The sequence below is a fragment of the Colletes latitarsis genome, chromosome 12 (genome assembly GCF_051014445.1).
Source record: "Colletes latitarsis isolate SP2378_abdomen chromosome 12, iyColLati1, whole genome shotgun sequence".
Taxonomy (NCBI): domain Eukaryota; kingdom Metazoa; phylum Arthropoda; class Insecta; order Hymenoptera; family Colletidae; genus Colletes; species Colletes latitarsis.
The window spans coordinates 16,635,010-16,779,188 of record NC_135145.1 but is presented as its reverse complement, the minus strand read 5'-3'; positions in this window follow the sequence as shown (position 1 = coordinate 16,779,188).

Genomic DNA, 144,179 nt, shown 5'->3' with positions numbered 1-144,179 from the left:
AGTGTAATATCAAACCAAAGAAATATATGGTGAGTTGTAATCATTTATCGATAACCAAGTAGGAGTAGGAGTATTTAGTTAGATTTACAAAGACTGTTCTGCATTCACGGTTTGTTATTAATAAAGTTGGAAGTAGACGATCAAAGAAGATTTGCACTTAACCAGTTCCCCGAATTCCAGGATACTAAAATTTGGTGACGAGGATGGGATGCTTGTCGAAAATTTTGGCGTAAAATTATACATCGAGAAAGTGGCACGTGAGGACCGTACATAACCTAAATCAAGCACGTGTTCTACTTCATCGGGCATGAGCGTAAGACGATTTATACAGTCGATATCGCCGGTTTTTACAAAAGGTAAGTCTCAATATTTAAGTAAACATTTTGTTTAAAAATTTTCTATAAAGGCCTTTGTAAGTTTTATCTCTCATACTTGAAAAGCCTTTATACAGTTTTATCACTTATGCATGCATGCAACTTAATTTAATTGGTTGTTTCATAAAACAAATTTATAAAGAAATGAAAAACGTTTTTGACAAGTCCATTAAAATAATTCAGTTTATTCGTAATTCATCAGCAAAAGAATCTAAATCTATATTATCCAATACACAAGATATAAAGACTGACATATATAAAGATAAGAAGAATATTTTTACCAGTGTCTTCATATTCTTGAATATATCAATATTCTTCCCATTTGGCCTACTTACTTTAATAAATCTGAGTAAATCGTCAATATTACGTCTGTATTTATTAACAAATGTCTTAACATAGAACTTAACATTATTAGTCGGACTACTCGTAAATTGAATCTCTGATTCCGTAACTAAAGGTATAGTTGCAGCTATAACATTCAGATTACTGAAATTATTTTTATCACTCATAAAATATTTTATAAAGTTGTATGCTAATTTAGGCTCTTTAAAATATTTATGGTCTGCTGGGACTTTATTAACTTTACGTCTTAGTAAATTAATAGTCAAAGTGTCTATATTAATATTATAATTAAGTAAGAGTGTCGCAATAGTAACAATATTATCTTTTGTTAATACTGTGTATCTCTAATGTTTAAATTTTATTAAATATTGAAAATCTGTTATCATTTTGTTATAAATATCTAAATTATTTTTAAAACTGTGATTTGGAAAAATGAAAAGAGCTTGAATTTAAGGGGAGACACCATAGCGACAGATTGAAGAAATTGAAACTTTTGTTTTAATTCTTTTCAATGCTTGGGATTTTAAGAATGATCCCCTAAAATATTAAAGTATAATTTGCAAAAATGATAACATTACAGAACATTTAGTCGATGTATAAATTGTAATACCCATAATGCTTGAAACTAACTGCTCTTTACTTTAGAACATTGAAACTCTTTTATTATTTCTGCTGTGGTAAAGGTTTTATATGAATTGGAAGTATTTTGATCGAGATAATTGTGTGAATGAAGAGTATTTAGAATGTACAGATACACAACTAAAGTGATTCAACTGGCAACTTTTTTAGCCATAATTCAACTTAACAATGGTTATTCAGGATTCAAATCTATAATAAAGGTCCACGATATTAGAATTAGATCACAGGTTACGCATATTGACACAAACAGAACATGCTTTGTCTTTCCACTGTTGAGTGGAACGAAGATATAAATGAAGGTGATGAGGATAATCTTTCTACAGAAGATACGTTTTTGGGTACTGAAGTAGATCCCCTGTAGAAGGTTTAAAAACTCCAATATTATTTCTTAGATAATTTGGTGCAAAATTTTTTGATTACGTTTTTCTCAAAACCACATTTTTCAAACTGCGTGTCTGAATAACACAGTCAATTTCCATCCAATTTACTTCAACTTTTGTATGGTGGTTCCTAATAGTATTTTCTTCAGTTGCACGTACGGAATTTTCGATGGAATAATTAGTTTCGACGTGGTGTTAAAAGAAATGTTGATTTGGGAACAGTTTTTTGAAAATATTTCCTTCAAAGTTCCATCATTTTATAATAAATAATTATTTTTAAAATCTGTACGTGCAACTGAGGCTACTGTCTTACAATTTAAGAAAATTGCATGATTTCTTGTTTCATAACTTGCAATGAAAAAGTACACGTCCGGCCGTTTCTAATAAATTTGTGGAAGCCTCTCACGCTGGTTCCTATTATGGTTATAATAATTAATATTTTTATACGAAATTTTTACAAGAAGTAGTTCAAGAAATATTATTAGTTCTTTCGAAGACAGTAAACATTTATCAGAAAAAATTTCATAGTTATGCCCAAGAAATTGTTGAAAATTGCCTTTATTTTCAGTTGTCACAGTGATTTCACCCCTTCATGCCATCTTTTATCTTAAGATCACATTTCAATAGAAATCGTAAGTAGAGTTCTATGTAAGACAATTTAATTTATTTTGTATAATAAGAGTCCTCTTCGTGCCTTTATATTCTCATTTTGCATGACCAAAAATTCGAAATATGGTTCATTTTTACAGAAAAGGGGTTCAACATCCCAAACATTAAATGTCATTGGTCCATTACTTGGATAATTATCTAATGCATCAGGTAATGTAGTGATATAACATAATAGCATGTCAATTGTCCTAAATATCGTGTTATTAATTAAACTACTTTTTCGACTATGTTAAATGTGCTTTCTTGTTCTTTATCTCTGAATTTTGTGATTACAGAGGTTAAAAAAATTTGTAAATGGATTCGTCATCCCCTTCTTCATTTGCCTTATCTTCATTTTCTTTGTCTCTTTCTTTATTTGAAATTTCAAAAATTCTACCCTTTTTCTGTTAACTTAACCCAAACACTAAATCTCAATTCATTTTTCATATATTTCATATTACTTTTCAGTTTTTTATTTATTGATAGATTTCTGTAATAAAAAGTTAGCACAAAATTCCCATGAATCTTTTTCTTCATTACATATTTGAGTACAGTGTTTCTTTTTACGTATGCATTTCTTATATACATGTGATGGGTATTCAACATTCTTATTACAGCTTGGCATATTTCTACTAATTGTAAGAATAAGGTTATTTAAGTAGTTTATGAAGATAAGGGTATAGCTGAATAAGGGGGTCAAATGTGCTCTTGAACCAAATTTGACATACGATGTCCATCAATAGAGCATCAGAAAAAACATTCTGTGCCAAATTTCAACCCTCTATCTTGTTCGAAAAGGTAGTTGTAGGGGAAATTCGGATTAGCGAATTTGTGCCTATTTCCCTTATTTAATCGAGTACGAAAATTATGAAAAAAATCCGGTGCATTGTGGTTATCGAGATACGTGTTTGAGAATTTTTTCCGATTTTTCAATTTGAAATTTTAGATGTGAAAAATTAAAAACGCAAAAGAACGCAGAAAAATACCGAATAGAAACTGCTCCATAATTGTTTTTGTGTATATTTTAAGTGAAAATATTTTTGAAATATTTTAAATAGATTTTCATTGTTATATAGTTGAAAATTGAAAAAATATATAATGTAAGGGAGGGTTACGTTTCCTGGAGGGGACGGCGAGGAAAACGTGAACGGATTGGGAGAGGATGGTGGTAAGGGGCAGATGGGGAAGGTGTGGGTGCTTAGAGAGACACTGGCAGCTTTGGTGGATGCAGGAGTCAGCCCAGAGGTGGACTCGTGTTTATTTAGCTTCTTGTACAAAGGTCCGACGTCGGAGATTGCTAGACTTTGGCTCAGTGCGCGGGGCATTGAGTAGTCCTTCCGGAACGGTGGTGGGGCGCTCTCCTGTAGTTTGGCACAACCGTGTAGGAGCCGGCACTGAGGAGCTTTCCCGAGCGAGTATACCCGACGGTTAGCCGATAGGTTTTCCAGCAGTTTGGCACGTCCGCGTAGGAGTCGGCACTGTGGAGCTTCTCTGACTTAGTCGGATAGAGACTGTCGAACATGGGCCTGAGGGCCCGTATTTATACTCGGGGTAGCGCGCTAGCGCTGACCTGGGCCGCCGCTGATTGGTCGCGACCCTTTCTATTTTTAACGTTACCTGAGTATTTTGGTGAGAGCTACGTCGGTGTTTTATCCTAGTTAAAACTAAGGGCGCGGGGTATTGGCGAAAGTCGCGTCGTCGTTCTTATATCTATTATGTCGCGTTACAATAACTAATAAAATAAAAAAAAGATATGGTTTAAACAGGCCACGAACTAGCGTCAAAAAGTTTGCAGCGTATCCACAGTCAAGCATTTTCTTGATCACTACACCATCGCATCTCTTGGCAATACTGCTGATATTTCTGAATATAACGCGCATAGCACCTTTAATTTGGTGATTTATTTTTGTTTTTCTATTCTATACATCGTTCTATTCAACATAGAATTGTTTAAAATCATAGAATATAGTTATCCATTGAAGGGAATACAAAAATTCAAAGTATAAGTTGCTTTTTCACGCGAAAAACGCCGAAAAAATCAGTTTTTGATTTTTGCTACTACGGCGCACCCTGCCAAAAAATCTGAAAAAATTCAGGGACATAACCAATGACAATATGCATGTACAGTAATTATATAAATCTAGTGTCTCGAAAGCTTCCATACGAAATCGGTATTTTTCTGCGTTTTTTTGCGTTTGTAATTCTTCATGTCTAGGATTTCGAATCGAAAAATCGGAAAATATTCTCAAACACGTATCTCAATAACCACAATGCACAAGATTTTTTTCATAATTTTCGTACTCGATTAAATAGGGGAAATAGGCACAAATTCGTTAATTCGAATTTCCCCTACAGCTACCCTTCTGAACAAGATAGAGGGTTGAAATTTGGCACAGAATGTTTTTTCTGAAGCTCTATTGATGGATCCATCGTATGTTAAATTCGGTTCAAGGGCACATTTGACCTCCTTATTCGGCTATACCCTTTCAGGGTAGCATTTCTGGCCTCACATTAGATTTTCAGTAAAGAATTTTTTTCTTGAAAGTGCGTAGGATTTCGGGGTATGTCTATTCACGAAAAATGCTTGTAATTGACCCCTGTAACTACATATAATTTTTTTATTATGATTTGAAATTTTTTAATTTCATCTAAAAATTTAAGTACCTACTCGAATTTTTTTCTCGAAAGTAGGTAGAATGTCAGAGGTATGTGTATCCACCAAAAATACTTGTAATTGTGCCGCGCAAACAAAAATAATTTTTTCAGAATGATTTGAAATTTTTTAATTTAATTTTGTTATACTTTTTAACGAAGCCTCCAACAACAAATTAGTATTGTTGATTTCTGTCTTATTTTGGCCTTTAGAATCTCTCATTAAAATTTTTCTCAGGGGTGGCCGAATACCCTGTATAGATGAACAACGAAATGCATTCCAGAATCCTGTTGAGTACTGCTATTCTGTTGAAAATGAACCAAGATGCCATATTTGTGGTAACGTGGCAATAATTAAATGCGCATGGTGTAAGAAATCTTTATGTTTCAAACATATTTTCGACGAGTACCACTAATATCGAAACTACACAGAGTAATTGCTATACACACTGTATGTATTTATAATTTATAAATCGCTCCACCTTTGCGACGATGTCATAGGTGGGTAATAAAGACAATTAATCTTTTCATTGCTGTTAAGAAACTTTTTACTGTTATTGTTACTTATTACTTGTTACTGTATAATTCAGTGTAAAGTTAGAAAAAAGTCAAAGTTAGAACGGCTACTACCATAGTGGATGTACGCGCAAGATGTAAATCATCAAAATCTGCAGAACTGTAGGAGGCAATTTTAAAATATTGCATACCAGAATAATATTAGAATCTAAGGGTTCTAACCGGGGTCCGGACGAGGGAAATAGCAGGGAAAGTTCATTGACAAGTTTTATTATTTATTTTTTCGCTTGTCGCTACGCGACAAGCCGTTTATTTAACACAAAAATAGAAAAGTTTGAAAAATATATAAAAAAAATATATAAAAATATAAAAAAATATAAATATATTTTCCTATGGCCGGGTCGGGGGGGGGGAGGGGGGGAGGGGAAGTTTCCCCGGATTTTCTGGACCTTGGTTTCTGTAACAAAGGTTCGATCAAATTAAATACGTGCGTACACGTATCGTAAACACACGCTCGTCAGCTGATCGCCTCGCTCTCCTAACGACTATCGGTGCGCTTGGAGGGGGAGATCAGTTGTCGTTTAGCGTTGATCAGTGGACTGTAATTTTTAATTGCTCGCTGATAGTTATTTATTGAAACTATCAGCAAGACTTTTACCCTGAACAGAAGAGAATGCACTCGTATCTGTCGCGGGCGGTTTAGCCACGGACGGGTCACCAAATGGAGGTCGTAAAGCTCCAAGTGGGTGGATCCCGTGAGCACGCTCTCCGTGCGTGTTGACGTAGGAACGTCGTGCCAGGAGATTTCCTGCGACACTGTAGAATTACTGCACGGCGACCGTTTCTTCCGGGGACCGTGACAGTAAGTGTCCTTTGCAAGAAATCCCTAGCGGGTCCAACCGCACTCTAAAGCCTACCCGGTGACCGTGTTGCACGGGGACCGTATATGGTAGGCGGTGTGACGGAAGGGAGGCGCTCTGAACCCGAACTCCTCCGTAGGGTGTACGGTCGACTCGTACACCGATGAGTTTCTGGAGAGGGTTCGCAGTGACCTTTGCACGAAGAGCACTCCACGAGACGGTACCGATTCAACGGTATGACCTTTGGGAGGCTCCAAAGCCGTATAGCTTTAAAGGGATTCGCGGTCGCGGCAACGACTGTAACGTACAATCCTTCCTAACGAAGGCGGTCGTGCCACGCGCAGCGTGTATTACGACCTCCCTTTTGTCGCAGGTAGATTGTTATGGGAAAACTCTAACCGCAGCAACGGTAAAAATTCTTTAAAAAACAAGTCCAATCGTATGTGCGAGTCCGTACTTGAGGAGGAGATCTTCAGGGATCCGCTTCCGTTCGCAGTCGACTCGTGAATAATTGCGAATATCGTCGCGGATCGACAGACGAAGACTCGGTTGCGCCTTGTTGTCGCGACGCGGCGCTGCCGTATTCAGCTGTCGATCTCTTTTCAATATATCATACGGTTCTCTCTCTCGACGCTGACGTCACGATACCGTTTAAACCAGTACGAAGCGAATCTTCGCGTGAGGTCTGCGTACAAAAACACGTAAACGGCCGCGGTTTTAAATCGTCCGAACGTTCAACGAACCTGACGAACGCTTAACCTTCCGCAGTGTCATGTACACAAACGGATACGGGAATCGCAGCCGAGAATTTAATATTTCAGACGAACGCGATTTTAAATAGTTTTTTAACATATTTAAACACCATGTTTCGGCGAATTTTCCTACCCAGATTAGAAATTGATCGAAGATAGTCGAAGGCTTCTTCAATTCAATGTTTTAATTGGTCAATTAATCTGAACTGTTGACCTGAGTGATAAACAATATTTTTCATTGTACGCTAAAGGAAGAAATCCAGTGGTTTTAAGTCCAGAGAACTTGGAGGCCATATATATAGTGCAGATCATATGTGCTCAGTTCTTTTTTATTAATAGTTTTCTGTACTAAAAAGGCAGCCCAAAATACAGTGTTCCTTTTTATATATAGATTTCTTATGTACATGCGATGGATATTCAACACTTACTACAGCTTTGCATATTTTTACTAATTGTAAGAGTAACGTTATTTTAGTAGTTTATAAAGGAAATTTAGCGTGAAATTTATTTTCTTAACAGCGATGCCACATGACAAAGCGACAATATTTTCGAAGGGAATTTCTCTTTCGCTCATGGCAATCTCAAATGTTTTAAATAAATTATCAGCGCCACAATTTGTGGCATTAAGATTTGATAATTCTACCAATTCCATTCGAACATCCAAAGTCTCGAGTACAGCATAACGAACAAGAAACGTCATCCATTTTTCGTTGGTTGAGTCTGAAGTTTCGTCAAGATAAATAACAAATTTAGTGTTTTGTAAAACACTAGAAATACATTTTGTTTCATAAGGATACAAAACGTTTCATATAATATTTGAACACTTTGTTCGACTGAACGACATATGTTGCAAGACATCAGGATCTTACCCAATGTCTTTGAAAACTTCAAGAATCGTCCCTGCGATTCGATACGGAATATTTTTCTCGGCTATTAACTTGTGTTAGAAATAGGGAGGGTTCAAATATTTTATTTGAATGCCTCGTTTAACGGAGGTCCGGATCACGAGGGAAAGGACAATGGAAAAGTAATAATTGCACGTTTAATTGAATTATCGACGAAGCCATATATTTTATTTTATTCAGCGTAACCGAACGTTGACTCTTAATTCTAGTTATTTTTCTTTTTTGCCGCAACGTCTAGCCGGCGTCTGGCTAGAAAAAACCCTGCTGATGGGCCGTCGACGGTTGGTCAGAGATGCCAGAAAAGCACCGAAGGTGCTCTCTCACACTATGTCAGATCACGCGTACGTGAGCTCGTGGAGTTTCGGAAAGTCGACAAAGGCAAAATGACGCATGCCCTCTTTCTCGATTCTCCGAAGTTGCCCGAAGTAATTTCGGACCGCCTCGTGAGAGTCTAGAGAGGAAGGCTCACATTTGCCTTCTCGCTCTTAACAACTGAAATCCGACCTCCCGTCTACGGCATACGATTTGGAATCTCGAGTCGAGATTCTCGACTGCCCAGGCATTTTTACTTTCCGACCTATGGAGGCGCACATAAGCAAAGTACTCATAATGGAAAAAAAATTTTGTAAAATTTATTTTACGAAAATACACGTTTTAAGACGCCCTGGTCATATTTTAATTATTGAAAAAAAAGAAATTTGTTTTTATTATTCCTATGTATGAGCGTACATATGTATATTATTAATGCGATTGAGTATAAATGGCTGAATGAATTTAGATGGAACTTTACATTTAAGTTTTATGTTCTCATTTCAAAGTCCGATTAGTCTTTGACTATAATCAGCCCATGGATAATAATGATTATATCTCTTGTTTCATAGTTGTTCCGATACATAGGCGTAATTTATAAAAGATCTTTTAAATGTTTCATATAAATCTTGGGAAGAATTCAATTTTATGTAAAAAGAAATTAAATAAACTTCTTCTTTATCTTCTCTAGGAAAGAAAAACTTAAATGAAATCTTATACATTACATGCTTACTTAAATCGCATTGGAAACGAATACCACAAATGTTTTAGAATAATGTGCAAAATGGTTTTACTCGCAAAGGATTAATTGAGAAATAAATGCTTGGTAATTAAAAACAGCAGTAAGCAGCTTAACCGGCTGGGATTTTCGCTAAAACAAATTGAAAACTTGGTTCTAGCAAGGGAAAGTTGGAATGGTACCCGGTTTTGGGTTAAGTTTTACTGCAAAATATTATTAAAGTTATTACAGCTACTTATCCTCAAAAATAAAACCAAATTCACGAACAACCAGCGTGGCGTGAATGATGAGGTGTTTGGGTGCAAATTCGAGGTTCTTTTGTTCTGTAGGTTCGGACCCCGCTAAAAGAAATCTTTCTTTTTTAATTATATTTTAATCGTACACTAAATGTGACATTATATTTTTGTCTGATCTTCAAATATTTTTTTTTAAAGTTGAATTTACCAATTACATTTAACATGTGTTATTTTCTATATATGTAGTACATGAATCTGGATGATATTTTTCGTAAAAACAGTCAAAACATAAAAATTTTAAACACCACGTACATCTAATGAAAATTCTGTTTTCACAGAAATTACAAAATTTTGTATTTAACTCTTATGGAAAGGCCGCTTCATTTACATGGATATAATGTGAATGATTTTCGGATTTCGATTTACTTGTACCTCGTACTTTTTACCTTATACTTCAGGTAAAAAGGGATATAACTGGCTAAAACAGTTTTATGATAGTACCTGCTGACTCATGTTACTGTTCTAAAATGAAACGCTATGTTTTGTACCTTTAAAAATATTCGAATATGTCCTTTTAAAATTTTAAATCCAATCCATACTTTGTATCACACTGGCAAACGGGATCACTATTCCTTTGTTTTTAAACGGTTTGATGGTGGGGATCTTGTGACTCCTAGCAAAAGAGTTCAGTTGTCGATTGCCAACAGGCAAATAAAGTTATTCTTTTAAATTCAATTTAATCGAGCCAGTGTATGTGCAGAGTGTAAATATTTCTTGTCGTTGGGTAAGTTTTTAATAGTTGATTTTTAATTAGTGCAAATAAATTCTAGAATAAAAATGGCAACATTTGAAGGAGCCAACAAAAAGTTAAATTATAAATTTCAATCTGTTTGGATGAACGATCCAAATTTGAAATTATGGCTCCGCGAAGTTTCAGGGGACAATAGTGTTTTTTATTGTTCCGTTTGCAAAAGAACTTTTAAGTATCGATCCTCAAATGTTAAGAGGCATTTAGAATCTGCGAGGCATAAATTTGTATTAAGTAAATTAAATCTTGATACAACGGAACGTCCGACGGAGACTGTCACGTCTCAGTGTTTTAACATTGAAAAATTTAAACCATGGTTACGTGAAGTCGACGGCGTTCCGTCTTCTTGTTATTGCTCAATTTGTGAGATAAGATTAAAGCCGCGTTTATATATTTTAAATTACCATGCAGATTCTAAATGCCATCTTGAGAACTGCGCAAAAAATGGAATAGACGTGATTAGATGGAATGATTTTAATATGCAATCCGAAGGATCGGCTCTGTCGTTCGAGGAACAGCGGCATAGCGCGGAGATTCAGTATGCAGCTTTAACAGCTATATTGAATCTCCCGTTTAAAGTCGCGAGCCGGATCCTTGAGTACTTTCAAACTGTGTCAAAACCGATTTTGGACAGTATGAAAATAAGTCGAACAAAGTGTACCAATATTATAACAAAGGTTCTCTATCCCTACGAAACAGATCGTCTTTCTAGTGTTCTACGGAGCAATAAATTTTCAATTTTTATTGACGAGACATCGGACTCGACGAATGAAAAATGGATGACGCTTCTAGTTCGTTACGTCGATCCCACGACTTTGGATGTACAATCGGAATTATTAAAATTAATTAATCTCGACCCGAAAGAATGTAGTTCCGAAAAGATATTTGAAGCATTTAAACATGAAATGTGGAAAAAAGAAATTCCGATTAAAAACATCCTTGCCTTGTCATGCGACAACGCGTCTGGCATGGTAGGGCAATATTGTTCGTTCAAGACTGCTCTTGCAAAAATTCTCGGCGATAACTTTTTAACTTTGAGATGTCCTTGCCATTCCTCTGCATTGGTAGTGCGCGCAGCGTGCAGTACCCTTTCAGACAAATGTGAGGAAGTTTTACATCTGGCAGTAGGTTTTGTATATTCCAGCCCGAAACGGACTGCAATATTTCACAAGTTTCAAGAATATTACCAAATTAAAAGCCGAAAGATTTCAAAATTATGCACTACACGCTGGCTTCCCCACCACGCGGCTGCAACTTCATTATTAGATAATTGGGATTGTATTATATCATATCTTCAAGAATTTGTCTTGAGCGAAAAAACATAGTCTGGGGAACATCTAATCTTGTTACAAAATCCAGAAATAAAAGCATATATCTATTTTTTGAATGCTCTTGGCTTTTTCGTTCAATTTAATATATTTTTTCAAAGCCAAGAAACCAGGATCCATTTGCTTCAACAATCTGCAATATCTCTGTTGCAATGCATGCTGCGAAACTTTTTGAAGCCAGAGTTGTTGAAGCAAGTAGATACAATAATTAATGTAGATTTTTCGAGTCACGGGAATCAAATCAAGCTTGATGTGGTATGCGTTGATTCGGAATGTGGTAGCTTCCTCGATGATTTGATTGAGGAAGGCAAACCCGATATTGCTAAAACTGTTCGAAAACATTGTTTGGATTTTTATATTACAGCTGCAAATGAAATTCGTCATTGATTACCAATCAATGACAAATTTCTCAGCAGTCTACGTATTTTCAGCCATCAATGGGCTTTAATTAATAATAAAAATAGAAACAGAAACAATTCCTTCAGAGTTGTTCTCTATATTGCAAACAAATTCGATGGTTTCGATATAAAGGGTTTGCGAAAAGAATGGTTTGGTCTACATCTGGATTTTGATACTAAAGAAAAGGAGATGCTTTCTAGTAAGAAATTTGATGGTGTATGGAAAATGATCTTGTCAACGCGAGATGAAAATAATGCATTTAAATATCCAAATTTGGATAAATTAATCAACCCTATCAGATGCCCACCAAATTCGAATGCCGAAGCCGAAAGAATATTTTCCATATTACCAGACGTGAAAACTAGAAAGCGTAATAGACTTTGTTCAACTTCCACGAGTGCTGTTTGTGTGTTGAAATCGTCGTTAAGGACATCAGAGGGAAAATACCGAACCATAGAGGTAGATAAAAAACATCTATCTCTAATGAGTTCCAAAAACTTATATTCAACAACTGCTAAGAGGCAGAAATGTCAATTACATATTCATGCCGTAGATGATGACGGTACCGCGAATATTCCCTCTACGTCATACAAGGACGATGATCTTTCTATGTCATATGACGTGGACGGAACATCCAAGAGGAACGTCAAAGAAGATCCCCCTACGTCATATAACGTAGATGTTCAAGATTCATCTACGTCACATGACGCGGGCTAGACTGCAGTTACAAAGCACATGTTTCCCACGATATCGCGGTATTTCCCTGTTTTGTTACTTCTATGAACCGCGACATAGGCGCAACAAGACGTAATATCGGATAAAAACACTTGCATTGTAACCGCAGTCCCATTGGTAATGTCCAAAATATAGTTTTTTGGATATTGCCAACTGACTGTTCGATCTGTCTCGCGCTATTCGTTTTTTAACTTGCTTGCTAGTAGTATTGTAGTTTTTGCTTGCTAGTAGTATTGTTGTTTTTGCTTGCTGTATATATGCGCGAAGACAGTTCGCGCGGAAATGCTTGCCCGCAGGTAATTGTAGAATAATCCGCTCCTACGCACCCTTTCCTTTGGAAATGTAAACAGTTGTATAATACTTTTGTTCCTATAGCTCGTATGTACATTAATCAAAAATTAATGTATCTACGAGCTCTTTTTTCATTACATTAGTTTAAACATTTCAATATTGCACATTGCATAATTAAATGACAGTTTTTTACATTTCCCTCCTGATGGAAGAGACCACCACCTTCCCGTGGTTCCCATTGAGCGGTATCGTGCACGTTATTAATTTTTATGGATCGATACAATCATTTTTTTGTGCAAAATTAAGCCAAATCAAACATATAATATTTAGTTCGTTATAACAAATTAATACGGTTAACTCAAAATATATCGAGGAAAATCATTATTAATTAATTTCCGCAACTATTAATTCTACTTTTTTGTTTATGTCATAAAAATAAGAACTCTTCTTATTGAAAAATGCCACAGCGTGCACAATACTGGCAAAGAGTGGACTCTCATTTTAATTTATTAATTTTCAATCTTAAAGAATTTTGATTTTGAAAAATCGTATTATTAATATACATATGTACGCTCATACATGGGAATAATAACAAAAATTTCTTCTTTTTCAATAATTAAAATATGATCAGGGGATCTTAAAACATGTATTTCCGTAAAATAAATTTTACAAAATTTTTTTTCCATTATGAGTACTTTGCTTATGTGCGCCTACATAGGTCGGAAAGTAAAAATGCCTGGGCAGTCAAGAATCTCGACTCGAGATTCCAAATCGTATGCCGTTGACGGGAGGTCAGATTTCAGTTGTTAAGAGCGAGAAGGCAAATGAGAGCCTTTCTCTCTCGACTTCCACGAGGGAGTCCGAAATTACTTCGGGCGGCTTCGGAGAATCGAGAAAGAGGGCATGCGTCACTTTGGCTTTGTCGACTTTCCGAATCTGTATGAGCTCACGTGTGCGTGATCTGGCATAGTGTGCATGGAACGTATCCATGCGAGCGCGGGTAAACCTGCCGTAAGACTGCGCGCGCAATGCACCACCGCGGGATTGCGTCCTTCCGCTTCCTTCCTGACATTTCTCGAGGTAAGACACGTGTGAAAAACCAAGTTAATGAGAAACCAAAGACTAACACGCATTGCGTCGTTGAAATATATATATCGTTGTTTTTTATGTTAATCGTGAATTGTCATTATCAGTCGACAACCCTTTCGATAACGAAGTAGGAGTGGGCCTACTAATACGGATTCCAACTCGTGGCAGGACTTGACGATATGATTCTTCATACAACGAAAGTCCACAGGTATTTATTGAATTTCATTTAATAATTGATCCGTGGGGAATTTCATTATGTGAACATGTATAGTGTTGGTGGGTGAAGTAAACGATTCGAATATTTGGTTAGCAAATGATAAGTGCGTAACGATAATGTTCAGTTATTCATATTCTTTATTTCTACTGGTTTTATGGCTAGTGCTGTATCGAAGGTTCGTACAGTCAATCTTAAAAATAACAAACACTTAAAAAAACGAATATTCTCTCCTATTGATCATTTTCTTAAAAAGAGGTTAGTTTGGAATATTTTATTATGTAATTCTGTCTTCCAAGGAATGAACATTGAATTTCTTGGAATCTGAATATTGGGGATTCTTGCTTTTAGATGTATGAAAAATGACATGCATATATATATATATATATATATATATATATAATACAATATATAACAAAGAAAACAACTTATGGGACACTTTTCCGTTCCTTCACGCACGTTGGGTGAGCACGTTCTGCAAACCGGTTCATTCTCACACATCCATTCGCACCTAAACTGACCCAACGCGACACGCAATTTCCGGAACCTCGCCAATCAAGACAATTTCCAACACTGAACATGAATTTTTAAAAGAAAAGTATTGTTTATCCCTTGTTTGAGAAACCATGAAACAAAAAGAAGAAAAGATGTATGGTGTTTTACACTTATCATCAAAAATTTATTATTTATTAGTCTTTTTATTAACTGTAACTAATGTCAAATATTATAATCTAAGTTAATTGCAATTGAGGTTAAATGACATTTCTCTCTGAAACTGTTTAAGAAAATATTAGAGATAGAGTAGATAGGAATAAGAGTAAATTTTTATTGAAAGTACTATTATAGCTACCCATTCTAAGAATGGGATATGATGGATTTGTAGTTTCAACTCTTTCACATTTGGTATAATTACTGTAAGCTTACAGCACATTACGTTGTACCTATTTTTTACACTACTCTTTTTTTTTAAATTATTTTGATGCTTTGGTTCATTAGCGATCCCTTTCCAATTATTACACCACTTACTTGAAGGTAGTTCTTGTTAAACAATATTCTAGGATTAGCTGGCTTTCTGATTTTTAAAAGAGCCAATGTTATCAAATGAATGCTCTTGTGATTTGTGTATTATGATGGCATATGAAACAATCACTGGAAATTACCAATGTTTTAATAAGAAAAGCAGTAACGTATCGCTCAGTATCATATCTATGCAGAGTATTATTGCTATATATTTCTTCCTTTTTCCTGAAATTATTTTTGCTACAATGTAATTACTGGTCAGTGTCAATATCTAAAGCCTCATTTCATTTAATAAACCTTTCTTTGCATTGAAATTTCTCAACAACATAATTAGACCTCCAACCTTCAAGTTTAATTTATGTGGTGATGAATTTGACGTCTGTTCGTTACAGTAGAATTTCATTTATCTGAACCGAAAGGAAAACAAAAGTGTTTGGATAATAAGAGCTCACGGATTATCTTTTCCTCTACAGTTTATTGGTTTGCATAATAGGATCTAATATTCGCATAACTTGATTTCTAGTCTTACTTATTTAATTCAAATTTTTCAGAATGGTAGATTTTGCTTCCCTGTTGTTGAAAGTATATAATTATATGGGCCACCACTTAATAATTTTTTAGATATTTGCAATTGAAGATTATTTAACCCTTAAGTGGACTCTCAATCTTAGTTTAGTTGTTGGGCCAGTAGGGCTGTTGCGGCCTTGTAGGTGAATTCGCAAAGTGATCTTCCTCTTCCACTTACCATGTAACAGATTCTTAAACTACTTTTATAGTGTAATAAGTTTAGAAATACATGAAGATATTAAAAATTTGAGATTTGAAGTAGGTGAGATTACTTTACGACTAATGTCAAACACAGAGTATATAATGCTTCTTTATTTTAAACAGTCACTATAAATTATTTTTCAATATTTTTTGCATATATTTTTATTACACTTTTGGCAAATTTTACCAAACAGGTGTCTTTATTAAACACAAACGACATCTTGAACGTTTTATCTGCTTTTCTTGTAGTTTTGTTGATGGACCTTCCTTCAACAGCGCTTATAGTACGCTTTAATGTTTTACTACGTATATTCTCACATATTTGAGACTGATGGATAAGATTGATAGATAAAATTACTAAATAAATTTTTTATAACTAATCATTCTTTTGGTCAACCTGTTGAAAGACCGCTCCCTCATGAATTTTGGTGAGCCTGAAATATGTGGTAAAGATATTTTGGACAACATTTTCCTATACGTACAGTAGGTGATTGAATTTAGTGTAATGATACCGAAAGTTTTTTGAAAATATCTTGGAAACTAAAGCCATTCATTTATTATATGTATAGGAAAAAGTTGTACTAAATATTGTCCTTTGCAACATATTTGAAGCTCGTCAAACTTCATGAATAACATTCTTTCGTTACATGTATAAAACTTCTCTGAGAATGATTTCAATACCACAAAATATAACTTTTTCAGGAAAACACAGTTAAAATACCTTACAAGTTCATAGCACAAGATCTGATGCTCGACTGTCTTTTCTGGTATGACGTTATGTTTATGTTTATATTATCTCAGTTCAGATCTGCTTACATTGGAATTTCGTGACGAAAAACAGACCTTGTTACTAAGAATCAAACAACCGCGACTAGCCGTTCAGTAAGCGAAATGTATCGGGGCCGCCGGGGCCTCGAAAGTCCAATTGAATTATTTTATTTATTGTTGATTTCTACCTAATTGGTAAATGGAGATCAACTTTTCTTTAAAGTGTTTAAAAAATAATGAACTAATGGTGGATTACATAAATTTAGCATATAGCATCCTTTAATAGTTGCTTTCCATTAAATTTTTTATTAAACTCACAATTACTCATACTGGAAATATTAACTAATTGTAAAGTTGAAGGTTGTGAATCCATTCTAACTTTGCTATAATTGCAATAAATATTTATATAAATGATCGTTCCTGTAGCTTTTTAACTTTAACCATAATTTATTTTTTTTATGTTTTTTTATGACAAGTGAAATTTTTACAAGTTTTTAGCAAGTAAAGACATTTAATTTCTAATTTATTTAAATTCCATTATGTATTTTTATATGTAAAACATTGATACAAAATAAAAATGAATTAAAAACAAAGCGTAAACATTATTCTCATTGTTTGCGGAGTTGAACTCGGATCCTCGGGCGTATGAACACTAATCCGTTGTCACTACACTAAATTATTACATAGTAATAATCCTGAATAGAATTGAATTTAAGGAATGGCAAATAATATATATTTTCTTTTCTTTTTAAGCATAATGTATATTTTCAGCAGCAGGGGAGCAAAATCTATCATTCTGCAAAATTTAAACTAAATTGGTGACCCTAAAGCCCTGCACTCTCCTTGTTGGTTACTATTTCTTACAAGATGCAGCTGTAGCGGCTATTGTATAGCCACTATGCCCTTGCCAGAGTATGAATGGGAATGGAATGAAAGGTTAGTTTTAAGCTTTCTATTTTTCCATTTTCCCAGGGTCTCGTGCGAGCCTGGTCGTCCTGTTAAACACTTGGCGACCAGAGCCGTACGAGGCGCCTGTTTTCCTTCAGGGTTTCGCCTGGGACTCGGACTACCCCGATCCGGGCCGGGCGAGCCTCTTGACTTTTATGACTCTCGTTCACTCTACCTAAACTTTTCCGACGCTAAATATTTTCCAGTTTCGTTTTTCCGTCTTTCTGTCCTATCGCTTTTTCTCTCCCTTTGTCTATTAGGGTAAGGAATGTATATAGGGAGTAGATTCTAAGAAAGAAAGACAGTCCGTTAGAGACGTCGTCAATGGCAGTCCGGTAGAGACGTTGTCGATACCCAGTCCGTTGAGGACGTCGTAATATAACAGTCTGGTAAAGACGTTGTCGCGATTCATATTCAAAGTCGCAATTTAGCTTGACCTACGTGTGGCTGCGTGCGCCCCACACCACCATCACTCGCGTGTTTGTAATAAATGTTAATAATTGTGGGGTAGCCTGGTTGAGTGGTTATTTCACCCCCTAGCCCCTTCACAGCAATAACTTTGTACATTTGAAGTGTATCCGCAATCTTTAAAGTTATGAAATAATTTCCTACTTAAGAGTTCTGTCTTTCTAAATAACATATTATATGTGCCCATAATTATGAAAGTGGTCCAGTTGTAAGTCATATATTTCTTGTTTTGAGATATTTAATGAATTGCATTTGAATAAATTAAAAAATATTTTTATATTATGCAACATTTTTATTTAGAATTTTATTAGTCTTGATTAATGGAAACTTATTATGAATATGAAATTTTGTGTGAATTTCATACGAAAATGTTGTTTTAAAATTTGAATTGACTTAGATCATTTTCAAAATTAACTGAATGTTCTATAAATGACTTAAAGGAATAAAAAACTATGAGTTTTATTAGAAACGATAATTTTAACCCTTCGTGCTCCGCGCGTTTCTCGAGTACTATCTACCAGCAAATCCGGCACATTTTTGAAGCAAAGCGCCTGAGATAAAGGAAGTCTTATTTTGAGCGGAAAAGATTACATTAGATTACCTTGTGAAAGCATTTGATTTTATTTATTTTATAAATATGCATTTTCCAATTGTAAATATAAGATAAATTTTTAATTTTGTAGTTCACCACGGTGTGATATCTATGAAAACAATCTCCCATGTGCATTCTTGGTTTACTTGGGCAAGTATCACAGCAATTACCTCTTTGACGTCTGCTATGCATTTTATTCCTCTTAGAACACACAACGCAGTCCCTCTTTGCAGCTTTTCTCATTACGTGAAGTTTTCCATTTAATCTGATTTCAGAAATTGATGTAGAAACTCTTCTTCTATCGTGACGAAAATCTCCTACGAGTTAATCGACTAAAATTTTTCTCTAGTGTAAATGCGTCAATGCTTTCTCTTTTTTATTGTACTGTACAGTTTTATAGAAAATGTATGAATTAATTATTGATATCTCCATTCCCCAGAAAAACAGTTTCCGCCACCACTTAAGTGATTTCCTCAAAAAGCAATAACTAGCAGTATAGTGATTAGCCCGATCAACTCCACCCATCGACTTTGTGTACCCGACAACTATACTTGGCTTTTGAATTACTTCATTTGTACCACCTCGTATAAATCTTCTAGTAGTTATCATTTCAGCATTATGCCAGTTGCTTAACAACGATACTATCCTCTTATTCCTCCAAGCTAAGAGCATTGTATTTCCTTGTTTGTATGCGACAGTCCTTTTTTCATATAATTTTGGTTTTTTCAGAATTGTTGGAACACCTTTTCTGTTTGTTTGTATGGCACCGGTTAAGTGGCACTTCATTTTTCTTAATTCTTCAGTTAAGAATATGCCAGTGTAATATACCTGTCGGTATGAATGTGATATCTTTTTGCGGTAGATACCCGATCCAATAATTATTGGTACAGATCCAGGGTAATTCTGGTGCTGACCATTAAATCTGGTCTTGGCAGATTTTCGGAAGTGATACGTCCATAATATGGAAGGATGCTATACACATATCCTGTTTCTGAATCTGCTAAAACGTATATTCGAATGCCCCACTTGGTAGGTTTATTGGGATTATATGTAATAAAACTTATTTTTCCTTTAAATTTTACTACGGATTCGTCAACGCATATATTTTTTCCAGGTATAGAATAGTCTGAAAATCTGGAATTTATATATTCTAAAAAATTACTTGCTCGTTGAATACGCGTTCTAATATAATTTTGCGTAGGATCAGGTGTTTTCAAATGGGTTATTTCATGCGAAGTCGGACACCTTTTGGAGTACCATGTCGGATTTTGTTCTGATTTGAATATGTTGTAGTCTTTAGTGATATATACATGTATCTCGAAAGATTTTTAAAAATTTTAAAAATTGTTGGTTTTACATTTGTTTGAAATATAGAGCTCACTTTTTTTAATAAATAATAGCTGCTAAAGTAAGAAAGTTATAAAAATGAGACTTTAGGTACTTGTAGTAGATCCATGGGAGTACCGAATAAAAATTATTTCAATTAAAAAAAAATTTGTTTGACTATTTATTTCGCAATTGTTTACAACAAATGTCATTTTTTTATAGCGGGGAAATATTTAAAAATCTGAAAGAAATGTGCATATAGTCCTGTTTGTCCCTTTACGGCCCAAGTTTTAAAAGTACGGACATTAAATTTGGCCTGATAAAAATTAATTGAATGGAACGCGGCGTCGCGTCGTGGCAAGCTGGCTCAACCGGCCAAGTCGCGCGGTGCCTGCAACAGCCAAGCGGCTATACCTGCTATTGTTATACATACATAGGATGTTGGACTGCTGGAAGATGTAACAGTTATTGGGCACTCACTCTTTATCAATGACACTTAGCATTATACACATGTTGTCAATGTTTAATGGAAACCACGAGAAGGTGGTGAGTATTCTTCCATAGGGAGGCGGAGTAGGATATGATGGGATGTAATGGGATTTGGTTCTGGTTAAGGAATAATAGTTGGATTCTACAAATGATCGTCTATCGGATTAAATTGTTTGTTATAAAATTACTTACCTCATAACAGCTACAACTGTTGATTTTTCACTGTCTGAATACATTCGGGCATTTAAATGCGTTACTTCTTTGGCTGGAGTAAATGAGTGAAAATTACGTGTTCCACAGATTGTTGTAGCCAGTCCACGCCTTCCCAGCAAAAATTCCGAATGTTTCTTATTGTTAGGAGGAGGAGGTTTGGAAATGCCTCGCCTAACGGTGGTCCGGATCTCGAGGGAAGGAACAGACGGAAAATAAGCAGTACAATTATAATTTTATTTTCGCTTATCCGAATGCACGGATAAGCCTTTTATTTCTGTCTTTGGTTTTTCTTTTCTTATAGTTTTTTTTTTACAGGCTCCAGGTAATAGCCGGCCGACGTCTGCTTCTGACAGACGATGTTATTGTGCGGCCCGCGTTGCTACCCTGAAACAGAAAGAGACGCGACTAGGCGTTAAATACCTATCGACGTGAGTCACGTCGCTTGTCTTTCTCTTTTCCGTACGCTCCTGGTCTGTGCTTGTCGCACCTAGGAGCGGGAATCTCTGCCACCGCGATACGCAGCTAAGCTAGCGGACTGTATGTGTGTGTGAGCGTTCCCTTTAAACCGGGAATCGCTCGCTTTCTTCCAATTATGGAAATTCGTCTCGGTTTTTTCTGTTATACTGCAACACTTGATTGTCGCAGGAGAGGGTGCCTAGAGGGAGGTTGTAAGGCTCCAACCGTCACCCGGTCCTCGGCCCCTTACCGTCTTCGTATGCGTGTCTACGGAACACGATGCGGTGCAGTCTTTCAATGGCGTATAGGACGTCTTACTATTGAGACTGGCACCACGACGCCTTGGGAGTCGCGTTCTACGCGCAGTGACCGTACAAGACTGGCGATCAGAGAACAACGCTCTGGCATTCGCCGGAAGCTGGGCTTAGAGTAACCCGTCCCACGCTCCGTCTAGAAGGCGGCAAGTCCACCCAGGGTATTTGTGCCAATAAGGCCCCTTTAGGTGGTTGTAAGGCCGTTCGATTGAATCAAGGGAGGATCGAGTCTTAATCTCGATACCTCTCGCACGACCGCTGTTTGCAGCGATACGCGGAAAATTCGGGAACTCGATGATACCAAAGAGTTTCCCGCAGTCCTTTAACCGGGTCGTACTCACGACCGAATCGATTTACTGGTTTGATTCGACAACCGGAATTACACGCAGTTTACTGGGGGCAGTTTGCTTACGCAAGCTAATCCCGTAAAGCTGCGGCTATACGTCGGTTGCCCGCTTTGTGAAAGTTCGAATAACTCAAACTTTCAACGTTGCGTGGGAATCAACCGCTAGAACCCGAGAATTTTCTTTATGCTTTTTTTCTTAATTTTTTCGAATGCTCGAATAACTCGAAGCAATTCGAATATTGCGAGGGCCTTTTCAATCTCAACGAATGCTCGAATAACTCGAAGCAATTCGGAATATTTTAAATTAGGTAAAGCGTGATCGGTTATCGATCCGCGCTTGGCAGGCTCTCCTTTGCAAGTGACGGACGAGCACGAGCTCCCGAAAAGTACGCGTGAGAGTACGTGAGAGGGCGGGATCGATTATCGATGTGCTGACGGCAGGATCGCAATTGCGAGTGACGGACGAGCTCGGGCTGCCAAAATGTACGCGTGAGAGGGGGTACCTCCAACATTCGGCGCTGTCACCGTGTCTCTCGTCCGTCTCTCTCTAACGTATAATTGTCATACCTTCTCTATGCTCGAGCGTTTAAACTGCTTGTTCGAAATTGAACGTTACTGTATCGTTTGCGTGAATTGCAGAAAACCCCGAGACGCGTGGTTTTTTCTGCTGTCTGATGTTTCGAATCGCGGACGCGTCGACCTAGAATATTCCGGTCGGTCGCGTTTACCGAAAACAAAACGATTAACAAATTATTTCAGGTTTAAATAAAAATCGAATTAACTCGATATTTAAACACTTATATTCTCCTATTGAGCTAAATTCAAAATGTATATTTTTGTGGTGTCGTTATCTGGTCTTCCAACGGCCTTTGTAAACTAGCTCGAGCAGCAAGGCGTTTTAAAGAACCACCAATACCATCGTATACATGCGATGTTGCAGAGTAATGCCACTCGGCGTTGATTCCAAAGTTGTTTAAATATGTTAAAAAACTATTTAAAATCGCGTTAGTCTGAAACATTAAATTCTCGGCTGCGATTCCCGTATCCGTTTGTGTACGTGACACTGCGGAAGGTTAAGCGTTCGTCAGGTTCGTTGAACGTTCGGACGATTTAAAACCGCGGCCGTTTACGTGTTTTTGTACGCCGACCTCACGCGAAGATTCGCTTCGCACCGGTTTAAACGGTATCGTGACGTCAGTGTCGAGAGAGAGAACCGTATGATATATTGAAAAGAGATCGACAGCTGAATTCGGCAGCGCCGCGTCGCGACGATAAGGCGCGACCGAGTCTTCGTCTGTCGATCCGTGACGATATTCGTAATTATTCACGAGCCGACTGCGAACAGGAGCGGATCCCTGAAGATCTCGTTCCTCAAGTACGGACTCGCACAATTACTGTTTGCACTTGTTTTTAAAGGATTCTCACCGTTGCTGCGGTTAGAGTTTTCCCATAACAATCTACCTGCGACAAAAGGGAGGTCGTAATACACGCTGCGCGTGACGCGACCGCCTTCGCTAGGAAGGATTGTACGTTGCAGTCGTCGCCGCGACCGCAACGTAAGGGACTCAGGGTTCACCCACCCAGAATCCCTTTAAAGCTATACGGCTTTGGAACCCCCCAAAGGTCATACCGTTGAATCGGTACCGCCTCGTGGAGTGCTCTTCGTGCAAAGGTCGCTGAAAAACCCTCTCCAGAAACCCGTCGGTGTACGAGTCGACCGTACACCCTACGGAGGAGTTCGGGTTCAAGGTCGCCTCACCTTCCGTCACGCCGCCTACCAAATACGGTCCCCGTGCAACACGGACGCCGGGTAGGCTTTATAGTGCGGTTGGACCCGCGAGGAATTTTTTGCAAAGGACACTTTACTGTCACGGTCCCCGGTAGAAACGGTCGCCGTGCAGTAATTTTACAGTGTCGCAGGAAATCACCTCGCACGACGTTCCTACGTCACCCGCACGGAGAGCGTGCTCGCGGGATCCACCCATTTGGAGCTTTACGACCTCCATTTGGTGACCCGTCCGTGGCTATTCTCTTCTGTTCAGGGTAAAAGTCTCGCTGATAATTTCAATAAATAATTATCAGCGAACAAGTACAAATTTACAGTCCACTGATTCACGTTAAACGACAGCTGATTCCCCCCTCCCAGCGCACCGCTAGTCGCTAGGAGAGCGAGGCGAACAGCTGACGAGCGTGTGTTTACGATACGTGTACGCACGTATTTAATCTGAACGAACCTTTGTTACAGCAACCAAGGTCCATCCCAACCGGGGCCACGCCGGTGAAGCAACCCCCGGCCGGAGTATAAAAAAAAAAACTAATTCTTTTTGTAATTTTTTATTTTTTATTTTTATTTTTTTCATTTTTGTTAACTTTAAAATAAAAGGCTTGTCGCTTCGCGACAAGCGAAAATTACAAATAAAAACTTATCAATCACTTTCCCTAGTATTTCCCTCGTCCGGACCCCGGTTAGAACCCTTAGTTTCTAACAAAAGTCTTTAAAATGGAATTTGAGATTTAATAAATTATATTTATTTTTGTACTGTGATGATGCTCCGTCAGAAAAATATTTGATTTTCTTGATAATTGTGTGATGTGTTTCCTTCAAAAATTCCACTAATTTCTTCTGGTATATGTAAATGAACTGTGGTGCTGTCATGTTCGAGACAATCCGAAATAATTACAAAGTTTTCATGGTTCAATGAATGTGTGTATTGTCGCCTGTTTGTTGGACTAATGATAATTTTGGATTTCGTCTTGGATAACGAAGGAATAATTTTCCGCAAAATCGTCGACGATAACAAATTCATCAGGTCCTATATATTCTTTAGAATATTTAAAAAAACTGCTTTGACTTCTTGCAATAAAATGGTGAATTTGCAACTTTGATAATCGGATTTCTAATCCATCTACAAACTGTCGCTGTGTATTCAACATTTCTAAATTGGACCTGTCAGTATTTGTTCACTGACAGCACGAAATGGATATAACACAATGATGCTCGAATATTTTTTGCAGTTTTTTACGGATAGGGCCAAATCCTGGACAATTTTTGCACTTATTTAGGTTGCAAGACTCACTGGACACTTCGCAGCACATACTTAATAACATTTCCTTGTTTATTATTGGGAAGTCAGAAGGTACGGGAAGTAATTTTTGCAGTCTGGCACCAGCGAGCAGTAATTTCACATCTTGATGGAGTACACATACACATATAGAATGTGATCCACTGGTTTCTGCTACACACACTCTTCAGGTCGGAGATAAGAAAATTTACTGAATCCAATTTTCATTGTTGGATTCCGATCTTTAAAAAATGAATATAGTTCTTTTAAATTATTAAGGAGCAAACGTTTTTGGACCTGCATTTTAAAACCGTCTCTTTTGACAGAGACGAAGTCTTTTTCCCCGGGCATTATTCAGCTTACTTCGTCATTGCAATAGAATTATTGCACCGCTGATTTTGTATGCTCTGGTAATGGCGCTCCTTTCTTTTTATCAGGATAGGACAAGATACCCTTTTCTTCAGGTAACTGTTTTGCGATAGTTGCCATATGTTTTGAATATCCTATTGCCTGTGTCATTTGTATAATTTTCTAAGATTTGGGAAGAATAGTAAGTAGATGTAACTGTTCATTATAATTGGTTAACGGACTATATTTTTCTCTCAATTCGGATAGCACTTAATTAATTTTCGTTTCACCGTTGTTTGTATCGAATGTAATTTTTGTTTTGTAAAAATACGCGACGACAAATGAATGAAATTGATTGGCGACTGATTTAAAATTTAAGGTTTCATTCTGTTTAAATAGGTGCGAGTTGTGCAAAGGTTTATACAAAAACCTTGTTTCGCAACCTTCAACGCAGTAGTCCGGGTCACGAGGGATTGGAAATATCTGGAGAAAGTAAATGGTACAGTCCACTGGACTAAGCCATTTATTTAAAATTAAATCAACATGAAAATAAAAATTAAATAAACAAATGAAAAAAAAATTTAATAATAATGAAAATCTAGCCAGGAAAAACCGAGCCTGTGCTGGGCTCGTAAAAAACCTGGCTGCGGCCTGCCTCGCCGCTATGGCTCTCGCATCGGTTTTCTGTAATAAAAGGATCGAAATCTGGCTGTGAATATGTGATAACGCTCGTCGCTTTGTCAGACTTGCTTCTATCCACACGCTCCTTGCTCCGTTAATTGCAAACAGGAGCGGGAATTTCTACCCCAGCGATACGTAGCCGGGTCCGTGGACAGTAAATCTTCGTTTCTTATTTCTGGAAACATTTGATTGCAGATAGAGAAGACCAGATTTTAATCTTGATTTTCCCACTGTTGCAGGCTTGGTTGTTACAAGAGAGGACAACAGGTGGAGGTCGTAAGGCTCCAAAGATTGTCTACTCCGCAGTTTCTCGCCGTTTCCTGGTCCGTACGGGGCCGGTGTAATGTAGTCCCTTAACTGCACAGAAGCGACTGACTATTAAGGTGCTTACGCCACGGTGCCCTTTGAGCGTCGTTCTATGCCGAGTGTCCGTACATACTGGCGATCCGGAAACCACGCTCGAGCAGGTCGAAAACAGCTGGGAGTTCATCCAGGAAATATGTCAATAAGGTCACCTGAAGGGCGGGCCGGCGGGTAGTGCCAGACTCTTACCGGCTAAAACCCCACGGTGACTATCCTCAGACGCCTGGCGAGGGACCGGGAACTCTAATGAGACATCACAGAGTCCCCCGCCGCGTCGTGCCTCTTCAGACCCCTTCCGGTGGGTGGCACTCCTCTCACCGCATTCCCACTCAACCGCAGGCGCCTGGCCACCAGCGCTCGCGGCCCCGTGACATAGGACTAAGCCGCTGCCGGGTGGCCACGTTGGCCGCAGGACTCATCCGTAGCCAATTGGCCAACCTGTAGCCTTAGGTAAAACCCGCGGCAAATATCCCATGCTCCGGGCCACTCACACACACATTCACCCACGCAAAGCATTCATACCGGTGTTTGATCCGCGGTTACTTTCGCTCCGACCTCCGGGATGCCATGCAAGGATGCAGTCACCAGCCTCCTCAGGTTGGTGACCCCATCCCCGCATCCCATCCCAGCGGCCACCCCTATCCGCCACGTAGGGGTTCACCTCCCCTGCTGCCTGGACAACCAAACGGGTGCGTGGGGGTCAATAAGGCCCCTATGGGGGTGTTATCCCAGGCTCAGATTCGACCCTGGAAAACGGCGATCCCACCCAGGTAATTTACCACAAAGGCGCCCTATAGGTTGTTTTTTAGAACCGTGCAACAGCCAAAGAGAATCGAGAAATTCTCCCGGTTCTTCGTACACGACCGCTGATTCCAACAGTACGTGCTTTCTATACAACGGTGGCGGTAATAGAACACTATTCGAGTGTGAATTTGATTATATTCAGCCACCGAATGCTGTTTGGAAAATTACTTAAATTTTGAGAAATTTTCTGTTTCCAGAATGGTTCGTTCACCGCAGAGATCGAACTATACACACTAAACCGTATGGTACGAAATTCGTTATATTTCTTATTCATATTGTTGCGTTAGCACGTGATTCTAATAAGCTTCAGATTTCAGTGCTATCTTTTATTAAAAATAAGTAATACTTTATCAATTGAATAAAGGTAATTGACAAAAAATAAATAATTTTAAACAATATTCTTCTAATTCGACCACTTTTACTTCTTATATTTTTACACAGTTCCTCTACTGTTTCGCCATACATACACACACACAGACATCGCTCCTTGTTGCCAATTTATAGGAAGATTATTCCCTAACACATATATCATATATATTATTAAGTATTATAGCTCGTTCTTTGTAAATTTTTTTGCAAATACCAAATTCCGATAATTCTTTTATAAATATAAATATCGCATTTTGTGATTCTTTAATATACGTATTATATGAGCACCAATCTCGGTATGCTATTAACAGGGTTTGAACAAAGGAATCAAATGCATATGTATTTTTCACTAATACATGCTTGCCAGTGATTAATTGCGGTTCTAATAAAATACCATTTTCTAACATAGGCAAATTTTTATTTAATTTCGGTTTTTTATGTATGTCTGTAATATCCGAACAAATATTTAAATATTTTCCTTGCTTTTTGATCGGTGCATTTACTTTTCCTCCACAGTTTTCAGTTTCGTTTAAAATTTTGCTTTCTTTCGGGGACTCGAAAATATTATCATAATTAGTAAAATTTATATTTTCCTTATTATCATCACTGTCTACAGTGTTATTTCGATTAAGTTATCTTTGTCTTGAAGTTAGTTTGTCTACTGTTGTTTTTTTATTTAAATTAGAATTATCCACAGGTACCATAATATCTATCGAACTATTATCTATTCGTTGAGAACTGGGAGAAGGTAATAAACTATCTTTATCAATCAAATGAATTGTATCGTTTGTTTTGGTTTCTATTTTTGGACTACTAGTGGATAGAATTTTACGTTGTTTACGTTTTGATTCCTTTGACTGATTAGCATTCAAAATTTTGATATGGCCCGCTAATGACTTAATGTGTTGCAATATAAATTTGTCCAAACGAATATTTTTTGCGTGCTTTAAAGTTAATTCTTTCAATTCTCTGAAATATTCCTCTACATACGCCGACGTTGGGACATCATTTGGATCAGATACCAAGGAAAGTCCAAAGCGGAAAATGTTTACATATTTGCCGAAAGTTTGAGAGGACATTGAGATACCAATACGGATTTAGTCTATCAGAGATAGAAATGTTAAGATCTAAGAATTCATCTTCCACTTCGAGGAATCTTAAAAAGTTATTTAAAGTATTACTATCATTCGTATTAAAATCTGATGTTCCATTAAAATCACTATTATCATTATCGTCCGTATTGTCGTACTTGACGTCTGTTTTATTTGTTCTTATAAAATGAATTGTTCTTTGTTGCGAAATAATACACATTTCGTGTTCTGTTTGGAACATAGATACTGTAACTACATCTCGGGATATAGTTCGAAACAAATTTATATCGTCACATGTAGGTAATAAGGCAATGCAACGTACATAAAAATCCTTTACCCGTTTCGGTTTATGCTTGAAACAATTCCATCTACATATAATTTTAATAAAATGAGCAATATCTATTTTAATGATACTTTTTGGTTTGAATGAGGTATTATTAGTTTCTAAATATTGTATACAATTATCAACGTATCTTGATACGTCCACATTATTAAAAGCCAATACTACGGCATTGAGTAAAGCAGAAGAATAATCTATTATGATGTGAGAAGGAACTTGAACTAAACTTGATCGAAGCCATTCTCTTAAGAAAAATGTAATCATATTTGTATCATGCCTTTCGGAAATCATTTGAAATACTGGAAAAACTTGAATTTCGAAAGGGACAACTGCTTAGTATAACAATATTGTTTTACTAGAACCATCTGATTTTCTTATTTTTTTAACAATTGACCGTGTAGCATCGATACACAATTGCCTACATTTATATGACTTCTTTTTCATAATTTGTTTATATAGGTACACCTGCTCCGGGCTCCAATACATTATAAATATATCGTTTACTTCAATTTGTCACACTGCTCCCATAATTTCTAAATTTTCTTCTTTCATTTTTAATAAATTATATAACGGATCAGAGAGTCTATCGGCTCCTAATGCTTTATCTCCTTCTAAATGTTTCGCCTTTCACAAAACTTCTGGTTTATAAATGTGCGCAGGTACTTGGTCGCCGAATTCCATTTCTTCGTTAGCTTGTTCCCTAACCCAGGCATACGCACGTTTTCATTGAAGATCTTTTACTACATTTCGACGTGTAGCACCGCGTAATTGTCTTTTTTTACTATGACTAATATCTTTCGTATCGCATGTGGAAATGTGTAATAGCAATTCATTATTAATTGGACCGTTTATATTATACCCGTTTAAATTATTGCTACATTCAGTGCGTTTAGCAATTAATTTAAAAAATAATTCATTATTATTTAAATTGCATTTAGCTGATTTAAATGCAAAACAGCATGGAAGCTTTAAAGTTTTCCATATTTCCCGATTTATTACGTCGGCCCAACCGTCTTTTAACACAAAATATCCACGGTTTTTATGCAAAACACTTTCAGGTACGATTTTTGTCCATTCATCCTTCGTGATCGTTACCGTGGTACGTAGCGGAGGCACGCCATTATCCAAATCGCCGGTAGACCAATTGGACTTATTTATAACTATACTGTCACTAAAACTATCACTTTCATCAACAGTGTTCACACTCCACAAAACTTTTAAAGAATCTAAAATACCGGATCTCTTTTGTGATATATATAAATAGATGTGTTCTTTGATAGCACATCATTTAAGCGGGCACATACAACATTCCAAACATCGTTAGATAAAGAATGTTATTTATATTCTTCATTAAAAAAGTTCAAATCTTTCACCACCTCTAAAATTTCGTCGCAACTTAATTTTGCTTTGCGCGGCATGGTGAATCATTTGCACGCACTAAAAACATTACGTACAGAATATACGTTTACGAGGCGCAAATATGCTATGAAAGCCTCTGTTCGATCCGTGGTCGAGTGTTGCTTGTTCGGCTGTAAAACTTCGGCTCGTTCGGTTTGGTAGTCAAAAACCAAGTGTTCTATGTCTAGAGACGAAGTCTTGGGCGTTCCGCCGTTTTCCTAAAGCGCTAACTTTTTGCACCCCCTTCCACCAAGAGTTTCCGTAGCGGTGACATAACAATGCCAACGTAGCTTGGCGTCCAAGATGGAGGATGCTACGTTTGGCAACTCTGGGGATTTTCCACCGCGCGCATCGGTCCCTGGGCCCGCGTGCAAAACTAACTACGGGAACAAGGAAGGCCCACGTATGCGAAGCCGAGCACGTGTGGACCGTCCGACAGTCCGCTGAGGTTGCAACCACTTGAGACTGCCTTCGCCGACCAAATTTGTGACACTTTGTTCTATTAACGAAACTCTAACTTTTGCCCATGTTAGTCTTGACTAAAATGCGGTCTGTGTAATAAGCCTGGTCGACTCACCGAAACCCAAACGTGATCTATTTGTTAAAACTGGCCGTTTACTTGAAGCTGCGATTCGTACGAAATACGTTCTTACGTACGACTCGGTTGCCGACACGGAAAAGAATGATTCTTTTTTCTTTCCTATAGCAATTTGGTTACTCTGTGAGACCACGGGTGACGCGCGTAAGCATTCGCGGAATCGCGACGGCGCATAGTGGTCCCAAATCCCAAAATCGTGGCCAAAACCCCAAAAAATTATTTTTCGCTACGGAGGTTTGGCCTGTTGGAATTGTTAGTTCAATGATGTCTCTTTAGGGTAGAAAAAATGAAATGAGTCATATTTTTATACTTGGATGGCAATTGCGATCCAAACTTCGGCTTTTTTAGTCAGTCGTTTGGCGAGAGCGTAAGCGTCAATACATACCGTAAAGTGAAAAATGTATAAGTTTTTTTATAAGTCATCAATTTCAATTCTGCAAAATGGATGCTGTTCTTGGAAGTAAGTACAACATTTCTGAGTAGTGATATATTGAAAATTGTTATCCAATAAGTTTGTAAACTGGTACATTTATTACTGAAAATAGAACGTAAAATTTCATGCATACATCGCAAACAAGTAAGCAAAAAGTTGCATATTCCACAATATCACGGTACAATTCCTCTTCAGGCTTGTATTTGATACTTTGATCTTATAGAATTTGCAAAAATTAGCTGCCCGTTTTTGCCCGTCTGATCGTACAACCCTATTTTATAGTGCAGGGTGGCCGCGTTACTAAATCATGCGAGTTTCTCTTGGAAACTGTGGCAGATACAACAAATTTTTTAAAATAAATAATGTATAATTTTGGGAGGACTTATTATTAAATTTAATAAATCTTGAAACTAATGCATAAATAATTTTTTATTATTAAAAATTCTATATTTTTTAATGAACCAGTTGATCTAGTTCATTATTGACTATAAATCTGCATTAAACTAATTAGATGAAACATTATTTATTTCGAAAACAATTAATAAAATTTGAGAATTCCTAACTAAAGCATTTTTTTGCACTTGTCATGTAAAAACACTAAGAATCAAAAAATATGAAGGCTCTACTGCAAGCTGTAAATTGTGCCTTATACCTGCCTTACTTTATGACAGACATGAAACATCTGTGCGGTATTACCTTTCGTTTTCTCTTTCTTTTGTTTTCATTTAGATTTTTTACGTATACAAGGTGATCGGCCACCCCTGGGAAAAATTTGAATGGGAGATTCTAGAAGCCAAAATAAGACGAAAATCAAGAGTATCAATTTCTTGATTGAGGCTTCATTAAAAAGTTATTAAAAAATTAAATTAAAAAATTTCAAATCATTCTGAAAAATTATTTTTGGTTGCGGGGCTCAATTACAATTATTTTTCGTGAATACACATACCCCTGAAATTCTACCCACTTTCTAGAAAAAAATTCAGTACGGACGGTACTTTAAACGTTAATAACTTTTTAACGAAGCCTCCATAAACAAATTGGTATTCTTGATTTTCGTTTTATTTTGGTCTCTAGAATCTCGCATTCAAATTTTTCCCAGGGGTGGCCGAACACACTGTATATAGATATCTTACTTACATGGGATGTGTGTTCAACATTCTTATTGCCGCTTGGCATATTTTTACTAATTGTAAGGATAGCGTTATTTAAGTACTATTGACCGATGAGTAGATAACGAGGCTAAGGTATGCAGGTATGATTGGTCGCTGTCGATAAGACACACCTCATGCACACGTATTCTAGATCGTCGCGCGCTGTGAGCTGATCTGGTCACACATACTAATCGCGACGCCTGACAAAGCCGCTTCCAGCCAATGTAAGATGAGACGACGTTTGCGTTGCGGTGGATTTTAAACCAAGGGCGTAGGTTCGGATTATAGAATTTCATCTACAGGCAATTTCATCTTTTTTTTTTTTTTTTGTACGTGGAGAAATCCTCATGGACACCCGCGGGCCCACCCAAAGGGCGGGCCGGCGGGTAGTGTCGGACTCTTACCGACTAAAACCCCACGGTGACCATCCTCCGACGCCTGGCGAGGGGCCGGGAACTCTAGTGAGACATCACAGAGTCCCCCGCCGCGTCGTGCCTTTTCAGGCCCCTCCCGGTGGGAGGCACTCCTCCCACCGCATTCCCACTCAACCGCAGGCGCCTGGACACCAGCGCCCACGGCCCCGTGACATAGGACTAAGCCGCTGACTGGGTGGCCACGTTGGCCGCTGGACTCATCCGCAGCCAACGGGCCAACCTGCAGCCTTAGGTAACACCCGCGGCAAATATCCCATGCCCCGGGCCCCCACGCACACACACATTCACCCACACAAAGCATTCATACCGGTGTTTGGTCCGCGGGAGCTTTCGCTCCAACCTCCGGGATCACATGCGAGGATGTGGTCACCAGCCACCACAGGTTGGTGACCCCATCCCCGCACCCCATCCCAGCGGCTACCCCTATCCGCCACCTGGGGACGCGCCACGTAGGGGTTCACCTCCCCTGCCGCCTGGACAACCAAACGGGTGCGTGGACAGGCAATTTCATCTGCGGCAATCTTAACATTGTGTGCCCGTCTGCTTTAAAAATTTCATCGATTTTATGAGTTTTTTCTTTAGTTTTCTTTTTCTCGATTAGTTCGTATAATTCATGTCGCAGCATGCTTTCAGCAAAAGGAATATTGATTTTTCGTGAGCCATTGAATCATTTTTGGCTTTGTAGCATATTTGAAAGGAGGCTTATTTATTTGTACCGAATGATAAGGTGCATAATCCAGTATAATAATTGTATCTTCGGGAATGTTTGGTAACAAATTTTCTGGGATCCATCTGTTAACAATTTTTGTATTAGGAACAACTGTGAAACGTGAGTAGGATAAATTATCAAATATCTAATTCGCTAAGAAATAGAAGTTACCTTTGAAAATTTCCCTCATTCATTTGTCCGTGATAATCTCCAGTTTCAGAGCGGGCTTTAAACATTAATTTGGCACCATTAACAAATCCTGCCTTCCCTCCAGCATGTACAATTATGAATCGATGAGATTCACTGGTGTTTTCCACAATGCCAATCATGTGCTCACTTTGCCAACACTTTCCAAAAGATAGGGTATTGTTCACCAAAGTTTTATCGCTTTAAATTATATTTTTGTTCTGGGCACGATAATATTGAAGTGCTTTTAAATATTTGCCTCTCCAAGCAACAATTTGACCGTTCCATTAAGAATTTTCTAATATTGCTGCTTTTTTCCATTTATAGACCATACTTTTTAATAATTTACGAAGTGTATCGAGTTTCCAAGGGAACTCAATTTTTTCTCTTATTGCGGCTAATAATTTTGGGCCACTGGGCACAATTCTCTTTTTGGTATAAAAATCGTAAATTATATTTCGTATCACAGTCCTATCTTCTTCCGAACAATGGAACTTCTTTTCAATACTTCTCGGACGTTTTTTTCCAAGAGATGAAAGAAGCTCATCTTCCGTGGATTCCGAATCTTTCTTCCGGATCCTCGTCACCGTTGATACGGAAACACCGGTATAGTCCGCAATACGCGCATTAGATTGCTTCGCGGCACGCAGATATTGGCCTTTGCTTGCTTCTTCGTCACACTTTCTGATTACACGCCGAATAATGTTTCGCGCCTCACTATGGACGGTTTGGCCCCTCTTTCGAGATTCCATTTCGTTTGTTAAATATTTAATTTAATAAAAAGTAAAACTACTAAGCTAATATTGAATAAATAAAAATGTAAAAAATGCAAAAAGTAGAAAGGATAAATAAGTATAAATGTAAAAAACGAAATATAAAAAAAATTAACTAAAACTAAAAACAAGATAATAAACTAAACTAAACTGTAAAAAAACACTATACTACTATAATAGAAAAAAAGAATTTAAATTAAATAATTAAAAAATTGTTTGGTTACACTCGATACACACTGGCAGACTACTCTGGAGAAACTGTTGGTCGTTGGAAAAAGCGTTGGAAAAGCAACGTTTTTCCCACTTTTTACTCGAATCCAGTGTAGAGAAATTATTGCCATGTGGTAAAATGAGAAATGCAGAATAATTAACCTGCTCACAGGGTTATTTGGGGGGTATAAGCAGGCAAAACTTTTGCCGCTTACAGCACTTTCCAACATTAGAAAACTTCCTGTGCCTTTAAGGGTTCCTTGTCACCATAAACTTTCCAAGCCTACGGTCACTTTTTCGAAATTCAATAAAGACGTGACCTTTAAGACTTAAGCACTCCTTGTCGCCAATCATCCTCTCAAGACAGCCCACATGTTTTTGCTTCAAGACTCTCTTCCCTTTTAAAATTTTAAATTCTATATCTTTGCAATACATTGGAAACCAATTTGCGGATAATTCGAAATCGTTGTAGCAAGACTCTAAGTTTGGTCTATTAAGAACATTTAATTTCGTTATATACAGGGTGTTCGGCCACCCTTGGGAAAAATTTTAATGGGGAATTCTAGAGGCCAAAATAAGACGAAAATCAAACATACCAATTTGTTGATGGTGGCTTTGTTTAAATGTTATTAACAATTAAATTCAAAAATTTCAAATCATTCTGGAAAAATTATTTTCGGTTGTGGGGGTCAATTACAATCATTTTTGGTGAATAGATATACTCCGGAAATCTTGCGCATTTTCGAGAAAAAAATTCAGTACGAGCGGAATTTTAAACGTTAATAACTTTTTAACGAAGCCTCCATCAACAAATTGGTATTCTTGATTTTCGTTTTATTTTGGCCTCTAGAATCCCGCATTAAAATTTTTCCTAGAAGTAGCCGAACATTCCGTATATGTGAAGAAAAATAATTGAATTCTATTAACAATACAGCACAGTTTCCGTATTTACGTTTTCATTCATGAAATGTTATGCACGAACAATAGTACTATTTTCCTCGAAAATACGGAACTGCTACGCCTATGTAAGAGTGTGCCGCTAAAGTCGAATGATTGTGGACTACGCGAGGATCAGACGTGGGGATAAGGCGGAGTGTGCGAAGTGCTCCCTTTGCCCCTGTGCCGTCCTGCTCGTCTTTTTATCATCGGTCCACGGTAGTTCATGAAGGAAAGGGTATAGCCGAATAAGGTGGTCAAATGTGCCCCCAAACCGAATTGAACGAACGATGGGTCATTCGATAGATTATCAAAAAAACCCTGTGTGCATATTTTTAACTTGAAATCACGATCGTGGGGGTAGTAATGGGGTGAAAACGAAAATCATGTTTTTGTACAATTTCTCTTGGCTTATTCAATAAAAAAATATAAAAAAATTCAGAGACATTTCGGGTACCGGGGTACATATTTTGGGACATTTATAGATTTTTGATTGAAGAACCAGGTAGGAGAAAATATGAAACCGCAAAAAATGCCAATTACGTATTGAAGGAGGTCCGGAACTACTTTTACACTTTTACAGTAAACAGGTATTGCTATTGCTATTATTTTCAATTTTTTTCAGATTTTTCATTTTGGTGCGCTGGAGTGAAAAAGAAATAATAACCGATTTTTTCCTCATTTTCTGCGTATTAGAGTAACTTACACGTTGAATTTTTATGCATTCTTCAATATATGAGTTTTTGTATACTATTTAATATTTCTACACTAAGCAGAATTACATAACAATTGAAACAAATAAAATAAAGCCAACCGTTGAGCGTAATATATCCTAAAAAATCAACGATGTTTTCAACAGCGTCGGTGACGTAACGTTAGTGTCCGACTGCGGAACCGCTGGAAGTTTTTTTACCGTAGGTGCGAGTCCCTTTTCTGGACTTAGTATTTTTTTTTCTTCAAATTCTAACTATACAATAATGCTTTATATTTATTTATAAATGTTCTAAAAGCATTTTACAAATATTTTAACCTGAAGTATGTATAAATATAATTTTGGAGCGTGTTTTGCGTCTTAATTTTTTTTGTCAACCACGATTGTTGTTTAACATCTCTTACACTGAAATTAATGTGAAATGTTAGCTTTCAAATCTCTTACCTTTGACTATTGTGAATGGATCGCAGATCTTTCCTTCCTTTTCTCCTTCTTTCATAAATATAAATGTTTGCTACGGCTTCAGTATCTAACGTAGACATGTAAGGGTCATTCCACGCCAAATCTATTAATCCACTCTCTGCCAATGATACTTTTTTCTAATAAACGCATTTTTACGAACCAGTTTGATTGTTTCATGCTTATTTCTGAATGAAGTTTCATTGTTCAATGGAAACCACGGGAAGGTCGAGAGCTTCTTCCATCAGGAGAGGCGAAGGATAGGTTAGAAGTGATTACATGGATCGGATGAGAGTAAATGGTGGATATAAGTGTTGGAAACAAGAAAAAGTATGACTCAATCTTCGTCGCTGGCGACGCTAATTACGGGATTTACCTGTTCGATATTAAATAACTTACTCAGAATTTCTGCAGGACGTACAAATCGTGAAAGGTACTGAGCATGTGATAAATAATAAATTATTGCTGCAACGTGTGAACAGCAACCGACAGTACGGTTACCATTCGCACATTCGCAACAATAGCGTTTAATCCCGGAGTAACCGATTGAATTTGCTACGTAGTTAATGTAACATCTATATGTTTTGCTATTGATGTGACGCGATTTCACTTCACATTTAATAATATTTTTTGTCTGCTTAAGGCAAGGAACAGTTATATTATTATCTTCGTCCATAACTTCTGCTAAGTAAGACATGGCTTGTGATAATTGATATGTTCCCGTAAATAGAATTTTTAAGTTTTGTTCTGTTAATTCCGGAAAATCAAGAATCTTGTGCCGGGAATGAGAGCCGTGACGCTCGCTGGGTCTGCCCTGGCGTGGACATACGGGAAGTCTTGCGGGAAAAAGTACATTTCTCTGATGTTTAAACGAAATTTCTTTAATTATACACATTAAACACCGAAATGAACAATAACCACAAAGAACAAACACAACTGGTACAATTTCACGTAACAGTATCGGACACGATATGCGTGTTAAAGCGCGATAATCGCGCTTGTTGTATATAAACTCGCGGACACATGTCGCGGTGCCGGTTGATACAGAAGAAGTGATCGTGCGATCGATCGCACTCGATAGCCGACCGCGTGCGGCGCGAGAATCGTTGTCTTCAGACGTTTGGGTCTGCGATTTTGAATTCTTAACACACCGCCCGCCTCGGATGTACGCATCTGACGCTGTTATAAAATAACAATAGAGATGGGGTGGCACGGTAACATCATTTTTGTTCGCCACCGCCCGCCGTGGCCGAACGATTCGATAGCTGGGTATCGCTAGAACTCCCGATATCGTGGATCTCGTTTTCGTTTATGTCTACTGGAAGGAAACATAACTTGACAATTGGACGTTTATAGGTCGAGGTTGCCGTTTTAACAGTGACAACACGCGTTACATTATCCGCTCCTGGATGACATTGAATTATTCGAGCAAGTTCCCACTTGCACGGAGGAACAAGGGGGTTTCGCAGAAGGACGATTCGACCGACTTTCGCGAAATTGTTAACGGTGCGCCATTTTGTACGTTGCTGTAGCGTGTGAATATAATCGTTCGACCACATCTTCCATATATTTTCGTATAATTTCTTTAGTAATTGTCAACGAGTTAGGCGTGTGTCGTGCACATCAAGAAGACTTACCGACGGAACCGTCGTAATCGCTGTGCCTATAAGAAAATGACCTGGCGTCAACGCAGTATAATTGTCCGGATTATCCGAGGACGGAGCTATTGGACGCGAGTTCATACACGCTTCGATCTGACACAAAAGAGTGGCTAGCTCCTCAAAAGTGAGGGTGTGAAAACCAACCATACGTTTTAAATGTTGCTTCATACTTCGAATCCCGGCCTCCCATAGGCCACCGAAATGCGGAGCTGAAGGAGGGATAAATTTCCATGCTACACGATCACCCGCGAGTTTGTTAAGAAAATTTGGATCGCCAGTTGCCAATCTGAACGCTGCAGTCATTTCTTTATCGGCACCTTGGAACGTAGTTCCATTATCCCTGTACATAGCAACGGGCAAACCGCGACGAGACACAAACCGATCATAGCACGCGAGAAACGCATTGGCTGTGTATGACCCTACTAGTTCGATATGCACCGCCCGAGTTGCCATACATATGAACAATGCAATATAAGCCTTGGTCGATTTATATCCGCGGCCAGGAGTAAGATTGGGCCCGCATAGTCCACGCCGCAATGTATAAAAGCTCTCTCTGCGCGAGTCACGCGCACCGAGGAAAGATTTCCCATTAATTCAGACGGAATTATCGCGTGCTGTCTCACGCATATTATGCATTTGTGTAGGATTTGGCGAACAATAGGACGTGCTCGTATAAGCCAAAATTCTTGCCTTAACTTCGCCAGGGTTAGCTGAGGGCCTGCGTGTAACAATCTCCTATGTAGATGGTCGATGAAAAGAGAAACCAAAGGATGTGATGCGAGGATAATTGGATGTTTGGTCTCTTCCGTTATCGCGGCGTGACGAAGCCGCCCGCCAACGCGAATCAAACCCTCCAAATCGAGATACGGGTTTAATGAGATTAGTGGGCTCTTTCGCGAAAGAGGAACTTTATTTTGCAAACGTTGCAATTCAACCGGATGCACCATTCGCTGGATATATTTTAACCAAAATGTTCGCGATGTTTGAATTTCGGTGGGAAGTAATGCGCTGGGACTGAGGTGAGTCTCCAGTATGCCTCTCGTCGTAGAAGAGAGCGACTTCTGAAACTGTCGGCGCGCCTCAAGTTTCGCAGTAAAACGCAACATGTATGCTGTTAGGGGCAGGAGGTTTGAAAATGCCTCGCCTAACGGGGGTCCGAATCTCGAGGGAAGGAACAGACGGAAAATAAGCGGTACAATAAAGTATGCTTTTCGCTTAGCCGAATGAACGGATAAGCCTTTTATTTCAGTCTTCTTCTTTTTTTATAGAGTTATAAGGTTCGTATAATTGCAGGCCGACGTCTGCTTCTGCCAGACTGTGTTGTTATCCTGCCTGCGTTGATATCCTGAAACAGAAAGAGACACTACTAGGCGTTAAATACCTATCGACGTGAGTCACGTCGTTTGTCTTTCTCTTTTCCGTACGCTCCTGGTTTGTGCTTGTCGCACCTAGGAGCGGGAATCTCTGCCGCCGCGATACGCAGCTAAGCTAGCAGACTGTATGTGTATGAGCGTTCCCTTTAAACCGGGAATCGCTCTCTTTATTCCAATTATGGAATTTCGTCTCGGTTTTTTCTGTTCGACTGCAACACTTGATTGTCGCAAGAGAGGGTGCCTAGAGGGAGGTTGTAAGGCTCCAACCGTCACCCAGTCCTCGGCCCCTTACCGTCTTCGTATGCGTGTGTACGAAACACGATGTGGTGCAGTCTTTCAATGGCGTATAGGACGTCTTACTATTGAGACTGACACCACGACGCCTTGTGAGTCGCGTTCTACGTGCAGTGAGCGTACAAGACTGGCGATCAGAGAACAACGCTCTGGCATTCGCCGGAAGCTGGGCTTAGAGTAACTCGTCCCACGCTCCGACTAGAAGGCGGCAAGTTCACCCATGGTATACGTGCCAATAAGGCCCCTTTAGGTGGGTGTAAGGCCGTTCGATTAAATCAAGGGAAGATCGAGTCTTAACCTCGATACCTCTCGCACGACCGCTGTTTGCAGCAATACGCGGAAAATTCGGGAACTCGATGATACCAAAGAGTTTCCCGCAGTCTTTAACCGGGTCGTACTCACGACCGAATCGATTAACTGGTTTGATTCGACAACCGGAATTACACGCAGTTTACTGGGGGCAGTTTGCTTACCAAAGCTAATCCCGTAAAGCTGCGGCTATACGTCGGTTGCCCGCGTTGTGAAAGTTCGAATAACTCGAACTTTCAACGTTGCGTGGGAATCAACCGCTAGAACCTGAGAATTTTCTTTATACTTTTCCCAATTTTTTCGAATGCTCGAATAACTGGAAGCAATTCGAATATTGCGAGGGCCTTTTGAATCTCAACGAATGCTCGAATAACTCGAAGCAATTCGGAATATTTTAAATTAGGTAAAGCGTGATCGGTTATCGATCCGCGCTTGGCAGGCTCTCGTTTGCAAGTGACGGACGAGCACGAGCTCCCGAAAAGTACGCGTGAGAGAGGGGGAATCCTCCGACGCGCGGCGCTGTCGCCGTGGTTCTCGTCCGTCTTTATCTAATATGTAATTGTCGCACCTTCTCTATGGTCGAGCGTTTAACCGAAAAGTTCGAAATCGAACATTACGCCTCGTTTGGTGCCGCCTGTGCCGGCTGCGTCCTCGGGGTGGTGGTAGCGGGTCGGAACACCAGCTCGATCAGCCGTCCACCCCTTGCCCACTTTAATTTGAAGTGGCCGCCTGGGGCCTTGCATCGCAGCCTGCGAGTCGTCCATGGCACGTGAGCAGAGATTTGGAGTATATCCTGCCCCAGATTGAGTACAAAGGCCGGCGGCTGGGTGACTGCCGGCCCAGGCAGGACCTCGGTGACCGCGGGGGTGGGTGTTTCGTTCGTCCCTTGTTCTCCCTCTGCAGCCCTGGAGGTGCCCAGCTGCGGCTGCTCGACTAGTTGTAACAACCGGTCAAATTGCCGGTTGATATCTTGGGTCCGAGTGGACCCCACTACCGTCACTAGGCTCTCTTGGCTTCCGCTTGAAGACATATTTATTGTTCTTACTCGTATCACGAGAACTGGGCGAGTTTGTCCGCGGGTCCCGCTTTTACGCGTGGACCCTCGCGGATCGCTCCCTTCCAGGAAATTAGTCGGATAGTAGGGTATCACTTCCCCTCTCATCCTTCTGTTTCCAACGACGTAGGATATGTGGGAATCAACACCGTTTTGATTTCAAATGGCTGTATTCCCTGTCCTTTTCTCTGTACAACGGAATTCGGGACTTTGTTTATCCTATGCTGCTCCTTCGTCGGCCGTTGTCGAAGTTGACTCATCGACGGGCAGTCTACACAGTCGCGTAATTGGACGCGTGTATGTAGATGTGGCTGTGCGTACTTTTACCACACGCACACGTCTGTCTCGACCTGGTAATACTTCCTCAATTCGTCCCATTTCCCACTGATTTGGGGGGAGAAGAGGGTTTTGTACTAGAACCAAATCGTTTGGTTTTAACTGCACTTGGGTAGTGCGCCACTTATAGCGGTTCTGGAGGTGCGTGAGGTAATCTCGCGTCCAATGTTTCCAGAGCTGCTCATGGAATTTTTGAACGGCCCTCCATCGCGTAAGCCGCGAGAGGGTTTCCGTTTCCACGGACTCGACCGGGAGTGCATTCATCGGTCCTCCAATCAGAAAGTGGCCCGATGTAAGAGGTGCACAATCCTCGGGACAGTCGCTTAAAGCGGCGATCGGTCGCGAATTCAAGCTCGCCTCGATCTTACAGAGTAATGTCTGCATTTCTTCGTTTGTGGGCATAAATTCTCCGAGGATGCGTTTCAGGTGATGCTTCATCGATTTCACACCGGCTTCTTGCATACCACCAAAGTGGGGTGCACTGGGTGGATTAAACTTCCACATAATGCCCTTTTGACCGCACTTCGTTCGCATTTCTGGTGTATGATACACCGCATTGAAGTGTTCCTTCAATTCGCGATCCGCTCCTACCAAGTTTGTTCCGTTGTCACTGAACATACAGGACGGAACTCCTCGGCGAGCGATGAATCTATCGAAGGCGGCCAGGAACGCACTCGTCGTATAATCGTAGACGAGTTCGATGTGCACGGCTCTTGTGGCGAAGCAGACGAACACTGCTATATACGCTTTATGAGCCGTTTTCCCACGTCCGGCGGAGTCGCGGACCGGAAACAGTCGAGCGTAGTCGACTCCGCAGTTTGAGAAAGGTCGTGCCGCGCGGCTGCGCTCCGGTATTAAATCCTGCATGATTTGCATGGATGTATTCGCTTGCCATCTCACGCATCGTATGCATTGGTGGATAACCGTGCGCGCTGCGTTTCGGCATCCGATGATCCAGAATTTCTGTCTCACCGTGTACATGGTCAATTGCAAACCCCCGTGCAACGTGTCCACGTGGCATTGCCGAATTATCATGTTAGAAACATGATGTTTCGGCAGTATTATCGGGTGTTTTGTTTCCCATGCCAGCGTCGCGTTCTCCAACCTCCCACCCACTCTCAAGACATGCTTGTCATCGAGGAAAGGGTTTAGGCTTTTTAAGGGAGACGTTGCAGGAATTCCCTTGTGATTTTCTAAACACCGGTACTCTTCCGCAAAATGCGTACGCTGCAAGTAGCGTGCAATTCTTTCCGTTGCACGCTGCATTTCCAATGCTTCGACAACTTTTGCATCAAATGACCTCTGTTCTCCAGCCAGCGGCCTCCGGAGCCGGAGGGAGTAGGCGGTGACTCGTAACAGCTTACTCCATTTGGAAAATCGGAATACAAAATCCCATTCCTTTTGTGGAGTTGCCACGAGGGTATGCGATGCGCGTTTACCCTCCTCGGTCTCGAGAGAGGCCGGTGCTTTCGGCCAATTTTCTTCTGCTTGTCGAAGCCATTTCGGTCCAGAGATCCACAACTCCGACTGAATGAGTTCCGCAGCTTCTACATCTCGCGAATTTAAATCTGCGGGGTTGAAGCGTGTGGGAACGTGTCGCCATTCAGCTTTCGGGAGCGAGGTCTGGATTTTTGACACGCGGTTGGCTATCACAACCTTCCATGTCGAAGCATGCTTTCTCAGCCAGGCGAGTGCAATCGTTGAATCTGACCAGCAGATTATACGGTCCATCTCTATGGGGAGGGACCGTTTTACGTGCACGACGAGCTCGGAGAGAAGCACAGCCCCGTTCAATTCTAGAACGGGGATGGATTGTGTTTTTATCGGAGCCACTCGTGTCTTTGCCATTATTAACGTTGTAAACACTTCATTGGTGTTCGTCGTCACTCGTAAATACGTGACGGCCGAGAAGGCAGCGAGCGACGCGTCGCAGAATCCGTGTAATTCCACAGAGACTGCGTCTGCTCCGTATCGGATCAATCTGGGGAATTTTAACTCCTTGAGACTGCTCCAATCCACGCAGAACGTGTTCCACGTTTTTTGCGTATTCGCGGAAAGGGTATAGCCGAATAAGGGGGTCAAATGTGCCCCCAAACCGAATTGAACGAACGATGGGTCATTCGATAGCTTATCCAAAAAAAACATGTGTGCAAATCTGATATCTCCACATCATTTAAAAATAACTTCAAAAACTTAAGGATACATATTGTTAAATTATTGCAATATTTAATATACTGTTAAAATCCAAAGTGATTTGAGTATTCGGTTTATGACACAGTTTTCTGGTACATTGTAGTTATTAGGAATCGTGTTTTTCGTAAGACTATTTTTTTAATAATTTGTAGTTGGTAAGAAATTGAAATTCTGAAATCTAATACAGGATATTTAAATCCTTCACTTCTGTTCTACATTTGTGCTTCAATATCCTCAATAGTGATTGTCCTATCATAAACATACGAATATCGAATCTGTACTAATAAATATACTCCCGTTAAGTCCACAGTGAACCTCAGGCTTGCACAAGGAATAGTCATAATAGGAAACAAAGAATAAAGTTATGGATTCAACGTTACGCACCACGCGACTATACAATGTCGATGTGACATTCTAGGAATATTAGGACGAGATATTGTCATGGAGCCTTATCATAATTCATTAGTCACTCTTTAGCAAGTTACTCTGTAGCAAACATTCATATTTATCAAAGAAAGAGAAAAAAAAGGAAAGATCTGCTTGATCGAAGGGGGAGAAGAAGTAATAGTAGGCCAATATACAATCTTTTGCTCTGATCCACTCACAACAGTCAAAGGTAAGAGATTTGAAAACTAACATTTCACATTAATTTCAGTTTAAGAGATGTTAAACAATAATCGTGGTTGACAACAAAAATAAGGACGCAAAGACGCTCCAAAATTATATTTATACATATTTCAGGTTAAAATATTTGTAAAATGCCTTTAGAATATTTATAAATAAATATAAACCATTGTTATATAGTTAGAAATTGAAAAAAAAAATAACGAATAAGAAAAATTCTAAGTCCCAAAGAGAGACTCGAACCTACGGTAAAAAACTTCCAGCGCTTCCACAGTCGGACACTCTAACGCTGCGCCAACAACCCTGTTGAAAACATCGTTGATTTTTTAGGATATGTTGCGCTCAACGGTTGGTATATTTTATTTCTTTTAATTGTTATGTAATTCTGCTTAGTGTAGAAACATTAAACAGTGTACAAAACACTCGTATATTGAAGAATGCATAAAAATTCAACGTGTAAGTTACTCTAATACGCAAAAAATGAAGAAAAAATCGTTTTTTATTTTTTTTCACTGCGGCACACCAAAATGAAAAATCTGAAAAAAATTGAGAATAATAGTAATAGCAATACGTGTTTTCTGTAAAAGTATGAAAGTAGTTCCGGGCCTCCTTCAATACATAATTGGCATTTTTCGGCATTTTTTGCGGTTTTTTATTTTTTACTACCTGGTTCTTCAATCAAAAAATTTGAAAATCTCCCAAAATATGTATCCCAGTACCCGAAGTGTCTCTGAATTTTTTTACATTTTTTTACTCAATAGGTTAAGAGAAATTGTTCAAAAACATGATTTTCGTTTTCACCCCATTACTACCCCCACGGTCGAGATTTCAAGTTAAAAATTTGCACACATGGTTTTTTTGGATAAGCTATCGAATGACCCATCGTTCGTTCAATTCGGTTTGGGGGCACATTTGACCCCCTTATTCGGCTATACCCTTTGATCGTCTCACTGGAGTTTCTCCAGCCATTGGGACTGCATCAAAATTTTTGCGCGAATTACGACTGGTGATAACCAGCCGAGCGGATCGAAAAGCTTTGCAATTTCCGAAAACAAATTTCTTTTTGTCAGCGGTAACGCAGACGATTGAAATCGTTGCAGATTGAAATAGAAATAGTCTCCGGAAGGAATTCAACGTAAACCAAGCACTTTTAGTTCGGAATCATCGAACACAGTAAGGTCTACGGCGTGGGACTGAGCGCTTTGTGGAATATTCTGCAATAATTGCGCCGAATTTCCAGCCCACTTTCTCAATTTGAACCCACCTCCCTGCAGGAGTTCGCAGACTTGCTTGCGAATTTTCTCGAGCAGGGATTTGTCAGGCGCTCCCATAAATACATCGTCGACGTATATATCCTTCTCGAGAATCGGAGCTGCGAGAGGATATCTCTCTCCATCTTGCTCCTTTAATTCGAGAAGGGTACGCATCGATAAATATGGGGCGCACGCCGTACCGTATGTTACGCTATTTAATTCGAACGCTTTAAGCGGTTCGTTTGTTGACGTGCGCCAGACGATGCAGTGAAAACGACGGTCCTGTGGGGCGACGAGAATTTGTCGAAACATTTTCTCGATGTCAGCCACCAACACGTACTCATACAGGCGCCATCTCGTTAAAACCGAGGTGATGTCGTTCTGTAATTTTTGTCCTACGTGTAGGACGTCGTTAAGGGATCGCCCTCCGATCGTTCTGCTGGTTGCATTAAACACAACCCGCAGTTTGGTCGTTGCACTTTCCGTGCGTATGACCGCTCGATGCGGAATGTACAATCGTCCTTATGTTAAAAAGCTGATGCTTTTAACTACCAAGTCCGGATAGAGGGATCGGATCTTTATTGTGGGAAGTGATTGAGAATGTGTAAGATTTTCTTTTTCAAAAACTGTTTATTATAAAAATAAAAATAAAATAAACGATAAGAAACTAAGAGAATTCTTATTTAACTATGCAAATAATATCGTTGCCAATCCTACGTCGGAACCGAGACGTTGAGGTAGGCTAAGGTTCTGTGAACAGAAAAACACGGCAATGTGTTAGACATGTAAACACGTTACACGTATATTCGCCGCGTGTGTCCTCACGCTCCTGGCTTCGATATTTGAATGTATAGGAGCGGAGAATTTCGCTCACTCGTAATCTACGAGCTCACAAGTGGACTGTAATTAATTTTTAGCGTGAAAAGAATTAAATTTCCTTTTGACGTCGAACTGAGTCGATTGTCTAGTGGACGGGGATGCAAGTGGAGGTTGTAAGGCTCCAAATGCACTGATCCCGTGAGTATGCCCACGAAGTCTGTGCGTCGAGTCGCACTGCAGTGCAACGGCACGACCGTCGATCTGCGGCTTCTCTTTAACGTTCCAACAGATGACTTGTTGGTCGAGAGTTGCACTGCGAAGCCCGACAGCACGTTGTTCACTGCACGAATGCACCACTCGATGTGATTCGTGACAGTATTTGAACTACGTGGGAGCCTGACCCGCAACTCCTTAACCTCTCCGCACAGGTGCTCCTCTAAGCGTTACACCGGCGGGGTCTATAGAGGGAAGGAATCGAAGACCGAATGTCAAGCGTCCGACGTGGACGCTGACCTGACTCCAGTGAGCCCACCTGGAGGTTCATCACGTAGGTGCCTCCCTTCGGTGTCTCCTAAGCCGAACGACAATCACAGAGAAGTTTGAACAGTATCCGCCCAATTCTCTGTGTTTCAAACGTGAGGGGGGGGCGAGCACCTTATTGGTGTATTCTCGAACCCTCTAAACTAGACAGCAAATGGAAATGGAGCTCGTGTGGGACTTTCCCGAACGAAACTCCTGAATGGTTTTATTCGAATCGAAAGTCGATTCGTTTGATAAGCAAAGTCTAAAATTAATGAATGCTAATTTGAGTTTTAATGAATTCTCAGCTGTGCGAGGTCAATCAGAGGACCCGCACCAGACTGAACATCGACTCGTTGCACCCTTTATTCAATAATCGTCTGCTAGCTTTATCTCAAGAATTTCACTCTCAAGATTCGCTCGAAATCTGTTCGGACACGATCGGGAGCCGATGTGTCTTCTTCAGAAGTCGTTGTGAGACTGTGCGGATTGACAGCCGAAGACGTCACCGTGGTACTCTAATTAATCGTTCCGCAGCGCTGTCTAAATTTCGGCAGACTATCTTTGTCTAATTATTTGCGCGCTACTCTCTCACGATACTGACGTCATCAACACCGTTGGCACACTCGAATCAAAGGTAATGAGCCGTTACCGATGCCAGAAAAACTAGTAATACACGCGTTTTTCTATCACTGCTTCCTGTACAAATCCTATTAGAGATAATCTCCTTCGAATTGTACGTTAACAGGATTAACGGTAATTGCGGCCGAGAATAATCGCTCGGCATTATGCAATCTTTAAACAATAATTATATCTCTTGTTTCATAGTTGTTCCGATACATAGGCGTAATTTATAAAAGATCTCTTAAATGTTTCATATAAATCTTGGGAAGAATTCAATTTTATGTAAAAAAAATTAAATAAACTTTTTCTTTATCTTCTCTAGAAAAGAAAAACTTAAATGAAATCTTATACATTAGATGCTTACTTAAATCGCATTGAAAAAGAATACCACAAACGTTTTAGAATAATGTGCAAAATGGTTTTACTCGCAAAGGGTTAATTGAGAAATAAATGCTTGATAATTAAAAACAGCAGTAAGCAGCTTAACCGGCTGAGATTTTCGCTAAAACAAATTGAAAACTCGGTTCTAACAAGGGAAAGTTGGAATGGTACCCGGTTTTGGGTTAAGTTTTACTGCAAGATATTATTAAAGTTATTACAGCTACTTATCTTCAGTAATAGAACCAAATTCATCAGCAACCAGCGTGGCGTGAATGATGAGGTGTTTGGCTGCATGTTCGAGGTTCTTTTGCTCTGCAGATTCGAACCCTGCTAAAAGAAATCTTTTTTTTTTTAATTATATTTTAATCGTACACTAAATGTGACATTATATTTTTGTCTGATCTTCGAATATTTTTTTTTAAAGTTGAATTTACCAATTACATTTAACATGTGTTATTTTCAATATATGAAGTACATGAATCTGGATGGTATTTTTCGTAAAAACAGTCAAAACATAAAAATTTTGAACACCACGTTCATCTAATGAAAATTCTGTTTTCACAGAAATTACAAAATTTTGTATTTAATTCTGATAGAAAGGCTGCTTCATTTACATTGATATAATGTGAATGATTTTCGGATTTCGATTTACTTGTACCTCGTACTTTTTACCTTATACTTCAGGTAAAAAGGAATATAACTGGCTAAAACAGTTTTATGATAGTACCTGCTAACTCATGTTACTGTTCTAAAATGAAACGCTATGTTTTGTACCTTTAAAAATGTTCGACTATGTCCTTTTAAAATTTTAAATCAACTCATACTTTGTATCACCCTGGCAAACGGGATCACTATTCCTTTGTTTTTAAACGGTTTGATGGTGGGGATCTCGTGACTATAGCTCGTATGTACATTAATTAAAAATTAATGTATCTACGAGCTCTTTTTTTATTACATTAGTTTAAACATTTCAATATTACACATTGCATAATTAAGTAACAGTTTTTTACATTTCCCTCCTGATGGAAGAGACCCCCACCTTTCCGTGGTTTCCATTGAGCGGTATCGTGCACATTATTAATTTTTATGGATCGATACAATCATCTTTTATGCAAAATTAAGCCAAATCAAACATATAATATTTAGTTCGTCATATCAAATTGATACGGTTAACTCCAAATATATCGAGGAAAATCATTATTAATTAATTTCCGCAACTATTAATTCTACTTTTTTGTTTGTTATAAAAATAAGAACTCTTCTTATTGAAAAATGCCACAGCGTGCACGATACTGGCAAAGAGTGGACTCTCATTTTAATTTATTAATTTTCAATCTTAAAGAATTTTGATTTTTAAAAATCGTATTATTAATATACATATGTACGTTCATACATGGGAATAATAAAAAAAATTTCTTTTTTTTCAATATTTAAAATATGATCAGGGGGTCTTAAAACGTGTATTTCCGTAAAATAAATTTTACAAAATTTTTTTCCGTTATGGGTACTTTGCTTATGTGCGCCTGCACAGGTCGGAAAGTAAAAATGCCTGGGCAGTCGAGAATCACGGCTTGGGATTCCAAATCGTATGCCGTAGACGGGAGGTCGGATTTCAGTTGTTAAGAGCGAGAAGGCAAATGTGAGCCTTTCTCTCTCGACTCCCACGAGGCGGACCGAAATTACTTCGGGCAGCTTCGGAATAATCGAGAAAGAGGGCATGTGTCAGTTTGCTTTTGTCGACTTTCCGAAACTCCACGAGTTCCCGTACGCGTGATCTGCCATATGTGAGTGTCGCACCGGGTGCTGAATCTGGCATCTATGATCGAGACTTGAGGTCGGGCTCGCACAATAGGTCGCATAAAGCGTACTCATGTGTACTCGTGTAAATCAGCCTTAAGGATGCGCGCGCAGGGCAGTACGGCGGGACCGTGTTCTTCCGCTTTCTTCGCGATGAAAGAATCTTCGGGGAATTTCGACAGTTTCTCGGTTAGACTCATCGGATTTATACGCGTGTGAAAACGAAGTGTATTATCAAACCAAAGAATTATATGGTGAGTTGTAATAATTTATCGACAACCAAAGGAATGGGAGCATATAGTTAGAAATACAAAGACTGTCGTGCATTCACTGTTTGTTATTAATTAAGTTGGAGGTAGACGATCAATGAAGATTTGAACCTATCCAGTTTTGCGAATTTCAGGATACTACAGTTTGGCGACAAGGATGGGATGCTTGTCGCAAATTTTGGTGTAAAAGTATACATCGGGAAAGTGGTACGTAAGGAACATACATAACCTAAATCGAGCACGTGTTCTACATCATCGGGCGCGAACATAAGACGATTTACACAGTCGATATGTCCGGTTTTTACAAAAGGTAAGTCTTAACATTTAAGTAAACATTTTGTTTAAAAATTTTCTATGAAGGCCTTCGTAAGTTTTGTCTCACATGCTTCAAAAGTCTTCATACAATTTTATCACTTATGCATGCATGCAACTTAATTTAATTGGTTGTTTCATAAAACAAATTTATAAAAAAATGAAATACGTTTTTGACAAGCCCTATAAAATAATTCAGTTTATTCGTAATTTATCAGAAAAAGAATCTAAATGTATATTATCCAATAGACAAGATATAAAGACACACATTTATAAAGATAAAAAGAATATTTTTATCAGTATCTTCATATTCTTAAATATATCAGTATTCTTCTCACTTGGCCTACTTACTTTATTAAGCCCGATTAAATCATCAACACTATGTCTATATTTATTAACAAATGTCTTCGCATAAAACTTAATATTATTAGTCGGAGTACTCGTAAATTGAATCCCTGATTGCTTAACTAAAGATATAGTTGCAGCTATAACATTCAGATTATTCAAAATACTTTTATCACTCATAAAATATTTTATGAAGTTGTATGCTAATTGAGGCTCGTTAATGTATTTATGATCTGCTGGGACTTTATTAACTTTATGTCTTAATAAATTAATAGTCAATGTGTCTATATTAATATTATAATTAAGTAAAAATGTCACAATAATATTAATAATATTGTTTATTTTTACTGTGTATCTCTAATGTTTAAATTTGATTAAATATTTTAAAACTGTTATCATTTTTTTGTAAATATCAAAATTATTTTTAAATCTGTAATTTGGAAAAATGAAAAGGACTTGAATTTAAGGGGAGAAACCACTGCGACAGATTGAAAAAATTTGAAATTTTTGTTTTATCTCTTTTCAATGCTTGGAGTATTAAGAATGATCCCTTAAAATATTAAAGTAAAATTCGCAAAAATGACAACATTACAGAAAATTTAGTAGATGTCGAAAATGTAATACACATAATGTTTGAAACTAACTGCTCTTTACTTTCGGATATTCTGTTGAAACTTTTTTATTATTTCTGCTTTGGTAAGGTTTTATATGAATAGGAATTATTTCGATCGAGACAATTGTGTGAATGAAGAGTATTTAGAATGTATTGATACACGACGAAAGTGGTCCAACTGGCAACTTATTTAGTCGTAATCCAATTTAACAATAGCTATCTATGATTATTACAAATTATGAAGGTCCTATCGACACAAACAGAACATGCTTTGTCTTTTCGCTGCTGAGTGAAAACACAAAACGACGACACATGACATTCGATTGAAGAAAAAAAGGAGATATAAATGAAGGAGATGAGGATGATCTTTCTACAGAAGATACGTGTTTGTGTCCTGAAGTAGATGGCCCTTTAGAAAGTTTAAATACTCCAATGTTATTTCTTAAATTATTTGGTGCAAAACTTTTTACACACGTTTTTCTCAAAACTACATTTTTCAAACTGCGTATCTCATTAATGCAGTCAATTTTCATCCGATTTACTTAAAATTTCGTATGGTGATTCCTAATACTATTTTCTTCAGTTGCACTGTCTAAATTTTCAATGGAATAATTTGTTTCGACGTGGTGTTAAAAGAAATATTGATTTGGTTACAATTTCTTGAAAATATTCCCTTCAAAGTTCCATCATTTTATAATATATAATCATTTTTAAAAATCTGTACGTGAAACTGAAGCTACTGTCTTACAGTTTAAGAAAATTGCATGATTTCTGGTTTCACAACTTGCAATGAAAAATTACGCGTCCGGCCGTTTCTAATAAATTTTTGGAAGCCTCTCACGCTAGTTCCTATCATGGTTATAACAATTAATATTTTTATACGAAATTTTTACAAGAAGTAGTTCAAGAAATGTGCTTTCGAAGACATTAAACATTTATCAGAAAAAGTTTCACAGTTATGCCTAAAAAATTGTTGAAAGTTGCCTTCATTTTCAACTGTCACAGTGATTTCACCCCTTCATGTCATCTTTTTTCTTAAGATCACATTTCAGTAGAAATCGTAAGTAGAGTTCTATGTAAGACAATTTAATTTATTTTGTATAATAAGAGTCCTCTTCGTGCCTTTACATTCTCATTTTGTATGACCAAAAATTCAAAGTACAGTTCACTTTTACTGAAGAAAGGTTCGACATCCCAAACATTAAGTGTTATTGATTCATTACTTGGATATTTATCTAATGCATTAGATAATGTAGTGTTATATAATAATAGCATGTCAGTTATCTTAAATATCGTGTTATTAATTAAACTACTTTTCTTAATATGTTCAATATTCTTTCTTATTCTTTATCTCTGAAATTTGAGATTATATAATCTAAAAAGATTTGTGTCTTCCTATTATTTTATCTATTTTTTCACAGGGTAAATAGATTCGTCATCCCCTTCTTCATTTGCCTTATCTTCATTTTCTTTGTCTCTTTCTCTTTTTGAAATTTGAAAATTCTACCCTTTTTCTGCTAACTTAAGCCAAACACTAAATCTCAATTCGTCTTTCATATATTTCATATTACTTCTCAGTTATTTTTTATGGATGGATTTCTGAATCAAGAAGGTAGTCCAAAACTCCCATGAATCCTTTCTTTCATATTACATATTTGGGTACAGTGTTTCGTTTTATATGTAGATTTTTTACATAAATGTAATGGGTATTCAACATTCTTATTGCCGCTTGGCATATTTTTACTAATTGTAAGGATAGCGTTATTTATGTATGATAGACCGATGAGTAGATAACGAGGCTAAGGTATGCGAGTACGATTGGTCGCCGTCGATAAGACACACCTCATGCACACGCATTCTAGATCGTCGCGCGCTGTGAGCCGATCCGGTCACACATACTAATCGCGTTGCCTGCCAAAGACGCTTCCAGCCAAAGTAAGATGAGACGACGTTTGCGTTGCGGTGGATTTTAAACCAAGGGCGTAGGTTCGGATTATAGAGTTTCATCTACAAACCAAATAAAAATGTCATTATGTTTTTTAATACACTTATTTACAATTACTTATACATAAATATCAGGCTGTTACTTACTTATTTCATATCTTCTGAAAGACTGCTTCCACTTGAGCTTTCAGTTTTAGAATTGCTGTCTTCAATTCTCAATTCTGCCATCATAGCATCTAATAAATTATCTTTCTCCCAATACTGCTTTTCCAGCTTGTCAACGTGCTTACAGCTTTTTTCCAATCTTCAGGTGTTATAGAATTTACAGCATCATCTGTTAATTTGTATAATTCGGCACTGGTCAAAGTGGAGGGATTATTTTCCTTTTTCTTTTCGTTTCACTTGTGTCCAAATTAATTCTATTGGATTCAGTTCGCACATATAGGGTGGCAATCTTAACATTGTGTGCCCGTCTGCTTTAAAAATTTCATCGATTTTATGAGTTTTTTCTTTAGTTTTATTTTTCTCGATTAGTTCGTATAATTCATATGGCAGCATGCTTTCAGCAAAAGGAATATTGTTTTTTGTGAGCCATTCAATCATTTTTGGCTTTGTAGCATATTTGGAAGGAGGCTTATTTATTTGTACCGAATGATAAGGTGCATTATGCAGTATAATAATTGTATGTTCGGGAATGTTTGGTAACAATTTTTCTGGGATCCATCTGTTAACAATTTTTGTATTAGGAACAACTGTGAAACGTGAGTAGGATAACTTATCAAATATTTAATTCATTAAGAAATAGAAGTTAATTAAAGACACATGTAATTTAATTTCATGTTAATGTATACATACCTTTGAAAATTTTCCCCATTCATTTGTCCGTGATAATCTCCAGTTTCAGAGCGGGCTTTAAACGTTAATTTGGCACCATTAACAAATCCTGCCTTCCCTCCAGCGTGTACAATTATAAATCGATGAGATGCACTGGTGTTTTCCACAATGCCAATCATGTGCTCACTTTGCCAACACTTTCCAAAAGATAGGGTATTGTTCACCCAAATTTCATCGATGTAAATTATATTTTTGTTCTGAGCATGATAATACTGAAGTGCTTTTAAATATTTGCCTCTCCAAGCAACAATTTGTGGCCGTTCTATTAAGAATTTTCTAATATTGCTGCTTTTTTCCATTTATAGCCCACACTTTTTAATAATTTACGAAGTGTATCGAGTTTCCAAGGGAACTCAATTTTTTCTCTTATTGCGGCTAATAATTTTGGTCCACTGCACAGTGGCCCCAATTGCCGAAAAGATGGCCAAAATATGAAGGAGTTCCTCGATTTAGCTAAAAATTTGTAGATAGCTGTTATCGAGGTCGCTGATTAAGAATTAAAAGTCATAATTAGAAAATCAAAATGGCGTCTCCAATAGAGCTCACGCATATGCGAAGGAAATGTAGGAATTACGTGAAATTTGATACATAGGTGTTATCGAGGTCGCTGATTACGAATCAAAAGTCATAATTGGAAAAAACAAAATGGCGTCTCCAATAGACCTCACGGATATGCGAAGGAAATGTAGGAATCACGTGAAATTTGATACATAGGTGTTATCGAGGTCGCTGATTACGAATCAAAAGTCATAATTAAAAAAAACAAAATGGCGTCTCCAATAGACCCCACGCGTATGCGAAGGAAATGTAGAAATCACGTAAAAATTACAATATATAATTATACATAAGTTATAATATATTTAAAACACACTGTTCAAGAATTGATGCAAAGGGCTTAAGATTATTGATTGTACGCTATTTTTTGCTCGCTCTCTATTGGTTTGCTATACAGGGTGTTCGGCCACCTCTGGGAAAAATCATAATGGGAGATTTCAGAGACCAAAATAAAACGAAAATCAAGCATACAAATTTGTTGATGGAGACTTCGTTAAAAAGTTATTAGCGTTTGAAGTACCGCCCGTACTGAATTTTTTTCTAGAATATCGGTAGGATTTCAAGGGTATGTGTATTGACCAAAAATTATTGTAATTGACGCCCGCAACCAAAAATAATTTTTTCAGAATGATTTGAAATTTTTTAAATTAATTTTTTAATAACTTTTTAATGAAGCCTCAGTTAAGAAATTGATACTCTTGATTTTCGTCTTATTTTGGCCTCTAGAATCTCCCATTCAAATTTTTTCCAGGGGTGGCCGATCACCTTGTATACGTAAAAAATCTAAATGAAAACAAAAGAAAGAGAAAACGAAGTTAATACCGCACAGATGTTTCATGTCTATCATAAAGTAAGGCAGGTATAAGTAGAGCCTTCATATTTTTTGATTCTTAGTGTTTTTACATGACAAGTGCAAAAAAATGCTTTAGTTAGGAATTCTCAAATTTTATTAATTGTTTTCGAAATAATTAATGTTTCATCTAATTAGTTTAATGCAGATTTATAGTCAATAATGAACTAGATCAACTGGTTCATTAAAAAATATAGAATTTTTAATAATAAAAAATTATTTATGCATTAGTTTCAAGATTTATTAAATTTAATAATAAGTCCTCCCAAAATTATACATTATTTATTTTAAAAAATTTGTTGTATCTGCCACAGTTTCCAAGAGAAACTCGCATGATTTAGTAACGCGGCCACCCTGCACTATAAAATAGGGTTGTACGATCAGACGGGCAAAAACGGGCAGCTAATTTTTGCAAATTCTATAAGATCAAAGTATCAAATACAAGTCTGAAGAGGAATTGTACCGTGATATTGTGGGATATGCAACTTTTTGCTTACATGTTTGCGATGCATGCATGAAATTTCACGTTCTATTTTCAGTAATAAATATACCGGTTTACAAACTTACTGGATAACAATTTTCAATATATCACTACTCAGAAATGTTGTACGTACTTCCAGGAACAGCATCCATTTTGCAGAATTGATATTGATGTCTTCTAAAAAAACTTATTCACTTTTCACTTGGTCGCACGTATTCACGCTTACGCTCTCGCCAAACGACTGACTAAAGAAGCCGAAGTTTGGATCGCAATTGCCATCCAGCTATAAAAATATGACACATTTCATTTTCCCTACCCTAAGGGGACATCATTAAACTAACGATTCCGACAGGTCAAACCTCCGTAGCGAAAAATTATTTTTTGGGGTTTTGGCCACGATTTCACGATTTGGGACCACTGTGCACTGGGCACAATTTTCTTATTGGTGTAAAAATCATAAATTATATTTCGGATCACAGTCCTATCTTCTTCCGAACAATAGAACTTTTTTTCAATTCTTCTTGGACGTTTTTTTCCAGGAGATGAAAGAAGCTCATCTTCCGTGGACTCCGAATCTTCCTTCCGGATTCTCGTCACCGTTGATACGGAAACACCGGTATAGTCTGCAATACGCGCATTAGATTGTTTCGCGGCATGCAGATATTGCCCTTTGTTTGCTTCTTCATCACACTTTTTAATTACACGCCGAATAATGTTTCGGGCCTCACTATGGACGGTTTGGCCCCTTTTTCGAGATTCTGTCTCGTTTGTTAAATATTTAATTTAATAAACAGTAAAACTACTAAGCTAATATTGAATAAATAAAAATGTAAAAAATGCAAAAGGTAAAAAAGGATAAATATATATAAATGCAAAAAGTTGAAAGGATAAATATGTATAAATGTAAAAAACGAAATATAAAAAAAATTAACTAAAACTAAAAACAAGATAATAAACTAAACAAAACTGCAAATAACACTACACTACTATAATAGTAAAAAAGAATTTAAATTAAATAATTAAAAAACTGTTTGGTTACACTCGATACACATTGGCAGACTACTCTGGAGAAACTGTTGGTCGTTGGAAAAAGCGTTGGAAAAGCAACGTTTTTCCCACTTTTTACTCGAATCCAGTGTAGAGAAATTATTGCCATGTGGTAAAATGAGAAATGCAGAATTATTGACCTGCTCACAGGGTTATTTGGGCAGTATAAGCAGGCAAAACTTCTGCCGCTTACAGCACTTTCCAACATTAGAAAACTTCCTGTGCCTTCGAGGGTTCCTTGTCACCATAAACTTTCCAAGCCTACGGTCACTTTTTCGAAATTCAATAAAGACGTGACATTTAAGACTTACGCACTCCTTGTCGCCAATCATTCTCTCAAGACAGCCCACATGTTTTTGCTACAAGACTCTTCCCTTTTAAAATTTTAAATTCTATATGTTTGCAATATATTGGAAACCAATTTTCGGATAATTTGATATCGTTGTGGCAAGATTCTAAGTTTAGTCTATTAAGAATATTTAATTTCGTTATATACAGGGTGTTCGGCCACCCTTGGGAAAAATTTTAATGGGAGATTCTAGAGGCTAAAATAAAACGAAAATCAAGAATATCAATTTCTTAACTGAGGCTTCATTAAAAAGTTATTAACAATTAAATTCAAAAATTTCAAATCATTCTGGAAAAATTATTTTCGGTTGTGGGGGTTAATTACAATCATTTTTGGTGAATAGATATACTCCGGAAATCTTGCGCATTTTCGAGAAAAAAATTCAGTACGAGTGGAATTTTAAACGATAATAACTTTTTAACGAATCCTCCACCAACAAATTGGTATTCTTGATTTTCGTTTTATTTTGGCCTCTAGAATCCCGCATTAAAATTTTTCCCAGGAGTAGCCGAACACCCCGTATATGTAAGGAACAAATAATTGAATTCTATTAACAATACAGCACAGTTTCCGTATTTACGTTTTCATTCATCAAATGTTATGCACGAACAATAGTACTATTTACCTCGAAAATACGGAACTGCTACGCCTATGTAAAAGTGTGTCGCTAAAGTTGAATGATTGTGGACTACGCGAGGATCAAACGTGGGGATAAGGCGGAGTGTGCGAAGTGCTCCCTTTGCCTTTTTGCCGTCCCACTTGTCATTTTCTCATCGGTGTACAGTAGTTCATGAAGGAAAGGGTACAGCCGAATAAGGTGGTCAAATGTGCCGCCAAACCGAATTGAACGAACGCCATTCAATAGTTTATCAAAAAAAAAACCTTGTGTGCAAATTTTTAACTTGAAATCTTGACCGTGGGGGTAGTAATGGGTTGAAAACGAAAATCATGTTTTTGTACAATTTCTCTTGACTTATTGAATAAAAAAATGTAAAAAAATTCAGAGACATTTTGTGTATCAGAGCACATATTTTGGGAGATTTATAGATTTTTTGATTGAAGAACCAAGTAGGAAAAAATAAGAAACCGCAAAAAATGCCGAGAACGTATTGAAGGAGGTCCGGAACTACTTTTATACTTTTACAGTAAACAGGCGTTGCTATTGCTATTGGTCTCATCTTTTTTTAAATTTTTCATTTTGGTGCGCTGTAATGAAAAAAAATAATAACCGATTTTTTCCTCATTTTCTGCGTATTAGAGTAACTTACACGTTGAATTTTTATGCATTCTTCAATATATGAGTTTTTGTGTACTATTTAATATTTCTACACTAAGCAGAATTACATAACAATTGAAACAAATAAAATAAAGCCAACGTAACGTTAGTGTCCGACTGCGGAACCGCTGGAAGTTTTTTTACCGTAGGTGCGAGTCTCTTTTCTGGACTTAGTATTTTTTTTCTTCAAATTCTAACTACATAATAATGCTTTATATTTATTTATAAATGTTCTAAAAGCATTTTACAAATATTTTAACCTAAAATATGTATAATTATAATTTTGGAGCGTGTTTTGCGTCTTTGTTTTTGTTGTCAACCACGATTGTTGTTTAACATCTCTTACATTGAAATTAATGTGAAATGTTAGCTTTCAAATCTCTTACCTTTGACTATTGTGAATGGGTCGCAGATCTTTCCTTCCTTTTCTCCTTCTTTCATAAATATAAATGTTTGCTACGTCTTCAGTATCTAACGTGGACATGTAAGGGTCATTCCACGCCAAATCTGTTAACCCACTCTCTGCCAATGATACTTTTTTCTAATAAACGCATTTTTAAGTACCAGTTTGATTGTTTCATGCTTATTTTTGAATGAATTTTCATTGCTCGATGGAAACCACGGGAAGGTCGAGGGCTTCTTCCATCAGGAGAGGCGAAGGATAGGTTAGAAGTGATTACATGGATCGGATGAGAGTAAATGGTGGATATAAGTGTTGGAAACAAGAAAAAGTATGGCTCAATCTTCGTCGCTGGCGACGCTAATTACGGGATTTACCTGTTCGATATTAAATAAGTTACTCAGAATTTCTGCAGGACGTACAATTCGTGAAAGGTACCGAGCATGTGATAAATAATAAATTATTGCTGCGACGTGTGAACAGCAACCGACAGTACGGTTACCATTCGCACATTCGCAACAATAGCGTTTAATCCCGGAGTAACCGATTGAATTTGCTACGTAATTAATGTAGCATCTATATGTTTTACTATTGATGTGACGCGATTTCACTTCACATTTAATAATATTTTTTGTCTACTTAAGGCAACGATCAGTTATATTATTATCTTCATTCATAACTTCTGCTAAGTAAGATATGGCTTGTGATAATTGGTATGTTCCCGTAAATAGAATTTTGAAGTTTTATTCTGTTAATTCCAGAAAATCAAGAATCTCGAAAGTTGAAAGTAGTTCGAAATGAGATTTTCGCCTATTCCAATGATTATTCTCTACTTGCACTGTTAACGTATTTGCGATACTATCTTCTGATATTATTTTCGCTGCTATTTCATCAGAAAGCCCTACATCTGAATTCAAACGTTTTCCAAACGTATTGCGGAGATAACCTGCTATTTTGTAAAATATACCGACTTTGGGGAGTAACTTATTGTTTAATTGGTGATGTAACAATTTATATTTTTGTCCTAGAATCGCTTCGACTACCCAGCGAACTTTTGTAACACGTCGCGCTTAATTTAATTCTGTGTAGTGAGCTGGTTACGCTTTCCCTTCAAAGCCGGCATCAAAACTGTATAACCGCATTTTTCTAAATCTAATTTTATATCACGAAAACCTCTAATCAACAATACAAATATCCCCTGATCTTAAAAGACTTGATAAACCAGTTGGATTCTTCAAAGCAATGTTTAGAATCTCCGCGTCATTTTGGTTAGCGTAAAAGGGACCAAGTATATCGACTATATAACCATTTGTTGTGCAAATTGTAAAAGGTTTGCACAATGGTACCTTTTTTTGACCGGAATATGATTTTCCCTGTTACTCATTATTCGAACTTTTTTCATGTCGAATATATGTTCCGTCAAAAATCAGTGCCAATTGGTCTGTTAAATTATATAATTGTTTAGCAATGAATGATGTTTCATTTTGAATCAAATTATTTCGAGAAATGGCCGCGAATCCGAAATGAAATGGTAGTGTATCTTTTTCGAATGAATTTAAAACAGATGTACAAAATTTCGATATTTATTGTTCGTCTTCCATTCCAAGAATTGCAGCTATCATTTTATTTGAATTCCCGGTACGTAATTTCAGTAAAAAACAACGATGGCTTGTGTAATAGTTTGCTGCTCAGAATTTCTTAAGGAAGTCAGCATTTCGCGAAGTTGCAATAGATTTTCTCACGTTAAACCCGTAAATACTTCTAATTGTTCTTCGGAGAGCGTAAAATCATCTACTTTATCTTTAATATGTGAAGTGTTGTTGACTAAAAGATATTCAAAATAAATACGTGATTCTTTGGTATCGATTATGTTAGTCTTAGAATGTACTTTTAAATTAGAAATATCTTGACATTAATCTTCCTAGTTTCGGCTGGTACATTAATGATACGTTTTGGTGCTAGAGGAAGAAGGTACTTCTGAAGAAATAGTTTCAGTGGAAGAAAATGTTCCACTTGCTTGAAACTACAGAATAATGAGATTCAAATGAAGAAAACGATTGGAGTACGGAAGGGGGTCTGACCGAAGAAAAAGTTTCGATTGCAGAAGAAACTTCTGTTGAAGTTTCTCCAAGCTGAAGAAATTCTTGAGAATTACTGAAATTCGTAGTTTTTACTATTTTATACGTATAAACGCGACACTTATTACACAATACATCACCTATATTCACTGCTCTTTTAACCCTTTGCACTCGAAGTTTTTTTTCATTCATATTACCAGCAACTCGAAGCGATTTTAGTGAAAAGATCATATTCACATGTAAGTTAATGATATTCGCATTAAAAGAAAAGTCATCGTTGTATGTTATTATTTTTTTAATTGTTTATGAATACAAATGTTATGATATATAAAAAAACAAAAAATTATAAAATTATTACATTTTGTAATCGTCCAAAGTGTGATACCTCTCGAAGCAATTGCCAATATGTAATCTTGGCTTTTCTAGACAGGTATCACAAAAATAATGGGTCTGCCGTCTTTCACCCGGAATTTTTCTATTGGAACACACTACACAATCTTTCTTGGTTCCAGAACGTATAATGTGTAGGTGGTTGTTGAGCCTGCCCTCCGTATTTGGCGTGTAAGTGTATTTTCGAGATGTGCTGTTTTGTCGAAAATTCCCAATCAATTGGTCCACCAACAATTTTACAAACTTCAAATGTGACATTGGTTTTTCATTATTTATTTTTTTAACAGAAGTGTACAATATGTATGAATTTACTGTACACATTTCCATCCCCCAGAAGAATAATTTCCTCCACCATTTCAGGGATTTTCTCAAAAAACAATATGTTGCAGCATATTGGTCGGCCCGATCTACTCCGCGCATATTTTTTGTGTAATCAATAACAATTTTAGGTTTTTGTATTCTGACTAATTCACCAGCACGTACTCTTCTATCAACCGATATCAAACCCGCTTCATTACGAGTACTTAACAAAGTTACAATCCTTTTGTCCTTCCATGCGAGAACTAGGGTTTTGCCTTTTCTGTAAGCCACTGTTTTTCTGTCTCTTACAAATTGCGGTTTTTTATTACCATTAGTAAATATTTCCTATTTGTTTTTATTGTGCCGGTGAGGAAACAATTCATTTTTAGCAGTTCTTCAGCAAGGGGTATGCTTGTATAATACCTGTCGGTATACATGTGATAACCTTTAGCATTAGGAACATTGTCCAATAGTTTTCTATACAGGTCTAAGGGAATTCTGGAACTGACAGACAGATGAGGTCTTATGAGATTTTCAGAAGTAATACTGCCGTAATAAGGCAAAACCGAATAAACATAACCGGTATTTGAGTCGGCCAGAACGTAAATTCTAATTCCCCATTTAGTGGGTTTAGCTGGATTATATGTCATAAAACATATTTTCCTCTTAAATTTTATAATGGATTCATCAACGCAAATCGACTGATAAGGTACAAAATGTTCGGAAAATTTTGAGTTGATGTATTGTAAAAAGTTATTAGCCTTTTGAATGCGGGTCCTTAAGCATGTATTTCTGCCTACTGGTGCATTTTTGTGTAAATGAAGCATCCAAAATATTTGTTGGAATCTATCTCGGGTAAATACGTCTGAAAAGAATGGAATTTTACTGGTGAATTTGGTACACCAATATTCCTGGAGATTTGCAACCGGCATGGTTCCCATATTCAAGATCACTCCAATGAAGGCCAGAAATTCTTTCCGATTAACATCACTCCATGTATTCCATATTGATCTCTTTGACAATTGCTTTCCTCGCAGTTTTGAATTTGCGTAATCATTTGTCTCTTTTATTATGGAATCAATCAATGTATCCGTAAAGTATAATCGAAAAAAATCTAATGGTTCTTTTATATCGTTGGAAATTTGTGGTCCGGCAATTCGAGGTGAAATATCGAAATCCGTAGGAGATGGAATATTATCCACTTCCGAAACATCTATCCATTCGTCATTTCCAGTTGAATCTGCTGTGTCTTCTACATTTTCTTCGGTATCACTTTCAGATCCCTCAATATCACTTTCAATTCTCGGTATGTATCGTCGTACAACAGGAAATATATCACTATCATTAGAATCGGATTCATGGTTTAGTTCAATATTGTCTGCGTTATCATGGGTAAGAGCGTCTATATTTGTTTAAAGACCTTAACCGCCCTAAGGGGGGTTATTTTAGTCTGACGTGGTCCGGATTACGAGGGAAAGGACACTGGGAAAAATTATTGAAATAAATTGATGCACCTGAATTCGCGAGCTGCGACCGTCATTTGTCACCAACAGCGAAACATCCTACAACTAGTTTTTACGATTTGTTTTTGTTCTTATGTTAAAAACTGAAAATTATTTGCATTGTCTCCGTAGCGGAGCCCTCGAGTTTGAAGACAAATTTTAAATGGCTCCGCTCCGGAGCCCTCGAGTGCAAAGAGTTAATAAAGCATTGTAGGCTTGCACTAAATTATACAGTATCAAGTAACAAGTAACAATAACAGTAAGAAGTCTCTTAACAGCAATGAAAAGATTAATTGTTTCTATTACCCACCAATGGCATCGTGCAAAGGTGGAGCGATTTATAAATTATAAATACATACAGTGTGTGTAGCAATTACTCTATGTAGTTTCGATAATAGTGGTACTCGTCGAAAAAATGTTTGAAACATAAAGATTTCTTACATCATGCGCATTTAATTATTACCATGTCACCACAAATATGGCATCTTGGTTCATTTTCAACAGAATAGCAGTACTCAACAGGATTCTGAAATGCATTTGGTTTTAGATCTATACAGGGTATTCGGCCATTCCTGGGAAAAATTGTAATGGGAGATTCTAGAGGCCAAAATAAGACGGAAATCAAGAATACTAATTTGTTGATGGAGGCTTCGTTAAAACGTTAACAAAACTAAATTAAAAAATTTCAAATCATTCTGAAAAAATGTCGCTAAAGATTTTCCTAAGCAAGCTTTATATAGTATTCTGCGCGGAGGAGTCGAATTTATTTGGGTCTATTAGGATACTGAAGGTATCGGAACGCAAAGAGTTTAGCAGGTTTTTAAGGGATTTCAGGAAGTTTTGGATGTGATCAAAATTAAATTCGTCTTGGGGATCGGTTTTGAAAAACAAAAAGAATACCGGGTATTTGTCCTGAGGGAATGCCGTAGCATTCCCAACATTTAGTTTGTATTGTCGTACCTGTTCTATTGATAGACCTATTCGGTTTAACAGTCCCTCGGTGGTGTGGGAAGTATCGGTGCCGTTGATAGGGACGAAGTGAACGAGGTTATTTCGTCGTGTAAAAAGGTGGTCCTTCAAATAGAATACAGTAGGAACGATAGGGGAGGATTTTTTTTTTTTTTTTTTTTTTTTTTTGTCGTGGGGAAAATCTTCGAAAGACTCCCTCCCACCTCCTTGGGGAGAGGTGGGAGGGGTGTGTGGGATTCCCCGCGCCCGTACAACGACAGGCGCGGGACCTACCCACTAAAAACCCCACGGTGACCCTTCGGCACGCTTTGGGAGGATACCGGGAATCGCTCGAAGCATTCTTCCGGTATCCTCCCCGTGCCCGCGCTTTCGCGCCCATCCCCCGGGGGGACAATCGGTCCCCCCAGTAGACACACTACCTCATAGCGGCGGGACGGGGCCACTCCATCCCGCCGCTATCCGTCCCGGGGCCGCGTTTAGTGGCGGCTGCGAGCCCCAACTCGCAACCGCCCGCGACCCCGCTTCCACCCCTCGGCGGCAGGGCGTTCATGGCCGCACCAGACCGCCGAGGGTGCCTCCCCTTGCGTCGGACCGGTAGGGGGAGACACTCCTACCCCCAACCGGTCCGACCCGGCGCCGCCTGGCGGGAGGAGGGTCCCCTCAGGACCCCCCTCCCAGCCTAGGTCATCCGCCACGCCGAGGCGGCCGCCCGCGACGCCTCGCGACCGGGCGACGACCTCGGGCCACCGCACGAGCGCGAGCTTCAGCGCGCCGCTGAAGCTCGCGTTCCCTCCCCGCGGCCTCCTTCTGCAACATTACGTTCTCGCAGAAGGAGGCCACGGCCCTCCACTTCTCCTCGCTGCCGAGCATGGCGCGCACCACGCCCGGCAGCGAGACATCCCGCCCGACGACGCCGACCAGGACACGGCGCTCCCCCTCCCACGCGGGGCATACCTCCAGGGTATGATCCGCCGTGTCCTGCTCAGCGTCGCAGTGGCAGCAACGCGCCGTCGGCTCCTTCCCTATCCGGCACAGGTATCTTCCGAAGCTGCCATGCCCGGAAAATACCTGTGCCATCCGGTAGGTGAGGCTGCCATGGCCTCTGTCCAGCCACTCCTTCAGGAGTGGCCGAACCGCCCCGACAGTCCGGTGCCCCGCGGTTGGCAGAGCCAGCCGCTCCTGCCACGCGAGCAACACGGACTGCCGGGCCTGGCGCTTCAAATCGCCCCAAGCAGGTTCCTGCCCGCCCGGGACCGCCCCCACCCCCGCGCGACGGTCGACGCGGTGCCGGTACATCACCGCGTGCGACCGCGCGAGCAGGTCCATGGGCGGCATCCCCGCTAGAACCGTCGCCGCCTCATGTGACATGGTCCGATACCCGCGGACGACCCTGAGCGCCATGCGCCTCTGCACCCGACGCAGCATGGTCATGCTGCGCCGGGAGGCAGCCAGGTCGTCCGCCCAGACGGGGGCCCCGTATAGGGCCACCGACTGGACCATTGCCACATAGAGGCGACGAACTCGGCCCGCCGGGCCCCCCAGGTTGGGCAGGATCCGGCCCAGAGCCGCAACCATCCTTTCCAACCGGGGGACCAGGCAGCGGAAATGCCCCTCGAAACGCCAGTGGCTATCGAGGATCAGCCCTAGATACCTGATCTGGGGCTTCACCTCGATGTCAGCCCCACCCACCCGGATCAGAGGGGGTGGCGGATCCTGCCGAGGTGAATGAAACGCAATCACCTCGGTCTTATGGACCGCCACCGTCATCCCCATCCCCCTGATCCGGTCGACGACGCGTTGCGACCCCTCCCCCGCGCGACGCATGGCCCTCCCCCAGTGCGCCCCGACGGCCAGCACCAGTGTGTCATCCGCATAACACACCGTGCTGACGCCGTCGGGGAGGCCGGCCCGCAACACCGAGTCGTACGCGATGTTCCACAGGAGTGGCCCGAGGACCGACCCCTGCGGAACACCGCAGTACACCTCCCTCCGCATATCACCATCCCGGCCCGGATACTCGATCCACCTGCCGCGGAGATAATCCCCGACGACCGCCCTGAGACAAGGGGGGACTCGATGATATTCGAGTCCCCTCCTTATCTCTTCCCAGGGGAGGGTGTTAAAGGCATTGGCAATATCCAAGGATATTGCCAATGCCACCCCTCCCCGGGAGACGGCCGCCTCCGAGAGGGCCCTCACACGACCTATCGCGTCGATAGTCGATCGGCCCCCCCGGAAACCGAACTGGCAGTCGGCCAGACCGGGATCACCCCGCGACAGGTGCTCGACGAGGCGGGCAGCAATCACACGCTCGAAGAGCTTGCCCACCTCGTCGAGGAGACAAATGGGCCGGTATGCGGAGGGAGACTCCGCGGGCCGACCCTCCTTCCGGAGGAGGACCATCCTCGCCACCTTCCAACTGGGGGGGAATCGCCCGTCCCTCAGGCAGCGGTCGAACAACCGCCTGAGGTCGGCCCCAAGGACGCCCTGGGTCAAGACCCAAACCCGGCCGGGCACACCATCCGGACCCGGGGCCGTGTTACGAACCCCGAGCCGTCTGATGGCCGCTGCCAGCTCCTCCTGCGTGACCTCCAGCTCGGCCGTCCACTCCACTGGGACAGCCGCCGCCGCCGGAGGACGCGGTCCCCTCTCCCCAATTGGGAAGAGTGTATTGACCACGTCCTCCAGCAGCCGGGGGTCAAGACCCTCGGTGACGGGGGGCGCCCACGGGCGGAGCTTATTCAGCACCACCTTATATGGGCGCCCCCATGGATCGTCATCAAGGGTCTGGAGGAGCTCCTTCCATGCCTGGGTCTTGGCCCGTTTGATGGCGACCTGCAGAGCAACCCGCGCCACGCGGTATGCTCCATACAGGTCATCAGCTGCCCTCGCTCGCGCCACTCCGTCGCCTGTACGTTGACGACGGCGCGCGCGGGTATGCTGGCGTCGGGCGCGGACAGCCGCGACTCGCAACTCCGCGATCGCGTCCGACCACCAGTACACCGCCCGGCGAGGAGAAGCCCGCCCGACCCGAGGCATCGCCGCGTCGCAAATACCCGCGACCAATGCTCCGAGCCGGGCGACCTCCTCCTCTATGCTCGGCAACTCGGCCGCTCCCTGCGGCCAAGTTGCAGCGAGGGCAGCTGCCATCAGGGCGTCCTTGTCCAGGCGCCGAAGCGCCCAGCGGCGTGGTGTGGTGCCACGCAGGCGGCCGTGTCGGGATGCACCCGCGGCGGCAGAGACCTCCATCCGGATGTACCGGTGATCGGAGAGTGTCTCTGCCCCCGCGACCACGTGCCAACCCGACACCATGCGCACGGCGTTGGGGGTCGCGAATCCAACATCCACGATGGACCCCCCATATCGCCGCACGCATGTGTGCTCCGACCCCCGGTTCAATACCCGGAGGTCGAGCCCCGCCGCCCAATCGCCCAGGATCCCGCCGCGAACGGAGGTCCTGGGGGATCCCCAAGCCACCGACTTGGCATTAAAATCCCCCAGGACCAGCACCGGCCGGGCCGCGTAGCGCTGCACGCATGCCGCGACCTCGGCCAAGTACAGCTCGAACGCAGCGTGACCGCTACGGGGCGAAATGTAGCACCCCACCACAGCGACTCCCCCCCAGTCCACGGCGACGAATCCCCGACCGCGCTCCAACAAGGAGAACGGTGGGGACCCGTCGCCCCCTCCCCATACCGTCGCCACCAAGCCGTCCGCGTCGCCCACCCAATGAGGGTGATCAGGGACGCGGTACGGCTCGGCGGCGACCGCCAGGCCAACCCCCCACTCCGCGAGGACTTGGGACATCAAGTCCTGTGCCGCGCGGCAGTGGTTGAGGTTGGCCTGGAGGAGGAGGCGGGGCGGCATTAATTAATGGCCGCGCCAGCCTCCTCCCGGCCGTCCGTCCCCGTAGCACCGTCCACCTCCATGGAGGACGATGCCACCGCCCTCGGCACCGGAGCCGGTGCAGCCCGCCTCTTCCTCTCCTTCCGGGAGGGGGGGGGAGCACTTCTTGCTCCCCACCCTGTGATCGGCTGGCCTCCCCATGTCCGCACACAGCGGGCAGTGGGGGGCCGCCGAGCACTGGCTCGCACGGTGCTCTTTGGCACCGCAGCGGTAACACTGACCGCTGCGGTCCACCGGCGAGGTGCACCACTGCCTCACGTGCCCCAATTCGAGGCAGCGGTGACACTGGAGCGGGCGCGGCGCGAGGATTTCCACTCGCGCCGAAACCCACCCCACCAACACCCTCCCGGATTCCGCCACCTTACGGGCGGCGGAGAGGGGGCACCGGGCCCACACCGACCCGAGGCCGGAGGGCGACCTGCGGATCTCTCCGATCCGCAGCTCCTCCACAGGACAGTCCCCCGCCCTCGCAAGGGCACGGGACACATCCTGTGCGCTGACCGAGTCGTCCAGCCCACAAACGCGCATCTCCGTGCGCTTCGTGGGCCGGGCGACCCGGACACCTCGCTCGCCCAGCTGCTCCCGGAGCCTCTGGGCGAGACGATCCGCCTTCGCGCCGCCTTCTGCACCGGGGATCTCCAGCAAGAGACCCCCGGTCACGGCCCTCTTCGCCCTCACGGAGGCGATGCCCAGCTCTTCCAGGGAGATATTCTCCCTGGCGAGCCGCATCGCCTCCGCGAGGGTCAGGTCGCCCCCCTGCGCAACGGTCAGCGTCACCGCTGCCGTTTTTGGGGGACGACCTGGTCGTGCCTTCCCGACCTTCGCGGCCTTTACCTTGGCCGCCGGCGGCGGAGGCGGAGGCTGCGGTTGCGAGGCCTTCCTCGCCGCCCGCTTCGCCTTCCGCCCCACCACCTCACTCCACGTCACCCCCCCTTGGGAGGGTGCTGTGGAGGACGCGACCACCGCGACCACGGGTACACCACCCCCCTTGGGGGTTGCGACCCGGGGCCCTGGTGCCGCAACGCTGGGCGGAGCCTTCACTCCGCCCTTCTTTGCCTTCCCCGACTGTACCGGAACAGGTCGGGGAGGCACCGCCTTCCTGCTGACCGCTCTTCCGGCGAGGAGCTCCTCCCGGAAGGCGGCCAGCTTGCCATCAATCATGTCCCCAATCCTCCTCAGAAGATCGTCTTCTGAGGAGGTCGGGGACTTCTTCACGGGCGGAGTGCGGGTGGAGGGGCCCGCGGTGCCCCGCACCACTGCCGCCGCACTCCGCTTATTTACCTCCGCCGAGGGACGCGCCGGTGGAGGAGGAGGAAGGATGGGAGGGAGGGCCGCGCTGTTCCACAGCGCCTCTGCCCTCCTCCTCCCCTGTCGCTCCTCCTCCAACAGGAGCTGCAGACGGGCGTTCCGCCCTCTGAGCTCCCGCGCCGCCTCCCTCATTTCCTCCGCCGCGGCCTTCAGGGCCTCCGCGCCACCGCTTTTCTGCCCCTTAAAGGCGCAGGCAGCGGCGACTTTCTCCACCCGCCTCAGGGACGAGGAGATCCTCTCCGATATCTCCTCGGTCACCTCGTCCCTGAGGCAACTCAGCCTCACCGACGGGCTCATCGCCCCGCCCACCTCGACGACGGCCTGCCCCGCCCTCTTCCTCTTAGAGCCTATGAGGCTCCTGGTGGAGGAGAAGGACGAGACTGACGCAGTCTCGTCGTCCTCCTCCACCTTCCACGAAGCCGGGCCAGGCGCTGGAGGCGGCGCGAGCGCCGTCACTCCAGTCCCAACACCGCCTTCGTCCTCCCCCTCTGACTTACCCCGTCCCATCCCCGTTTTAATATTGAACTCCATAATATTCCCACGAGCAGGTCGGAAGAAAAGGTCCGCCCGGGCAGAGCCGCCTTACCCGGGTAAGCCTATATACTCCGGGGGTTCGGCAGGTTCCCCGGAGGTGGTCGCTTGGGATTGGGCCTTCTCCCCCAACCATGCATCCCATCGCCGCGCACCATAGCTTAGGATTGGAGGGCGATTTTATAGAGTCGCCATACTCGTGGCCCAGGCGGTTAAGCCAAGACCCCCGTTCCTCCTGCCGTCACGTACCATTCACAAAACCAATAGGGAATTGTGAATGGGTCGTTGTGACGACCAACAGGAGGCTTACGGTGTGTGTATGACTCGGGTACCCCGGGTTCGTTAAGCCCGTACTGCAGCTGAAAGACTGGCAGCCCCTGAGGGAATAATATTCGGACTTGTATAAAAAAGAATTCTCTCCGTTGCTGCGGTTAGAGTTTCCCAGAACAATCTACCTGCGACAAAAGGGAGGTCGTAATACACGCTGCGTGTGGCGCGACCGCCTTCGCTAGGAAGGATTGTACGTTGCAGTCGTTGTCGCGACCGCGACGTAAGGGACTCAGGGTGCACCCACCCAGAATCCCTTTAAAGCTATACGGCTTTGGAGCCTCCCAAAAGTCATACCGTTGAATCGGTACCGCCTCGTGGAGTGCTCTTCGTGCAAAGGTCGCCAAAAAACCCTCTCCAAAAACCCGTCGGTGTACGAGTCGACCGTACACCCTACGGAGGAGTTTGGATTCAAGGTCGCCTCACCTTCCGTCACGCCGCCTACCAAATACGGTCCCCGTGCAACACGGTCGCCGGGTAGGCTTTATAGTGCGGTTGGACCCGCGAGGGATTTTTTGCAAAGGACACTTTACTGTCACGGTCCCCGGTAGAAACGGTCGCCGTGCAGTAATTTTACAGTGTCGCAGGAAATCACCTCGCACGACGTTCCTACGTCACCCGCACGGAGAGCGTGCTCACGGGATCTACCCATTTGGAGCATTACGACCTCCATTTGGTGACCCGTCCGTGGCTAAGTCGCCCCCGACAGATAAGAGTGAATTCTCTTCTGTTCAGGGCAAAAGTATCGCTGATAATTTCAATAAATAATTATCAGCGTACAAGTACAAATTTACAGTCCACTGATTCACGTTAAACGACAGCTGATTCCCCCCTCCCTGCGCACCGCTGGTCGCTAGGAGAGCGAGGCGAACAGCTGACGAGCGTGTTTACGATACGTGTACGCACGTATTTAATCTGAACAAACCTTTGTTACAGCAACCAAGGTCCATCCCAACCGGGGCAACACCGGTGAATCTCCACCCCCGGCTGGATTATAAACTGATTCTCTCTTTTTTTTGTAATTTATATTTTTTATTTTTTTTCATTTTTTTTGTTAAAATTAAATAAAAGGCTTGTCGCAAAGCGACAAGCGAAAATTACAAAATAAAAAACTTATCAATCACTCTCCCTAGTATTTCCCTCGTCCGGACCCCGGTTAGAACCCTTAGTTTCTAACACAATTACACTTACAAAATGTTGATAAAATTACTTTAACGACGTGCATTTTACATAATTATATTTTATCATCCCGTGATTTTCGACCATCGGATATGGGCATGGAACCTTCGGAAACAACGATGCAAAATCTCCCGTTGCAAGGTGGTAGCAATACTTCAACCGCGTTTCATCTAAGGGAAGCATTTAATGATTTTTTTAATACTACACGAAACTAACGTAGAAACATGTATCCTCATGAAGAACAATAAAATACATGTATTTATATGTTACTTACCGGTTAAATTTATAATTTTCCCAATGTCTCTCCAAGCAGCTTCCTTTTTCTCATTGTCACTGTAACCTCTTTCTTCCTGATTATATAGAAAACTATGTTGTCGCACCAACTCTATTAATTTCTCATGTTTCATACTTTGCGATTCCGTTGCACTCGTGTTTGACGTATTCATTTTTAACTGAGAAATTGTGTTTTTCGAGGGTATTCACGGTTTATATAAGTTCTGTTGTGTTGTTATTGGTTAAAAATGTTGGGGATTGGGGTGTACAATGTTTTAGCTTATTGGTTCGTGACAGTGGTAGTAGGTGTGGTTATTTTCTAAAATGGAAGGGGAAGTGCGCGAAGTACGAATTTTCTGTTTGGAAAGAAGGCTGGTGGTTCTTGGCATCGAAGACGTGGAGTCAAAGTAAATATACAATTTTAGCTAAATGGACAGAAATACGAGCGGATAAGGACCTTAGACCTTTTTTTTTGTCGGGGCCCTTGACTTCGAGCTTGCCCGAACTCAAACATTCTGTTAAAGAAACTGATCTTTGCCTGTCCGCACACGCAACGTGCCTGAACATGCTGTGACGCTAGAACACTCCTATTCCAATACTTGCAATAATGTCTGCCCAAACTGGAGATGCTGCAAACGTTACGTGCTTGAATGGATGATGTGCACGTTCAAAACGTAACGTAACGAAACGGATCCGCGACGTTACGTATAAATACTCGTATCTTAGCAACTTGAAAGAATGTTTGCCTGAACCGTGCCGGCTGTGCCGTGCTGTAAACGGATAGTATAAATCGACCTTTATACGGACTTACGCAGGCCGGAAGCACCTGGAACAAGAGGCTTAATAAGGAATTCCGAAGACTTGGAGCGATCCCTTCAAAAAACGATCCATGTCTGTATTTGAAGGGCGAAGGAGACGATCTGTTAATGATCGTCGTATACGTTGGCGATATCCTTATTATGTCTAGGAATTTGAATAAAATTACTAACTTCGGAATCGAGCTACACCAAAATTCTTCGATGAAGGAACTAGGTGATCATCGATGCCTAGGTATAAATTTTCGGAGAAATCAGGGCGGCATAAGGCTGACCCAGAAGACCTATATTCGCGATATTTTGTGACGTTTCGGGATGGAGAACGCGAATCCGGTATCAACTCCTCTCGACGTGGGTACAAAATTGACGAGAACGAAAGTCTGGACCCCATCCGATGGATCGAAACCGTCGTATCGTGAGTTAGTCGGAACATTATTGTATTTCTCCGTAGCAAGGCGGCCGGACATGGCTCATGCGGCGAGTTTGCTGAGCCAGTTCAACGAATGTTTTGGACGGACTCGCTGAATGGCAGCAGAACGGGTTCTACGGTATCTACGAAGAACAGCAGATCTGGGCATCACCTACCGCCGCAACGAACGGCCGAAAGAAGGATTCGTCGATGCAGACTGGGCTGGATGTATTGATGACAGGTCATTTACTGGGTATGCATTCATTATAAATAGCGCGTGCGTAACCTGGGATTCGAAGAAGCAGCGGACCGTGGCTTTATCTTCAACCGAAGCTGAGTATATGGCACTCAGCGAGGCAACCAAGGAGGCTGTCTATCTTCGGCGTTTTCTACGCGAGCTCGGCGAAAGCGTGGACGTTATAAAATTGTCAAATGATAATTTTGGAGCTCAGAGACTTGCAGACAATCTAGTTTTCCACGCTTGGACCAAGCACATAAACATCCGGCATCATTTCCTTCGCGAGGCTGTCGATTCAGGGCTGGTGGATATTCAACACGTCGCTTCTGAGAACATGCCAGTGAAAAGGTACATCCTTCTTTAAAAGTTTCGTTAATGGTTTTGCGGTTTTAGCCATATCGGGGATGAATCGTCTGTAGTAATCTACCAGACCTAGAAATTGTTTAATGTTTTTCCGGATTCGGGGTACTGGGAAATTTTTTACAGCTCGAATTTTATCTGGGTCGGGCTTCACTCCTTCACAGGTAATTTTATGACCTAAGTATGCGATTTCTTTTTGCAGGAAACGACATTTCGTCGGTTGAAGAGTTAATCCAGCATTTTGCAACCGAGCCAGAAGGGCCCTCAGTTTACGTGCGTGTTCCGAAATGGAAGCTGCATAAATAACAATGTTGTCCATGTAGACGAAGAATTCGATTCCCTGCAACCCGGATAGCGCGAGGTCCATAACTCGTTGAAAGGTGGCTGGCGCGTTCCTCAGGCCGAAAGGCATCCGGTTGAATTCAAAGTGGCCGTGGAGGGTGGAGAAAGCTGTTTTGGACTTGGACGCGGGATCTACGGGGATTTGATGAAACCCGGAGGCTAAATCTAAGGTGCTAAAATATTTAGCTCCTCCTACCTGATCTAAGACTCGTTGGTTAGGGCCGAGGATGAAACGTATCTACTCGCGTTGATTCAGAGCCGAGTACAGTACCTAAATCTACCGCGGCATCGTAGGCGACGATTCCCCCCGGACTGTAGAAGCATTAATAAATCTAATAAAATCCGCGTATCCCCGGAGATTTAACCTTAACGGCTTGCAAAACGAATTACGGGGCGTACAGCGTCACGATCATGAAATTATCGAAGAATTCGGTTACCGGGTACATGGGACTGTAGATCGTGGGATTCAGACGGCGCGTGAAAATTACGATCCGGAGCAATTCGTCGGGATCAAGGCGTTGTTCACGGAGAATGCGGTTCGCGATGTCCTAAAAGGCCTGCCAAGCGACATTATCTCGGGGATAGTATCGAGGGACAATTTGCAGGATTTAAAAACGGTCATAAAGTCAGCCTCCAGAATTGAAAGCCTAGCCGGTTTTACGTGAACCCCGAAACCCGCGAACATTCCCCGGGATCGGCCCCGGATACTTAGGACGGAAGTACATGAGCGAGCTTGTTTCCGTTGCGGGGAAACGGGGCATTTGGTCGCGGACTGTCGGCGCGAGGCTAATAACTGATTTCATAGGCACCAACCATACACACCGAGATGCCGACAATGCGGGGGAACGGGGCACACGGAAAGACAGTGCCGTCGGTATAGTTCAAATCGCGTTCCTGAGGATACGCGCCCCCCAGTCCCCTTACTCTCCGCGAACCTAGTGGACCGAGGTTTGCGTGTATCCTGGCGGATGATGCCAGATGAAAGTGTGAATGGGGATGACCAGGACCACACAGAGATATCCAGAGGTGTGACCTCGGTAGTAAATCCGGTAGACCCCGTAGAAAACCTTTTAGCTGCACAAGATATCAATGACAAAAATAGAATTAATGTCGGGAAAAGAATTTTAACCACAACCGCCGATATGAATGAACCGACGCAATCCTCCCCTATCGTTCCCTCAGGGGCTGCCAGCCTTTCAGCTGCAGTACGGGCTTAACGAACCCGGGGTACCCGAGTCATACACACACCGTAAGCCTCCTGTTGGTCGTCACAACGACCCATTCACAATTCCCTATTGGTTTTGTGAATGGTACGTGACGGCAGGAGGAACGGGGGTCTTGGCTTAACCGCCTGGGCCACGAGTATGGCGACTCTATAAAATCGCCCTCCAATCCTAAGCTATGGTGCGCGGCGATGGGATGCATGGTTGGGGGAGAAGGCCCAATCCCAAGCGACCACCTCCGGGGAACCTGCCGAACCCCCGGAGTATTAGGCTTACCCGGGTAAGGCGGCTCTGCCCGGGTGGACCTTTATTTCCGACCATCTCGTGGGATTTTTATGGACACAGAAAATAAAATGGGGATGGGGCGGGTTTTGTCGGTTGGGGAGGACGGAGACGGGGTTGGGTTTAGGGTGGCGGCGCTCGCGCCCCACTCAGCGCCAGGTCCAGCTTCGTGGAGGGTGGAGGAGGACGACGAGACGGCGTCGGTCTCGTCCTTCTCCTCCAGCACGAGCCACATAGGCTCTAAGAGGAAGAGGACGGGGCAGGCTGTCGTCGAGGTGGGCGGGGCGATGAGCCCGTCGGTGAGGCTGAGTTGCCTCAGGGACGAGGTGACCGAGGAGATATCGGAGAGGATCTCGTCGTCCCTGAGGCGGGTGGAGAAAGTCGCCGCTGCCTGCGCCTTTAAGGGGCAGAAAAGCGGTGGCGCGGAGGCCCTGAAGGCCGCGGCGGAGGAAATGAGGGAGGCGGCGCGGGAGCTCAGAGGGCGGAACGCCCGTCTGCAGCTCCTGTTGGAGGAGGAGCGACAGGGGAGGAGGAGGGCAGAGGCGCTGTGGAACAGCGCGGCCCTTCCTCCCATCCTCCCTCCTCCTCCACCGCCGCGTCCCTCGGCGGAGGTAAATAAGCGGAGTGCGGCGGCAGTGGTGCGGGGCACCGCGGGCCCCTCCACCCGCACTCCGCCCGTGAAGAAGTCCCCGACCTCCTCAGAAGACGATCTTCTGAGGAGGATTGGGGACATGATTGATGGCAAGCTGGCCGCCTTCCGGGAGGAGCTCCTCGCCGGAAGAGCGGTCAGCAGGAAGGCGGTGCCTCCCCGACCTGTTCCGGTACAGTCGGGGAAGGCAAAGAAGGGCGGAGTGAAGGCTCCGCCCAGCGTTGCGGCACCAGGGCCCCGGGTCGCAACCCCCAAGGGGGGTGGTGTACCCGTGGTCGCGGTGGTCGCGTCCTCCACAGCACCCTCCCAAGGGGGGGTGACGTGGAGTGAGGTGGTGGGGCGGAAGGCGAAGCGGGCGGCGAGGAAGGCCTCGCAACCGCAGCCTCCGCCTCCGCCGCCGGCGGCCAAGGTAAAGGCCGCGAAGGTCGGGAAGGCACGACCAGGTCGTCCCCCAAAAACGGCAGCGGTGACGCTGACCGTTGCGCAGGGGGGCGACCTGACCCTCGCGGAGGCGATGCGGCTCGCCAGGGAGAATATCTCCCTGGAAGAGCTGGGCATCGCCTCCGTGAGGGCGAAGAGGGCCGTGACCGGGGGTCTCTTGCTGGAGATCCCCGGTGCAGAAGGCGGCGCGAAGGCGGATCGTCTCGCCCAGAGGCTCCGGGAGCAGCTGGGCGAGCGAGGTGTCCGGGTCGCCCGGCCCACGAAGCGCACGGAGATGCGCGTTTGTGGGCTGGACGACTCGGTCAGCGCACAGGATGTGTCCCGTGCCCTTGCGAGGGCGGGGGACTGTCCTGTGGAGGAGCTGCGGATCGGAGAGATCCGCAGGTCGCCCTCCGGCCTCGGGTCGGTGTGGGCCCGGTGCCCCCTCTCCGCCGCCCGTAAGGTGGCGGAATCCGGGAGGGTGTTGGTGGGGTGGGTTTCGGCGCGAGTGGAAATCCTCGCGCCGCGCCCGCTCCAGTGTCACCGCTGCCTCGAATTGGGGCACGTGAGGCAGTGGTGCACCTCGCCGGTGGACCGCAGCGGTCAGTGTTACCGCTGCGGTGCCAAAGAGCACCGTGCGAGCCAGTGCTCGGCGGCCCCCCACTGCCCGCTGTGTGCGGACATGGGGAGGCCAGCCGATCACAGGGTGGGGAGCAAGAAGTGCTCCCCCCCCCTCCCGGAAGGAGAGGAAGAGGCGGGCTGCACCGGCTCCGGTGCCGAGGGCGGTGGCATCGTCCTCCATGGAGGTGGACGGTGCTACGGGGACGGACGGCCGGGAGGAGGCTGGCGCGGCCATTAATTAATGCCGCCCCGCCTCCTCCTCCAGGCCAACCTCAACCACTGCCGCGCGGCACAGGACTTGATGTCCCAAGTCCTCGCGGAGTGGGGGGTTGGCCTGGCGGTCGCCGCCGAGCCGTACCGCGTCCCTGATCACCCTCATTGGGTGGGCGACGCGGACGGCTTGGTGGCGACGGTATGGGGAGGGGGCGACGGGTCCCCACCGTTCTCCTTGTTGGAGCGCGGTCGGGGATTCGTCGCCGTGGACTGGGGGGGAGTCGCTGTGGTGGGGTGCTACATTTCGCCCCGTAGCGGTCACGCTGCGTTCGAGCTGTACTTGGCCGAGGTCGCGGCATGCGTGCAGCGCTACGCGGCCCGGCCGGTGCTGGTCCTGGGGGATTTTAATGCCAAGTCGGTGGCTTGGGGATCCCCCAGGACCTCCGTTCGCGGCGGGATCCTGGGCGATTGGGCGGCGGGGCTCGACCTCCGGGTATTGAACCGGGGGTCGGAGCACACATGCGTGCGGCGATATGGGGGGTCCATCGTGGATGTTGGATTCGCGACCCCCAACGCCGTGCGCATGGTGTCGGGTTGGCACGTGGTCGCGGGGGCAGAGACACTCTCCGATCACCGGTACATCCGGATGGAGGTCTCTGCCGCCGCGGGTGCATCCCGACACGGCCGCCTGCGTGGCACCACACCACGCCGCTGGGCGCTTCGGCGCCTGGACAAGGACGCCCTGATGGCAGCTGCCCTCGCTGCAACTTGGCCGCAGGGAGCGGCCGAGTTGCCGAGCATAGAGGAGGAGGTCGCCCGGCTCGGAGCATTGGTCGCGGGTATTTGCGACGCGGCGATGCCTCGGGTCGGGCGGGCTTCTCCTCGCCGGGCGGTGTACTGGTGGTCGGACGCGATCGCGGAGTTGCGAGTCGCGGCTGTCCGCGCCCGACGCCAGCATACCCGCGCGCGCCGTCGTCAACGTACAGGCGACGGAGTGGCGCGAGCGAGGGCAGCTGATGACCTGTATGGAGCATACCGCGTGGCGCGGGTTGCTCTGCAGGTCGCCATCAAACGGGCCAAGACCCAGGCATGGAAGGAGCTCCTCCAGACCCTTGATGACGATCCATGGGGGCGCCCATATAAGGTGGTGCTGAATAAGCTCCGCCCGTGGGCGCCCCCCGTCACCGAGGGTCTTGACCCCCGGCTGCTGGAGGACGTGGTCAATACACTCTTCCCAATTGGGGAGAGGGGACCGCGTCCTCCGGCGGCGGCGGCTGTCCCAGTGGAGTGGACGGCCGAGCTGGAGGTCACGCAGGAGGAGCTGGCAGCGGCCATCAGACGGCTCGGGGTTCGTAACACGGCCCCGGGTCCGGATGGTGTGCCCGGCCGGGTTTGGGTCTTGACCCAGGGCGTCCTTGGGGCCGACCTCAGGCGGTTGTTCGACCGCTGCCTGAGGGACGGGCGATTCCCCCCCAGTTGGAAGGTGGCGAGGATGGTCCTCCTCCGGAAGGAGGGTCGGCCCGCGGAGTCTCCCTCCGCATACCGGCCCATTTGTCTCCTCGACGAGGTGGGCAAGCTCTTCGAGCGTGTGATTGCTGCCCGCCTCGTCGAGCACCTGTCGCGGGGTGATCCCGGTCTGGCCGACTGCCAGTTCGGTTTCCGGGGGGGCCGATCGACTATCGACGCGATAGGTCGTGTGAGGGCCCTCTCGGAGGCGGCCGTCTCCCGGGGAGGGGTGGCATTGGCAATATCCTTGGATATTGCCAATGCCTTTAACACCCTCCCCTGGGAAGAGATAAGGAGGGGACTCGAATATCATCGAGTCCCCCCTTGTCTCAGGGCGGTCGTCGGGGATTATCTCCGCGGCAGGTGGATCGAGTATCCGGGCCGGGATGGTGATATGCGGAGGGAGGTGTACTGCGGTGTTCCGCAGGGGTCGGTCCTCGGGCCACTCCTGTGGAACATCGCGTACGACTCGGTGTTGCGGGCCGGCCTCCCCGACGGCGTCAGCACGGTGTGTTATGCGGATGACACACTGGTGCTGGCCGTCGGGGCGCACTGGGGGAGGGCCATGCGTCGCGCGGGGGAGGGGTCGCAACGCGTCGTCGACCGGATCAGGGGGATGGGGATGACGGTGGCGGTCCATAAGACCGAGGTGATTGCGTTTCATTCACCTCGGCAGGATCCGCCACCCCCTCTGATCCGGGTGGGTGGGGCTGACATCGAGGTGAAGCCCCAGATCAGGTATCTAGGGCTGATCCTCGATAGCCACTGGCGTTTCGAGGGGCATTTCCGCTGCCTGGTCCCCCGGTTGGAAAGGATGGTTGCGGCTCTGGGCCGGATCCTGCCCAACCTGGGGGGCCCGGCGGGCCGAGTTCGTCGCCTCTATGTGGCAATGGTCCAGTCGGTGGCCCTATACGGGGCCCCCGTCTGGGCGGACGACCTGGCTGCCTCCCGGCGCAGCATGACCATGCTGCGTCGGGTGCAGAGGCGCATGGCGCTCAGGGTCGTCCGCGGGTATCGGACCATGTCACATGAGGCGGCGACGGTTCTAGCGGGGATGCCGCCCATGGACCTGCTCGCGCGGTCGCACGCGGTGATGTACCGGCACCGCGTCGACCGTCGCGCGGGGGTGGGGGCGGTCCCGGGCGGGCAGGAACCTGCTTGGGGCGATTTGAAGCGCCAGGCCCGGCAGTCCGTGTTGCTCGCGTGGCAGGAGCGGCTGGCTCTGCCAACCGCGGGGCACCGGACTGTCGGGGCGGTTCGGCCACTCCTGAAGGAGTGGCTGGACAGAGGCCATGGCAGCCTCACCTACCGGATGGCACAGGTATTTTCCGGGCATGGCAGCTTCGGAAGATACCTGTGCCGGATAGGGAAGGAGCCGACGGCGCGTTGCTGCCACTGCGACGCTGAGCAGGACACGGCGGATCATACCCTGGAGGTATGCCCCGCGTGGGAGGGGGAGCGCCGTGTCCTGGTCGGCGTCGTCGGGCGGGATGTCTCGCTGCCGGGCGTGGTGCGCGCCATGCTCGGCAGCGAGGAGAAGTGGAGGGCCGTGGCCTCCTTCTGCGAGAACGTAATGTTGCAGAAGGAGGCCGCGGGGAGGGAACGCGAGCTTCAGCGGCGCGCTGAAGCTCGCGCTCGTGCGGTGGCCCGAGGTCGTCGCCCGGTCGCGAGGCGTCGCGGGCGGCCGCCTCGGCGTGGCGGATGACCTAGGCTGGGAGGGGGGTCCTGAGGGGACCCTCCTCCCGCCAGGCGGCGCCGGGTCGGACCGGTTGGGGGTAGGAGTGTCTCCCCCTACCGGTCCGACGCAAGGGGAGGCACCCTCGGCGGTCTGGTGCGGCCATGAACGCCCTGCCGCCGAGGGGTGGAAGCGGGGTCGCGGGCGGTTGCGAGTTGGGGCTCGCAGCCGCCACTAAACGCGGCCCCGGGACGGATAGCGGCGGGATGGAGTGGCCCCGTCCCGCCGCTATGAGGTAGTGTGTCTACTGGGGGGACCGATTGTCCCCCCGGGGGATGGGCGCGAAAGCGCGGGCACGGGGAGGATACCGGAAGAATGCTTCGAGCGATTCCCGGTATCCTCCCAAAGCGTGCCGAAGGGTCACCGTGGGGTTTTTAGTGGGTAGGTCCCGCGCCTGTCGTTGTACGGGCGCGGGGAATCCCACACACCCCTCCCACCTCTCCCCAAGGAGGTGGGAGGGAGTCTTTCGAAGATTTTCCCCACGACAAAAAAAAAAAAAAAAAAAAAAAAAAAAAAAAAAAGTCCGAATATTATGTGCGAGTCCGTACTTGAGGAGCGAGATCTTCTGGGATCCGCTCCCGTTGGCAGTCGGCTCGTGAATAATTACGAATATCGTCGCGGATCGACAGACGAAGACTCGGTCGCGCCTTGTCGTCGCAACGCGGCGCTGCCGAATTCAGCTGTCGATCTCTTTTCAATATATTATACGGTTCTCTCTCTCGATGCTGACGTCACGATACCGTTTAAACCGGTGCGAAGCGAATCTTCGCGTGAGGTCGGCGTACAAAAACACGTAAACGGCCGCGGTTTTAAATCGTCCGAACGTTCAACGAACCTGACGAACGCTTAACCTTCCGCAGTGTCACGTACACAAACGGATACGGGAATCGCAGCCGAGAATTTAATGTTTTCAGACTAACGCGATTTTAAATAGTTTTTTAACATATTTAAACAAATTGCATTCGACGTAGATAAATTCGGAATTTTTGTGTTAAAATTCCGAATGCATTTTCCGATACTCGTCTCGCTCGTGAGTGTCGATGATTATAATATTGTTTTGCGGGATCATACATTTGTGGTTTTGGATACGGTCTTAATAAGTATCTTTTTAAAGGGAAAGTTTCATCGCCATCAATGTCACGAGGCATCACAGTATTAGTATCTGGTAATTTTGTATCTTCCGGTATATTCAATTTATTCTGTGCAAGACACTTTTGCTAATTTTGAATTACTGAATATACCTCCATCGCTATTCTTTCTGCATGATCCAATATCGACGGCTATAAATTTATAATTAGCATTTACCAAAGCCAATAGCACAATGGAAAATGTTTTTTTTATAATTCTAATTGTTAAAGTACTAAGGGACTTTAACGTGGGTCCGGATGAGGGAACAGACAGGGAGAGAAATTATTACAAGTTTTTCAATAAATTTTTTATTTTACAAAAGTATCAAAATTTAGATGGTGCAAAAATGTAAAAACAAAACAAATAACGGAAACAAAAGCTTGGATTGGAGGGTGGCTCGTTCTTCGGCCCCGTCTCTTCTTTTCTGTCTCCTTTTTTTTACTGCGGAGGCTTTCTGCAACAAAAGAATCCGGCAAATAAATACTTTCGCGGACAAGTCCACAATCGCGTGCTCGTGAGCTGTTTCTCGCGCCCCAGCGACAGTCTGGTGTGCTTGGAGGGGAGAGCTAGCTGGCTATCTAGCGCTCTAGCTAGTGGACTGTAATTTTGCTCTTTCTGGTCGGTAGGATTCGTTTTTTACGATCTCACCGACGCGCACAACCGGGTAGACGAGGTTTTCCTCCGTTCTCCCGGGTTCTCTTCGCAATGCCATGGACGGGAAATCAAATGGTGGTTGTAAGGCTCCAAGAGGCTATATCCCGCGAGCACGCTCACCGTGCGGGTGGCGTATGGACACCACCCACGCAAGAGGACGTCTTCTCCTGGTTCGGCTTCCTCGACGGCGACTCCTCAGAAGCAACCTGCGGTTTGCTCACGTGGTTGCCAAGCCAGCGATTCCTTCATCAAAGGAACGCCCGGCAGCCAGCCGTGGCTACCTCGACGGAGACTTCTATGTTCCGAGGAACTGGCCTGCGGCTCACCGGTTCAGGACTCAATCCCCTGCAATTCCAACCATCCTACGTACACAGCCCAGTGTGCTCTTCGCTCCACCGTACGCTTAGGATCTTCCTATTGCCCCTTTACGACGTTATATTGGAGCGGGTTTTCCGACGCCCGATGCATGGAGAGCACCACGAAGTGATATCCTTCCTGAATATCTATCTTCCGGTTGCTCCTACGCCGTATAGCTCTAATGGGTCGAACCTGCCACTCCACCAGTCGGTGTCCTCTATATGGTACACCTGACGGGTGACTCGAGTGGATTGTCCGATCCCTTCGAACGGCGAACCACCACGAGGCGATACCAGTATGTCGGTATCAACCTTCCAGTGACTCAGACTGTATTAATTCGAAAGAGACTCTAAGTGCTTCGCACCGAATCCCTAACGTCACTGTCGCAGCAACGAACTGTAACGTTCAATCACAATCCTGCGTCCACGGTCGCGTTACGCGCGGCAAGCACTGCGATCGTTACAACGTCAGGCAGATTGTCCTTTTGTGGAACATCTCACGTCGCAATAACGAGATTTTCCAATAAATGAATGTCCGCAAACTAGACTCGATTACGAGGAGTGATTATGAGGATCTCATACTTTTTGGAGCATGTACGTTAATGGAGCGACATCGTCATTGACGGCCGCGGACTGGGTTCTGTCGCGTAACCGCAAAACTGGGTAGCGAGAATTCCTGCGAATTTAGCTAGCAAAAACGCGTAAATGGCCGCGGTTTAATTTTCTGTATGCTGAAAAAATTCAGCGCCAGCCCAGCCTTCTAGAATAACGCGAATTCAATATAGAAACGGGAATCGCGGCCAAGTTTCTCCGTCCTGGAGGAACACAATATTTAAACACAAATTGACAGACAATCGGAATTTTTACAAATGGTTGGAAAATATAATCGCGCTAGCCGTCGTGTTATCTGGAACTACCAATAATCTCAACCGTACGTCATTACGGTCTACCTTTACTTCCTTCTGGGAAACCCCCTTAAGGAGCCATTCTACTTTGTAGGTAAGAAAAATACGTTTCTTAATAATTTCTTTTTTGCGTGCTATTAAAGAGCGATTAATTCCGGGTTTTGTGGATATATTTATTATATATTTAACTATATTCACGAATTTTTGCAACGCATAATATTTGTTGATTACGCTGTTTTTGTTGATCAACGAGCAACAGTTTTTATGAACGGCGCCTGACTGCATAGGTGATATCTTGCGAACAAGTTATCCGAAATCCAAAAACCGAAGATATTCTTAATATAGATAAGTTTGGTTATGACATGAACTAGGATCTTCTCAAAAAAACGAAAAATGGCAGCTATTTTACGAAAAAATATTGAATATTTTCTTATATTCGCTTGCTTTTTTGTTGTAAAAGAAAACATATTGCACATATCGCAAGTATTCTAGTTCATACCATACAGAGACCAGTTCTAAAGATACTATATAAATTTGATGTTCATATCTGGAATGGTTTTCATGTTGTCGTCTACGTAGTGCTGAAAAATATAGTTTCGAGAAAAACAGCTTTACAGTTTCACGTCCAGTTGTTATACCTGCGCGTGGTACATTTCAACAGGCTATAACTTCGTTAATTTTCTGAATTTCAATTTAATATTTGATAGATATATTTTCGAGACTACATATTAAAAGAAAATGCAAAAGACATTCGATTTTTTAAATCTCACAAAGTAGAAAGGCTCCTTAAGAATCTTGCGTTTTCTTGATTTAGTCAAACAGAACGGCTGGAATCGTGGAACCAGTTAGAACACTTTTTCGATACACGATTGAATACGGGACTCTGTACTGCTACTACTTTTTACTGTTTCTCGTTGTAAAAATTTGTGAAAATTACTGTAGGAATAATAAATATATATGCGATATGTCGATGCAAGAAAAATACGAAAGGGAACATTAAAAATACGCGTTTTACAGTAGAAAATCCCGTGAAGATCACATGTGCAATTCTATTCTTTTTTAATCTCAAAGATGAAAAAAACAACAAATTCAAAAAGCTGTCAATGGTTAAAAAATTAAGATATTCAATGTTTTTTGGTTCGGACTGTAATTGTATCTTCACTAACTAGAATACGTTTTGATTTCTTTGTTTGAGATGAGCAGGACAGTCGCTATGATGTCAGCCATCCGGATCTGTTTTTCAAAAGAGCCTATACATTTCATTTCAAGTACATATCTCTGCTACTAACCGCGCCGATAATCGAGTGTAATGTTGTACTATTTTATGGTACCTGACAACTGTTTTGACTGCAAGACAATATACGGGGTAAATTTTCCAACTGCAGAACCGCTAGAAAGATTTTCGATCGTAAGTTCAAGTCTCTGTTTGGATCTAATTACTTTTTTTTTATTCGTCATTTTTTTCAAGTGTTAACTATATAACAATGGTCCATATTTACATATAAATGTTCTAAGAGTATTTCAGAAATTTCCCTAAATTTTTCACAAGTAACGTAAATGTATCGAAATAACTAGAAAACTATGAGGTATACTAATCATTATCGACGGGCGAATTATGTTCTAATCAGATCTTGAAATCAGGATATAAAACGTAAATGTAAAATTACATTGAAATTCATTAAGTTGTTTACACTCAATCGTATTAATAATATAGATACATAAACGCACATTCATAAGCATAGCAAGACAAAATTTCTTATTTTTTAATAGTTAAAATGTGATTAAGGAACCTTCAAACAAGTATTTCTGTAAAAAAAATTTTCAAAATTTGCTTTCATTCTGCTACTTTGCTTCTACATCCATATATGCCTAGGTAGGTAGGAAAGATAAATGCCTGGGCGGCAACAGAGTGGACCTTAGTTATACTTAATGACAAATTTTTTTCGGAACAACCCCAGGAATTGTGAAAATTTTTTATTTTTGTAACCCGTTTTTCTTCATTAAATCTCCATCTATCACTGTCATACATTTCAATACCTCCTCGAATTCGTCTTTTTACACTCTTATAAGGGTACAAAAACAAAATTTTGAATTTTTTATTTTTTATAAATTGCGATTCGAAAAATTTCAAACATTAATTGCGAGAAAAAAAATATACTTTCTCACATTATATTTACTTCGTTAAATGGGACTATTTTTACCTATATCATTTTTTTATATGTTTGTAAATAACGAAGATATTTAGTGTTTCTATTTCAATCATTATAACATATAGAATCAATGCAAGGGAATATACCGTATAAAATAAATAGCCTTGAAACTAAAAAAAGAAATATGCAGTGAAATGAGAAATGAAAATATAATACATCAATTCGTTGCTGTCGATCTGAACTTCGTACAAACATTGCGCAGAAATTGCATTCAAAATTCAATGACTCCGAGCTAAATGTGATTACGGTACTTTGAGACGGAAAACTTTTACCAGCTTTAGATGGGACAGGAAAAGTCAAGAGATTACCAGTAATTATCACTTCTAGAGGTGTCGAACGATTGCTGTGGATTCTCATCATTCCACGTAACAGTGGGAATGATTAAGCCTTTGCGGTATATGACTCATTAGAAGAATGGTGCAACAAAGTTCAAGCACTTTGCTGTGACACTACATATTCCAACGAACACTGGACGTTTCCAAGGAGCTTGCGTTCTACTTGAACAAAAATTAAACAGGGATATCTTATATTTACCCTGTAGGCGTCGTATATATGAAATTATTCTACAGAATGTATTTAACGAAAAACTATCAAAATCTTTGGCTCCCAGTGCTCCGCTATACAACAAGTTTCAAGAAACATAACCAAAATCAATAAATTGAGATTTGTATCCGGAATTGTAAACAAATATGTCCACCAAACAATTCAAACTACAGTAGTTCATGAAATGATCCAATTTTCAACAAATATTCTAGAAAATGAGCAACAGTTACGAGAGAACTATAAAGAAATTCTTGATCTTGTTGTTATTTTCATAGATGTAACTCCACCAAAAAATATAAGTTTTGGAGCTCCAGGAGATTTTTATGACGCTTGATGGATGGTGAAATCTTTTTATTGTTTGAAAATGTATTCATTCAAGGAACAATTTAATTTAAGTGATAAAGAAGAAAGTGGAATTAGAGATATTTGTTTCTTTCTCGCCAAAGTGTATTTAAAGACATGGATTAAAAGTTCAGCGACGATGGTAGCTTCACGCCAAGATTTGGAATTCATTGCAGAACCTCGTTCGTTTCATGAGAGTGGTAAAGAAGTAAGCAACGTAGAAATAAAGAAATGTTTCAACTACTTGTGGTACTTAACATCGGAAGCATTAGCATTATCTTTTTCCAATAACAAAGTGGAAAAGGACAGTAAGTTATGAGTGCTGGAGGCAATGGATCAACGAGGCCATAGATTACTCTAGCAAGAGACTAAAAATTGGTACTGAAGATATACAGAATTGTATTAACAAAGGACTGGACCATTTTGTTTTCCACGAGGCTACAAGATTTTTTCATAGAATTTCTATGTCAACTGGATTTTTAAGAAAAGATCCGGACACGTGGGAAGATGATGACGATTATAATGACACTACTAAACGTGAAGTTAAACATATGGAAGAATACAATGAATTATTATCCAAAAATGAGGAAGAGAAACAATTTTATATAATAAATAATTTCGGAACATCGAAAACAATTTCCTAATGTGATAAAACATACTTTGTGAAAGATATTTGAACACAATAAAAATTTCACTTGTTTACTCTCCTAGATATTCCTTGAATGCTTCAGAATTGCTTTTTGTATGTCATATTTTCTACTATAAATAGACTGTTTAAATAGAAATATGTAAATTCTATACATATCGTCGTTATTTGTGAATATGTAACAAAATTGTTCGAACATAAATTTGATGAATCAAATGTAACCCTCAAATAAAAGATTTTTTTTTCATACAGTGTAAACAGTCCATATTTTCATATAGTGTAAAAAGACGAATTCAGCGTTATACAAAACTGTATAGAAACTGTATATTTTTTTTAATGCAATGATATATTTTTGTCTATATTTTTATACAGCGTAAAAAGACGAATTCAGCGATATACAAAACTATAAAAACTGTGAATTAAAACGGAGAAAAACGAATTACGAAAATAAAAAATTTTCAATTTTGATGTGCAACTCTTTTTCATCTAATGTCATAATCCTAGGGGGTGTTCCAACAAAAATTCCAATGTTTAAAAATGTGTGGCTGAACCACAGACGAGGTATACGAGTAGACCTGCCATATTCGGAGGTGATTTTAGTGCCCTCTTCGAATTAGTATTGATGGGCAGACAGCTGTAGTACATATATGCATAAATACATGTGAATTGACCATGGGAGAGATTGAAAAAGGCAATCCAGTACAGTAATGCCTACATAAATGGCCAAGCTCGGGACCGGCTTCGGTCATTTATGTGGGCATGGTTAGTTCTCAGAATTTAGCAGAGATAAGGAAGGAGGATAAATGCGAGTGAGATACAATAGCTGGCACCCGAAACCATATATACAATGTATCGATAATGACCGGCGTCAAGTTGCATTCGTCACGCTCGATGTTCGAAGCCGCTTGGCTTCTAAGAATTGGTGGGGATACCTCTGGTCATAAACATTCGGCATTTATGTGGGCACTACTGTATTATCAGATGGCAGGCCGGTGCCCAAAGGAAACTACCCCTCTACTTAAACGCAATAATGCATAGACACCTTGTATATGAGTTCTGGCGCTTCGTATAGCTTCGGGGATTCGAGAAGGAAGGGGAATGTGAGTCTTTCCCCTTCTTCCTGTCAACACAGTTGAAATTCGACCGCACATCATGGGTATGCGATTTCGAATCTCGACTGCCCAGGCATTTTTACTTTCCAACCTATACAGGTTGTTCGGCCAACCCTGGGAAAAATTTTAATGGGAGATTTTCGAGGCCAAAATAAGACAAAAATCAAGAATACCAATTTGTTGATGGAGGCTGCTTTAAAAAGTTTTTAACATTTAAAGTTCCGCCCGTACTGAATTTTTTTCTCGAAAATGCGCAAGATTTCGGGGGTATGTCTATTCACCAGAAATGATTGTAATTGACCTCCGCAACCAAAAATAATTTTTTCAGAACGATTTGAAATTTTTGAATTTAATTATTAATTATATAAAAATTTTGTTATGGAAATACATGTTTTAAGACCCCCTGATCATATGTTAACTATTTAAAAGAGAAGTAATTTTTTTACTATGCATATGGTCGTGCGTTCATATAGTATCTATACTAGTAATACGATTGAGTTGAAACAACCGAATGAACCTCATTTCAAGGTTTGATTAGACTTTGAACATAATTAGTCCGTTGATAATAATCAATACACCTTTTATAGTTGTTAAAAAGCTGACGCTTTTAACGACAAAGTCCGGATAGAGGGATCGGCGTTTATGTGGGAAGTGAATGAGTGGCGTTTGATTTTCCTTTTAAAAAACGTTTATTAAAAAATGAAAAGTAAACTATTGTAGAAAAATCAATCGCTGTGAAAATAAACAAAAAAAAACGGAGAACAGAAATCCTGATATCAATCCCATGCCGGTTGCCGAACTCGCCGTGCCTGGTTGAGGTTAGTTTCTGATTCCTGTGAACAGAAAAACACGGCTATGGGTTAGGCATATGAAAACACGTTACACTTATATTCGCTGCGTTTGTTTCCGCGCGCACCTGGCTTCGTTATTCGAACGTACAGGAGCGAAGAATTTCTCTCGTTCGTAAAGTACGACCTCTCTAGTAGACTGTGGGACCGCTCCGCCGGGACGGTCCAGTTCGAGGGGGTCGCAGAGGAAGGTAGCGTGTGCCGACTCAGTCGGCGGTCGATGGTTCGTTGCGGTGAGTGACGTAGGCTGGGTTGTCGGTTCTTAAAATGTATTTATTTCTAACTTAAGGGGGGAACCTCATGTAAATGGCCTGTTTTTCAAGAATTTTTTGTGAAAAATGTAATGCATAGATTGATTTAAAATTTTAGGTATCATTTATTGATATTATAATGTAACATGAGTATTTTTTTTAAGCCGTAATTGTTAATAAGGACGGTATTATGGCGGCTTGAAAATGGCATTTTGTAAATGTGCCGTGCAGCGTACAGGTTTCAAAAATGATCTGAAACCAAAAAATTAAGATGGATACTTTGGTTTATGGAAGAACGCTCAGCATGACGTTTTTCGTTTGTTAAAATTTGCAAAATTGCAAAAATGGCGAAGTTTTGAAGAAAAGAAGGATTTTTTTGTTATGAATAATTGTTAATAGCAGTGTTTTAAATACAAAAATAAAAAATCGGAGCTCGTCATGCTGAGGCCAATTATTTATAGAATATTTGTGCCAAGTTTCATAAAGATCGTGTGATTAGTTTTTGAGCTTTTAAAACGCGTTTAAAGTTTGAGTAACAGAAAAATCGTGAAAAATTCATAATTCATTTCAATTTATCGTGGTTTTTTACTAATCTAATTCAAGGGCCATGGAACAGATCTTCCTCTTCTTCGAAAAGTTGTGATTTAGCCATTTTCTCTTCTTTTAGAGAAGCGTGAGCCTCTTTTGTGCAATGAAGATTGCGGCGCTACTGTTGTTTAATACGGCGTTTATTTTCACGATCAATGAATGTTTTACTCTGCAGTCCAATTACTATACTGAGCTCTTGCATTATTTGAAGGACGAACGAAAATCCTTCGTTGAATATGCCGGCAGCCAAAAAAACAGTTATTTCAATAATTTTTATGCGACAATTGAAATGCTTAGGAGCTAAACGCCAAATGATGGCGTTAAAGCTCTCGTTAGCATTTTGTGTATGGCCACCTAAACATCTCTCCAACAAATCATCTCGTGAGAAATCTTTGTAAATTGGACGAATATGTATTTTGCATATCTTCATGTAATGGAGGTGGATGGTCAAATTCTTGTCCCAAGGCCTATGCAACGCACCACTTACACCACGAATCGACACCAGGAGAACAGTCGTCGTACTGCAGTTTTTCATTTGTTGAAGACAGATGATCTTGCACTTTTCGACTCATTTTCACTGTTGATTACACGGTCTCTTGGAGTTACTTCTATATTTCTTCAATGTCTGTTTCTGAGCGTTCTGAGTGTTCCGAGCTGCTTCTTCCGTAAAAGTCTTTATTCGACCGCCAGCAGAACGATCGCTTCTCTTCGGGAAGATTTCGCTCTCCTCTCTTTCCGAAATCGACACCTCATATCTCTAAAACCTGAACATCCGTCGCCCGACTGCGGTAATCGCTTATACAACCATAAGACCAAGTGTCCGACGAGCATTCGACTACCCGAGGCGCTGCGCCCAATACAACCATTTACTTTATTTTAAAAATAAGGTACAAGGAAATCTCTGATCAGTTTCTAACTTTTTTATCGTATTCCCGAGGAAATTTCCTATCAATTTAAGCAAAAAAAAAAAAAAATGCTCCATTTGAAAGGTTCATTTCTACATGTTTCAGTGACATTTTTCAATTTTTTGGGCGAAAAGAGTTAAAACTGATGATATGATTTATAAAAAAGAGTTAAAACTGTATACTCTCAAACGCAGTGGCTTTTAAAAAAGGTTGTCTCACGGTATTCATGGCACTGACCATTCTGTTTGTTTCAAATGACAAAACGTGAAAGTTGTTGAATTAGCCCTATTCGCGCTGTCCCCCTATACGCCTCGTCTTCGTCATTCGACCCGTCTTCGCCATTCGTCCGTACCCATATTCGGCCCGTTTTCGCTGGTCGCTTCGTCATTCCTATTCGCCCCGTCTTCACAACTCGCCCCGTCGTCCCTATTCGCCCTGTCATCCCTATTCGCCCCGTTTTCGCTATTCGCGCCGTCCTCCTATTCGGCCCGTTTGAGCTGGTCATCCCGTCTTCCTTATACGCCCCGTCATTCCTATTCGCCCCGTCTACGGCATTCGCCTGGTCCCCTGATTCGCCCCGTCTTCGCCATACGTCCCGTCTCCCTATGCGCCCCGTCTTCGCCATTCGCCCGTACCTCTATTCTGCTCGTTTTCGCTGGTCGCCGCGTCGTCGTCATTCGCCCGTAGCCCTATTCGGCCCGTTTTCGCTGGTCGCCCCGTATTCGCCATTCGCCCCGTCGCACAGTGGTCCCAAATCGTGAAATCGTGGCTAAAACCCCAAAAAATAATTTTTTGCTACGAAGGTTTGACCTGTCGGAATCGTTAGTTTAATGATGTCCCTTTAGGGTAGGGAAAATGAAATGTGTCATATTTTTATAGCTGGATGGCAATTGCGATCCAAACTTCGGCTTCTTTAGTCAGTCGTTTAGCGAGAGCGTAAGCGTGAATACGTGCGACCAAGTGAAAAGTGAATAAGTTTTTTTAGAAGACATCAATATCAATTCTGCAAAATGGATGCTGTTCCTGGAAGTAGGTACAACATTTCTGAGTAGTGATATATTGAAAATTGTTATCCAGTAAGTTTGTAAACCGGTATATTTATTACTGAAAATAGAACGTGAAATTTCATGCATGCATCGCAAACATGTAAGCAAAAAGTTGCATAACCCAAAATATCACCGTACAATTCCTCTTCAGACTTGTATTTGATACTTTGATCTTATAGAATTTGCAAAAATTAGCTGCCACTTTTTGCCCCCTTTGATCGTACAGCCCTATTTTATAATGCAGGGTGGCCGCGTTACTAAATCAAGCTGTTTTTTCTTGAAAACTGTGGTAGATGCAACAAATTTTTTCAAATAAATAATTTATAATTTTGGGTGGACTTATTATTAGGTTTAATAAATCTTGAAACTAATGCATAAATAACTTTTTATTATTAAAAATTGTATATTTTTTAATGAATCAGTTGATTTAGCTCATTATTGACTATAAATCTGTATTAAACTAATTAGATAAAAAATTATTTATTTCGAAAACAATTAATAAAATTTGAGAATTTCTAACTAAAACATTTTTTTGCATTTGTCATGTAAAAGCACTAAGAATCAAAAAATACGAAGGCCCTGCTGCAAGTTGTAAATTGTACCTTATACCTGCCTTATTTTATAACGGTCACGAAATATCTGTGCGGTATTACTTTTCGTTTTCTCTTTCTTTCGTTTTCATGTAGATTTTTTACTTATACAGAGTGTTCGGCAACCCCTGGTAAAAATTTTAATGGGAGATTCTAGAGGCCAAAACAAGACGAAAATGAAGAGTATCAATTCCTTGACTTAGGTTTCAATAAAAAGTTATTAACAAATTAATTTAAAAAATTTCAAATCATTCTGAAAAAATTATTTTTGATTGCGGGCGTCATTTACAATAATTTTTGGTCAATACACATACCCTTGAAATCCTACCTATTTTTTAGAAAAAAATTCAGTACGGGCGGTACTTTAAATGCTAACAACTTTTTAACGAAGTCTCCATCAACAAATTTGTATTCTTGATTTTCGTTTTATTTTGGCCTCTGGAATCTCCCATTAGAATTTTTCCCAGAGGTGGCCGAACACCCTGTATAGCAAAACAATAGAGAGCGAACAAAAAATAGCGTATGTTAAAATAGGTACGAGTTCGTGCAAAGGTTATGATAAAACCTTGTCTCGTACCCTTTAACGAAATATGGTCCGGAATACGAGGGATCGGAAATATGGGGGAAAGTGAGTGTACAATTGATAATTTTCTTTCGCCTAGTCCAATGGACTGGCCGTTTATTAAGGTGGAAAAACAAAAATTCAAAATTAAATAAACGTAAAAAGAAAATTAACGAGGATTAGAAAAAGAAGAAGAACTGGTGTTGGGCTGAGCCGGCATGCCCTTACGGCTCTCGCCTCGGTCTTCTGTAACAAAAAGAGACCGAAATCCAGCTGTTAATAAAGGACAACGCTTGTCGGACTCGCTTTAATCCACTCGCTCCTTCCTCCGTTTATTTGTAAACTGGAGCGGGAATTTTCACCACAGCGATACGCAGCCGGGTTCGTGGACTGTAAAATATTTCAACGTTTCAGATTTTGGAAACGTTGAATTGCAGATGGGGAAGACGAGATTCTAATCTCGTTCTTCCCACTGCTCCAGGTTTGATTTTTGCAGGAGAGGACAACAAGTGGAGGTTGTAAGACTCCAAGGGATGTCGACTCCGCGGTCCCTCGCCGTTCCCTGGTCCGTACGGGACCGGTGTGATGCAGACCCTTAACTGCGCAGAAGCGACTGATTATTAAGGTTCTAACACCACGGTGCCCTTTGAACGTAGTTCTACGTCAAGTGTCCGTACCCACTGACGATCTGGAACCCACGCTCGAGCAGGTCGAAACCAGCCGAGATATTTACCCAGGGAATGCCAATAAGGCCCCTATCGGGTGTTATCCCAAACTTTTGTTTCGACCCTGGAAAACGACGAACACAACCCAGGGATTTTGCAACGAAGGCGCCCTATAGGTTGGGGTTCTGAACCGTGCAATAGCCAAACAGAGAATCAAGAAATTCTCTCGGTTCTCAAACACGACCACTGATTTCAGCAATACGTGTTTGTCCGTTACAACGGTGGCGATAATCAAGCACTGTTTAAGTGCAATCTGATTATATTCAGCCACCGATGGCGGGTTGTGAAAATTACTCAAATTATCGAGTAAATTTTTCCGTTCCTATGGTTCATTTACCGTGGAAATCGAGATATTCTCACGAAACCGTAGGGTACGAAATTCGACTTGGCGTAATTTTTTCGAATCCGCAGCAGTCTCTGTCTTGTACCGTTTCGGTTAAGTGGATCCACGATCGTATTAGACGAATCTAATTAATCGTATGTATCGATTCCGACAGATTGACGAGGTCGGCTCAGGAGATCTGCACTCGTCGAGAACCAGATAGCAAGTCCACCAGAGACATACCTGCTTAACCGTGGCCACGAGGGAGGGGAAATTTTCATCTCGTGGCGCTATCTGGTCTAAGCTGTCTGTTTCTTATTAATTTTGAATCCACTCTTCGTTTCGGCGTAGTAACACCTCGTATAGGAACCGTTACTGGGCCGATCGCGGAACTGTTATCGAATGTAAATACGGAGTTTTTCTATGCGGTATTGTTCCTGGAACGTATTACGCCTCAGAGAAGCCTCTGGAATGTCGCGTAAACAAGGAACAACACCGTACAAGAAATGGCCCGTTTTTCTATCGATCACGCGATGGTTTAACTGACGTTTGTCGATTGTCGAATTAACGCGATATTTAAACATACCGCCCCCCCTTGCACGGTCCGTGCAATAAACAATAGGAGCGGTAATTCGCGGTCTCTTTGCGATTAATAAACCGAGAAGAAATTAATAAAAATTAAGTTACTTACTTCGGTATCGGCTGGACAACCTGCTGGCCTTGCAAGATACGCAGGGATGCGAGGACCGCCTGGGCCACCAAATTTGGGTCGGCCACACTCCCGTACGGCTGCGGCTGCGGCTGGCTCCTGGCCCTAGAGTCTCTTGCTTCCGCAGCCGCTTTCCGTCGTTGCTCGTTGCGGCGGCGGGTGTGTGCATTGGCGTGGGCCTCCGTCCATTTTATCGCCGCCTTCGTAGGCGGCAGTGCGAGCAGCGTTGGCCGATGCTCGGCGGCAGGCTTTGTCGGCTTTGGGCCCTTCGATGGCCGGAAATTGCAGCCGACTAGCTTGCTATCTGAAGCCCACTTGAGGTGGTACTGGCCTCCCGGAACCGGACACTTATACCTCCGGGACGTCGAGGGTATCTCGGCCGGTATTAATAGTAGCGTTGGTCCCAGCCGCACCTCGTATGGCGGTATCGGTAAGGTGGCGGCGGGATGCTTGTATGTGGAGGCTGCTGGAGGCTGATCAGCAGGGGCGGTGGAGGTGGACGCTGACGGCGTGGCCGATAGCGCCTCCTTTTCCACCGTCTCCTCAACGGCATCCTTCGCCCTCGGGGAGAATACCTCCCCGAGCTGGAGGAGACGCCCGAATTGGGCCTCCATTACAGGGTCCAACCCTGTGGCACGGATCACTGTTTCCGTACTTTCGTCGCTTGACATGCTTCTTCGATGATTGATTAGGAGCTGAACCGATTCGGCCTGCGGATCCTGCTTTTAAAGCTCAGGATCTCGCGATTTTCGCGAATCGCTCCCTTCCTTAATCTTTGACGGGATGGTAGGGTATGGTTCCCCTCTGTTCGTATTATCACCAGAGACATGCGGAATGTGGATCAACACCGTTTTTGTGTGTAACGGTCGTTCTCACTTCCTTCTGTCTTTGTCAGTGGAATTCGGGATTTCTTATGTCCCGATAGCGTCGTCGACTTGTGTTGTCGTTACCGACTCTTCCACAGGCAATTTACACAGACGTGTGATAGGACGCGTGTAAGTAGACGTTGCTGTGCGAACTTTAACTACACGCACACGCCTGTCTTTACCTGGGAATATTTCCTCGATTCTCCCCATTTCCCATTGATTTGGGGGGAGAAGAGGGTTTTGCACTAACACCAAATCGTTTGGTTTTAGCTGTGCGTGGGCGGTATGCCACTTATAGCGGTTCTGGAGGTGCGTGAGATAATCACGCGTCCAATGCCTCCAGAGTTGCTCGTGGAATTTCTGTATCGCTCTCCAGCGGGTAAGGCGGGAGAGTTTTTCAGTTTCCACGGACTCGAGCGGAAGTGCGTTTATCGGACTTCCGATCAAGAGGTGGCCCGGTGTGAGAGGCGCATAATCCTCAGGGCTATCGCTTAAAGCGGCAATCGGTCGAGAATTCAAGCTCGCTTCGATCTTGCAGAGTAATGTCTGCATTTCTTCGCTTGTAGGCGCGAAATCGCTGAGGGTGCGTTTGAGGCGATGTTTCACCGATTTCACACCAGCTTCTTGCATACCGCCGAAATGAGGTGCACTAGGTGGATTAAATTTTCACGTAATACCCTTCTGGCCGCACTTAATGTGCATTTCCTGTGTATTGTACACGATATTGAAATGTTCTCGCAATTCTCGATCCGCTCCGACGAAGTTTGTTCCGTTGTCACTGAACATGCAGGACGGAACTCCTCGACGGGCGATAAATCGATCCAAGGCGGCCAAAAATGCACTTGTTGTGTAATCATGCACGAGTTCGATATGCACGGCTCTCGTAGCGAAGCAGACGAATACTGCTATGTAAGCTTTGTGAGTTGCTTTTCCTCGACCGGCGGAATCGCGGACACGGTATGGTCCAGCGTAATCTACTCCGCAGTTCGAAAAAACTCGTGCCTCGCGACTGCGTTCCGGAATTAAATCCTGCATTATTTGCGTGGAGGTGGTTGCTTTCCATCTCACGCATCGCACGCATTTGTGGATAACCGTCCGCGCCGCATTACGAGCGCCGATGATCCAGAATTTCTGTCTCACCGTGTACATGGTTAATTGCAAACCCCCGTGTAACGTATCAACGTGGCATTGCCTGATTATCATGTTAGAAACATGATGCTTTGGCAGAATTACCGGGTGTTTTGTTTCCCATGCAAGTGCTGCATTCTCCAGCCGTCCACCCACTCGCAAGACGTCTTTTTTAAGCTTTGGTAAATAGCGCACAATTCTTTCTGTTGCACGCTGTAATTCCGGTGCTTCGACGATTTTGGCACCGAAAGACCGCCGCTCCCCGTCCCACGTCCTTTTTAGTCGAAGACAGTAGGCGGTTACGCGGAGTAGCTTACTCCATTTGGAAAATCGGAATACAAAATCCCATTCCTTTTGTGGAGTTGCTACGAGGGTATGCGATACGCGCTTACCCTCCTCGGTCTCGATCGAAGCGGGCATTTTTGGCCAATTTTCTTCCGCTTGTCGAAGCCACGTCGGACCGGAAATCCAGAGCTCCGACTGAAGGAGTGCCGACGCGTCCACCCCACGCGAATTTAGATCCGCGGGGTTCGAGCGCGTGGGAACATGATGCCATTCAGCGTTCGGGAGTAATGTCTGGATTTTCGACACTCGGTTGGCGATTACAACCTTCCATGTCGATGCATGCTTCCTTAACCAAGCCAATGCAATCGTGGAATCTGTCCAGCAGATTACGCGGTGCACTTTTATCGGAAGTGACCGCTGCACGTGCACCACCAGCTCGGAGAGGAGTGCTGCCCCGTTTAATTCGAGGACTGGGATGGACTGCGTTTTAATCGGAGCGACTCGCGTTTTTACCATCAGCAACGTCGTAAAAATTTCGTTGCTTATCGTCGTCACGCGTAAATATGTGACGGCCGAATAGGCCGCGAGCGAAGCGTCGCAGAATCCATGCAATTCTACTGACACCGTATCAGCTCCGAAACGTATCCATCTAGGAATTTTTAACTCCTTTAAGCTGCTCCAATCTGTACAGAACGCATTCCACGTTTTTTGCGTATTCGCGGAGATTTGATCGTCCCACTGGATTTTCTCCAGCCACTGAGACTGCATCAAAATCTTCGCGCGAATTACAACCGGCGAGAGCCAGCCGAGCGGATCGAAGAGCTTCCCAATTTCCGAAAACAAATTTCTTTTTGTCATCGGTGATGCCGAGGGTTGGAACCGTTGGAGATTGAAATAGAAATAATCTCCAGAAGGTATCCATCGTAAACCGAGCACTTTTAGTTCGGAAACATCGAACAAAGTGAGGTCAACGGCGTGAGAGTGAGCGCTGTGGGGGATATTTCGCAATAATTGTGGCGAATTTCCTGCCCACTTCCTCAGCTCAAACCCGCCTCCTTGGAGGAGCTGGCAGACTTGTGTGCGGATTTTCTCCAGCAAGGGTTCATCAGGTGCTCCCATGAATACATCATCGACGTAAATGTCCTTCTCGAGAATCGGAGCGGCAAGCGGAAATTTCTTTCCATCCTGTTCCTTTAATTCGAGGAGGGTACGCATCGACAAGTACGGGGCGCACGCCGTTCCGTATGTAACGGTATTTAACTCGAACGCTGCCAGCTGTTCGGTTTCGGGTGCATTCCATACTATGCATTGAAAACGACGATCCTCTGGGCCGACGAGAATCTGTCGAAACATCTTCTCGATATCAGCCACCATCACGTATTCGTACAAACGCCATCTCGTTAATACCGAGGTAATATCGTTTTGTAATTTCGGACCTACGTGTAGGATGTCGTTTAGGGAGCGTCCACCGGCGTTGCATTCCCGAGCGGGCGTTGTTTTGGCACTCGCCAAAGTGTTGGGTTTCGGCCTCGATTTCGTAGGCCGACGGGATTGGTCATTAAGACGCCGCTCTTCCCGATTGCCGACCTCACTTTTTGGTAACGGCTTAGTCGGTTGAGCTTCCCGTTTTACCTCGAAGTGCAGCAGGGAATGGTGCATCCCGCCGCGCGTCGTACATGCCGTGGAGTTCTTGCACTTGGTCACCGTATGAGTGGTGCCTAAGCACTGGATGCACCACCGGCGACCTTTCACATACTGACTGCGCATTTTTGCAGTCAATATTGCAAAATTTCTGCAGTTCGGCAAACTGTGCGGCCCGTTACAGAATCCGCACAATTGAGTGGGCGTTGTTCCAACCTGCCTGACGTTATCGGAACCCGTTCGTCGTGGCTGTTCAGCCTGGACGTTTTCCATGACAACGTTATGTCTTCTCACGTTCTTCGAGGCGGCGCTGACTTCCCACGCCGCGCTTCGATTACGCATGGGTTTTGTTGGAAGCTCCAAGGCAGCTTTTCTGCGCTCCTCGTTCATGGAGAGCAAGGCACGTGACCGTTTGTCCACGAATTTCCTTACGTCCTCGAACGTAGGATAATCGGGCGAGAGGTCTAGCGTTTTTTGCCATTCCAGCTCCATTTCGGGGGTGAAGTGTTGCTTCACCCAATTCGCGAGCAACTAGTCTCGTTGCTGTTCTGGTGTGCCCTTTGTATCCAGAACAGCGATTGCTTGGGTGCAACCCACGGTCACTTGTTGCATGCTGGACAAGTCGTTCATATCGATGGGCTTCAGATATAGAAGCTTGTCCAGTAGTTTCCCAGTGACTATGCGTGGGAAGCCGAATTTGGTCTTCAGCCTCGTCCACGCTTCCGTGAAGTTGCGACCCACGACTGGAAGGGAAGCAACGACTGCTGCAGCCGGCCCCTCAAGGCAGGCATTTAGAAAATACAATCGTTGGATGTCTCCCAACGCAGCATTGTTAATTACCCCGGCGGTAAACAGATCCTCAAAGTGTTTCCCCTCTCGAGGATCACCTCCGAATTTGGGTATTCGCTGCTTGGGGAGCTCGATCGGTACGTTGCATGGTTCGACCGACACCGCTGGTCTTTTCTCAGCGGTGAGTCGGTCGATTTCCGTGCTTACGAGATCCATGTATTCGTGGAAATCGTTTTCGGCGGCTACGATAATATTCTGTTTAAAGAAATCGTAGTTTTACCTTTGCGCCGGCTTTAAGAGCTTGCGCACGGCCGTGTACCGATCGTTTAACTCCTTCCATTGTGTTTTGGCAAAATCGAGCTTTTCCTCGAGAAGCCTCACCGAGTAATTCGATTTGCCCGTTTTTCTCAGGTTAGTACCCAATTTGCTTAGGCGGTAGGTGATTTCGCACATGGTCTCTATGTGCTCATCAGCTTCCGTCCACATGGTTTCTTTAGCCACGGCCATTGTTGGGTTTTATCGAGGATTAATTAGCTCGAACTAACCCCTCACGTGGATATTCGACACGTGTGATTTACTGTACCTTTCCCTATTTCTCTCAACCTCGTGTTAAATCCGGCTCGAAGGATCTTTGTTAAAATAGGTACTAGTTCGTGCAAAGGTTATGATAAAACCTTGCCTCGTACCCTTTAACGAAATATGGTCCGGATCACGGGGGATTGGAAATTTGGGGGAAAGTGAATGTACAATTGATAATTTTCTTTCACCTAGTCCAACGGACTAGGCCGTTTATTTAAATGAAAAAAATTCAAAAATGAAATAAACAAAAATAAAGAAAATTTATTAAAAAAAAACAAGCGAAGAGAAAAGAAATACTGGGCGCCTCGCCCTTACGGCTCTCGTTTGCCCTTACGGCTCTCGTCTCGGTCTTCTGTAACAAAAGAGACCGAAATCCGGCGGTTAATACCTGACAACGCTCGGTGCGTTGTCTAACTCGCTCTAATCCACACGCTCCTTCTTCTGTTTACGGTAAACAGGAGCGGGATTCTTACACAGCGATACACAACTGTGTTAGTGGACTGTATTATTATTTCAACGTTTCAGATTTTGGAAACGTTGAATTGCACATGGGGAAAACGAGATTCTAATCTCGATCTTCCCCCTGCTGCAGGCTTGGTTTTTGCAGGAGAGGACAACAAGTGGAGGTTGTAAGGCTCCAAAGGTTGTCAACTCCGCGGTCCCTCGCCGTTCCCTGGTCCGTACGGGACCGGTGTGATGCAGAGCCTTAACTGCGTAGAAGCGACTGATTATTAAGGTTCTAACACCACGGTGCCCTTTGAACGTAGTTCTACGTCGAGTGTCCGTACCCACTGACGATCTGGAACCCACGCTCGAGCAGGTCGAAACCAGCCGAGATATTTACCCAGGGAATGCCAATAGGGCCCCTATTGGGTGTTATCCCAAACTTTTGTTTCGACCCTGGAAAACGACGAACCCAACCCAGGGATTTTGCAACGAAGGCTCCCTGTAGGTTGGGGTTCTGAACCGTGCAATAGCCAAACAGAGAATCAAGAAATTCTCTCGGTTCTCAAACACGACCACTGATTTCAGCAATACGTGTTTGTCCGTCACAACGGTGGCGATAATCAAGCACTGTTTAAGTGCAATCTGATTATATTCAGCCACCGATGGCGGGTTGTGAAAATTACTCAAATTATCGAGTAAATTTTCCCGTTCCTATGGTTCATTTACCGCGGAAATCGAGATATTCTCACGAAATCGTAGGGTACGAAATTCGACTTGGCGTGATTCTTTCGAATCCGCAGCAGTCTCTTTCTTGTACCGTTTCGGTTAAGTGGATCCACGATCGTATTAGACGAATCTAATTAATCGTATTTATCGATTCCGATAGATTGACGAGGTCGACTCAGGAGATCCGCACTCGTCGAGAACCAGGTAGCAAGTCCCCCAGAGACATACCTGCTTAACCGTGGTCACGAGGGAGGGGAAATTTTCATCTCGTGGCGCTGTCTGGTCTAAGCTGTCGGTCTCTTATTAATTTTATATCCTCTCTGTAATTGCGACGTAGTAACACCTGTTCTCTGAAAACCGTTACTAGGCCGTTCGCGTGATTCCTAACGAAAGTAAGTTTGTAATTTTTCTACACGGCATTGCTCTGGAAACATATTACGCCGCAGAGAAGGCTCTCGAATGTCGCGTGAACTGAGAATAATCGTATAAGAAATGTCCTGCTTTTTCTATCGATCATGCGATGGTTTAACCGACGTTTTCAATGAACGAATTAACGCGTTATTTAAACAATATTTTTGTTATTAGTTAATCAATTCTATTATAATTTGGTATAGATAAACGTTATACATGTGTTCATTAACAGCAAAAAGTTTATTGCAAAATCTTACATGCATCGTTTGATTTCAACAAATTTCTCCCATAAGCAATGAGGGTACGAATACTTACGGGATTAACTATACGGCCATGTCGTCGAGACTCGAAATTGCCTGTAGCTTTCACTGACAGCCGTAGTTGACAACTGAAGAAAAGGACAGCGAGTGGGAACGAGTGGGAGCGAATGAGAAAAAATAAAAGGCAGTCGAAGAAAAGGATAACAAATGAGAAAGAATGAACTGAAGTTGAAGAAACGAACTCTGTATGATTTTTCGTCTGCTCTGTCCATTTTAAATCAGCCACTTATTGAAATTATTAATATTTGTGTCATTCTATGACAAATCAATCACTTTTTGGACACTCAATTAGCTGATATCACGTTCCTCTTTAAATTTACAAGGTTTATTTCTACATGTTTCAGTGATATTTTTCAATTTTTTGGGCGAAAAATAGTTAAAACTGATGATATTGTATACTCTCAAACACAGTGGCTTTTAAAAAAAGGTTGTCTCACGGTATTCATGGCACTGGCCATTCTGTTTGTTTCAAGTGACAAAACGTGAAAGATGTTGAATTAGCCCTATTCGCCCCGTCCCCCCATATGCCTCGTCTTCGTCATTCGCCCCGTCTTCGCTGGTCGCCCCCTCATCACAACACGCCCGTCTTCCTTATTCGCCCCGTCATCCCTATTCGCCTCGCCTTCACTGTTCGCTCCGTCTTCGCTATTCGCGCTGTCTTCTTATTCGCCCCGTCTTCGCCATTCGCCCGTACCCATATTCGGCCCGTTTTCGGTGGTCGCCTCGTCTTCACAACTCGTTCCGTTATCCCTATACGCCCCGTCTTCGCCATTCGCCCCCGCCTTCCTATTTGCCCCGTCTACGCCATTCGCCCGTAACCCTATTCGGTCCGTTATCGCTTGTCGCCCCGTCTTCGCTGGTCGTCCCGTCTTCACAACTCGCCCCGTCGCACAGTGGTCCCAAATCGTGAAATCGTGGCCAAAACCCCAAAAAATAATTTTTCGTTACGGAGGTTTGACCTGTCGGAATCGTTAGTTTAATGATGTCCCTTTAGGGTAGGGAAAATGAAATGTGTCATATTTTTATAGCTGGATGGCAATTGCGATCCAAACTTCGGCTTCTTTAGTCAGTCGTTTAGCGAGAGCGTAAGCGTGAATACGTGCGACCAAGTGAAAAGTGAATAAGTTTTTTTAGAAGACATCAATATCAATTCTGCAAAATGGATGCTGTTCCTGGAAGTAGGTACAACATTTCTGAGTAGTGATATATTGAAAATTGTTATCCAGTAAGTTTGTAAACCGGTATATTTATTACTGAAAATAGAACGTGAAATTTCATGCATGCATCGCAAACATATAAGCAAAAAGTTGTATATCCCACAATATCACGGTACAATTCCTCTTCAGACTTGTATTTGATACTTTGATCTTATAGAATTTGCAAAAATTAGCTGCCACTTTTTGCCCCTTTTGATCGTACAACCCTATTTTATAATGCAGGGTGGCCGCGTTACTAAATCAAGCGGTTTTTTCTTGGAAACTGTGGCAGATGCAACAAATTTTTTCAAATAAATAATGTATAATTTTGGGTGGACTTATTATTAGGTGTAATAAATCTTGAAACTAATGCATAAATAACTTTTTATTATTAAAAATTGTATATTTTTTAATGAACCAGTTGATTTAGCTCATTATTGATTATAAATCTGTATTAAACTAATTAGATGAAAAATTATTTATTTCGAAAACAATTAATAAAATTTGAGAATTCCTAGCTAAAACATTTTTTCGCATTTGTCATGTAAAAGCACTAAGAATCAAAAAATACGAAGGCCCTGCTGCAAGTTGTAAATTGTACCTTATACCTGCCTTACTTTATGACGGTCACGAAATATCTGTGCGGTATTACCTTTCGTTTTCTCTTTCTTTCGTTTTCATGTAGATTTTTTACTTATACAGAGTGTTCGGCAACCCCTGGTAAAAATTTTAATGGGAGATTCTAGAGGCCAAAACAAGACGAAAATGAAGAGTATCAATTTCTTGACTTAGGTTTCATTAAAAAGTTATTAACAAATTAATTTAAAAAATTTCAAATCATTCTGAAAAAATTATTTTTGGTTGTGGGCGTCATTTACTATAATTTTTGGTCAATACACATACCCTTGAAATCCTACCGATATTCTAGAAAAAAATTCAGTACGGGCGGTACTTCAAACGCTAATAACTTTTTAACAAAGTCTCCATCAACAAATTTGTATTCTTGATTTTCGTTTTATTTTGGTCTCTGGAATCTCCCATTATGATTTTTCCCAGAGGTGGCCGAACACCCTGTATAGCAAACCAATAGAGAGCGAGCAAAAAATAGCGTACAATCAATAATCTTAAGACCTTTGCTTTAATTCTTGAACAGTGTGTTTTAAATATATTATAACTTATGTATAATTATATATTGTAATTTTTACGTGATTTCTACATTTCCTTCGCATACGCGTGAGCTCTATTGGAGACGCCATTTTGTTTTTTCCAATTATGACTTTTGATTCGTAATCAGCGACCTCGATAACACCTATGTATCAAATTTCACGTGATTCCTACATTTCCTTCGCATACGCGTGAGCTCTATTGGAGACGCCATTTTGTTTTTTCCAATTATGACCTTTGATTCGTAATCAGCGACCTCGATAACACCTATGTACCAAATTTCACGTGATTCCTACATTTCCTTCGCATACGCGTGAGCTCTATTGGAGACGCCATTTTGTTTTTTCCAATTATGACTTTCGATTCTTAATCAGCGACCTCAATAACAGCTATCTACAAATTTTTAGCTAAATCGAAGAACTCCTTCATATTTTGGCCATCTTTTCGGCATTTGGGACCACTGTGCGTCGTCCCTATTCGCGCCGTCTTCCTATTCGGCCCGTTTGAGCTGGTCACCTCGTCTTCCTTACACGCTACGTCATTCCTATTCGCCCCGTCTACGGCATTTGCCCCGTCTTTGCTATACATTCCGTCTCTCTATGCGCCCGTGTTCGCCATTCGCCCGTCGCCCTATACGCCCCGTCTCCCTATTCGCCCCATCTTCGCCATTCGCCCGTAGCCCCTATTCGTGCCGTTTTCGCTGGTCGCGCCGTCATACCTATTCGCCTCGTTTTCGTTGTTCGCCCCGATTTCGTTGTTCGTCCCGTCTTCGTTATTTGCTCCGTCTTCGCCATTCACCCTGTCCCTCTATACGCCCCGTCACCCTATTCTGCCGGGGTTCGCTTCTCACCCCGCTTCGCGTCGGCGAGGGCCTCGCGCAGTCAATGTTGTGTTTGGGGCACCCCTCGTACGACAGAAAGCCCTTCTGTGCCGTGGCAAACCATGGGTTTTGGACGTCCCAGCTTGTGAAACTGTCGGCCATCGCAGCTGTGAAGAGTTCGGGGGCGGCGTCATCCATAGTGATAGGACGTTAGTTGCTGAGGTCATCTCTTTCACCATTCTTGTGAATCCAGTCGATGTTGGGCTCTTTCCACAGTGAGGGAATCAACTCCACCGACCAATCTTCCAGCGGACGATTTTTTCATTCTCCTGAGTTAGTTGGACACCTCGACTGCCCCGAAGGGCCTCTCCAGAGCTTTACTGGAACCCTCATCCTGCTGGTCGCGGTGGTGCGCCGGGAAGTGTTTCGAACGATCCCGAACTGCGTACATCGAGCTAAAGTGCCCTTAGGCGATGTCCTTGGGCACCTGACAGTGTGGAGATTGCCCGGCTAGTACCTCCTGCACTGCCCGCTTGTGGTTCGTTCGAAACAAACGCTGGATTCGCGTTGCTTCCCGGACGTGGTCGGTCCGTGTGAGTGGAGCCCCGGTCGCTCCGTTGCAACTGGCGTCCCCCAGGGGATACCCCCCAAATTTTCCGCCGCATCCGGCCTTCTGCCTCCTCCCCCGGTAACTCTTGCGGCGGCCCCCCTCCCCCTCCCTGAAGCAGAAACACCTCGAACCAAAGAATTCCGCCACAAGGGCGGCAAGGGCCTGTGAGCCTTCCGCTGTCTCCACGGCCTCCGCGACCGCGACGATTCGCGCCCTTTCGGACGCTTCCTCGACGGTGTCGCGTCGGCGAGGGGCAGCCACAGGCGTCTGCAAATCTTGGAGGGGTTCGCACCCTCTCCCTGGACGCTCCACGATTGTGTCGGGGTCGCGCGCCGGCCCATGCCTGCGCCCCCCGCACGTTCGCTGCGTCCGCGTTCTTCCGGTCACCTTCGGGTCACGATGTGTGGATGATCTCCGGTTGGCAGCACTCTCGCGTCACCTCGTCGCTCGGACACAGCCCGGAAGCTTCTTCCCCTCCGCGGGATGGGGCATTCTAACGCTGCCGGGGATGTCGTCGGCGACGTTCTCCTCCCGGCCGCGACCGTTGCCACCGCCTGGGGGGTACCGCAAATCCTCCTACTTCTTCTTGGTGTACCCGGGGTCTGCCAAGGGGGCTCGGTAGAGGCTCTCTTGGCTCGAGCCGGGCGCGAGCGCCGGCGGCGCGGTGGATTTGCCGCCGGCTGTCCCCCTCGGCGATGGAGTTGGGCCCCGGATAGGCGCGTCCCCAGGTCCACGCACCCGTTTGGTTGTCCAGGCGGCAGGGGCGGTAAACCTCTACGTGGCGCGTCCCCAGGTGGCGGATAGGGGTAGCCGCTGGGATGGGATGCGGGGATGGGGTCACCAACTTGAGGAGGATGGTAACCGCATCCTCGCATGGCATCCCAGAGGTCGGAGCGAAAGCTCCCGCGGACCAAACACCGGTATGAATGTTTTGCGTGTGTGATTGTGTGTGTGTGTGGCCCGAGCATGGGATATTTGCCGCGGGCTTTACCTAAGGCTGCAGATTGGTCAGTTGGCTGCAGATGAGTTCTGCGGTCAACGTGGCCACCCGGCCGACGGCTTAGTCCCATGTCACGGGGCCGCAGGCGCTGGTGACCAGGCGGCTGCGGTTGAGTGGGAATGCCTGTGGGAAGAATGCCTGCCACCGAGAGGGACCTGAAGAGGCACGACACGGCGGGGGACTCTGTGATGTCTCATTAGAGTTCCCGGTCCCTCGCCAGGCGTCTGAGCGTGGTCACCGTGGGGTTTTAGCCGGTAAGAGTCCGGTACTATCATGAGGTGTCCATGAGGATTTCCCCACGTACAAAAAAAAAAGAGAAAGGCGGTGGTGTTGTTACGCCGGGGCTCGGTCCAGGAATAAAAAAAAAAAGGAATTTCTTATCCAGCTACACGATCCGCGTAAAGAATAAAGCCCTTTCGTCCACGCAGCACGTACGTCTACGTTTGATCGGGGAATTTCATATGCAGTTAACGGGGCGTCACGCGTAATTGTTTGTTTTACCTGTATCTTCTATTTTCAGGCGCGTTCAGGAGTCTGCCGTGTTGTCTCTGGAGGGATCCACCTCATGGAAGCAGAGCCTCTGATCGTCAGGCGGGCTTTCGGGGATGCGTGTTGAATGGCCTGCGATTGTCTGGACAGGCGAACTCGCAGGGTTCCTCGGCAGCTGGGTCGCTTGCAGAGGATGTTGACGATGGAGAAGGTCTTCCAAGGCTTGCAGAGGATGTTGACGATGGGGAAGGTCTTCCAAGGGTGGTTTGCGCGAAATGAATTGAGAGGCGAATGTATTTTGTAGTGAAATAACTATATTCTGACACTTGAACTTGTACAAACGTAATGCTTATACGAGCCTTTGCGCGACTCGTGTTAACAATGGAAAATGGTACAAAGACTGAGACTGGTTTCGGTGGTTGACAAAGATTACAAGATTCAGAGCTTTCGGTGGTCGGTGTGTATGGATTACAATATATTTCACGCTCTTTTGACAATCGGATCAATCTGCTAACCTCTCAACTCTATCAAACTCTCAACTCTATGTTTCTGTTAAACTCTCAACTAACTCTTACGCGTCGCGTGGTCGCTTTTATATTCACTCTCGGGAGTGGGGAGCAGTCGGTATCCGCTACTCCGCTGAGTAGGGATAGTCACGTGGCCACGGTTGGCTCCGTGTAGTGGGGGAGCTTGCCTGCTTGCGCTGTCGGATGGGGCGGGCGTGTACGAACCTCGGTAGTGGAGGGGGGTCGCGCGTGTATCGGCAGCTACTTGCTGCCTCGGCGAAGGGTTCGCGCGTCTTACAAAATAACCACAGAAATGCTTAATGGTAGACATACAGATTAATATGCTTGTAGTGCAATTGCCTGATCAACGTATATCGGAGATATAGAAGGGTGTGCAGGGGAGTCGACTGGCGTAGCCTGACGTTACATCTCTCCCCCCCCCCCCCATCCCCCGGAAAAAGAAGCTTAGCCATGCTAAGCTCTCTTGCTAGCTAGGCGGAGAGCGAACGAGAGCGAGACGGGTATGGTATTCTTATTCAACTGATTACCATAGGGATGCTTTCTGTTTACATAAGCCTTTTTCTTTGGTGTTCACGGAGGACGGGGCTGGGGTTGGTTTCTGATGACGTCCTTGTATGTGGGGTTAGCTGGTAGTCCATTCTCTGCGGTCTATCCGGTTTGTAGGCGTGTTGGTGCCTGCTGCTTGGGAGCGGCTTTGCTCGTTGATTGGTGAGGGGGCGTAGTGTTTGCCACGCGCTTATGCTGATCGTTGAAGGGGGTGTGCCTCGGTTTGAGACGGGCGGGTTTTCGAGGGTTTGTGCTTACTGCTTCGCAGGAGGTATTTCTCCTGCACCCTCTGCCGCTGGTAGCGCTGATGATGGGTCTCCGAGCAGGTGTCGCAATCCTGCGCTGCCCGGGCTGAGAACATATCCTTGCCATTGTCACGATGTTTCATTATGATGTGAGGTGATAAGGGACTTGTTTCCCTCATCGTCATACATCTCTACGCTGCTCGCGTGGAGTTTGATAAATGAATCGTTTCTGGCTCGCCGTTGTTGGATGTCTTTGGCTGTAGTGCTCCTTGCAGGAACTCGGGTCGGGTAGATGTTAGAAAATAAATGTCATTGGATATAGAAAATACTACGCATCCTCGTGCTTTCGCTGTTTCGAAGTCTTACATATTTTTAACTTATTCGTATGAATTACTCTAATTTTTCCTTTAAATTTTATTCTTACATTACTCTTATCTATTACTTCGGTGATTACGTATGGACCCGTATATTGGTCGTCTAATTTTCCTTTCTGGGGTTCTTTCAGAAGATAAACGCGGTCGCCCGTTTGGAGGTTGTATACATTCAGTTTCCGGTCGTAGTACGCTTTTGATTTCGTTTTCGCTTTGTTTAGATTCTCTTTCGCTAAATTTTGTACGGATTGGATTTGACGCTGAAGTTCGTCGAAGTACGCTGTGTACGTCTCGTCGACCGTATCTAATTCGAGGGGCTGGGCCGAAGAGAACCGGGCAAGTTTTCCGAAAACTAGTTCGTGTGGCGTGTACATCGTGCCTTCGTGTACGCTTGTGTTGTATGAAAAGGAGGCTAAGTCTAGCCATTCGTTCTAATTTCTATTTTTGCCGATAAAGTGTTTGAGGTATTCCGTCAAGACTGCGTGGGATCTTTCGATGGATCCGTTTGATTGAGGATGAAAGGCTGTTGTTTGTATCTGCGTTATCCGGAATCTTTTAGCTACGATTTTCATTAGTCTACTTGTAAAATTTGCTCCCTGATCTGTTAGAATTGCTTTCGGAGCGCCGAATCTACATATGAAAGAATTTATGAGGGAATTAGCAATATCGACGGACGTGGCCTGTTTTAAGGGGATCGCTAGTGAATATTTCGTTAGGAGGCATTGCATTGTTAGTATATATACGTGTCCGGCGGGAGTGGAAGGTAAGGGACTTACTATATCCATGGAAATTTTGTCGAAGGATGCGCCCGGTGTATCGGTAAGCGTCATTGGTTGTCGTGTTTTCTGTCGCGTTAGTTTTTTTAATTGACAGCTGGTACAGTCTTGGGTAAAAGTTTATATCTCTTCCTTCATTTTCGGCCAGTAGTATCTCTGTCTGATTCTGCTGTAAGTTTTGTTAACTCCTTTGTGACCGCCAAAGGCAGATGCGTGATTTTCTGTAATAATGTCTTGCCGAGTATTTTCCGCGGGGATTTGAACTAGGAAAGTTTCTAGGAAAATTAGTAGGAATAAGTCGCGGATTTTTGTCCATGGAATGTGATCGATACGCGTTTTTGCCATACTGAACGTAGGTAACTGTAACTCTCGTACAACGTCTAGAAGTGATTTCAACGATTCAGTGAAGATTTCCGGATCCAGTGGTTGGTGTGTGTTATTTTTAATTGGTAACGCGATGTGGTATTTTTGATTTCTTTTTGTTACTTTGGCTCTGGCTAAGATGGCGTCTGTAAATTTAGTTATTTTATTGCTTTTAGAGAGTTCATTCGCGCCTTGATCGATTGGTTCGCCGGTGATAGTTGTGAAATATACCAAATAATCGTTTTTCATAACAAGTTTGTCGCGGGTTTCTATGATGCGAATTCCGTGCGTTTTCGTTTGTCGATAAGGAATAATTTCTGATTCGAATATTTGTTCGTCTGAGTCGCTCGTGTCTGTACTGTCTTTAATGTATGTTGTCGCAGGTGTGTCCGGTCGTGTTGATGTGGGTAGGGATGGTGGGGAAGGCGTGCTTTCGTGGGACGTCTGCAGGGACTGGTCTTGCGAAGAAAAAGGGGAGGGATTCGCGTCGCTGGTTTGAGGGTTGGTAGGCGAGAGAGGCAATGGAGGGGGCGTTGGCTCCCTGATTTCTGGGTTTTGGGGGTTTTCGCGCGGTGCTGAAAAAATTGATTCGTCGGAACTGGAATTGGCGAGAAATAAGACTTGCGCGGGATTCCTGGATAATGCGTCTGCGTTTAAATTTATTTTTCCCGATTTATACTTGACTTCGTATTCGTATTCGGCTAGTTTTAATCTCCAGCGTAGTAATCTGGAGGAAGGATCTTTGACGGAGTGCATACACACAAGCGGTTTGTGGTCTGTGATAAGCGTAAATTGTCGACCGTATACATAGGGTCGGAAATATTGTACCGCGTATAGAATCGCCAGACACTCCTTTCTATTGTGGAGTAATTTAACTCTGCCCCGGTGAGCAATTTCGACACGTATGCGATTGGTAAATCTCTTCCCGGTATTCCCTGACTCAGCACTCTTCCTATCGCGTATCCAGACGCGTCGGTCGTGATGTTGAAGGGTTTAGAAAAATTAGGGTATTGCAGGATCGGAGACGTGCACAGCGTATCGCGAAAGCATACGAACGCGTTTTCGTGTGCGGGTGACCATTCGAACGGTGTTTCTTTCTTTAATAAATTCGTAAGGGGTTTCACTATTTTAGAGAATTTAGGTATGAACCGACGGTAGTAACCTGCTAGGCCGAGGAATTGTTTTACGTTTTTCGGATTTTTGGGTCTCGGAAAGTTTTTCACGGCGGCGATTTTATGAGAGTCGGGCTTGACTCCGTTTTCGCTTATAACATGGCCCAGGTATGCCACTTCCTTTCGAAGGAACTCACATTTGACCGGTTGTAACTGGAGATTCGCCTGCCTGAGTCGCTTACAAAGTTTTCTGAATTTTACGGAATGTTCCTGGTAAGAGCTAGCGTATAGTACGATGTCGTCCATGTATACGAACATTTCGTTGCCTTGTAGGCCCGAGAGGGTGGAATCCATTACCCTTTGGAAAGTGGCTGGCGCGTTACATAAACCGAACGGCATGCGCGAGAATTCGAAATGGCCGTACGGGGTTGAGAAGGCCGTTTTAGGTGCGTCTGCATCGTCTATACCTATTTGATGAAAATCGCTCGCTAAATCGAATACGCTGAAAAATTTCGCTCCGCCGAGCTGATCTAGTATTTCCGTGATACTCGGTAACGGGCACGCGTCGGCGATGGCTTTTTCGTTCAAAGCTCGGTAATCGATTACGACTCTCCAGCGTTTGTTGCCCTTGCGAGTCCGGTTTCTTGGGGACGACCCATAAGGGAGAATTGTAAAGCGATTGAGATGGTTTAATAATATCATTTTTCAATAATTCGTTAATTTGTCTATTAATTTCTTCCTTATGGTTCGGTGGGTGGCGGTATTGCTTTACATTTATTGGAATATCATCGGTAGTCGAAATTTTATGTTTGACTAGATTTGTTTTCCGAAGCGGTTCGTCGGGAAGATGGAAAAGATCTGCGTTTTCTTTTACGAGATCTTGTACAATTATGCGGTCCTCGTCGTTCAAGTGTTCCAGGCGCAAGAGAGGGAGGATTTCGTCGTAACGCGATTTAGGATTTTGCCCCGTCGTTCTAACCCGGGCTGATTCAAAGAGATCCGCGAATACAGGGGAGTTAGAAAAATTTCCCGACGCTTTCGGGGATACAGCGGATTTAATCAAATTTCCTACGCGTTCTTTGTGGTGGATCGACGCGTATTTTAGCGGCCGAAGAATTCTCTTTTGGTTTAGAGGTGACATCATTGCCCATGGATATCGAGAATATTTTAGATAAGGAGAATTCTTCGTCGTCGATGGAGTCTATGTTTATTTGGTCGGCGGCCGCGAGGTATTCGCTGACGTCAAAGTCTTCGAGCGCAACGGTTGGCGTTGCTATCTCGATGTCGTGGTCCGTCGTGTTTATAATTCGGGTGAGAGCGCGTCCGTGCTCGTTCCGAACTATAGAGTTACCGAGATAGAGTCCCGGTTCGATATTGATTCGGGAAATTATGCCTTCGGCGACGTTGCCGCTTAATACCCTGATCGCGATGACTTTATTTGTTCTTGATCGTGTCGGCGATCGTGTCGGCGTTAGAAAACGGAATCGAATGATTATGCCATTTTAGGCGTTGCTCGGTGTATAATATTTCTGCGGCGCCGTTGGAGAAAGCTGAACCCAATATTCCGGAGGCTTCGATAGGAAAATCTGGACTGACTACATGGAATTTGACGATTTCATCTAGTATTTCGATATTTGTTGAGCCGATAGTGAAAACTGTGCCCTCGGTGATTCCGTGGATTTTTAGCGTGTCTCGTTCGTCTATTAAGGTGTCCGGATGTAGGGTGTTGATTTTAATGAGGTTTGGCTCGGAACCGGTGTCGATCATAAAAATATTTTCACGATTGAATTTCGGGGAATTTAAGCTGACCGTGGGAACGAACGATTTCGTATTTAATTTGACTGTTGTGACTCGAGCGTTGCTGGCTCCGCGTGGATCATGTGTACCGGATTTCCCGATTCTATTGCGGCCTTCCGACTGGTACCCGGTTTTTGCGAAAGGCCGCTGTCGTTTCCCGAATTAATTTTATTATAATATTCGCGTTTCCGGCACTCGTGGTTTTCGTGGCCTACGTTTTTGCAGTACCTGCAGGTTTTAATTTTGTCGAACGTGGGTCGGTTTTCGAAGGGTTTCGGCGGGTATTGTCTAGAAGGGTCGCGTCGCTCGCGCGCGAGTGGTTTATTGGGGTCGTTCAAGTGCCTCTGAAAATTGGTACCCGGCCGTGCTCGGAATGAGTCACGCTCGTCGGGGTTTTCCCAGCAATTTCCTACGTGGTGGCCTGTTCGCCCGCATCGCGTACAACTTTGGATAAAATTAACTTTTCGTTCCGCGTTTGGGAGGTTGGTTCGTCTACCTGAGCCGTACCTTTCTTTGTCGAGTTCGTGCCGTTTGAATAGAATTTTTGCGTTCGAGAATGCGTCCACTAATGTATGAATTTCAGAAGGATTCATTTGATGCCGAATTTCAGGAATTAAACCGTCTATGAAGCATTTAAGCGCGAAATTACCTACGTTACCCGACATATTGTACTCGTCACGTTGTAACCTGTCGCAGTCCAATATGGCGGATTTTATGTCTTTTACCCGGCTGATGAAATTTAATACGTGCTCGTTCGGAAATTGAAATATATTAGCTAACTCGCCGCGGTATGGTCGATGGATTTCGTGAGACCGAAAGATTCGCGGAGCAAATCGGAAAGTTCCAGAATGGAATTGTAAGGTTCGTCCTCGACGGCGAGATACGCTTGTCCCGTAAAGCGATTCGCGGCGAGTTTCGTGAATTGGTTTTCGGCGTACGATGGTAAAATGGCGAGCGCGCGTTTACATGCACGTAAAAATTTAGAGACGGACATATTGTGTCCATCGAAAACAGGTATAGATTCCACGGCTTCGCGCATCGAATAATTGATCGGCATAGAACTTTGGGAATCGCTGTGGTCTCGCGGGAAAAAATTCTGCGCGTTTACGTCTAATTGATTTTGATTCGCGCGTCGGGGTTCGTGCCTGGAGGGAAGCTCGCGGGTGTCGGCGTGGTAAAAATTGGCGAGTTCTTCACCGTGCACGGGCGGGACACGAGGGGTCGTGTTTCTATCGCGTACTTTTAACGACTCGATTTCTAGTTCGCTTTGTAAGAGATTTAGGCGCGCTTCGGTTTCGCGGATTCTGGCTCCGTCGTCGCGCAGTTTACGCGATCTCAATTCTAATTCCTCGTTCACTTTCGCGACGTTTGCTTCCTCGTGTCGGATTCTACGGGTTTCGACACTAATCATTTCGAACTGTTCGTTCGCGAATTTCTCGGAGGCTTTAACGCGTTCGTCGTCTTCGCGAATTTTACGTTCGCGTTTCGACAACGACTTCTACAATTCCAAGAGCTCGGCTTCCGTGATCGCGGTTTTGCTACGCGTGGTGGTCATTTTGTTAACGAACTTCACGAAATTTGTAAAAAATAAAATTTCGAAGGGCGCAGAGACATTCCCACTGCGCTCTTTGGATCGCAATATTTTACTACATTTTGCTCGCGCTAGGCGTCCAGTTAATATACATACGTTTACACACATTTTTGGTCGCTTCTTAAATAGTTCCATTGATCACATCGATCCGCAGGTATAATAACAATAAAATCAAATAACTAAATAATAAATAAATTAAATAAATAAATAAATAAACATAATAATAACCGAATAGAAAGTATAAAATAAAATAAAGGATACAGCACGACTGATATAACAAATTATCGGTGTAAAGGGCCGCAAAAGATGACGAGTACTGTAAGGTAAAGAAGAGGAAGAAAAAAGAAATGAAAAAAAACGAAAAGATAGTAAAAAGGATAGTACAAACCAGCATGAGATAAGATACGATAAAATAAAATAGTATATAATTACGAGATATATAATATGGTAATATAGCAGAATAGAATAAAATGAGCTAAAATCGATACATAAATAAATAATTAATTAAATAGAACATTTAGAGCGACGACTAGGCCGATACACAAAATCAAGTTGGACGCCCGCTGCTCGTCGTTTTGAGCACGGGGCAGTCCGGTGGTGCTTTCCTTACCGGCCCCTCGCCCCCCACGGTCCTCTTACCAATTCTTTACCTTTCTAATGATGCCGCCGTGTCCTCCTTGGCTTCAGGCATCGCGGTCTGCGCGGGGTACTGCCGAGTCCCAGAGACGTGCTCCACGTATATGTCCCTGGACCAGGCTATGGTCTCCGATACCATAAGTCGTCTCATGGTCCTCGCATAGAACCACGAGATGCGCAGCATTTTCAAGAGGGCCTTTTTCTCCGGATACCAGACGCTCAGGGCCCCAACGATGAACGCGTCCACGTGAATGGTGTAGCCGCGCCGGTGGAGAGCACACGCTAACAGCGTGTATTTCTGGAGCTTCTCCGCCTTGGCCTCTTCGAAGGCTGCGAAGGTGTTTTCGAAGGGCACGGCCACATCGATCAGGTGGACGGTCCGCGACGGCTCATGCGTCACGACTATGTCGGAACGCAAGGCCGCCAATTCGTCAGGGACGCCCGGGACTCGCCGATCAATCCGGATGTTGCCCAGAAGACGGGTCGTCTTCGCAAGTCTGCGAACCAGGTCGTGGTGTCGGAGCTGGCGAACCGCCGAATGAACGCCGCAGTGACCGATCACGTGAGGAAGGCTCTCGAGCTTGTACCCACAACGCCGACATCGCTTGTCGCCCACCCCCCAACGGATTGCTCCGTTGAGTGGAAGAACGTCTAGGCGCGCCCGATGTACAAAGCGCCAGTCAGCGAAGCGAGTGAACGACCCCCCACGCATGAAGTGATTGCTCACTGCATGGCGGGAGGTCAGTCCGAGAACTTTGGAATGCTTCGAGCGATTCCCGGTATCCTCCCAAAGCGTGCCGAAGGGTCACCGTGGGGTTTTTAGTGGGTAGGTCCCGCGCCTGTCGTTGTACGGGCGCGGGGAATCCCACACACCCCTCCCACCTCTCCCCAAGGAGGTGGGAGGGAGTCTTTCGAAGATTTTCCCCACGACAAAAAAAAAAAAAAAAAAAAAAAAAAAAAAAAAGTCCGAGAACTTTCCCCTGGTCTGGCTTTCGGACCAGTGTCATTCTATAGTGCTCGGCCACTGCCGCCCTCATCCGGCGGATTATCTCTGCCTTCGCTCCCGGCGACACCACAACTGGCTCGCCCCGCGAGGCGATTTCCACCGAGAGCTCGGCCCGACCATCGTCCCACCTCCACCGAAAACCGAAACGCGCCGCAGACCTGAGAGCGGCGGACCGCACCCGCGACCAGAACGAGGCATATCCGCTGGTTGGCCTCGCGAAGTTCCCGGTCAAACAACCCGACAGGTACTCCGCGAGGTCTCCCTCTGTCGGAGGCCGACGCAGCTTATCCAGCGCTGCCGCGTCAAGGGATGCTCTTGCTAACGACGCGACAACCGGACCCCCGCGCTCAGAAGTCCGAACGCGTGGACCACGGTCGTCACGTCGGCCAGGTCTGCCAGCGGGAGGAGCCCACATCCACTCCACGAGGGAGGAATGTAAACTACCTCCGCGCTAGCCCGCTGCGGCAAATTGAGCCATCCCTTGACCGTGCGCCTTACAGCCTTGTCCACCTTCGCCAGTGCCGATTTCCTCACACTGGCACCCCGCAGCAAGAAGTCCAACCGTGGAATTATGACCGAACCTAAGGTTTCCACCTTCTGCCACGGGGCTGGTAAAGAGCGGTCCACCGCCCCCAAGTCCCTCAGCACGTCCCGGATCGTAGAGTAGGGCGTTTGGTCAATCCGAACCCCAGTGGGTACGTTCAGGTGTTGATAGGCATCCCCGTCTCCGAGCGCTGGAACTAGTCCCTTGTTGAGGCCAAACTCGGTCCGCGCCACCACACCGCTCCCGAAGACGTGTAGTGTAGCACACTTCCACGGGTTAAACGTGAGGCCCTGATCCTAAGCCGTGGCCTCCGCTGCACCCAATAGCGGACCCATGCTTCCAGGGGACGTCGCAATCAGCGCGATGTCGTCCGCGTAAGCCAGGGTTGCTACCCTAAGACCTGCCACTCGTACTCGGTCCCCGACTACGTGGCCTGATGGACCACAGGTTCGATTGCCAGGTTAAAGTGTATCGGGCTCAGGGAGCAGCCCTGTCTCACTCCCGACCGCATGGCGATCCTATCGGTGTGTCCTTCAGCAGTACGGACCCTCGTCGTGCAATCGGTGTATAAGTACCGAACGAGGTTAACGATCGCACGGGGGGCACCGGCACCCCACGTACCCATTTGGTTGTCCAGGCGGCAGGGGAGGTGAACCCCTACGTGGCGCGTCCCCAGGTGGCAGATAGGGGCAGCCGCTGGGATGGGATGCGGGGATGAGGTTATCAGCCTGCGAAGGCTGGTAGACGAATCCTCGCATGGCATCCCAGAGGTCGGAGCGAAAGCTCCCGCGGACCAAACACCGGTATGAATGTGTTGTGTGTGTGAATGTGTGTATGAGTGGACTGGGGCAGGGGATATTTGCTGCGGGTTTTGCCTAAAGCTGCAGGTTGGCCATTTGGTTGCGGATGAGTCCTGCGGCCAATGTGGCTATCGGGCCGGCGGCTTAGTCCTATGTCACGGGGCTGCGGACGCTGGTGACCAGGCGCCTGCGGTTGAGTGGGAATGCGGAGTGCGGAGGAGTGCCTCCCCCCGGGAGGGGCCTGAAAAGGCACGACGCGGCGAGGGACTCTGTGATGTCTCATTAGAGTTCCCGGTCCCTCGCCAGGCGTCTGAGGATGGTCGCCGTGGGGTTTTAGCTGGTACGAGTCCGGCACTACCCGCCGGCCCGCCCTTCGGGTGGGCCCGCGGGTGTCCATGAGGATTTCCCCACGTACAAAAAAAAAAAAAAAAGGGGGGCACTGGCACCGGCCTGCGCACCCAGGATGGTGGTGTGGGGGACCAAACCAAAAGCATTGGAAAGGTCCAGCCACGCCACCTCCAGTTCCCTTCACCGTCGCTTTGCGTCGGCAAGGGCCTCTCGCAGAACAAAGTTGTGCTCAAGGCACCTTTCATACGGCAGGAAACCTTTCTGTGTCGGGGAGAGCCGTCGATTTTGTGCGGCCCAGCGGATGAGACGGTCGACCATCACGGTGCCGAATAACGTCACCCATAGCGATGGGACGCCAGTTGCTGAAGTCATCCCTTTCACCTTTCTTGTATAGCAAGATGGTGTTGGACTCCTTCCACAGGGAGGGAATCGACTCCAACCCGACGACATGCATTGTATGCCGCCGTCAGGACCTCGACACCCGGATCGGCCCCCCTCAGGTCGGCCTAGGTAATACCATTCGGTCCAGGGGATGATTTCTCCATCCTCCTGAGCCGGTTGGACACTTCGGCCGCCCCGAAGGGCCTCTCCAGGGCTTCATTGGTACCCTCCTCCGGCTGGTCGTGGTGGAGCACCGGAAAGTGTTCCGAACGATCCCGAAACGCATAAATTGAATTAAAGTGCCCTTGGATGATGTCCTTGGGCACCTGCCAGTGCGGAGGTTCGTTGGGAACGAACGCTGGATTCGCGTTGCTTCCCGGACATGTGCCGCCCGTGTGAGAGGGAGCCTCGGTCGCTCCGTTGCAACTGGCGTCCCCCCAGGGACGCCCCCCAAACCCTCCGCCGCATCCGGCCTTCCGACTTTTCTCCCGGTGGCTCTTGCGGCAACCCCCCCCCCTTCCATGAGCAGAACACCACGAACCAAAGAAATCCGCCACAAGGGCGGCAAGGGCTTCTGAGCCCTCCGCTGTCCCCACCGCCACCGCGACAGCGACGATTCGCGCCCTTTCAGACGCTTCCTCGGCGCTGCCGCGTCGCCGAGGGGCAGCCACAGGCGTCCGCTCGCCCGGGGGGGGGGGCGCCCTCCCCCTGGATGCTCCACGATTGCGTCGGGGTCGCGCACCGGCCCATGCCTGAGCCCCACGCACGCCCGCTGCGTCCGCCTACCACCGGTCACCATCTAGTCACGACGTGTGAATGCTACTGGGTTGGGAGCACTCCCGCGCCCCCTCGTCGCTGTCTGCCTCCGATTCACGACGGCGTCTCTCCTATCGACCGCAGGGGTCGCACCACTGGGGGCCGGAGTCCTTCTAAAAACAGGACCCCGGTTTGATCCGGGCGTATTAGTTGGACTGCCCCGGCCCGCGTCTATTAACTTAAAATTAAAATTAGAGTTAAAATCCATTTGCGGGTCGTCAGGAATATTAAAATTGATAGGGCAGGTAGCCCTGTTATCTATGGTCTTCTTGGTACAGTTGTGACCGTTCCCCCGTGGACGGTCCGATTCGTGGGGGTCGCGGAGGAAGGTGGCAGGTGCCGACTCAGTCGGCGGTCGAGGGTTCGCTGCGGTGAGTGACGTAGGCCGGGTTGATGTTTGAAGCGTATTTATTACTAACTTAGTCTGTGTACAAACTTATGGCTACGGAGGATGGCGCGGTGAGCGGTCGGTCGCTCGGCGAGTGCGGCGCAAGGAGCGTTCAGGCTCCCTCAGGGGCTGTGTCCGGCCAGGTCTCCGGCGCAGTACGGGGCGTAGCGACCCCGAGGTACTTGATGCTAATCACACCGTAAGCCTCCTGTTGGTCGTCGCAACGACCCATTCACTATTCCTTTTTTGGTTTTGTGAATGGTACGTGACGGCAGGAGGAACGGCGGCCTTGGCTTAACCGCCCGGGACCGCGAGTATGGCGACTCTATAAAATCGTCCTCCAATCCTAAGTTATGGTGCGCGGCGATGGGATGTATGGTTTGGGGAGGAGGCCCAATCCCAAGCGACCACCTCCGGGGCACCTGCCGAACCCCCAGAGTATATAGGCTTACCCGGGTAAGGCGGCTCTGCCCGGGCGGACCTTATCTTCCGACCTGCTCGTGGGAATACTATGGAGTTCAAAATTAAAACGGGGATGGGACTGGGTAAGTCAGTGGGGGAGGACTTAGGCAGTGTTGGGGCTGGAGTGACGGCGCTCGCGCCGCTCCCAGCGCCTGGCCCGGCTTCGTGGAGGGTGGAGGAGGACGACGAGACTGCGTCAGTCTCGTCCTTCTCCTCCACCAGGAGCCCCATAGGCTCTAAGAGAAAGATGACGGGGCAGGCCGTCAATGGAGTGGGCAGGGCGATGAGCCCGGTTGTCCGGATGAGTTGCCTCAGGGACGAGGTGACCGAAGAGATATCGGAGAGGATCTCCTCGTCCCTGAGACGAGTGGAGAAAGTGGCCGCTGCGTGCTCTTTTAAGGGGCAGAAGAGCGGCGGGGCAGAGGCTCTGAGGGAGGCTGCCCAAATGATGAAGGACGCGGCGTAGGGGCTAAGCGGGCAGAACGCCCGTCTGCAGCTCCTATTGGAGGAGGAGCGACGGGGGAGGCTGAGGGCAGAGGCGCGCTGGAACAGTGCAGCCCTCCCTCCTGTCCACCCTCCCCTACGCCGCGCCCTCCTGCGGTGGTTATGAAGCGGAGTGCGGCGGAGGTGGTGCGGGCCCCCACGGGCCCTTCCACCCGCACTCCGCCCGCGCAGAGGTCCCCGTCCTCCTCAGAGGACGATCTCCTAAGGAGGATTGGGGACATGATTGACAAGAGGCTAGCCGCTTTCCGGGAGGAGCTCCTCCCCGGCAGAGCGGTCAGCGGGAGGGTGGTGCCACCCCGACCAGTGCCGGCACGGACGGGGAAGGCGAAGGTGGGGGGTGCGAAGGCTCCGCCCTCCGTGGCGACTTCGGGGCCTCGGGTCGTGACCCCCAAGGTGGGAAGCGTACCCGTGGTCCCGGTTCCCGCGTCCTCCGCGGCACCGCCCCAAGGGGGGGTGTCGTGGAGCGTGGTGGTGTGGCAGAGGGCGAGGAGGGCGGCGAGGAAGGCCACGCAGGCGCAGCCTCCGCCCCCGCCGCCCACGGCCATAGGAAATGCCGCGAAGGCGCGACTTGGCCGCCCCCCTAAAACGGCAGCGGTAGCGCTGACCGTTGCGCAGGGGGCGACCTGACCCTCGCGGAGGCGATTCGGCTCGCCAGGAACAATGTGTCCCTGGAAGAGCTTGGCATCGCTTCCGTGAGGGCGAAGCAGGCCGTGAACGGGGGTCTCCTGCTGGAGATCCCCGGTCAAGACGGCGACGTGAAGGCGGACCGATTCGCCCAGAGGCTCCGGGAGCAGCTGGGCGAGCGGGGTGTCCGGGTCGCCCGGCCCACGAAGCGCACGGAGATGCGCATGTGGGTTGGACGACTCGGTCACCGCGGAGGACGTGGCGCGTGCCCTAGCAAGGGCGGGGGATTGCCCTGAGGGGGACTTGCGGGTCGGGGAGATTCAGAGATCTCCTTCCGGCCTGGGGTCCGTGTGGGCCCGCTGCACCCTCTCCGCCGCCCATAAATTGGCGGAATCCGGGAGGGTTTTGGTGGGGTGGGTTTCGGCGCGAGTGGAGATACTCGCGCCGCGCCCGCTCCAGTGTCACCTCTGCCTCGAATTGGGGCATGTGAGGCAGTGGTGCACCTCGCCGGTGGACCGCAGCGGTCAATGTTACCGCTGCGGGGCGAAGGACCACCGCGCGAGTCAGTGCTCGGCGGCCCACCACTGCCCGCTATGTGCGGACAGGGGGATGCCAGCCGACCACAGGCTGGGGAGCAGGAAGTGCTCTCCCCCCACCCGGAAGGAGCGGAAGAGGCGGGCCGTTCCGGTTCCGGTGCCACGGGGACGGAAAGCCGGGAGGAGGCTGGAGCGGTCGGTAATTAATGGCGCCCCACCTCCTCCTCCAGGCCAACCTCAACCACTGCCGCGCGGCACAGGATATGATGTCCCAAGTCCTCGCAGAGTGGGCTGGCCTGGCAGTCGCCGCCGAGCCGTACCGCGTCCCTGATCATTGGGTGGGCGACGTGGACGGCTTGGTAGCGACGGGACCCCGCCGTTCTCCATGCTGGCACGCCGTCGGGGATTCGTCGCCGTGGACTGGGGGGGAGTCGCCTTAGTGGGGTGCTACATCTCGCCTCGCAGCGGTCACGTCGCGTTCGAGCAGTACCTAGCCGAGGTCACGGCATGCGTGCAGCGCTGCGCGGCCCGGCCGGTGCTGGTCCTGGGGGACTTCAACGCCAAGTCGGTGGCGTGGGGGTCCCCCAGGACTTCCGTTCGCGGCGGGATCCTGGGCGACTGGGTAGCGGGGCTCGACCTTCGGTTACTGTGCCGGGGGTCGGAGCACACGTGTGTGCGGCGATATGGGGGGTCTATCGTGGATGTTGGATTCGCGACCCCCAACGACGTGCGCATGGTGTCGGGGTGGCACGTGGTCGCGGGGGCAGAGACACTCTCGGACCACCGGTATATCCGGATGGAGGTCTCTGCCGCTGCGGGGCATGCATCCCGACACCACCGTCCGGGTTGCACCCCACCGCGCCGCTGGGCGCTTCGGCGCCTGGACAAGGACGCCCTGATGGCAGCTGCCCTCGCTGCAACTTGGCCGCAGGGGGCAGCCGAGTTGCCGAGTATAGAGGAGGAGGTCGCCCGGCTCGGTGGGATGGTCGCGAACATATGTGACGCGGCGATGCCCCGGGTCGGGCGGGCTTCTCCTCGCCGGGCGGTGTACTGGTGGTCAGCCGCGATCGCGGAAATGCGAGACGCGAGTGTCCGCGCCCGACGCCAGTACACCCGCGCGCGCCGTCGTCTACAGAGAGACGATAGCGTTGCGCGTGCGAGGGCAGATGACCTGTATGAGGCATACCGCATGTCGCGGATGGCTCTGCAGGTCGCCATCAAACGGGCCAAGACCTGGGCATGGAAGGAGCTCCTCGAGACACTTGATGACGACCCTTGGGGGCGCCCTTATAAGGTGGAGCTGAACAAGCTCCACCCGTGGGCGCCCGCCGTCACCGAGGGTCTTGACCCCCGGCTGCTGGAGGATGTGGTCAATACTCTCTTCCCAATTGGGGAGATGGGACCACGTCCTCCGGCAGAGACGACGACCCCGTTGGAGTGGGTGGCCGAGCCGGGGGTCACGCAGGGGGAGATGGCCGCGGCCATCAGACGGCTCGGGGCGCGTAACACGGCCCCGGGTCCGGATGGTGTACCCGGCCGGGTTTGGGTCTTAACCCACGGCGTCCTTGGAGCTAACCTCAGGCGGTTGTTTAACCGGTGCCTGAGGGACGAGCGATTCCCCCCCAGTTGGAAGATAGCGAGGATGGTCCTCCTCCGGAAGGAGGGTCGGCCCGCGGAGTCTCTATCCGCATACCAGCCCATCTGTCTCCTCGACGAGGTGGGCAAGCTCTTCGAGCGAGTGATTGCTGCCTGCATCGTCGAGCACCTGTCGCAGGGTGCTCCGGGCCTGGCCGACTGCCAGTACGGTTTCCGGGGGGGGGGGGGGAGGGGGGGGGGGACGGTGAACGGTCGACGCGATCAGTCGGGTCAGGACCCTCTCGGAGTCGGCCGTCTCCCGGGGAGGGTTGGCGTTGGCGGTATCGCTGGATATTGCCAACGCGTTTAACACCCTTCCCTGGGGGGAGATACGGAGGGGGCTCGAATATCATCGGGTCCCCGCGTGTCTCAGGGCAGTCGTCGGGGATTATCTCCGCAGGTGGATCGAGTATCCGGGCCGGGATGGTGATATGCGGAGGGAGGTGTACTGCGGGGTTCCGCAGGGGTCGGTCCTCGGACCACTCCCCGGGACGGATGGCGGCGGGATGGAGTGGCCCCGTCCTGTCGCTATGAGACAGAGTGTCAACTGGGGGGACCGTTCGTCCCCCCCCCCCCCGGGGATGGGCGCAAAGCGCGAGCACGGGGAGGATACCGGAAGAATGCTTCGAATGATTCCCGGTATCCTCCCAAATCGTGCGGAAGGGTCACCGTGGGGTTTTTAGTGGGTAGGTCCCGCGCCCGTCATTCTACGGGCGCGGGGAATTCCACACACCCCTCCCGCCTCTCCCCAAAGAGGTGGGAGGGAGTCTTTCGAAGATTTTCCCCACGACAAAAAAAGAAAAAAAAAAAAAAGCAGGCAAGCTCCCTCACTACACGGAGCCAACCGTGGCCACGTGACTTTCCCTACACGCGGAGTAGCGGATACCGACTGCTCCCCACTCCTGAGAGTGAATATAAAAGCGACCACGCGACGCGTAAGAGTTAGTTGAGAGTTTAACAGAAACATAGAGTTGAGAGTTTGATAGAGTTGAGAGGTTAGCAGATTGATCCGATTGTCAAAAGAGCGTGAAATATATTGTAATCCATACACACCGACCAGCGAAAGCTCCGAATCTTGTAATCTTTGTCAACCACCGAAACCAGTCTCAGTCTTTGTACCATTTTCCATTGTTAACACGAGTCGCGCAAAGGCTCGTATAAGCATTACGTTTGTACAAGTTCAAGTGTCAGAATATAGTTATTTCACTACAAAATACATTCGCCTCTCAATTCATTTCGCGCAAACCACCCTTGGAAGACCTTCCCCATCGTCAACATCCTCTGCAAGCCTTGGAAGACCTTCTCCATCGTCAACATCCTCTGCAAGCGACCCAGCTGCCGAGGAACCCTGCGAGTTCGCCTGTCCAGACAATCGCAGGCCATTCAACACGCATCCCCGAAAGCCCGCCTGACGATCAGAGGCTCTGCTTCTACGAGGTAGATCCCTCCAGAGACAACACGGCAGACTCCTGAACGCGCCTGAAAATAGAAGATACAGGTAAAACAAACAATTACGCGTGACGCCCCGTTAACTGCATACGAAATTCCCCGATCAAACGTAGATGTACGTGCTGCGTGGACGAAAGGGCTTTATTCTTTACGCGGATCGTGTAGCTGGATAAGAAATTCCTTTTTTTTTCATTCCTGGATCGAGCCCCGACGTAACAATTTGGTGACAGCGGTGGGATTAGCCCAAATTTCGTGAAGATCGTTAACAAAATGGCCACCACGCGTAGCAAAACCGCGATCACGGAAGCCGAGCTCTTGGAATTGTAGGAGTCGAACGTAAAATTCGCGAAGACGACGAACGCGTTAAAGCCTCCGAGAAATTCGCGAACGAACAGTTCGAAATGATTAGTGTCGAAACCCGTAGAATCCGACACGAGGAAGCAAACGTCGCGAAAGTGAACGAGGAATTAGAATTGAGATCGCGTAAACTGCGCGACGACGGAGCCAGAATCCGCGAAACCGAAGCGCGCCTAAATCTCTTACAAAGCGAACTAGAAATCGAGTCGTTAAAAGTACGCGATAGAAACACGACCCCTCGTGTCCCGCCCGTGCACGGTGAAGAACTCGCCAATTTTTACCACGCCGACACCCGCGAGCTTCCCTCCAGGCACGAACCCCGACGCGCGAATCAAAATCAATTAGACGTAAACGCGCAGAATTTTTTCCCGCGAGACCACAGCGATTCCCAAAGTTCTATGCCGATCAATTATTCGATGCGCGAAGCCGTGGAATCTATACCTGTTTTCGATGGACACAATATGTCCGTCTCTAAATTTTTACGTGCATGTAAACGCGCGCTCGCCATTTTACCATCGTACGCCGAAAACCAATTCACGAAACTCGCCGCGAATCGCTTTACGGGACAAGCGTACCTCGCCGTCGAGGACGAACTTTACAATTCCATTCTGGAACTTTCCGATTTGCTCCGCGAATCTTTCGGTCCCACGAAATCCGTCGAACATTACCGCGGCGAGTTAGCCAATATATTTCAATTTCCGAACAAGCACGTATTAAATTTCATCAACCGGGTAAAAGACATAAAATTCGCCATATTGTAGATAATTTTGCGCTTAAATGCTTCATAGACGGTTTAATTCCTGAAATTCGGCATCAAATGAATCCTTCTGAAATTCATACATTAGCGGACGCATTCTCGAACGCAAAAATTCTATTCAAACGGCACGAACTCGACAAAGAAAGGTACGGCTCAGGTAGACGAACCAACCTCCCAAACGCGGAACGAAAAGTTAATTTTATCCAAAGTTGTACGCGATGCGGGCGAACAGGCCACCACGTAGGAAATTGCTGGGAAAACCCCGACGAGCGTGACTCATTCCGAGCACGGCCGGGTACCAATTTTCAGAGGCACTTGAACGACTCCAATAAACCACTCGAGCGCGAGCGACGCGACCCTTCTAGACAATACCCGCCGAAATCCTTCGAAAACCGACCCGCATTCGACAAAATTAAAACCTGCAGGTACTGCAAAAACGTAGGCCACGAAATCCACGAGTGTCGGAAACGCGAATATTATAATAAAATTAATTCGGGAAACGACAACGGCCTTTCGCAAAAACCGGGTACCAGTCGGAAGGCCGCAATAGAATCGGGAAATCCGGTACACATGATCCACGCGGAGCCAGCAACGCTCGAGTCACAACAGTCAAATTAAATACGAAATCGTTCGTTCCCACGGTCAGCTTAAATTCCCCGAAATTCAATCGTGAAAATATTTTTATGATCGACACCGGTTCCGAGCCAAACCTCATTAAAATCAACACCCTACATCCGGACACCTTAATAGACGAACGAGACACGCTAAAAATCCACGAAATCACCGAGGGCACAGTTTTCACTATCGGCTCAACAAATATCGAAATACTAGATAAAATCGTCAAATTCCATGTAGTCAGTCCAGATTTTCCTATCGAAGCCTCCGGAATATTGGGTTCAGCTTTCTCCAACGGCGCCGCAGAAATATTATACACCGAGCAACGCCTAAAATGGCATAATCATTCGATTCCGTTTTCTAACGCCGACACGATCGCCGACACGATCAAGAACAAATAAAGTCATCGCGATCAGGGTATTAAGCGGCAACGTCGCCGAAGGCATAATTTCCCGAATCAATATCGAACCGGGACTCTATCTCGGTAACTCTATAGTTCGGAACGAGCACGGACGCGCTCTCACCCGAATTATAAACACGACGGACCACGACATCGAGATAGCAACGCCAACCGTTGCGCTCGAAGACTTTGACGTCAGCGAATACCTCGCGGCCGCCGACCAAATAAACATAGACTCCATCGACGACGAAGAATTCTCCTTATCTAAAATATTCTCGATATCCATGGGCAATGATGTCACCTCTAAAGCAAATGAGAATTCTTCGGCCGCCAAAATACGCGTCGATCACCACAAAGAACGCGTAGGAAATTTGATTAAATCCGCTGTATCCCTGAAAGCGTCGGGAAATTGTTCGAAATCCGCTGTATCCCCGAAAGCGTCGGGAAATTGTACTAAATCCGCTGTATCCCCGAAAGCGTCGGGAAATTTTTCTAACTCCCCTGTATCCGCGGATCTCTTTGAATCAGCCCGGGTTAGAACGACGGGGCAAAATCCTAAATCGCGATACGACGAAATCCTCCCTCTCTTGCGCCTGGCACACTTGAACGACGAGGAACGCATAATTGTACAAAATCTCGTAAAAGAAAACGCAGATCTTTTCCATCTTCCCGGCGAACCGCTTCGGAAAACAAATCTAGTCAAACATAAAATTCCGACTACCGATGATATTCCAATAAATGTAAAGCAATACCGCCACCCACCGAACCATAAGGAAGAAATTAATAGACAAATTAACGAATTATTGAAAAATGATATTATTAAACCATCTCAATCGCTTTACAATTCTCCCTTATGGGTCGTCCCCAAGAAACCGGACTCGCAAGGGCAACAAACGCTGGAGAGTCGTAATCGACTACCGAGCTTTGAACGAAAAAGCCATCGCCGACGCGTGCCCGTTACCGAGTATCACAGAAATACTAGATCAGCTCGGCGGAGCGAAATTTTTCAGCGTATTTGATTTAGCGAGCGGTTTTCATCAAATAGGTATAGACGATGCAGACACACCTAAAACGGCCTTCTCAACTCCGTACGGCCATTTCGAATTCTCGCGCATGCCGTTCGGTTTATGTAACGCGCCAGCCACTTTCCAAAGGGTAATGGATTCCACCCTCTCGGGCCTACAAGGCAACGAAATGTTCGTATACATGGACGACATCGTACTATACGCTAGCTCTTACCAGGAACATTCCGTAAAATTCAGAAAACTTTGTAAGCGACTCAGGCAGGCGAATCTCCAGTTACAACCGGTCAAATGTGAGTTCCTTCGAAAGGAAGTGGCATACCTGGGCCATGTTATAAGCGAAAACGGAGTCAAGCCCGACTCTCATAAAATCGCCGCCGTGAAAAACTTTCCGAGACCCAAAAATCCGAAAAACGTAAAACAATTCCTCGACCGAGCAGGCTACTACCGTCGGTTCATACCTAAATTCTCTAAAATAGCGAAACCCCTTACGAATTTATTAAAGAAAGATACACCGTTCGAATGGTCACCCGCACACGAAAACGCGTTCGTATGCTTGCGCGATACGCTGTGCACGTCTCCGATCCTGCAATAACCTAATTTTTCTTAACCATTCAACATCACGACCGACGCGTCCGGATACGCGATAGGAGGAGTGCTGAGTCAGGGAATATCGAGAAGAGATTTACCAATCGCATACGTGTCCAGATTGCTCACCGGGGCAGAGTTAAATTACTCCACAATAGAAAAGGAATGTCTGACCATTCTATACGCGGTACAATATTTCCGACCCTATGTCTACGGTCGACAATTTACGCTTATCACAGACCACAAACCGCTTGTGTGGATGCACTCCGTCAAAGATCCTTCCTCCAGATTACTACGCTGGAGATTAAAACTAGCCGAATACGAATACGAAGTCAAGTATAAATCGGGAAAAATAAATTTAAACGCAGACGCATTATCCAGGAATCCCGCGCAAGTCTTATTTCTCGCCAATTCCAGTTCCGACGAATCAATTTTTTCAGCACCGCGCGAAAACCCCCAAAACCCAGAAATCAGGGAGGCAACGCCCCCTCCATTGCCTCTCTCGCCCACCAACCCTCAAACCAGCGACGCGAATCCCTCTCCTTTTTCTTCGCAAGACCAGTCCCTGCAGACGTCCCACGAAAGCACGCCTGCGACAACATACATTATAGACAGTACAGACACGAGCGACTCAGACGAACAAATATTCGAATCAGAAATTATTCCTTATCGACAAACGAAAACGCACGGAACTCGCATCATAGAAACCCGCGACAAACTTGTTATGAGAAACGATAATTTGGTATATTTCACAACTATCACCGGTGAACCAATCGATCAAGGCGCGAATGAACTCTCTAAAAACAATAAACTAACTAAATTTACAGACGCCATCTTAGCCAGAGCCAAAGTAACAAAAAGAAATCAAAAATACCACATCGCGTTACCAATTAAAAATAACACACACCAACCACTGGATCCGGAAATCCTCACTGAATCGTTGAAATCACTTCTAGACGTCGTACGAGAGTTACAGTTACCTACGTTCAGTATGGCAAAAACGCGTATCGATCACATTCCATGGACAAAAATCCGCGACTTACTCCTACTAATTTTCCTAGAAACCACATGCAAAATCATAGTATGCCAAAGCCTAGTTCAAATCCCCGCGGAAAATACTCGGCAAGACATTATTACAGAAAATCACGCATCTGCCTTTGGCGGTCACAAAGGAGTTAACAAAACTTACAGTAGAATCAGACAGAGATACTACTGGCCGAAAATGAAGGAAGAGATACAAACTTTTATCCAAGACTGTACCAGCTGTCAATTAAAAAAACTAACGCGATAGAAAACACGACAACCAATGACGCTTACCGATACACCGGGCGCTTCCTTCGACAAAATTTCCATGGACATAGTAAGTCCCTTACCTTCCACTCCCGCCGGACACGTATATATACTAACAATGCAATGCCTCCTAACGAAATATTCACTAGCGATCCCCTTAAAACAGGCCATGTCCGTCGATATTGCTAATTCCCTCAAAAATTCTTTCATATGTAGATTCGGCGCTCCGAAAGCAATTCTAACAGATCAGGGAGCAAATTTTACAAGTAGACTAATGAAAATCGTAGCTAAAAGATTCCGGATAACGCAGATGCAAACAACAGCCTTTCATCCTCAATCAAACGGATCCATCGAAAGATCCCACGCAGTCTTGACGGAATACCTCAAACACTTTATCGGCAAAAATAGAAATTGGAACGAATGGCTAGACTTAGCCTCCTTTTCATACAACACAAGCGTACACGAAGGCACGATGTACACGCCACATGAACTAGTTTTCGGAAAACTTGCCCGGCTCCCTTCGGCCCAGCCCCTCGAATTAGATACGGTCGACGAGACGTACACAGCGTACTTCGACGAACTTCGAAAGAGAATCTAAACAAAGCGAAAACGAAATTAAAAGCGTACTACGACCGGAAACTGAATGTATACAACTTCCAAACGGGCGACCGCGTTTATCTTCTGAAAGAACCCCAGAAAGGAAAATTAGACGACCAATATACGGGTCCATACGTAATCACCGAAGTAATAGATAAGAGTAATGTAAGAATAAAATTTAAAAGAAAAATTAGAGTAGTTCATACGAATACGTTAAAAATATCTAAGACTTCGAAACAGCGAGAGCACGAGGATGCGTAGTATTTTCTATATCCAATGACATTTATTTTCTAACATCTACCCAACCCGAGTTCCTGCAAGGAGCACTACAGCCAAAGACATCCAACAACGGCGAGCCAGAAACGATTCATTTATCAAACTCCACGCGAGCAGCGTAGAGATGTATGACGATGAGGGAAACAAGTCCCTTATCACCTCACATCATAATGAAACATCGTGACAACAATGGCAAGGATATATTGTCAGCCCGGGCAGCGCAGGATTGCGACACCTGCTCGGAGATCCATCATCAGCGCTACCAGCGGCAGAGGATGCAGGAGAAATACCTCCTGCGAAGCAGTAAGCACAACCCCTCGAAAACCCGCCCGTCTCAAACCGAGGCACACCCCCTTCAACGATCAGCATAAGTGCAAGGCGCGTGGCAAACACCACGCCCCCTCACCAATCAACGAGCAAAGCCGCTCCCAAGCAGCAGGCATCAACACGCCTACAAACCGGATAGACCGCAGAGAATGGACTACCAGCTCACCCCACATACAAGGACGTCATCAGAAACCAACCCCAGCCCCGTCCTCCGTGAACACCAAAGAAAAAGGCTTTTGTAAACAGAACGCATTCCTATGGTAATCAGTTGAATAAGAATACCATACCCGTCTCGCTCTCGTTCGCTCTCCGCCTAGCTAGCAAGAGAGCTTAACATGGCTGAGCTTCTTTTTCCGGGGGGGGGGGGGGATGTAACGTCAGGCTACGCCCGTCGACTCCTCTGCACACCCTTCTGTATCTCCGATATACGTTGATCAGGCAATTGCATTACAAGCATATTAATCTGTATGTCTACCATTAAGCATTTCTGTGGTTATTCTGTAAGACGCGCGAACCCTTCGCCAAGGCAGCACGTAGCTGCCGATACACGCGCGACCCCCCTCCACTACCGAGGTTCGTACACGCGCGCCTTATCCGACGGCGCAAGCAGGCAAGCACCCCCCACTACACGGAGCCAACCGTGGCCACGTGACTATCCCTACTCAGCGGAGTAGCGAATACCGACTGCTCCCCACTCCCGAGAGTGAATATAAAAGCGACCACGCGACGCGTAAGAGTTAGTTGAGAGTTTAACAGAAACATAGAGTTGAGAGGTTAGCAAATTGATCCGATTGTCAAAAGAGCCTGAAATATATTGTAATCCATACACACCGACCAGCGAAAGCTCTGAATCTTGTAATCTTTGTCAACCACCGAAACCAGTCTCAGTCTTTGTACCATTTTCCATTGTTAACACGAGTCGTGCAAAGGCTCGTATAAGAATTAAGTTTGTACAAGTTCAAGTGTCAGAATATAGTTATTTCACTACAAAATACATTCGCCTCTCAATTCATTTTGTGCAAACCACCCTTGGAAGACCTTCTTCATCGTCAACATCCTCTGCAAGCCTTGGAAGACCTTCTCCATCGTCAACATCCTCTGCAAGCGACCCAGCTGCCGAGGAACCCTGTGAATTCGCCTGTCCAGACAATCGCCGGCCATTCAACACGCATCCCCGAAAGCCCGCCTGACGATCAGAGGCTCTGCTTCCACGAGGTGGATCCCTCCAGAGACAACACGGCAGACTCCTGAACGCGCCAGAAAATAGAAGATATAGGTAAAACAAACAATTACGCGTGACGCCCCGTTAACTGCATACAAAATTCCCCGGTCAAACGTAGACGTACGTGCTGCGTGGACGAAAGGGCTTTATTCTTTACGCGGATTGTGTAGCTGGATAAGAAATTCCTTTTTTTTTTATTCCTGGATCGAGCCCCGCCGTAACAACACCACCGCCTCTCTCTTTTTTTTTTGTACGTGGGGAAATCCTCATGGACACCTCATGGTAGTACCGGACTCTTACCGGCTAAAACCCCACGGTGACCACGCTCAGACGCCTGGCGAGGGACCGGGAACTCTAATGAGACATCACAGAGTCCCCCGCCGCGTCGTGCCTCTTCAGGTCCATCCCCGTGGGGGGCACTCTTCCCACAGGCATTCCCACTCAACCGCAGCCGCCTGGTCACCAGCGCCTGCGGCCCCGAGACATGGGACTAAGCCGTCGGCCGGGTGGCCACGTTGACCGCAGGACTCATCTGCAGCCAACTGACCAATCTGCAGCCTTAGGTAAAGCCCGCGGCAAATATGCCATGTCTCGGGCCACACACACACACAATCACACACGCAAAACATTCATACCGGTGTTTGGTCCGCGGGAGCTTTCGCTCCGACCTCTGGGATGCCATGCGAGGATGCGGTTACTATCCTCCTCAAGTTGGTGACCCCATCCCCGGCCGGGAGGAGAACGTCGCCGACGACATCCCCGGCAGCGTTAGAATGCCCCATCCCGCGGAGGGGAAGAAGCTTCCGGGCTGTGTCCGAGCGACGAGGTGACGCGAGAGTGCTGCCAACCGGAGATCATTCACACGTCGTGACCCGAAGGTGACCGGAAGTACGCGGACGCAGCGAACGTGCGGGGGGCGCAGGCATGGGCCGGCGCGCGACCCCGACACAATCGTGGAGCGTCCAGGGAGAGGGTGCGGACCCCTCCAAGGTTTGCAGACGCCTGTGGCTGCCCCTCGCCGACGCGACACCGTCGAGGAAGCGTCCGAAAGGGCGCGAATCGTCGCGGTCGCGGAGGCCGTGGAGACAGCGGAAGGCTCCGAGGCCCTTGCCGCCCTTGTGGCGGAATTCTTTGGTTCGTGGTGTTTCTGCTCGAGAGAGGGGGAGGGGTGCCGCCGCAAGAGCTACCGGGGGAGGGTGCAGAAGGCCGGATGCGGCGGAAAATTTGGGGGGTATCCCCTGGGGGACGCCAGTTGCAACGGAGCGACCGGGGCTCCACTCACACGGACCGACCACGTCCGGGAAGCAACGCAAATCCTGCGTTTGTTTCGAACGAACCACAAGCGGGCAGTGCAGGAGGTACTAGCCGGGCAATCTCCACACTGTCAGGTGCCCAAGGACATCGACTAAGGGCACTTTAGCTCGATGTACGCAGTTCGGGATCGTTCAATACACTTCCCGGCGCACCACCGCGACCAGCAGGATGAGGGTTCCAGTAAAGCCCTGGAGAGGCCCTTCGGGGCAGCCGAGGTGTCCAACTAACTCAGGAGAATGAAAAAATCGTCCGCTGGACGATTGGTCGGTGGAGTTGATTCCCTCACTGTGGAAAGAGCCCAACATCGACTGGATTCACAAGAATGGTGAAAGAGATGACCTCAGCAACTAACGTCCTATCACTATGGATGACGCCGCCCCCGAACTCTTCACAGCTGCGATGGCCGACAGTTTCACAAGCTGGGACGTCCAAAACCTATGGTTTTCCACGGCACAGAAGGGCTTTCTGTCGTACGAGGGGTGCCCCAAGCACAACATTGACTGCGCGAGGCCCTCGCCGACGCGAAGCGGGGTGAGAAGCGAACCCCGGCAGAATAGGGTGACGGGGTGAATGGCGAAGACGGAGCAAATAACGAAGACGGGACGAACAACGAAATCGGGGCGAACAACAAAAACGGGGCGAATAGGTATGACGGCGCGACCAGCGAAAACGGAACGAATAGGGGCTACGGGCGAATGGCGAAGATGGTACGAATAGGGAGACGGGGCGTATAGGGCGACGGGCGAATGGCGAACACGGGCGCATAGAGAGACGGAATGTATAGCAAAGACGGGGCAAATGCCGTAGACGGGGCGAATAGGAATGACGTAGCGTGTAAGGAAGACGAGGTGACCAGCTCAAACGGGCCGAATAGGGGGACGGCGCAAATAGCGAAAACGGGGCGAGTTGTGAAGACGGGACGACCAGCGAAGACGGGGCGACAAGCGATAACGGGCCGAATATGGGTACGGGCGAATGGCGAAGTCGGGGCGAATAAGAAGACGGCGCAAATAGCGAAGTCGGAGCGAACAGGGAAGGCGAGGCGAATAGGGATGACGGGGCGAATAAGAAAGATGGGCGTGTTGTGATGAGGGGGCGACCAGCGAAGACGGGGCGAATGACGATGACGAGGCGTATAGGGGGACGGGGCGAATAGGGCTAATTCAACATCTTTCACGTTTTGTCATTTGAAACAAACAGAATGGCCAATGCCATGAATACCGTGAGACAACCTTTTTTAAAAGCCACTGTGTTTGAGAGTATACAGTATCATCAGTTTTAACTATTTTTCGCCCAAAAAATTGAAAAATGTCACTGAAACATGTAGAAATAAACCTTGTAAATTTAAAGAGGAACGTGATATCAGCTAATTGAGTGTCCAAAAAGTGATTCATTTGTCGTAGAATGACACAAATATTAATAATTTCAATAAGTGGCTGATTTAAAATGGACAGAGCAGACGAAAAATCATACAGAGTCCGTTTCTTCAACTTCAGTTCATTCTTTCTCATTTGTTATCCTTTTCTTCGACTGCCTTTTATTTTTTCTCATTCGCTCCCACTCGTTCCCACTCGCTGTCCTTTTCTTCAGTTGTCAACTACGGCTGTCAGTGAAAGCTACAGACAATTTCGAGTCTCGACGACATGACCGTATAGTTAATCCCGTAAGTATTCGTACCCTCATTGCTTATGGGAGAAATTTGTTGAAATCAAACGATGCCATGTAAGATTTTGCAATAAACTTTTTGCTGTTAATGAACACATGTATAACGTTTATCTATACCAAATTATAATAGAATTGATTAACTAATAACAAAAATATTGTTTAAATAACGCGTTAATTCGTTCATTGAAAACGTCGGTTAAACCATCGCATGATCGATAGAAAAAGCAGGACATTTCTTATACGGTTATTCTCAGTTCACGCGACATTCGAGAGCCTTCTCTGCGGCGTAATATGTTTCCAGAGCAATGCCGTGTAGCAAAATTACAAACGTACTTTCGTTAGGAATCACGCGAACGGCCTAGTAACGGTTTTCAGAGAACAGGTGTTACTACACCGAAATTACAGAGAGGATATAAAATTAATAAGAGACCGACAGCTTAGACCAGACAGCGCCACGAGACGAAAATTTCCCCTCTCTTGTGCCCACGATTAAGCAGGTATGTCTCGTAGACACTTGCTACCTGGTTCTCGACGAGTGCGGATCTCCTGAGTCGACCTCGTCTATCCGTCGGAGATCCATATACACGATTAATTAGATTCGTCTAATACGATCGTCGATCCACTGAACCGAAACGGAACGAAATAAAGACTGCTGCGGATTCGAAAGAATCACGCCAAGTCAAATTTCGTACCCTACAGTTTCGTGTAAATAACTCGATTTCTGCGGTGAACGAACCAATTTGGGAACGGATAAGTTTTCTCGATAGTTTGAACAATTTTCCAACCCGCCATCGGTGGCTGAGCATAATCAAATTTACACTTAAATAGTGCTTGATTATCGCCATCGTTGTGACGAAAAACACGTACTGCTGCAATCATCGGTCGTGTACGAGAACCGAGAGAATTTCTTGATTCTCTTTTTGGCTATAGCACTGTTCAAAACCCCAACCTATAGGGCGTCTTTGTTGCAAATTCTCTGGGTTGGGATCGTCGTTTTCCAGGGTCGAATCTGAGCTTGGGATAACACCCGATAGGGGCCTTATTGGCACATTCCCTGGGTAAAAATTCCGCAGCAGTGGGAAAATCGTGATTAAAATCTCATCTTCCCCATCTGCAATTAAACGTTTCCAAAATCAGAAACGCAAAATTTACAATCCACGAACCCGGCTGCGTATCGCTGTGATGAAAATCCCCGTTCCTGTTTACAATAAACGGAGTAAGGAGCCTCTGGATTGAAGCGAGTCCGACAACACGACGAGCGTTGTTCCTTATTAACAGCCGGATTTCGGTCTCTTTTTGTTACAAAAGACCGAGGCGAGAGCCGTAAAGGCAAGCCTGCTTAAGCACAGCAATTTTGTTTTTAAAAGAAAATAAAAGTTCCGTTTCAGTTGTGTTTTATTCTCATTAATTTTGCTTTTTTCCATTAATTTTCTTTACGTTCATTTAATTTTTGTATTTAATTTTAATAAACGGCCTAGTCCCTTGGACTAGGCGAAAGAAAATTATAAAACAGTATATTCACTTTCCCCCATATTCCCAATTCCTCGTGATCCGGACCATATTGCGTTAAAGGGTACGAGACAAGGTCTTTTTATAACCTTTGCACGAAGTCGTACCTATTTTAACAAATTGCATTCTACGTAGACAAGTTCGGAATTTTTGTGCTAAAATTCCGAATGAATTTTCCGACACTCGTCTCGCTCGTGAGTATCGATGATTATAATATTGTTTTCCGGGATCATGGATTTGTGGTTTCGGATACGGTCTTAATAAGTATCTTTTTAAAGAAAAAGCTTCATCGCCAACAATGACATGAGGCATCACGGTATTAGTATCTGGTAATTTTGTATCTTCCGGTATATTCAATTTATTCTGTGGAAGACACTTTCCCAATTTTGAATTGCTGAATATACCTCCATCGCTATTCTTTCCGTATGATCCAATATCGACAGCTATAAATTTATAATTGGCATCTACCAAAGCCAATAGTACAATGGAAAATGTTTTTTTATAATTACAATATAGAGAACCGCTGCTAGGTGGTGCAAAAATCTGTACATGTTTTTCATTCAACGCACCAATGCAATTAGGGAAATTCCATGTTCTCCAAAATTCCTCCGCTATTTCAAGCCACTTTTCCCGACTCAGTATACTCATATATTCTGGCATTAGATGTTTGATAATTGCATCACAAACTTCAATCACAATACGTGATATCGAACCCAAAGCTAATCGATAACTCAATGCTATTGTCTTGTATGAGTCACCAGTTGTTAAAAATCTGGAAAATAGTATATATATATTAAGTTTACAATACTTATATGCGTAGTAATTATTAATTTTATCTCATCTTTCCAGCTAAAGATTGCAAAAAGCAATGGATATTGTTACGAGACTGCTTTCGTAGAGCCCTAAAAAAAAGGAGAGAAACCAGCAGCGGACAGGCCTCGACAAAAATAAGAAAATGGCAATTCGAGGACAAAATGTCTTTTTTAATTCCATATTTCAAAGAGAAGGAATGTATTACATCACTAGATACAGCCTATAATTTAAATGTAGAAGTAAATGATATTGCGCAGGAAACTACTGATTTATCCCCCAACGAAATTTTATCGCCCAGCCTAGACAATATACACGCAATAGTCAATAAATCTAAAAATAATAAAAAAAGAAAATCAGATACGGTATCCGAAACAGTAATGAATTATATTTTACAAAATAGAAATATCGATGACAGTAACACAATATTTTTTAAAAGTTTAGCAGCAACAGTAAATAAATTAACTCCGTATAATCAAGCAATAGCCAAGGCCCTAGAATTACAGGAATTATCTAATAAAAGTGACCAGACCACATGCACTTTAATTACAACACCTCTGTCATATTCATCACCACATTTACAAAACCCAAGTACTTCCTCCACTCCAAATCCGTATAACAATTTTTCAAATAAATCCGACGGATAGAAATAAATAAATTTTTCTACTTTTATATTATTGTATTTTTATTATATTGAATTATATTATATATTTTTATGTTAATTAGTTACGAATAAATAATGTTTTTGTATTTTTATATTGTTTGTATTATTAAACATACCTTAATCATACTGCCAGTTTTTCTCTTGGGCATATAGCCTCTTTGAACACTGTGTCTTGTTTAGCAGTGGAATTTTCAATTTTTTCCAAAAGCAAATTAAAACTATGAATGGATATTCGGAAGTATTGGAAGAATTTTTCCTCATTATTCATTAAATGTTTGTATAATGTCCAATATTCTCGATCAATTTTTCTTCTTTTTAACATGTTGTGTACCGAAAAACGACGTTTTCTCACTTTCCTTTCTTCCTCTTCAACTAATAATAACGCTACGCAGCATAGATCTTCTATGGATAAATGTGAAAACATTTTCAACTTCTTCTGATTCACAATCACAGTTTAAAAACATTCCACGACTGTCGTTACCGAACGTACACTGAAGGAATGAATTCTTGCGGAGACTAAAATTGCGAAGGCGTAACTCTATCAAAATTAATTTAAATCTCTGTCTTGATTTTTCCCATAGAGAAACCTCGGTCTCCCCTGTCAGAGTGACAACAACGAACATTGCCTACTGGAGGGAGGATTGGTTAAGCCAATCCTTATCGTCGTCACCTTGGCAGGGCGGTTCCTAACAATTTGCAACATTGCCGCCCACGCTGCTGTCCAGTGTCTAGGTAGACCATGCAGGAGTGAGCGAGAACGTTGCGTTTTTATTAACTTATTTGGGAAATGCCCAACGACCGCGAGACCCCGGTGGTCCGCAGCTGTGCGCCAACGCGGGTTTACGATACGTCAATCGCTATTGAGGCAAGGAAGAGCTCCAAGTCCCGTGTGGAGTATGGAGGTTCCTTAATGACCGTATCCTAGTTTGTTCAAGTAAAAATGTCTTGAAGGCCTAATCCTCAAAAATAGCGGAGAAGTCACGTCCGTATCATAAACCCGCTTGTTTTGTGCAGTAGCACAATGTCGCACGGCAACTTAATTTTGTGCGAACTGTTTAGGGGGATACGTTTGGAGGCTCCAATATGAGATATCCGCCAGATGAAGACTTCGGTCTGTTGATTCGTGTTCTGTGTCCTTCTCAGTGTTGTCGGTTTGATTTTTTGACTCAATCTGCTCTCTGGCGTATCTAAGACCATGGGAGGAAGTATCGGTTGCTGATTAGTTTTGCATTACTAATATGTTTCGCACGGTACCTGAGTCTGGTCATAAAACATCTGGCACCGGTCGTCGATGTTACTACAGGTAGTAAAGTCATAGAGCGACTGGATTTGGAGGACCATGCAGATTTTAAGTGAATTTACTAATTAAATAGCCGCCTTACGGGCACTGGTAGTTAACAAAAACCTTAATTGTTTATGAAAGGTGTGACTCTATATCCGCTGGCTTTATGAATTTACTGTTACGCTGCAACACCGCTCGCTGTACCGACCCTGAACAGTGAGGTCTGGAGAAATGAGCCGTGCCGGAACCAAAGCGTTACGTGCTGAAACGCAAGAAGGCATTTGCCTGAACCGAACCGTGCCGTGCCGTAAACGGATAGTAGGCAGACATTATTGCGGGTACTGGAATAAGAGTGTGTATATCTAGCGTTACAGCACGTTCAGGCACGTTGCGTGTACGGGCAGGCAAAGATCAGTATTCTTTGACAGAATGTTTGGGTTCGGGCAAGCTCGAAGTCAAGGGCCCCGACAAAAAAAAAGGTCTAAGGTCCTTATCCGCTCGTATTTCTGTCCATTTAGCTAAAATTGTATATTTACTTTGACTCCACGTCTTCGATGCCAAGAACCACCAGCCTTCTTTCCAAACAGAAAATTCGTACTTCGCGCACTTCCCCTTCCATTTTAGAAAATAACCACACCTACTACCACTGTCACGAACCAATAAGCTAAAACATTGTACACCCCAATCCCCAACATTTTTAACCAATAACAACACAACAGAACTTATATAAACCGTGAATACCCTCGAAAAACACAATTTCTCAGTTAAAAATGAATACGTCAAACACGAGTGCAACGGAATCGCAAAGTATGAAACATGAGAAATTAATAGAGTTGTTGCGACAACATAGTTTTTTATATAATCAGGAAGAAAGAGGATACAGTGACAATGAGAAAAAGGAAGCTGCTTGGAGAGACATTGGGAAAATTATAAATTTAACCGGTAAGTAACATATAATTACATGTATTTCATTATTTTTCGTGAGGATACAGATTTTTAGTTTCGTTCAGTATTAAAAAAATCTTTAAATGTCTCCCTTACGTGGAACGCGGTTGCAGTATTGCTACCACTTTGCAAGGGGAGACTTTGCATGGTTGTTTCCGCAGGTTCCATACCCATATCCAATGGTCGAAAATCACGAGATGACAAAATATAATTATGCAAAATACATGTCGTTAAAATAATTTTATCGACATTTTGCGGGTGTAATTGCATTCTTCGTAAATAAATTCTGAATTTTTGTACTAAAATTCCGAATGCATTTTCCGACACTCGTCTCGCTCGTGAGTGTCGATGATTATATTGTCGTTTGGCGGGATCATGGATTTGTAATTTCGGATATGGTCTTAATAAATATTTTTTCAAAGGAAAAGCTTCATCGCCAACAATAACATGAGGCATCACAGTGTTAGTACCTGGTAATTCCGCATCTTCTGGTATATTCAATTTATTTTGTGCAAGGCACCTTCCCAATTTTGAATGGCTGAATATTCCCCCATCGCTATTCTTCCCGTACGATCCAATATCGACGGCTATGAATTTGTAATTGGCATCTACCAAAGCCAACAATACAATAGAAAATGTTTTTTTGTAATTATAGTACAAAGAGCCGCTGTTAGGTGGTGCGAAAATTTGTACGTGCTTTCCATCCAATGCACCAATGCAATTGGGGAAATTCCATACTCTCCAAAATTCCTCCGCTATTTCAAGCCATTTTTCCCGACTGGGTATACTCATGTATTCTGGCATTAGTTGTTTGATAATTGCATTGCAAACTTCAATCACAATACGTGATACTGTTGTGTGCCCTAGTCGATAACTGAATGCAATTGTCTTATATGAATCACCAGTTGCTAAAAATCTGGAAAACAGTATATATATATATATATATATATATATATATATATTAAGTTTACAATACTTATATGCGTGGTAATTATTAATTTTATTTCATCTTTCCAGCTAAAGATTGCAAAAAGCAATAAATATTGTTACGAGACTGCTTTCGTAGAGCCCTAAAAAAAAGGAGAGATCCCAGCAGCGGGCAGGCCACGACAAAAATAAAAAAATGGAAATTCGAGGAAGAAATGTCTTTTTTAATTCCATATTTCAAAGAAAGGGAATGTATTACATCACTAGATAGAGCCGATAATTTAAATGTAGAAGTAAATGATATTGCGCAGGAAACTACTGATTTTACCCCCAACGAAATTTCATCGCCCAACCCAGATAATATACACGCAATAGTCAATAAATCCAAAAATAATAAAAAAAGAAAATCAGAGACGGCATCCGAAACAGTAATGAATTATATTTTACAAAATAGAAATATCGATGACAGTAACACAATATTTTTTAAAAGTTTAGCAGCAACAGTAAATAAATTAACTCCGTATAATCAAGCAATAGCCAAGGCCCGGACCTTCGCAATAATTTCAGAACTAGAATTACAGGAATTATCTAATAAAAATGACCATACCACATGCACTTTAATTACAACACCTCTGCCATCTTCATCACCACATTTACAAAACCCAAGTACTTCCTCCAAATACGTATAGCAATTTTTCAAATAAACCCGACGGATAGAAATAAATAAATTTTTGTACTTTTATATTATTGTATTTTTATTATATTGTATTATATTATATATTTTTATATTAATTAATTACGAATAAATAATGTTTTTGTATTTTTATATTGTTTGTATTATTAAACATACCTCAAACATACTGCCAGTTTTTCTCTTGGGCATATAGCCTCCTTGAATACTGTGTCTTGCTTAGTAATAGAATTTTCAATTTTTTCCAAAAGTAAATTAAAACTATTAATGGGCATTCGAAAGTACTGGAAGAATTTTTCTTCATCATCCATTAAATGTTCATATAGTGTCCAATACTCTCCATCAATTTTTCTTCTTTTTAGCATGTTATGTACCGAAAAACGTCGTTTCCTCACTTTCCTTTCTTCCTCTTCATCTAATAGTAACGCTACGCAGCATAAATCTTCCACGGATAAATGTGAAAACATTTTTAACTTCTTCTAATTCACAATCACAGATTAAAAATTTTTCACGATTGTCGTTACCGAACGTACACTAAAGGAATGAACTTTTGCGGAGACTAAAAATGCGAAGGCGTAACTCTGTCAAAATTCATCTAACTCTCCGTCTTGATTTTTCCCATAAGGAAACCTTGGTCTCCCCTGTCAGGGTGACAACGGCGAACATTGCCTACTGGAGGGAGGATTGGTCAAGCCAATCCTTATCGTTGTCACCTTGACAGGGCGGTTCCTAACAATTTGCAACATTCCCGCCCACGCTGCTGTCCAGTGTCTAGGTAGACCATGCAGGAGTGAGCGAGAACGTTGCGTTTTTATTAACTTATTTGGGAAATGCCCAACGACCGCGAGACCCCGGTGGTCCGCAGCTGTGCGCCAACGCGGGTTTACGATACGTCAATCGCTATTGAGACAAGGAAGAGCTCTAATGATTTCAAGTCCCGTGTGGAGTTTGCAGGTTCCTTAATGACCGTATCCTAATTTGTTCAAGTAAAAATGTCTTGAAAGCCTAATCCTCAAAAATAGCGGAGAAGTCACGTCCATATCATAAACCCGCTTGTTTTGTGCAGTAGCACAATGTCGCACGGCAACTTAATTTTGTGCGAACTGTTTAGGGGGATACGTTTGGAGGCTCCAATATGAGATGTCCGCCAGATGAAGTCTTCGGTCTGTTGATTCGTGTTCTGTGTCCTTCTCAGTGTTGTCGGTTTAATTTTTTGACTCAATCTGCTCTCTGGCGTATCCAAGGCCATGGGAGGAAGTATCGGTTGCTGATTAGTTTTGCATTACTAATACACAGGCCAATCATTTTAACGGCGAGGTTGGTCGGTGGGAGGCGGCATGTAATAGTGGTTTTTAATAATTTTTTGCGGGCCTGGGTTTTTCCGCGAGGAGGTTACGGGCCCGGGTCAGCGCTTGGTGTCCA